This window comes from Cannabis sativa, chromosome 9 (assembly GCF_029168945.1).
Source record: "Cannabis sativa cultivar Pink pepper isolate KNU-18-1 chromosome 9, ASM2916894v1, whole genome shotgun sequence".
Taxonomy (NCBI): domain Eukaryota; kingdom Viridiplantae; phylum Streptophyta; class Magnoliopsida; order Rosales; family Cannabaceae; genus Cannabis; species Cannabis sativa.
In genome coordinates, this window is record NC_083609.1 from 7,519,235 (window position 1) to 7,659,847 (window position 140,613).

Genomic DNA, 140,613 nt, shown 5'->3' on the forward strand with positions numbered 1-140,613 from the left:
CTTGAGTATTGGAGTGCAAATGAGTTGAAACACAACATCGATGTTATGCATGTTGAGAAGAATGTTTGTGATAGTATCCTTGGCACTCTCTTGGATAATGACAAGTCTAAAGACACCACTAATGCAAGACAAGATTTGAAAAATATGAGAATTCGTCAATCCTTATGGATTTTCGAAGATGCTCGTAAAAGATTGCTAAAACCACATGCCCCTTATGTGTTAACTGCTAATGATAAGCAATTGTTTTGTAAATTTTTGAAGGACGTTAAATTGCCAGATGGATTTTGTTCGAACTTGAAGAAGAAAGTAACTAATGATAATATTGTTGGATTGAAATCTCATGATTGTCATGTCATAATGCAAAGGTTACTTCCAGTTTGTATTGGCAAGTTTTTGTCGAAGGAAGTATCAAGCACCATTATAGAATTGTGCAATTTTTTCAGAATTTTATGTTCAAGGACATTGAACGTAAAAGACATGGAGAAGGCCCAGGGAGACCTTATTCACATTTTGTGCAAAATGGAGAGAATTTATCCTCCAGCGTTTTTTGATATCATGATACATTTGGTGATCCATTTACCCGAGGAAGCCATATTGGGCGGGCCAGTTTTTATGAGGTGGATGTACCCTTTTGAGAGGTATATGAAAAAGTTGAAAAATTATGTTAGGAACAAAGCAAGGCCGGAAGGATCTATTGCTGAAGGATACGTTATAGATGAGGCTTTGACATTTTGTTCCATGTACTTCAAAGGTGTGCATACAAAATTCAACTGTCCTGAGCGCAATGAAGATGCTCCTAGTGTATCTCGCTATTTAAGAGTGTATAAATCTCAATGTCGTCCACTCGGTAAGCAAACAATAACAACTCTCGATGAGAAGACTCACAAAAGAGCTGAGTGGTACATATTGCAGAATTCTAGCGAGATCGACCCTTATATGACGTAAGTTAATCAAAATTATTACATAATGCTTAATGAATAATTTATATTATTCTATCTAGCTAAATTTGTAATAATTTTTTTTTTAATAGAGAGCACCTTGAAATAATCTCACAGAGGGACCCGAATGGCAACCATAATCTTTTACACAAAAAAGAATTTCCTTCGTGGTTTCATAAGAAGGTGTGCAAGTATTCCTTTTCGTACTATTTACTTAATCTAAATTATCAACTCTCTCAAATCTTGTTTGTTATGCGTGTTTTTTCAGATTTTTGATTTGTATAAGCTCGGGTCTTTAGAACACAGTGATGAATTGCTAGCTTTAGCAGCTGGCTCTGATCTCCTTGTGTATTCATATCCGGCATGTATAGTGAATGGAGTTCGATTTGTTGTACACAGTCGAGATAAAGACCGTAATACTCAAAATAGTGGGGTGTCCGTTGCAAGGACAGAAGGTTTTGACTATTTTGGGGAACTTCAAGAAATATTGCATTTGTCCTTTAGTGGTGCATATTCAGTTGTATTATTTCGGTGTAAGTGGTTCAACACAGATCCGAGAAAGAAAAAAATCATTATCGAAAATAATATCACTAGCATAAATGTTAGTGGTGTATGGTACAAAGATGATCCGTACATTCTTGCCAGTCAAGCTAAGCAAGTTTTCTTTGTGGATGATCTAGTTAGAGGTCGTAATTGGAGAGTTGTTCATAATGTCCATCACCGCCAAGTTTGGGAAAATATTTTGGATGCTTCAAATGAGACAGATGATGTTGATGTTGTACATGACACAAACTCATCAAATTTTACACTATCAGTGGATTTGGGGGAGTTGAATGTCCAACGGACTAATGATTCTCCAACAATTGTAGATGTCCCTCAAAGTTCTGAGATAGTTGCAAATGTTGATGATAATAGGGATGATGAAGATGAAGAAATTGCAGAAGACCTGGAGGATGATTTGCTTATTGATCATCTTGAAGATGAAATTGAAGAAGCCCCCGCAGCAAATTTGCATTTCATTAGTGATGATGATTGTGAATAATGGATTTTAGTACTGTTTGTATTGATGAGTAGTTATATTTTTTTAATCCTTTTGTCTCAACAAATTATTGTAAAAGAACAAATTTAAGAGTTAATGAGTTGTTCGTATTCTCTTAAGTAAGGACTCATATGATTTTATTATTCTATTTTTAGCATAAAATGTCAGCAGATGTTGCTAACTATCATGGTGGAGATGGTGGCGGGGATGACCCATTAGATCCTACTAGGGTACCGACTGCGTGCGAGGCTTCAGGTATTTTTGTTATTTTTCTATCTAAGTGTTTAATTTTTTAATTCAACTATTCACACATATACATTTTTGATGGCAACATAGGTGGTGACGCGAGAAAAGGCCGTGGGAGGAATGTTTTAGTAAAGTTAGAAGAGAGAAGAAAAAACTGTACTGGCCCGTTGCCATTAGAAGTTGACAGTGTCTCGAACAAAATAGTAGGCTTGGAGAGTAAAGCTTTTCCTCGATTGGTAGGGCGAGAGGTTGCACTGCATGTGCCTGGACATCATCCAAGTTGGGCGAATGTCCCAGAGCAGTACGAACACCTCATCTTAACCAAGCTTTGGGTAAATAATTATTAATTTATCTACACTAATAAATGTGATTATTACCATGTTATTTTAATTTATTTTTGTCATATGCAGCATTATTACCAGTTGGACAGTCATCCAAAGTTAGTAGCTATTTCGATAGCTGAGATGGCCGAGAAGTACAAAACACGAAAGAATATTAGATTGCAACACTTCAGAGAATATTACAAAAACCCAGAAGACTTTGAAAATGCAGTGAAGAACCCTCCCAATGAACTTAATGAAGACCAATGGCGACTAATATGTGAATTGTTCACAACTCCTGATTTCATTCAACGGTCGAAGCAAAACTCTATCAATCGACAGAAGATGAAATTCTCTTCAACAACAGGGTCGGTAACTATGGCTGAGATTCTTCGTCAAAAAGTAAGTTAATATATTAAATTTCTATTTTACAAAGTTTACTTTATATATAATTTTCTAACAAGTTATATTTATCAGCAAGGAAAGGGTTACATTGAGACTTGGAAAGAATGTCATACTAAGAAAGACACCAACACCTTCATCAATGAGGCTGCCAAAAATAAATATGTAAGATATGTAAAATAATAACTTTTAAATATTTTCAAATAATTGTAACTTTGCTTGATTTCTAACTTATTTTGTATTATAGGAAGAGATGTTGACAACTCGAAATAGTGCTCCTGAATCTTCACAAGTTTCAGAACTTGAGATTCTTCGGAAAACACTTGGAGAGAGGCGTGGCCATCAACGAGGAGTGGGTCGCAAGTTGAAAGGCCAATCATCAGGACGACGCTCACAACCTGCAACTGCTGATCAACCGGACTTACGGGAAACAGTTGTTGAGTTACAGAAACAAATACAGACGTTGACTCAACAAATGTCACGTGAACGTCGGGAACCAATGGATGTTGAGATGAATGATGCAGCTCCAACCCAACCCATACGTCCTCAACCGTCTCGCTCTCAAATGGGTTTTAACCCAATGGGTTTTCAGCAGCCGCATCAGACTCCTACTTCGTTTCAGCAACTGCTACAACAGCCTCTGCTACAACAGCCTCTTGTTCCTTCGCCTGGAATGTTAAGTCCTGAGCAATTTCACAGTCAAATGTACCAGTCATACTTGCAGTTTGTGTTTCAGTCGCCAAACAATTCGCAAGTATTGTTGAATATGATGACGCAGTCGCCTCAGACGTCTCATGTGTCAGAGCCTCGGATGCCACAAATGTCACAGATGCCGCAAAATGTTCAGATGTCGACACAAGGGCAGCAATATCAGAACACATCGCAGACGATGCCGACACAACCATGGGAGCAGACATCTCAAATGATGCCGACACATCTAGGACAACAGACTTCTCAGATGATGCCGACACAACAAGGGCAGCAGACATCTCAAATGATGCCGACACTACATGGGCAGCAGACATCTCACATGATGACCAGCTCGCAAATGCCGCCATACTACCCACAGATGCCGGATGTTCCTGGGTCGGATGTTCCTCGAGATGCTAGTGATGAGGACGATGCTACTACAAACTTCTTTTAGAATATCTATTTTAATTTTACGAACTATCGGTCTAATATGTTTGTTAATATTTTATGAACACTAATTTATATTTAGGTAGGCAGTACTGTAATGTTTATGACTTACTCTTATTGTAATATTAGTGACTTTAAATATTTTTTTTTAGTTAAATGATTTTATATCTCAATTAATTCAATAATTTTATATATTAATTAATTAAATAATTAAAAAAAATTAAAATTAAAATTAATAATTTTAATATAATAATATATATAAATAATTTAATATAATTTTTTATTTTTTTTTCGTAGAAGATCTTCAATAACGACATTGTCGTCATTGATAATATTATCAATAACGACAATGTCGTTGTTGATGCACGCAGATTTAAAAAAAATAAATATTATTCCCAACGACATTGTCGTTGTTGATAATTTTTATTCCCAACGACTTAAAAAGTCGTTGTTGATAATCGTTTTTCCCAACGAAGTATTCCCAACGACTTTTTACCAACGAAATGTCCTCATTGATGCGCAGACGAAAACAGGGGTTTTTACCAACAAAATTTGTCCTCAGTAATGCTCATTTTTCTTGTAGTGTCCCTACAGAGTGATACGAATTGAAGTCAATTACTTTTAAAGATTCCTCGTATTAGTCATGTTATTATACATTGTTATTACTTGAAATGTTGGAAATTATTGAATCTGACATATATTAAAGATTAAATTTTGCATACATCTTGGAGACTATGCAAAAATTGCATTCATATATTCTTTGATATATCGTAAAAGAAATTGTTGAATAATTTCTTATATTTTTTATGGATGAACAAGTAATAAATTTTTAAGAAATTTATAATAATGTTCTACTTGTTCAACGTCATTCCCCGAAGTGAATGTAATGATTTTAAATAATCAATGACATTATTTACTAATCAAATATTTTCAGAAAAAGTGGAAACAACTAAAAGATGAGATACCACACATAATCAAAGTGCATGAAATTTATATATCATGTGTGGAATTGAATAATAGTGGTCGCGTACCTGTAGTACAGACATACTTATAATCAAGATAAAAGTATACTTGATTATTGAATAGAATGTGAATTGTACAAATTTATTGTACATTTAGAATATTTAAATATCATTCCCTAAAGAGAATGAATAGACATGAAATTCTATTTCAAAGAATATAGATTTCACATATATTGGCAATGCCAAAAGCAAATTAATATATACATATTTTATTATTTATTGAAATCAATAGTTTCAAACTATTGTTAGTACAGGATATGTATATATATAGTTACTATATAATTCAGTTTGCATATTCCCAGAAGTGAATATATAACTTACTAACATTTGTTAGTGATCCAATATAATGAAAGTGATAAAGAATCACAAAATGATTATTTGAAAAGCTTCCTGAAAAAGTCTTACATACAATGGTTACTTGGAGTAGTAAAATATATTTGTATGTACCTAGATGTATAACTTTTATCTAGTTATAAAAGTGATAAGAAATAACTTATTATATGTACTGGTTGTACATTTAAATATATAATATATCAAGTCATGATAATTAGACTGATGAATAGTCTATTAATAAATTAGACGACTTGTTAAAAAGATACCAGGAAAAATGAATGATATATTATGGTTATATCTATTTGACCAATACAATAACATGATGAAGTTGTCATGTATCTTTTAAATTATACACATCATTGAATTGATGATAGTGATTCCTGAAAAAATATAAAGTTTGATAAACATAATAGTGACTCCTAAAGAGTGTATATGTTTTGGAGAATAATATAATTATATTATTCGTGTATATAAAAATGAAACTTTTTATGATTACTTATATGTTGTAGTGATTTTACATTACCTTGTGAAAGTTTCATTGAAATACAAATTATAGTGAACCTGAAGTTCATGAATTGAATTATTTTGACATGATCAATCATATGCAATAAATTGTCAAAGAATTTGACTAAATTTTGTTGAAGAACAACTGTAAGATTCTTCTCATTGTTAATTTATAAGGCTCAAAAGAAGAATGTGCATATATTTGCACATAAAAAATATTTAAATTATATTTCCTTAACAATCTTGAGCTATTGTTAGATTTTTATTGCATAGTTTCTTATCGATGTGATAAGATTATATAATCATGCATTTACAAAATGTGTAAATTTATGTATTTCTAATTATACACGTATGACTCATTCTTAGAAATGAATTAAGTTCATAAGGATTGAACTTGAAACTGAAGTTTATTGAACCTGAAGTTCAATGTCATATAGTATATATGAGTTTAAATAAATATTGATTCATTGTGATATATTGAAATCCCTACAGGTATATTAATATTATTAGATATCACAATTTTTAAAAATTCTCTCGATCAGGGGGAGAGAAGCAGTCGGGATCGATGATAATTTTTGAAAAATGATCCTTGCACAAAGTATATAAGAACAATATAGTTCAAAATGATATATACCAACTGCAAATCAATATTATTCAAAGTTGAGTTAGAATGAGTTGAAAACGCCTGAAGCGTAAATGAACAATATAGAAATTATTAGTAAATGTTCATTTGATTTGCCCTGAAATTGTTAAATCTAGAGGTACTCATGGAGATACCTTAATGTTATAAAGTATTAAAATGATAACCGTGATGAAAACGGTACTTGAAGAGACTCCCAAAAGAAGTTAGACATAACACTTCTAATCATAATTGAATCCCTGAAGTGATTCTATATAGGTACCTATAAATGATAAACATATTTGAAAAATATGTAATTTAAAGAGATCTCTAAAAGTTATGTCAATATGGGAGGAAATTATCATTTATTGAAATTTTTGTCGACAATAAATATTGAATGTGTGCATATGCAATAAACTAACATGAGATAGCAAGGATCATTGTATTAGATTTGTCGAGAATCATCCACATACATTTTGTTTTTGGCCAAAATATTATGACGCAGTCCAGGCAAATTTACTCACATAAAGTGAAGTAAGACCTGTAGGGTGTGCAAATAAATATTTCTAATGAGAACTTTGCATATATGTATTTGTACATAATGAATTGTTGTACAAAATTTGCATAGACATGAGATTGATTGAAGTAAGGCTTAAATATTGAGAAAATATAATCATGATTTGATTATAGCCTGGAATATATTTTATGAGGATTTATAAGCGTCACATAAATGTTGCAACAAAAGATTATTTATTTGGAGCTCCTAATATAGTGAGAATTTGAAATAAGCCTTATTTAAAAATTCTAGAAGAATTTAATACATGTCTTAAGTGATATAAATTCTAAGTCGCGCGCACTATATGACAAAGATCTTTGTATGAAATAAAGACATGTAAGTAAATTATTGTTTGAAAAATACGTATGGTTGTCTATGCAGTATAAATACGTAAATTATACGTTGTGATAGACTCTTGAAGAGTTTTTGATTAATTGAAGAACAAACTTTTATTTCTTTTGTATATCGAGAAATATTAAATGTATAAAGTTTGTTCATTAGTATTGAAGTCCTGAAGTACTTCATATGTATCAAGAATTATAGATATATGATCATTTATTAAGATCATACAACAAGATGGAACAAATATATGGTATTGGAGTACCATCATTGTCACAAATGAAATTTATATTATCATTAATGTGTTATGTTCATATCTACTTGAAATGTTAAATTTTAGTATGAACAAAGTTGTGTACACACATGAATGATACAATTAGTTGGATAAAGATTAATGTTCCACGAACCCCTCATCTATAAGAAGTCCATACATACTCTGGAAGAGTTATAGAAAATATATGATCAAAGATTATATATGGTGATATTTTAAAAGTGATAACAATAATCTTATGAGATATATTATCCCCAAAAGAATTATGGATCATATGTGCATGAGGGGGAGACATATTCATGTTGCACTCTTTTTCCCTTAGCTCAGGTTTTGTCCCACTGGGTTTTCCTGGCAAGGTTTTTAACGAGGCAACTTGCAAATAGTTATGAATATGAAATATATATTGTACTCTTTTTCCCTAGCTCAGATTTTGTCCCACTGGGTTTTTCTGGCAAGGTTTTTAACGAGGCAACTATAAATCATGTTAACATACTTGCATTTTATGAAGCAAGTAGAGAATGTGTGTGAGTGAGATCATTGACATAGCATATTCGGGAAACATATAGATTGCACTCAATAAAGAAGTAAAGCAATTATCTATGGATCATACTGCTTGCATCGTTCAACTAAAAGGAGGTACATTGAAGGAGATAGAGTTAGAACACATTCCACGAAATTCTTCTTTATACGCTTCAAGAAAATGCATATTGGTGTTCAACATATTCAATCAAGTGTCAATCTTACAAACTTATTCACAAAGTTATTACCAACATCAACATTTGAGAAGACGGCAGACAAGATCGAAATTCGTCGATTAGAAGATCTCCACAAATGCCTAAATGAGGGGGAGTTAGTTTACACTATACTCTTTTTCTTTGATCAAGTTTTCAGCAAGATTTTTAATAAGGCAGTTATTATGGACATCCAAGGGGGAGTGTTATAAATATTAATAATTATGTGGATGCCCAAATCTTTTATTTATTACCATTAATAGTAATCAATATTCCTCTTTTTCTTAGTTTCCCTTTTTCTTAGTTTCTTAATATTTCACTCTTGTATTTGTATAAATAGAGGTTCACCCCATTGGAATAAACAACTCAGAAATTCTCATTCACTTTCTCTTTCTCTCTTCATCTTCTTCTTCTTTCTTCTCATCTACTTTATATTATTTTATAACAAGAATCAGTATTTATAATATGTTGTTTACTAAATCTTTTTGGAAATAGAATAGTTATGATTTATCTTGTTTACTTTATTAGGAAACGTAATTAAATTGATTAAATTATCCTTTTGAGTTAAATTATATTAAATGATATTTATTTTGTAAAATATATTTTAAAGGATAAAATTGTTATTATATATTTAATATTAAAAAATAAAATAAAAATAATTAAAACTTATTACTTTTAATGGCATTCTTTATAAAATTAGTGGTAGAAATTTTTTTTTCTCTCATATTTAATCAAGTTCTTTCTTTTTTTTAATTTTAATAATACAAATAAATAAATGTAAGAGAATAATTACCACTAATTTTTATTACTTATAGTAAACATGTTAGTTTAAATGTTGTCTTGAGAAGTTCGTGTGTAACACGTCATTAGAGTTTTGTATATAATGAAAGGCAAGAAAATAGGTACATATATAATATGATCAGGTGGGTTTTTTTGTGTTGATGTTAATAATTAATCAAAATAATAATAATAATAATAATAATAATAATAATAATGAAAATTGAGACGATAAATTCAAAGGAATAAGACCCCACCTCACCCAATTTATTATTGTATTTATTTAAGTAATGAGACTCCATTTCTTGTGTATCTTCAATTCCAAGTTCCAACTCCACTCGCCGGTTGAGCCTCTGTTCTAAATTTTTATTCATTTATTTACTTTCATCAAACATTTAATAATTTTTCACTGTACCAAGTCCATTTCAAATTTTCTTTCATTTTTTTTTTTATTATGAATAATGATTAAGATACACTTAAATTACACACATTATTATATTTGATAATTAAGTGTGTGCAATTAGAGTGTTTGTTTGTCTAACACAGAAAATATGCATTGATTTCCAGGTAAATTGAACGCAACTTAATATAATATTAGTACATAATATTAGGGGGCGTTTGATTGGAGGTAATGAAATAGAATGGAATGAAAAGGAAACAATTTTCATTCCATTCCTTTGTTTAGTTGCATTTGAAAGTATTAGAATCGCATTACAATGGAATGCTCTTTCCACCATTTTGGTGGAATGACTATTCCATTTTAAAAAGAAAGGAATAACCATTCCAATGTAACAAGAAAAAAAAAATAATTATTTTTTTATTAATTTTTTTTATGCATTTTAAATTTTATTCCATTCCTATTCCTATTCTCATTCCCATTCCTATTCCTATATTTTCATTCCTCCCAACCAAACGTCTCCTTAGTGTTGGAGAAATTTGGTAACAATATGAAAAGTATTCAAAACTATAATTTTACCTCAACTTTAAAATTAAACTAGGTCCGTTGAACCGTTAAATAAAAAAAATATATATATAATAATAATAAGGGATAATTACAACAAAAGTCGGTTGATCCAAATTAGTCCCAAACTTTAAAAATTGGCGATAATAATTCTCAAAGTCACGTTTTCTGTAGGTCTGTTGGTCCCTTTTTCTAACAGATCCGTTAAAACTAAATAAAATGTCATGTGTCAATTTTTTATTGGTCCAAATAATAATATTAATTGAAAATTTTATTTCTTTTTTTTTTTAAAAAAAAAAAGAAAACAAATAAATTATTTTAAAATTAATTCATTAATTTATTTTTTTTCATTCTTAGCCGACCCTTGCTCTTCTCTCTCATTTTTGTCTTCTTCATTCTGTGCCAAAACCTCCATAGCCACCATGGTTTGAAGCTCCGACCAGTCTTCACGCTTTCCACTCGCCTCCTATCTCTCTTGAACCCTAATCTCACCAGCCCCACACCATCACATCACCCCGAAATCCACGTCTTCGTCCTAAGGTTCTCTCGGCCTTTCCCTTCAACCCAGTGTCGCCCCCTGTTTGTCCAATGCCCTATCGTCTCTATGCTTGATCTAGGGTTTACCCGACCTAGTGTGTCACACTGGGGAGTTCTAGTTTTATTCGTGAAAAAGAAAGATGGATTCCTTCGAATGTGTATTGACTACCGGGAGTTGAATAAGTTGATGATAAAGAACAAGTATCTATTGCCCAGAATTGATGACTTGTTTGATCAGCTTCAGGGTAAGACTGTCTTCTCTAAGATTAACTTATGTTCGGGTTATCATCAATTGAGAATGTGGAAGGAAGACATTTCGAAGACTGCATTTTGGACTAGATATGGCCATTATGAGTTCTTGGTAATGTCATTTGGTTTGACAAATGCTCTGGAGACCTTTATGGACCTTATGAATGGGGTGTTCAAGGATTTCCTCAATAACTATGTCATAGTATTTATCGATGATATCCTTGTATACTCTCAATCAAAAGCAGAGCACGAGCAACATCTCTAAATGGTTTTACAATGGCTCAGGTCCGTGAAGTCGATACACATCCTCCAAGTTCCATTAGGCTTTGGGAACAATACCGGATTGGTAAGCCAAACCAGATATAAGGCTTCCCGGAAGAACTCTATGGAAGTTAATTTTTTACTTCTGTCTTCATTACTTCTGCTCAAACAGGATCTAATGGTCTTCTCTTCTGACAAACTAGATCTGTTTTTTCATCGATGTACAAAGTGTGGCATATCACGTGAGGACTGATCCGGGTCATATCAAAATGGCTCCATGCTAGTACATCACAATTATTCTTTACTATGGACACAATTTTCTCTTTAATGGCTGGAGGTAGATTTCTTCCTACCTTGATGACCTTATTATGATCTTCTTCATTGATGCACACTTCTTCCACCTTCTCCATTGGTTTAATTACTCTTTCTACCCCCACCCGAGGGTCTAACTCATATTCTTCCTGAATTACCCCAGTGTTGGCTAGATGGGTGCTCTGGGATCTTCTTGGTTCTCTTCTCAGACCATGAAGACTGTCTTAGCAGAGATATTATAACATTTCCTCGCACTTTTTTGATCTCCCTTTATATTCTCATGCTTGAGAACTTCAACTAGGGCAGGTTGTCCAAGTATAACATTATAATCAGTGGGGCAATCCACTACCACAAATGTGTAGTATTTGAAGGCGAATGTCGTGTTGCTTCCGGATGCTCCTCCACTTGATGTGACTAGAAGCTATATCTTTCCCATTGGTAATTGAGATTCTCCATTAAAGCCTTGGAGTTGAATTGGACACGGCCTTAAATTAGTTTCCACTAACCCAATCACATGGAAAGCATTTTTAAAGAGAATGCTAACTGAACTTCCATTATCCACTAGAATTTGGGACACCCTTTTATTTTCAATTTGAGCTTCAATCACCAGTGGATCATTATGAAAAAAATACACATGCTTGACATCTTTTTCTGTGAAAGTAAATAGGAGATTCATCATTCGTGGACGATGAGCATGTATTTGTACGAGAGTGCATATTTCTTCTTAATCTAGCTCATTTAGATATCTTTTTTCTTTAACATTCCTAGTAATTTTGAAATTATGTGAGCCTCTGGATATGGTTGCCACAAGGCCATCTACAATGGGCAGAGCAATTTTGGGTGGATACAGATTTCTTGGTCTGAGAGCCATGATAGGTCTAGGCACCTGGGCATTAGGTACCCTTCTGAGGAGCATGTATGCTTGGAGCTTGGATGCATGGAGCTTGTGTTCCTAGAGCTTGAGGATAACCTACTCCCTGAGGAGGATTTATTGTTCTCTACTATCAAGGAATGAAAAGTTGTCCATGTGCTACTCCTAACCGAGATATATGACGGGTATTCGCACCCAATTGGCTAAATGCATATTTCTAACCAATCCTTAAATTTTATCTTTCAGGTAACTATACTCATTTGTTGTAACGTCCCCACCTTAAGTCTCCATTGGACCCTTACACCCACGGAATGATGGCTCTTATACACGAGTACGTCACTTTGGCTGCTTCATGGAATGACGACTAATCTTACAAACCAACACGAGTATTTTCAGTGTGCTTTGTCCTCACTCGTACACTTCTTGGAAAGACTTCCCAGGAGGTCACTCATCCTGAAATTACTCCAGGTCAAGCACGCTTAACCGTGGAGTTCTTTCATGATGGGCTACTAAAAAATAAGTTGCACCTTGTTGATATAGGTAGTACCAATCAATCCATTTAAGCCCTCTTCAACTGTGTAGTCCCATACCTATACAGTCTGAGAATCATCACACTTGACCTTCCCCAGGCGATGTGGGATTGCACAGCTTACCTGGTATTTTCTTTTAGGGATCACGGGACTACTGGTTGTCACAATCACCACCTTACGGGGTCCGACGTCCTCGTCGACCACACTTTCGGATGTGTCAAGGCTCTAATACCATTTAGTAACGTCCTTAATTTAAGCTTTCATTGGGCCCTTACATCCATAGAATGATGGCTCTTATACACGAGTGCGTCACTCTGACTGAAATTAGTATATAAACAATTACTAAAATAGTAAAATTAAATAAAATTAGACAAAAGTCTTTAAATCTAACAATCTCAATAATTCAAAAAGTATTTTTAACCACTTTAAAAATTCATGAGATATAATTTAGTACATTTCATAGTTATGTCAAAAATTCTTATTAGCCTAATAAAAAAGTAGAAAAGAGGAGAGCGAATTGTGAGTGTAGAGGAAAATGCAAGTTGCGAATATGAAAGAAATGAAATGAAATGAAGATGTGGTAGCATATTGTTATGTGTGGTGGGACCAATGCATGCCTGCCTCGGACAAACTTTCTCGTCTTCTTCCAATCCAATGTTGGTTCGAGACCATCGTCCTCTTTCTTCTCCCAACTCAACTTCTTGTCTTCTCTCTCTCTATTCTATGAAATAAATATTAATACTTTATTCTTAGTTTAATAAACAATTAAACATTACATAATCACCGAACATCAAACTTCAAGAACCTTAATATATTCCTTGGTTTGGTTGGTTGTTTGTCCTTACTACTTCTTCTCTCTCCGTCCTGGGTTGCCCTGCCCTGTCCTCCTTTCATAATCTTTGTTAGATTATATAATATATTATTATTATTATTATTATTTTTCCTTTTTGGGTATCTGGGTACTCCCTTCAAACTTGCCACTTTCCACAAAATCCTTCTTTTTCTTCTGAGTTTTTCTTTTTGGTGGTGGCCTTTGGTACAATAATGCAAGCTGCTCAGCCTGACATTAATGGAGTTGCAGAATCAACTTCTCAGGTTGGTTAACTCATGGTATTAATGTTCTCATATCTATTATTGATTTATTACTATATTTGTATCCACTTATTTTGTTTCTGGGTTATGCAGTTTACCTCTTATCTATGCTTAAATTAGGTGGCCCAACTTGCTTTTTTTTTTCATCTTATGGGTAGTTTTTATCTGGGTTTTATGTACGATTCTGATAATGGGTCATTTAGTTTTCTGGAGTGAAAATCTAATTACTTTATCATTTTCTTTTTTTGGGGCTAATTTTACTAGTTTAAGCTTAGTTGAACTGTTAACTCTCAATCAAATATGGTTGTTTTGCAGATCTAGATGAACTGTTTATGCCTTGTAATATTCTTTGTTATTTTATTTGTAATATGCTTTTGTTTCTGGAAGATCCTAGGTGGGTAATTTAGTGCAGATCTTTAGTATTCCTTTTTCAAGACTAATTCCATTTTTGAGTGAGTTTCAGCATAGCTGACATAATCTTAATTAGTGGGTTTAATTTAAACTATGCTGTTCTCTGCTTTACTATAAATAGACTTACTATTGATAGATAAACTAGCCAAGTGCTGACTAGATAACTTTCTAGGCGTATAAGTATATTTTTTTTGCTTATAATAATACATCCGGAATTGGGATTGAACAACTTCATATCTGAATTCCCATCTTTTGTTATGCCTAATGCTGATAGTAATTAACTTAAAGTTGACATTTTAAACCTATTCATTTCATACATGAGCAAGTTTCATGAGTTATTACAACTCTTTAGTGAAGAAGCAAGTACAATGTAATGTATATTGCATACCAAATTCCTAGTGTTCCTATTTGTTCACCTTGTAAAACAAGATTGCGGATATGAACATCTAAAGAAATGTCATTTGGCATTGTTGCATGGTTTTCTGTGGTTTATTATGTCTTAGATGCTTTTGTTTCCCAGGCCTAATAGATAACATATTACTTGAAAGATTATCTGATTCTATTGATGGTAAATAATTTTCTTGATGCAGGCCGATTCCCAGAATGTGAAACCAAACGAAGCACTAGAGCCTGGACCAAGTGGGAAGCGCCCAGATATTTCACTTCAAATACCCCCTAGACCTGTAGCTTTTGGCAGTAGTCGAAGCGGGAAGGGTTTGCTACAGTCTCAAGGTTCTGCTAAAGGTAGTTCTTCACCGGGAGGTTTCTTACGAGCTTTAAGTTTCAAGAAGAAAGGTGTTGTACCAGAGGGTGAGAGAAGTTCTCTTCTCAACTCAGACACAGACACCCAAAGAGCTCCTGAAAGTCCCATCATAGCCAACTTGAAGTCTGTATTTTCTTGGCAACGATGTACTTCACTTCCTGTTAGACAAGAATCAAAATTGTTTCCTTCTGCTGCCACACCTCTTTCAGCAAGAATGTCTAATGAACGGCCTAAATCACTTGTATGTTTCCATACACTAAAACTAGACTAACATGGTCATATGACTCTTGAACTTAGGAGAATGTTTACCTTTAATTTTCATGTCATTGTTTAAAAGGGTCGTCAGCTTATTTTGTGGCTCAGTAATCAGTAATTTGAATAAAGATGGTGATTATGTTATGTTCAATTTGTGCAGAAAGAAGAAGATAAGGCTACAGTTTCAAGGTCCCTCTCTATTCCTGGGAGAAACATGGTTATAGTAAGATCTGTATCGTTTGCTACTCGTAATGAGCAAAACATACCAGATCCTAATGACGGTATGTAACATCCCATTGTAATAAGAAAAAACTAAATCGTTTTAATTATTCATGGATGCATTTCTTGTCTTTTGAATTTTAGTTCAATGAACATATATTCATGTCCAAAACCCAGTTAAAGCCGACACATGAATTATGAAAGTCGCTTAAACTCAACAGTGGAACCATCACCCCCACTGACATTGTTTTTGAAAAAATCAGATCAAATTAGTCCAGCAACGATGGATGAAGAAGAGGAAGAGATTCCTGAAGAGGAAGCAGTGTGCAGGATTTGTCTCGATGAATGTGATGAAGGGAATACACTCAAAATGGAATGCAGTTGCAAGGGTGCCCTCAGGCTTGTACATGAAGAGTGTGCAGTGAAATGGTTTAGTTCAAGAGGAAGCAAGAAATGTGAGGTATGTCAGCATGAGGTTATGAACTTACCCGTGACATTGCTTCGCATGCCAAGCTCCGTTCAAAGGAGTAACAGGCGGGAGCGCACTCAACAGAATCCAGATTCAGAATCAATAAGGTGGGATCATTTATTCAATATGGTTTTCTTCAGTTGTGATTTCATTCAGCCAAATGTTTACAGGGTCTTTTATTTTTGGTTTTATCATATTTGGATTTTTGTGCGTTTTATTCATCCCCCTTTGGCAACAATCGTAAAGAATCTAATTTAGATGAACTTTGGTATGCAGTGCTTGGCAGGACTTGGTAATACTCATCTTAATTAGCACAATATGCTATTTCTTCTTCTTTGAGCAGCTACTGGTATAGCATTTTTCTCTGAAAGTCTTCAACTTTTATTTTTTCTTCTCCAAAAAAGTGTTTACTCAAAAGAAGGGATGAATTATGACTAGTCTGGTTTGGACATCTTTGCATTTTCTATGTTAGCAAGCAAAACATGAGTTGATTCTATGTCTCCACATTTTACAGATCCATGACATGAGAAGTCAAGCAATTATTGTTTCAGCTCCATTTGCTTTTACACTAGGCATTTTGGGATCCCTTTTTGCAATTATCCTAGGTAATCAAGCTTAATGAAATAATCTTTTAAGCCTCACTTATTTCTGGTATCTTCCTGCATTGTCTCATTATTTCACATGTTTGTTTAACAGCAATTAAGGAATATATATGGACATATGCAGCTCTTGAGTTTGCCCTTGTTGCCATCATAGTTCACTTATTTTACACTCTGGTTAGTACTATTTTTCGAGCAATAATTTATATGCAAACCACTTATGTAGTCTTGAATTTATTTTTTCTCTCCTACAAGTATTGATAACCACATTTTGTTTTTTGTATTTTTGACAGCTTCATCTCAACGCTATATATGCATTATTACTGGCTTCAATTATGGGTTTTGGGATAGCAATGGGGGTGAACTCATTGTATATTAAGTATTTTGCGTGGAGGGTTAGTTCTGGTGCAAACACTAATCCAGCTGCTGAAAACACTAATCCAGTTTAGGTGAAATTCAAGCACAATCCGAATTAGTGGTTATGTAGTTGAACCATTGATTATGAGAATTATTATACTTGTTAATCATGTAAGCTATGCCGTTTTACCAAGTAAAGCTGTGAGATTTTGTTTTACATATAAATCAGATTTAAGCTTGTACATGAGAAACGACAAATCATATAAAAGTGAATAATGTTAGAAAAAAGCCATTTTCAATCGAATATTACTATTTAATTTATATAACCAAGTTCGTCGTTAGAAATTTCTTACTAGCAATTATTCAAAAAGATGATTTACTTGAGCATTTTGGAAAGGGAAAAGAAAAAATATTATTTATGCAAAAACCTATTTTTACAACAAAGACGAAGGGGAAAACAATATGAGGCATTACACACACAAACATATACAATATATGCACAAAGGAAAAGAGGGCATTGATGCAAAGAAACAAAATTTAACTTGCTTTGGTTTTATTCACAGGAAGGAACTTGCTGCCCTCTTTCCTCAGCCATAATGTAGAACGAGTTTTCTTGACATGATTTGTGAATAGCTTGTACCTGTCATAATCAATGTGCAAATTGTTTAATAATATTGCAAAAAACAACTGCAGATAGTATAAAAGCCCTATTTTTTTCATCTAAAAAGTCAAATGTCTTTAATGTAATAACAAACCTTTCATACTCCAACTTCTGAGTAACAATTCCGTTCAGTAACAGCTCTGAACTGTAAATTGTTGCTCCTGTGAGTATATGACAACATTGTATTACTATGCTGGCTTTTTATTTTATTTTGGTTTTCAAATCGGTAAAAATGAAATATATGGATATTATTCCAAACCTTTTTCAAGGAAAGGCACACAAATTGCATAGTCTTCTTCACAAGATAGAACTAACAGATCATCTGGAAAGGCACCATCTTTCAGTGCAGACCTGCCTATCCTCTCAACTGCCTGTTAGGGGCATACAACCAAAGACTCTAAAATTATGTGATATTCGATCGAAAACGGGAGCAAAGTATAACCAATCTAACAAAGTTTTAATAAGGCTGCATGACTAGAGAAAACACAGACACACTACAAACCTGGCCCTGAACTGCCTTCACCAGATTTGAAATTATTTCTACTCCAGGCTTTGTGTTTGGGGTAACCAAGACTCTCAAGCCCTGCAGAAAACCTTTTCTGGTGAATAAAATAAATATTTGATAAAAAAGAAAAAAGAAATTAGAAAAAGAATAAACCTGTAATATTGGATGCTGAGATGCACATGCTAACGAAGCCGGCATGCTAAAGCCAATTTCCTTTTCTTTTTTCGAATCTCTAAGAATGTATTTTTTCTCATCTAAGAAACACTTGGCTTGACCGCAGTTGTCAATCCATAACGATGTCACCACTGGTTTACCAGAAGCAATAGCCTCTAACATATTCCTTGTGCGTGCAAACTGATCAGCAATGAAGTGTGTTGCATCTGTAATAGAGGATGCTACGGACACTCCAAGACGGGCTAATATCTGATAGACATGCAAAACAGATATTGGTCAAATTCATTTGCATATTGCTAACTTAAATTGATGAATGAGAAAACAATTACCTTCTTTTGATGTTTAATTATATCATCATCCAAGTGATGACTGTATAGGACTCGAATATCCGTTACTTCTCTCCTTTTTCGTAGCACTTTTGACACACTAGTAGCTTGAGGTCCGGCATCACTTAAACTGCGGATTTCTTTCAAAAAAAATGATGTTGAGAAGCTTCTCTTACTTGATTTGTCAACGTATTCATTACCTATACAGATGGGTGACACATCACTGATAGGTATCTTACAGTTAATTGGAGTAGTACATGATGAGTCAGATGGTTTAGATTTCTCCCCTGGTGTTTCAGCCAACCTGGCACCTCTTTCCCCACTTTCGGCTTTTCTGGAAAACATTCCATCTTTTATTTCCTCCGGATATTTTCCTTCCAAATGATGCTCTACAGAAGACGTAACTGGATGATCACATAACGATGATCGCGTTTGTCTGCATGACCTTGTATGCCCACTCCCAGTGACTTCTGGCTGAGCAGATGGCACAGGCGCATCAGCAACATTATCAGAGTTATTAACCTGACGGGAAGAGATTCGAACAGATCTTCTCGCTTTGGGAAAACTTAATGTACCAATCTTGTTGCTGCTATTATTAATAGCTGCTACATTTGCAAATTCATTAAGTGTTGTGTGCCCACTCCCATTGCTACTCTGTAAGACTTCTGGCTGTACAGATGGCACAGATAGATCATCAACATTATCAATGTTATTACTCTGGCGCGACAAAATTCTACTAGATCTTCTTGCTTTGGGAAAGCTTAATGCACCATTCATGTTGCCATTGGCAAAAGATGTCATATCTGCAAATTTTTCATGTAGGTTTCGCTTGCTACTTTCATTTTTACTGCACTGAGCATCTCTTGAACTCAACCCTTTAGAAGTCTGGAAGCCTCCCGCTTTATTACTTTTCTCATTGGCAGCAACAACCTTCATCTTCCCTCTTCTCTCAAAAGACTCTATCTCAGTGTTTTCATGATTACTTGCTCCCATTGATCGTCTAGTTCGACGTGCAATGGGAGTTATAACCTTTTCTTGAATATTTGAACATTCTTCCTTCCTTTTCCAAGTACTTTCGCAAGGTATATTCTTGAAGGTTCCGCTTTCGTTATTGTTAAGGTGTTCTTCATTTTCTTTGGCTCTCTCTGATTTTTTTATACCTGGGTCTGCCCTGCTCTGTTTTCTCACATTCTTAGACTGCTTGGCACGTGAAAGTAATGACACATCATTTATGTCAGCGCCAATACTCTTAGTTTTCTTCGACTGCTTTGTAGCAAACCCTGCATCAATGACACAAGATCTTTTTCTTGACGACCGTCTCTGAGCTTTGTGACTAATATCACTTTTGACACCTTGACAATCATCATTAATATCAAACTTTGCATTGTCCTCACCACAAAATAAGGCTTCCATGGCTTCGGCAGCCATTTGAGTATCAACACCCACATCAAACATATCTGGCACATATGTCTTAGTAGCATTATTTTCCACCTTTTCATCCTTAAAGCCAAGATCGGATTGTTCATCCAACTCATTGATGAGATTCCTTTTAAAGGTCCTTTCAGAATCAAACAACAACTTATCATTGGAATTAAGATTGTGTGATATTAATTTCGAATCAGAATTAAACCCATCCATCTTTTTATTATTGCCATTCAACAATTTTTTAGAATCCTTCTGCTCTTCTGATCTGATAACTCCAGATTTTGACGGCCTCCTTCCCAGCCTTCCACCACCAAAGAAATCTTCCTTTCTTCGGCGGAGAATGTCACCCCCTCCTTCATCTTCACGATTATCATCCCAATCATAAATGTTAAATTCACCAATCATGCTTTTAAAATTAACTTTCTTCGCCAACATTTGTGGACCTTTTACACTTGAAACAAGTTTTGATTTTCCCACAGTACTATTTCCATGGTAAACTTCTTTATCAAACTCTTCAGTATTCTCTTTAAGAAATCTATCCACAAAATTAAGAGCATTGGCTTGTGATAGTTCTCCAGGTTCCTGAGACTCAACATAGCTCAAACCTGCCTGATCACAAGCTGACATCTGTATCAAATTTTCTCCGTCTGCCCTACTCGTATCATAAGGAAGATTCTCATTTTCATAATCTACATTCTCCGTAAAAAGTTTTCTTGCTGTCAAATTACCAACTCTGGGCATGCTTGATCCATTTACCATTACACTGCTTTCAAGATCTTCCTCCTGACAACCATCCTTTCCAGATTCCATTGTTATAATTGCATTATCACGAACATCATTCTTCGAGGATGGATCAATATTTGAAATAGAAGGCAAGAAACTGTGGGGACCCTTTAAAGAATTGCGAGCAGCCATTCCAGAGGCCCGCAAAGATGCTGCACCAACTGAGGTAAATTGCATAGACTGAGACCCTGAGAATGAAAGGGACACCAGAAAACAAATTGAGATGAGATTAAAATAACTATTTAACAGAAATACCATTCCAGAAATGTAGTCATAAAAGGTAAATGAAGTTGATTTATAAAAAAACTTAGCACAGATCAAAATGTTAACTTAAAGAACCTACTAAAGACTAATGATTACTTCACTTTGCAAAAGTTTTAACTACATGTTCTTTGCTGTAATTCAAAAATGCTACTTAGTATATAACACAACCTAGCATAATTTTTTCCTGTTCTACTCAAATGCCAACGCCTGGTAGCATACAAGTAATGAGAAATAATAATATAAGTAATGTCACTTTGAAAAACAAGACTTCAGCTTCTTGGTATATGCTTAAATCATCATGAAAATGAAAAATCACTCCAAATTATAATATTGTCCAGTAGGTATAAAAAAAACTAACCTGAATTGTTATGTTCATTGCATGAAGCTTTGGGTTGCTCTATTGGTTCTTTCTCGCTGTAATTGCTTACAGAAGAACATTGACCCTTTCCCTTATCCACTGATCTAGCGCCATTTTCTCTTACAAATACATCATCGGATAAATCATCATCATCACCCAAAACTTCAGTACCGTCAGTTTCTTCACCATCGCTCTTTCTAACATCCGTATCATCAAACACATCTAATAATTGGGTATCCATACACTCCCCGTAATCGACATCATCCAAAGCTTGAGTTTCACCGCACACATTCACGTCTTGAGTTTCACCGCATAGATTCACGTCTTGAGTTTCACCGCATAGATTCACGTCTTGAGTCTCTCCGCCAAAATCCATGACTTGGGTTTCATCAGCAAGATCTACTACTTGGGTATCGAATGCATCTTCAAACGTCCAAAAATTATCAAGAAGCATAGTATCCTGTAATGGCTCATCAGCAACGCTATCACCAACTTTAACTTCTCCACCTATTTTGCAATTACAAGTAGAACCATATCAAACAAATTTGTCAAAAAAAAAAAAAAATCGTTGTGTTTGAAGGGAAAATAGAAAAAGCACTTCTCATATGTGATCTTATACTCACGATTAAATATCAGGAAAAAAAAATCCATCAGAATGCAAAAAGATCATACTAAAGCACTTGTAACTGTAATACAGTTCCAAATCGTTTTTTTTTAATCCATCAGAATGCCAAAAAAAAAAAAAGCATTCTTATTTGCTATAGAGCATAATCAGAATCTAATATATATTTATCCACTTAATTAAGTAAAAGTTACCGAAAAATGCTGGGTTCGTACTATGGCTATCAAAGCTCTGGGTTTCGCTATCGGAGTCGTCATCAACAAGTGAGTTCATTTTTGTAGGATTATTACCGCCATTGTCGCCCCCAAGAGAGCTCATTACCGCACACATCTTTGACGAGATGCGAAAACAAATAAATCAAAATCAAATAAGGAATTAAGAATCATAATACAATTACATTAGAAGATTGAAGAATTTCTTATTAGATTTAAACAAATACCTAAGAACACCAATGGAGGATTTCAAATGAGAGAGAAGAAATTGAGGGTTAGGGTTTTTGGGAAATGGAGGGAAATCAACTGACGTGTGTAGGTTTTTGGAGGGAAATATATTTATGTCGTTTTCAGTTTTGGCTGATGCGCTTTTTACTTGAAAATAAATGCTTCAAAAGAAAATAATAATATAAAATAAATAAATGATTTTTAAAAGAAAAGGGGGCATTCCGAGAATCGAACTCGGGACCTCTCGCACCCAAAGCGAGAATCATACCACTAGACCAAATGCCCTCTTGGTACTCAGTCTCAACAAGTTAAATTTATTCTAAACACTACGGTCGTGACTCGTGAGTTATATCCACAGTGTTCCAAGTTAACATGCATTGAATTTATGGCACGTTTACTATACAGTAATTAGAATCAGAATAAATTAATAGAGAAATGTAACGGAATAAATGAAAAATAATCGGAATCAATATTTGTAATATGTTGTGGGAAATTTGAAATTCTATGCTTAAAATGCCATTTTATTTTTTTCCTAAATGTATAGTTATTAAAATTGTTTCTATATGCCAACTTTTTTCATTTTCCTAAACTACCCCCCTCATTTGAATCAGCCTCTCTCTTCCTCTCTCTTCATCTCTCTCAGCCGAACCCCCTCCCCCACGATACCCATCTATCACAGCCAAAAATTGTTCAACCCATCCCTCTCACAACCACCCATCTCCGTCGACGCTCAACCCGACCTACCCACCGCCGTCGAAGCTCAACCCCGACCAACCACGGCGACCAATCTCAGGCGAACCCGAAGCAAAAATGTCGAAGGTGTGTTTGGTTTTCTTCTTTTGTTTTTTTTTTTTTAAGTGTTAAAAGATTGATTTAAATATGTGTTTTTTGTTCGTGAAACTTTGTTGCAAAAATGTCCGACCAATATCCGCCGTGGGTTTTTTTTTTTTTTTTTCTTCGCATTTCGCAGGAGGAAGAGAGAGGCTCGATGGCCTGACTCGGGTCCGACTCGTGGGGTTTTTTTTTTTTTTTTTTTTTTTCTTCGTATTTCGTAGTAGGTTCGATGGTCGGACCTTGAGGTCCGATGTGGTCCGACCATCGGACCCACCTCGGACCCCAAGGTCCGACCATGGGCCGTGGGGTTTTTTTTTTTTTTTTTTTTCTTCAGATTTCAGAGAGAGCTCGATGGTCTCGACTCGGGTTCGATGGGTCCGACCATCGGACCTATCCTGACCCCAAGGTCCGACCATGGGCCGTGGGGTTTTTTTTTTTTTTTTTTTTTTTTTTTTTCTTCGTATTTTCAGAGAGTTCGATGGCCTGGACTCGGGGTCCGATGGGTCCGATCGGGTCCTGACTTACCTGACCCAATGGTCCGACCATCCTGCTCGTGGGTTTTTTTTTTTTTTTTTTTTCTTTCGGTTAGAGAGATGAAGAGAGAAGGGGGCTGAGATGGGTTGCGAGTTCGTCGGAGTGGGTTGCGAGTTCGTCGGAGGGGAGTGGGTTGCGTGGGTTGTGTGCTAATCGTGGTGGCTGGGTTGTTTTGGGTGTTGGGATTGTTCGGCTGAGAGAGAGGAAGAGAGAGGAAGAGAGAGGGTTTCAAATGAGAGGGGTAGTTTAGGAAAATTGGTAAAGTGGTCATATATGACCAATTTTATTAACTTTACATTTAGGGGAAAAATTATTAGATAATTTAAGCATATTAATTCAAATTTCCCTATGTTGTTTACTAAAATTTTTTAGAAATGGAATAGTTGTGATTTATCTTGTTTACTTTATTAGGAAACGTAATCGGAATGCTTAAATTGACTAAATTGCCCTTTTGAGTTAAACTATATTATATGGTAGTTATTTTGCAAGACATATTTTAAAGGGCAAAATTGTCATTATATATTTAATATTAAAAATAAAATAAAAATAATAAAAATCCATTACCCTTAATGGCATTCCTTACAAAATTGGTGGGAGAAGTTCTCCCTTTCTTTTCTCCCTTATTTAATCAACTTCTCCCTTTCCTAATTTTTATAATGCAAGTAAACAAATGTAAGGGAATGATTACCTTACTATTGATTATTATTACTTATTAGTAAACATGTCATTAAACTTATAAAATTGGGGCCAACAACAACTAATACACTTCAATAATTTAGACATGTGTATTAAAAGGTTCTTGGACCTGATTACTACTCTTTTATCCAAGCTTAGTTGGTCCTTGTCCTCTACTATATACTCCTTGTGGTGTAAGGTTTTTCGTGCTAAATAGTGCAAGATTGATGAAATTTTTTAGAATCTTTCACTACCTTCCAATGCGCCTTTTGTGGTGCGAGAAATTATTAGCTTCAGAGAGTTAATTAGGATCCTAGTTGTTTCTTACTGGGGAATCAAAATTCGATTGACCTATGGCTTTCCTAGGAGCTTTACCAGGCTTCTTTCAATCCAAGGGTTCAAGAGAAGGGAAGAGTTATTTTGTCCTCCTCCCTATTGTTGAATGTCACATGGAGAAGTGATGAATGTCATAATTGGTCTGTGATGAGTTTTAGTGGCAACCATAACCTCAATAAACGACTTTCCGTAGAGAACAATCATTTTTTGATTTGGAAGGACATTGTCGATGACAACTTTTTTGTGAAACAAACCTATCGATCCTTGGTCTCTATTGGAGTTGGACTTTGTGATGGCTTTCAGAAGTTTCTTTGGAAAGCCCCATCCATGAAAGAATTAAGGTGGCGTTTGTTTGGGAGGAATGAAAATATAAGAATAGAAATGAAAATGGGAATAAAAATGGAATAAAATTTAAAATGCATAAAAAAAAATGATAAACAAATTATTAAATTTTTTCTCTTGTTACATTAGAATAGTTTTTTATTCCTTTTTAAAATAAAATAATTATTCCACAAAAATAGTGGATAGAGCATTCCATTGGAATGTCATTCTAATACTTTAAAATACAACCAAACAAAGGAATGTAATAAAAATTATTTTCTTTCCATTCTATTTCATTACGCCACCTAAGTTATTCTTGTAGAAAGTTGGGAGAAATATCTTGTCTATAGGTCAGCAGCTTCAAGCAATATTTGGCAATGGTTTAAATTGCATCATTTGCAGTGTCATGATGACTCCTTTCTTGTCCTGTTCTTTCATTGTTCATTGGCTCGACAAATTTGGTTATGTATTCATTGGAACATTCACAGTGATGCACTTCATTTTGCACTGGTGGATCCTTAAGTCTCTAGAGGGCTCTACACTCTAGCAGTGGATGGGAAACATAATTAACCCGGTTTGCTAGTGCAACTCTTCTTGCTCTTTGGTCTGTAAGAAATGAAGGTAAGTCTCCATTCTACTATACATATTTTTTTTAGCTCGATGAGTAGTACTTTTCCAAATAAAGAGAAGCATTATTCATTGGCTTATAATTATTATATATCATTATTTAAAAATTTTCCTTTATTTATTTGCTTTTAAGAAAGTAAAACATAATAAAAAGTATAATTTTAAAAGGGAAATTTGATTTTCTATACTTACATATACCTAATATTTTATTTCTAAACTAATACATATCATCATTGAAAATATATGACCACTTTATCTAAAACCCAAAAATATCCCTCTCAAATTTTCCATACTTTTTTCTAGTGCAAAAAAAAAATAAATAAATAAAAAATAAAAAATTGGTAGTCTGATGGGGTCCAATGGTAGTAGATGGTCACGATCTACTTTTGTATGTACAAAAACATAAAAAAAAAAAAAAAAAATTGGTAGCAGATTTGGTCCGATGGGTGGTCCAATGGGTCCAATGGGTGGTCCGATGGGGTGGCCCGATGGATGGTCCGATGGGTGGCCCAATGGGTGGTCCGATGGTGTAAATGGGGTGATGTAAATGGAGTATTTTAAAGATATCATAAAAATTGTCATATCTTACAAATATTAGTTATTATTTGTTTAGAAAATTTTTTTTAACAAATGTAAGCATAAAAAATCAAATTTCCCTTTTAAAAATAATATAAAGAAACTGATTTATGGTAATATAAATTGTGAGGTAAAATAAAAGAAAAAAAGTTAAATTTTGGTAAAGTATTTTAAATGATAGAATAAAGAAATGAGTGCTTCTGTGATACTTCTGACAAAACAAAGGGAAAGAAGTGGCAGTGATGTTACTTTCATTCCAAATATTAAATTCAGAATCATTTTTAAAAGAATTTAATAACAATGATTTCATATCTTAATTATCAAAGAACAGCATGTCACATAAGGATATTCTAATAATAATAACAGCAGGTAGCAACAACAATAAATATACATAAATACACATTCAACATAATGAGAGGAGAGATATAAAAGAGAAAGAGAAAAAGTATTGGTAGACTTAATAATAATAGTGTCAACTGTCTAATATATCTGTACTCAAAAAAAAGAAGTCTTAACAAATCACAACTTTTAAGTTTAGGGTCTTTACTTCATTTGACATTCAAGCAAACAGTGACCAAAATTTGACACTAAATCATGGTGCAAGTAAGAGATTTGTCCACATAATATAGTTATTCATACTAGTAAATTTTGCTTTATAAAAATTCACACACAGTTAGAAAGATGTAATCCCACACCTGATGAATAAAAAGGTGAGATCAAGTTATAAAATCTGAGAACAATCATGTCTGCAAACGAGCATAATAATAAGATAATAAACACACATAAAGCACAATATGAATTATACACAAAACTATAAATGTAACTTGTATCTGAATTAACTTGACAAAAGCACAAATAAAAAGCATGGTTAACAAGTTGTTTTACTAGAGTACATACATATATACTTAATAAGTGAATAAATAGCATGGTCAGTCAATTCAATTGATAAGAATTTCCTCATTTAGATGATAAAAGAAGTGAACAATAGAACAACTGCTGGGGTATTGAAGAGACCAGTACTCTCCCAAGAGCTACTGCTCAATACAAAATAATTCTCCACACCCACAAATGAACTCTCTCCCCTCTATTTATTCTATCATTGAGGTGTAGCATAAACCCCAGCCACACTCAAATGAATGAGTCAGTGTTAAAATAAACTTTCATAATTCTCAATAGGCCACAATCAGAAATTGTTGGGAGAATGTCTTTTGGATCACAAGACCATTCAGAAGGCCTAAGAACTCATGAAACCAGCAAAAGGGATCCAAGAGATTTAAAACATTTCCTAATCCACTAAGAACTGTTGGAGGCGAAATCAAAAGGAACGAGAGCATTCACAAAAGGGTATGTTAATAATACACTTCATACATTTCCATGCTGACAAACAATAAAGTACAAAATATCAAGGATCAGTACATGAACCTTTCACTGTAACAAAAGCAGGGCAAAGATCCAGCCTCACCTGATTCTGTAACACAGCTAAACCATGGATCAAAATGAGAAGTTGCATACTGCAAAGATTTCTTTATAAATTTTATAGGCAGGGTATGAAACTAGGTTCAACCAAAATAACCAGCTGGTAAGGCACCAGAATCAAGTTCAAAGAAGCCTCTAAGCTTGCCTCCTCTCTCTTCGGTAAGACGGAATGCAGGAATCTGGTGAGAAAACTTAAAAAAATCAACTTGGGGAATTCTCCATATTAAGGTTGATCCACCCTGCAGTCGAGCCTTATATACTGAGATAAAACCATTGACGCGTTCCAAAACTGAAACCTTTATTAGTAAAACAGTAGCTGAAAGAACTTCCACTATGTCATATTCACAGTTTTCCAAGTCACTACTGTTTCTGTTGGGCTTCCAGTTCCTGTACAATGCCCAAATTTCACCTTTCCTAGGAAAAATTCCATATTCATTTCTTCTACCAGTAAGCTCTGCGTTTACTTGATGAGAAAAATAGTTTAAACAATCATAGGCCGGACCCTCACCCTTTCTAATTGTAAATCTACCGCAAGAAAGAGGCACGTACTCATCAGAAACAAGCCATGAAATATGCAGTTTGAAAGATGGGAAAAGATCAATTTTCCTGATCTTAGCATAGTATTTTGGCATGCTATCCTCATCACTATACAATGCCCATATCTGACCAGGCCGAAACTTATTTTTGGATTTATCAGCATCAAAGTTGTAGAACTCAGAATCTGGAAGTTGCAAGTTTTCTGGCCTTGGAGCTAAAGGAATGGCAGAACTGTCCTGCTGAGTCTCTGAAGGACGACTCCTTTGCATGTCATTGACACCCCTTGCCGTGGTTTTAATTACAGGCAAAGCAGCCGGATCAAGTTCGAAAGATCCATCTGGTACCCCTCTTTCATTACTTTCCATTTTATAGGATGGAATCATATGGGAAAACCTCAATAACTCACCTGGTGGAACACGAAATGTTTTCTTCTTAACCCGACAGAAAACACTCACAAATTTATTAACTTTGTTCAATAAAGCAACATTTATTCCAACACCTTCAGCATAATCAGACAAAATTTCAACATATTCATATTCACTCTTACTATGAGCAGCTGGATCACCACTCCATTTAATATCCCAGTTTTTAAAGAGAGCCCAGATCTCCCCCTTTCTTGGATGTATCAAGAAGGTACCTCTACTACTACCTTTCTCCCAAGAAACTTGGTGAGAGAACATAAAACGATTTGTTGTTTTCTCAGAATCCCCATAACTGAACTCACCACAAGAAAATGGCAAGTCCGCCACATGCCATTTTAATTCATTCTCATCAGTTGGCACCGGCTCTAACCAAGTTATGTGCACATTGAACCCGGGAGAAGAAACACTTTTTATATGAGCATAGAATCTAGGCATGACATTATAAAAATCATAAGCAGCCCATACCTGCCCTGCTGCAAAAAGCTCAGCTTTCCTGTCCTTGTCAAAGTTGTTGAAATCTGGATCAGGGTATATCAAAAATTTCAAGTCTGATGTCTCATGCAAGCTCGAATCAATTTCAGAGCTTTTTATCAAGCCATCACTTTTAACAATCTCCTTAAGCACTTTCCTCTTCCTGGCCTTATCTGACTCTCCATCCTCACCTTCTTTACGTTTACGTTTGACCCCTTTCTTATCTTTTTTCATTGTCAAAGAAGCAACACCAGAGATCACAGTAGATGCCACTCCCTTTTCACTCTTTGAAGGACTCAGATTCACATAGCCACCACCACTTGAGTTTTCCTTGAAGGAGACCTGTTTTGGATTTTTCTCCTCAGAAAAAGCAGTGTTCATTTCAATATAAAGAACGCCATTCTCATCAATCAACATTCTACACGCATTACTTTCAGGGTCTGAGACATTCATCACTAACACTACAAAGCGCTTTCTCGCAACTTCGATAATGGAGATAATAATAATATTTACTAAAAAGTACCGAGATATCTTACTGTAGAACAGGGGAAAGGAAGACGGTCCAAAAAGTTGATGGGTAATTAATTAGCTGCTTGCCATGGCTACTGATCCTCAGAATTCAGACCTGAAACTGAAAGGTTGCTTCCATTGTTGTCTCCAGAAGAACTCATCACTGTAAACATCCACATCAAAACATGATCTTTCTTTTTTACAATTATGGTCATAATTACATCACGATTTATGAAATTTTTACTTATAAATACCTAAGATTATCATCAATGAAGGAAATCCAACGAGAGAAAAGGGATCAGATTAGGGTTTTCGATGATAATTGAGAGGAATAATAGTGTGTGTAGGGTTTTGGAGGGAAAATCGATACACCGTTTCTGGGAAAAAAAAGTGGTGATAATGTATTTGTAGAGTCTTGCGGAAAAATCGAATCTTCTATTTTTTTTTTTTTTAATTATTATTAAAGCGTTTATAAGGGCATTGGAGAAACTTAAATTTGGTTATTTAACACAAAAAAAAATTACTATTTCAATACTAAATTTTTTTTCAATTCTAACTACAATATCAAAAAATTACACCAAATATTATATTTTTCATTATTCTATTATTTTATTAATATAATAAGAATATTTAAATACTAAATATTTGTTAAATCTAATAAATTATAGTAGTAAATAATCCATTATTTGCGGTGCGGTTTTCGCAGTTTTTTAGTTTCGCAGTGCGGGTGTGGTTTGGAAAATTAAAAAAACCGCATGTGTGGATTGGTTTAAAAAAATGGTCAAAAACCGCAATACCCGTCCCGCGAACACCCCTAAATTATTTTTTTAGCACACTTAAAAATATAAAAATACAAACAAATACATTTATAAAAGTTTTGATTAATATTTATTTATAATTATTTAGTTTTTTTAAATATTATATAATTATTAAAAAATTAAAAAAAATAAATAATTTAGTGTTGTCTACAGTGCCCACCCAAATATAGTGGGACACTGTAGACAAACCCAAAAATGGTTATACAATTGCCGTTCGGTTGGAATTGGTTTTGGTGTAATATCACACCATAATTGATGTTTTGCAGGCCCATTGGAATTGGCCTAAATTACATTCATAATCCAGTTACCCAAGAATCACTTGAGCTAGTTCAAATGGTTTAGTGATAGTACATTCATTCCAAGTTATAATTTCTCTTTTGAATTCATTTGTACTTTTTTTTAAGATTAAAAGCACTAAAATAACTATATATTTAAAATTAGGTAAATAATATTTTAGATTATATATTTTATAAAAATTACAAATTAAATAATAAATAACAATTTATGTATTTTTTAAAATAATATAAAATAGATCTTAAAAGTGAATTTTTATCTATTCTTTTTAATTAATATAACAACATGAAACCAGTTTCTAGTACGAATAATTACAAATAGTATAATTATTCTCATCGTAATACCTTTAAGTCAAGTTATTATAAAGTTTTAATTTGACGAAAAATTAAGTTCATGATCTATTTTGTACTACTTTGAAAATTAAGGGTTTGAATTGTCAATCAACCAAACAAAAAAGTTCACTCTATTAACTTTTGTAAAATAGAGGATTCAAAAAAGAAATTTTATTTGCACCACAAAAACGTATAAGTGCATTCCATTTCTATAATATTTATTTTACATAATATATATTTAATTACATTAGTTATTTTTAATTTTTTTCTTTCAATTCATATTCTTAAAAATATACTTATTAAATAAAAATAAATTATATTTTAAATATCATAAAAAAACTTTAAAATAAAAATTTATATGAAATTTTATTAGAAAAGAAAAAGGTATACATGATTTAAAATAAATTATAAAAATAAAAATAAAAATAAAATAAGTATTGATAAAAAAAATAATATGAGAAAAAAATTAAAAAAAATATATATTAAGAGTAATTTTTAAAAATTATTTGAAGTAATTTTTTTAATATTAAACTTTATTTATTATGGGTACAAATAAAATTCCCAATAATAGTATTTATTTGCTAAACATATTTTACCTTAAAACTTACTAAATGTAGATAAAAAAATATTACTGTAGCTCTAACCTAAGTGGTATGACTGTTAGAGCACTGTTAGAGCCTCTTCTCTTTTATGACCTATAGTACATTTTTGACAGTACATTATATATTGCCAAAGATATACTATTTATTTTTTTTATTTAATTAAATTTAAGTCATCTTTTGGGGTTCATATGGTTTAATGTATTTATAACTAAGCACATATGTATCTTGAGAGAAAGAGCGTGTATATATTAACCTTATTTTTTTGTTACGAGAACGTGGTTTCTTTGTGTTGTACAATAAATTGGTGCTTTATTGTTTCGTGTTGTTGTTGCTTTTTTTTTTTTTTTTTTTGTTGCTTTTTTTTTTTTTTAAAAAAAAAAGAAAGGAATAAATTAGAAGTTATTTGGCTATATTTTTAGTTTTTAGAATAGTATTTTTAAAAGTGATAATAATAAATAGTTTTTTGTCATTTTAAAAATTTAATAGTATTTGAAAACTATTATATGTTTTTGAAAATTAAAATAGTGGGTGTCCACCTAAAAATTCTTGATTGGTTGAGTGTTTTCAAAAACAAAATTTGAATACTATTTTGAGTTTTAGGCTAAATAATGAAAACGCTATTTTTATGTTTTTTGTGTTTTCAAATTATTGAATCCAAAAACTCTCCAATTATTCTCTTACTTTTTTATTTTGAGATTCTCAACCAATCACATATTCACTTTTTTAAAACTCAAAAACATTAAATCACACTACAATCAATCACAAATTTAAAAACAAATTTTCACTTACAAAATTTAAATTTTTGTTTCCAAAACACATTTTTAAAAAACAAAATTTTTGAATCACAAACCAATCAAACCCAAGTTTTTTAAAACTATTCTTAGATTTTTTTTTTCATTAAAAATAATCAATATTCTACGGTCTACACCATATCACAACATGAGCTCATCCCACCTCCGATCAAATCCCGGACCCGAATCCAGACCCCGAACTCGGACCCGGAACCCGAACCAGGACCCAGACCCCAATCTCGGACTCGGACCCTAGACTTGAACCTTAAACCTGGACTCATATTCTAAAAGATCACTAGGTATGGGGTTTAGGGTCTAGGGTCCGAGGTTTGGAGTCCGAGGTATGCATTCGTGTTCGGTATCTAGGTCCAGGGTCCACCACGAGCCCGCGTTCGGGTTAGGGTCTGTGTTCAGGTTCGGAGTTTGGGGTACGCATCCACATCCGCGTCTGAGAGCGGGGGTCGGAGTTAGGGTTCAGGTCTGGTATCGAGTCCAAGGTCCAGGTCTAGTTCGAGTCTAGGTCCGGGATCTAGGTATGTGAGCAAAAATATAAAAAAGAATATGTTAGACAAAAAAATTGTTTTTGAAAATAGAAAACAACATTTTGATGTTTCTCTGTTTTCTTATTTTTTAAAACTCAATTTTCAAAAAACTGGTTTTAAAAAATTTGGCCAAACGCCTCCTATTAGTTTTTAAAAGCTATTTTATACTTTTAAAAATTGAAAACAATTTTTAAATTATAAAGACAAACAAGCCCTTAATGTTTGTTACTTTTTATTTTTTGGATGAATTAGTATACTTACTAATATAACTAAGAAATAAACTGCGCTTCGCGTGCGATTGTATTCTGTTTAGTGATAATTACATCAATTTTAAATATATATTTATAATTAAATACCGTTTTCAAGATTTCATCCACATAAAGTCATAAACTTAATTATGAATTTAGCATTGAGATGAGAAGGCATAGTGATTTGAAAGAAAAGTATGTAAGAGATGAATTATGATTTACAATCTTAAGGTTTAGGGTTGGGAAATTTCTATGGTATACTAACTTTTGTTATTTTTTTTACAAAAATACTGTTAGGCGGAATTTTTTACTTTTTTACTGTATTTTTTGATAAGTTTCATACTGCAGTATACTGTGTTAAGTTTCACTGGTGTTCTACTGGTATTTTTTAATTGTTCTACTGTTGTTTTGAGTTGTTTTGCTTCGTGTTTTACTGGTGTTTTACAAAAACACAGAATTTTTGAAAAGATTCTCGTGTGACAATATTTTTGTAAAAATTTACTCAAATTTCAATATTTTTGTAAGTTTCCCTTATGATATTAAAGTTAAGTTTAAATAAAAAATCATACTTCAATGATTGAACTAATCACACAAATGAATTCACCAACTGTTTGGGTGCAAAGGTTTGGAAAATCGATTGATATCTTTAGGTGACTATGTCTTTTAAGTCTGTAGCCATAATCAATAAATAATAATAATAATAATAATAATGTATTTTTTTTACATATTGAGAAATTATTTTTCCATAGCATTATTTGCATAATTATATATCATACACACATAAAGTGTTAATAACAAATAAATATGAGATCAAAAGGCAAAAAATGCCAACCCTTTTTAGGTACCTCCTATGAATTTTCAATTCCTCATGGATCTACTTAGACAAAATAAATAAATAAATAAAGTTAATAAATATTGTAGAAACTAGAAAGAGTAATGTGGTGATAAAGACTAATATTGTACATTATTATGAAGGGTAATATTTTTGTTGGAGCAGCTAAAGTATATTGTGGGATGAATGTGATTTATGTTTAAGTTGCTATTACAACAAAAATATAATCAATCAATAGTTATCCAAATAACCATTATATTTGAATTTATCTCATACATACATATATACATATAAATTTATATATATATATATATTTAAACTACTTTAATTATTTTTTATTCAATTATCAGTTTTTACAATAATAATAAAAAAAAAACAGTTAATAACTGATGGTTAAATAATATTTTGTATTCAAGCTGATCATAATATATCAACTCATAGTATTATAATCTTCAGTTCGATTAAAATTAAATTATCGTTTAGTAAAAAAAATATCAATTAGTAACTTATATTAAGAGTTAGTCTCACATTGCTAATATATAGAAATAAATTGTGATATATAAGATGAATGAGCTACTCCTCCCATTGCCAATTAGTTTTGAGATGGAACCTCATTCATCTTATCCCCAAATTCTAACATGGTATCAGAGCCACTTGTGATCTGTTGTGAACCCAAATTGCCACCGGTCCAAAAAGCCATTTGTGATCCGTTGTGAGCTAAAGTGCCGCTGGTCCAAACAGATACTTCCGTTGTCTCTCCTTTGACCTCCATTTGGGACCTTTCCCAATATATGGTATTGTGGGATTCTTTCAAATGTCACGTTCAACCCTGTAGTTTTTTTAAAGGTCGTTTGTTATACTCATACTTTCCAGGCCCAAACATGAGGAGGGTGTATTAGAGTTAGTCCCACATTGCTAATGTGTGGAAATAAATTGTGGTATATAAAATGAATGAGCTACTTCTCCCATTACCAATTGATTTTAAGATAGAACCTCATTCATCTTATCCCCAAATTCTAACAACTTGTGCTTGGATTAATTCAGGTGCTAAGATTAAAAAAAAGAGAAATTACTTTATATATTATTTTTTTAATATTTTTTTTCAAATTTACAATTTAAATTTTTAAAATGGTTTATCGGATAGTTTCTATGTGAGTTGCTATACAGATTTTGGTTGCAATTTAAGTTGTTTCGTTAGTTGAAATAGGGATTTCTACGTAGAATTTCGTAAAAATACAAAAAAAAAAAACTATTTTGAAGTGTAAAAATGAAAAAAACGATTTGATTTTCTATACTTAGAAAATCTTAAATTTTTTTTCCTAAACCAAAAATTTCAACCCTAAAAAAACTATACCTTTTTTTTCAAAACCCCAAAAATACCCCCCTCACAATATTCTCTCTCTCTGCATCATCTCTCTCTCTCTCTGCCTCATCTCTCTCTCTCTCTATCTCACCCCAACCGCCCACCCTCACCCACGAAAACCCTCACCCACGAAAACCCCAACCCGAATCACCCTCACTCACGAATCCCAACCCCAACCCGAACGACGGTCGAAGCCCAGTTCACTGCCGGTCCCACGAATCCCAGGCCCCCCATCACCGACGGTCGAAGCCCACGAATCCCAAGCCCCCTCTTCACCGCCGGTCCATCAAATCAAAAGCAAAAAAAAAAAAAAAAAGGAAAAAAAGCCCCAGGTCCGATGGTCGGACCATGGGGTCCGATGGGGTCCCCCCTCTCTCTAAGTCTCTCTCAAATCGAAAAAAAAAAAAAAAAAAAAAAAAAAAACCGGGTCGATGGTCGGACCATGAAGTCCGATTGGTCGGACCCCATGGTCCGACCATCGGACCTGGGGTGTGGGATGCCGAGATAGAGAGAGAAAGAGAGATGTTGTGAGAGTTTGAGGGTATTTTTGGGGTTTTGAAAAAAAAGGTATAGTTTTTTTAGGGTTTAAATTTTTGGTTTAGAGAAAAAATTTTAAGATTTTCTAAGTATAGAAAATCAAATTTCCCCTAAAAAATCACTTCGTATGATATAATGTTGGACAACACTTTCTCCTAATATATGTTCTCCAAACTGTATTTTTTCATTTTATAAGCCACAAGTGTCAGTGATATTTTATTCACTTATTTTTAAGTCTTCAAGCAATTGTTGAAATATCACAGTTTCTGACCTTTTAGAGTCTCTACTTCTTTTGACATTCAATCAAACATTATCCTAATTTTGATAATGAAGCATAGTGAAAAAGATCTGTCTACCATAATACAGTTAAAAAAAGATCATAGTAGTAAATTTTGCTTCATAAAGATTGGCATGGCCAATAGGAACATCTGAGAACAATCGTGTCTGCAAATTGTAGATAATAAAAACTTCTTTTTTACCAAAACATAAGACATATATACATGGATTATGGATATATGTGATTGTGTTTATATTAGTGAATAAATAGCATGGTTAATCAGCATGAATGATTTGGTCAGTACTTCTCAATAGGTCACAATCAGAGATTAAAATCACAACAACAACTATGTTAATATCAGCTACAACACATTAGTACCTAAAACCAGAGTTTTCAACTTTTTATAAACAAACCATTCACTGCAACAAAAAGCAGGGAAAAGATCCTACCTTGGATCAAAATGAGAAGTTTCACAATGCAGATAATCATTTCAAATTAGAGGATGCACCTTTTATAGGAAAGCCCTGGACCTAGTTTGAGCAAAAATAATGAGAAGGTAAGGCAGCAGGGTCAAGTTCAAAGAAGCCTCTAAGCTTGCCACCTCTTTCTCCAGTCAGGCGAAAAGCGGGAATCTGGTGTGAGAATTTGAAAAAATCAATCTGGGGAATACTCCATGTTAAGGTTGATCCTCCTCCCTGAACTCGAGCCTTAAATACCGAGTTAAAACCATCCACAGGTTCCAAAACCGAAACGTTTATTAGTAAAACATTAGCTGAAACAACTTCCACTATGTCGTATTCACAGTTTGCCAAATCAATACATTTGATGTAGGAATTCCAGTTCCTGTACAAGGCCCAAATTTCACCTTTCTTAGGGAGAATGTCATACTCATTTTTACTATCACGTGTTGTTGGCTCTGCTTTTACAAGATGGGAAAAATTAGTGACACTGTCGTAGGCCTTACCATCACCTTCTTCAACCTCAAATCTACCACAAGAAACAGGCATCTTCTTATCAGACCATCTAATAATGTAAGAAAAAAGGTACCCAGAAACAAGCCGTGAAATATGCAGTTTGAAAGATGGCCAAAATTCAATTTTCTTGATCATACCATAGTCTTTTGGCAAGCCATCCTCATCACAATAAAATGCCCAGATCTGACCAGGCTTAAACTTATCTTTGAATTTTTCAACATCAAAGTTGTAAAACTCAGGATCTGGAATTTCAATTCTTTCTAGGCTTCCTGCATTTGCTATATAGCACTTCCTGCAACTATGACATCGAACAAATCTATTCTCCACTTCTTTATAGTACTGGCACCATACTGCACAATAAGGGCAGACAGTGCGAAAAGTGGAAGGCTTTTCGCTCTTTGAATACTTGCGTCTCATGTTATGTAAGAGACGTTTATTTTTGTCCAAAAGTACTCTTCGAGCTTCTGTAATCAGTTGAAACGCAGCTTTAGCACCAGCAAACTTATTTTTATCATGATGAAGTTGGTGGACAAACTTCAAATATTGCTTCTTAATTGTAGCCTCATCTGCGTTCTCCCCGAGTTGAAGAATTCCATACCAGTCCATTTCATTCCCTGATAATTTCTGTGCAGCTGAGCAATGTACATCACAAACGATAAGCAACTGAGAAATATTCTCAACATCAGGATAAAGTTGTTGGGCATCCAAAGCAATCTTACGAGCCACCACAAACTCCTTACTTTGCATCTTCTTCTCAGCAATCTCCCTGGCCCTCAGGGCCTCCTCCAAGGGTGAATCAATACTGGCATCGTCTATTTTGACTGGCTCTTTAAGCTCTTTCCACTTACTGGCATTGTCTCCATTACCATTAGGTACACCATCTTCATTACATAAGATATCTTTGGATATCTTTTCCTTTTCACTCTTTAAAGGACTCACATTCACATAGTCACAATCACCAGTTAAGTTTTCCTTGCAAGAGACCTGTCGTTTAAGGCATGAAAATCTCCAGATATTTTGTTCTCCAGAAAATCCAATCTTTGGTTCATTCCCAAGATTGCCATTCTCATCAATCATCATTGCCATTGGCATGTCACTATCACCCTCCACCATGGAATTGATTAGAGGCAAAGCAGCAGGATCAAGTTCGAAAGACTCAACTGGAACTCCTCTTTCATTACCTTCAATTTTATAGGATGGAATCATATGGGAAAACCTCAATAGCTCACCTGGTGGAACAAGAAATGTCTTCTTACCCACCATTTCCATCCGACAGAAAATACTCACGAATCCATTTACTTGGCTCAATAGAGCAACATGTATTCCAACATCTGTAACATAGTCAGACAAAATTTCAACATATTCATATTCATTCTTCTGACCATGTGCAGCCGGATCACTACTCCAGCTAAAATCCCAGTTTCTAAAAAGAGCCCAGATCTCTCCCTTTCTTGGATGTATCAGAAAAGTACCTCCATCACCTTTCCCCCAAGAAACTTCATGAGAGAACATAAAACGATTTAGTGTTTGCTCAGAATCTCCATACTTGAACTCACCACAGGAAAATGGCAAGTCTGCCAAAAGCCATTTAAATTCATTCTCATCGTTTGGCTGAGGTTCTAACCAGGTTATGCAAACATTGAAACCAGGAGAAGAAACCCTATTGATCCATGCATAGAATCTAGGCATGACATTATGATAATCATAAGCAGCCCATACCTGCCCTGCTACAAAACGCTCTGCATTCCTGTCCTTATCGAAGTCATTGAAATCTGGATCGGGATATGTGAAGAATTCCAAGTCTGATGTCTTATTATTATCGAAGCTCGATTCAATATAGCGTTGCTTCATTCCATCACTTTTAACTGAATTCTCAACCTCTTTCCTCTTCCTGGCCTTGTCTAATTCTTCATCACCACCTTCTCTGGGTTTAATCCTGTCTTCTCCAACATAGCTAGCCATCATCATTCATCACCACCACCTGGGTTTACGGCATGCAAAATCTCCATGACTTCGCTCCCCAGAAGAACCAGTGTTCAGTTGAAGAACGCCATTCTCATCAATCATCGTCGTATCTTCTTCAGAATCAAAGCTAAATCCCTTCTCGAAACTTTGACAATGGAGATTATATATTAACAGCTACATTACTGTAAAATGGGGGAAAACAGTCCAAATCCAAAGAGTTGAATGGTGATTAGTTGAGTGCCATGGCTACTGATTCTGAGAAATCTCAGACCTAAAAGTGAAAAGTTACTTCTTCCATTGTCGTCATCAAGAGCAAGAGATCAAAGTAGCTCCTCTCACGTCTGCAAAAACAAGAATTTTCAATTATGATCAAGCAAAGATTAGATCAAAATTTATGAAATTAATTCAAAATAAAAATTTGATGTTGAAAATACCATTAAAGAATGGAAAAAAAAAAAATCATAGACAGAAGGAATCAGATTAGGATTTCGGGAAACGAATGGATGGGCAACAAAAATCCACTCTTTTCTGCTTTGGACCTTGATTTTAGAGAAGAAAGAGATGAGTGAAAATTGTAAGAACATATTTTTTAATAAATTAAGGTGTAACAATTTTATTTTTTAATTTTTTAATCACAAAATAAAAATGTGTTTTGTAATCATTTTGTTTTTTAATTTATAAAAAAAGTGTGTTCTGTAAAATTAATTTTTAATTTATTTTTTTATTTTATTTAAATCTGATCTAAATTCGAGGTCGGATTAAGATTTGGGTCAAAAGTCAAGTTTAGTACTATGGTATTGGGGAATTTGAGTTCGGATCTGGTCGGAGTTTAAAATATTAATTAAAAAAAATAATTTAAAAAAATATTAAAGTAATTTTTTTTATTTTTAAAATTTTAATTCTCAACTAAAAAATTAAAAAATAAAAACAGTTTTATAGAATATGTTATTGAAAAATATTTTTATTTTTTTAATTTTAAAAATAGAAAACTAATTAATAGGTGTTACTAAAAGCCACTTAGAATATGTTATTGAAAAATATTTTTATTTTTTTAATTTTAAAAATAAAAAACTAATTAATAAGTGTTACTAAATGCCACTTAAGTTTTCATTCTTTGGAAATTAAAAAAAAAAAATAAATTAATTTTTCTTGGAAAGTCATGGTAATTTGGAAGTAATTAAATATGATTATACAATTGGCACATTTGTAATTAGAGAATTAGAAAAAAAAATTGGTCGAAATTTTCTAAAAACAAATTGATAATTTTAATATAAATATAGGGTGTTTTTTTTAAAGGAAAAGAAAACAAAAACACACCAAATTACAAAATATGCTAGAAGGAATCTTTTTCAGCTGCGCATCCAAATTTATTGTAAATGATAATGCAACTTAGTTATTTAATTATAATGCAACTGCTTATTTATTAGTAATGTACCATTAACAAATTAATGAATATCCCTAAAAAGAAAGGCAAGTATAGATATGAAGCATATGACTTAATAAGTAAATGATGTAAAAAAAAAAGTATACACATACCAAACTATTTAAGCATATGTATGCATTTATGGCTCAATGGGTATTATAAATTTTGAGTTTTTTCATTTTTACACTTTAAAATATTTTGATTTTGCATTTTTATTAAACTCTCATAGCAACTAGCGACTTAAATCGCAACTAAAATCTATATAACAAACTACCAGAAACTCAAACCGTAAATTTAAAAAAATAAAAATAAATAATATATAAAATAATTTCCCTATAAAAAAAGATATCTACACTACTTTTTTAGATAACATAACTACACTCTTACTACAACTCTAATAAGTAATTGGAGTTAATGTCTTTAATTAAAGTCCATGTTATAAATGTGATCTTATTTTTTTTTTCAATTATTAGAGCCTAACTAACACTACATAATTCTTCTTCAGCATTGTTATTGAGCATTAATAGTAAATCAATACCTTCTATAAGTGGTGTCTCATATTCCTTAAAAATTATTTTCTTAAGTTATATGAGACTTAATACTTAATTAATTATACTAATAATATTATAACACCAAAATAAATGTTAAGTGATACTTTTTAGCAATTCTTTTTTTATTATTATTTTATTTTCAATTATTGAACATAAATAATTTTCAACTAAACTGTATTAATATTGATATGCTACCTGTCTTGTCTATTGACATGTTGGTAAAGTTCTCTAAAGTTTTTTAAGGTTGTCTTCAAGATCTTGTCTTTTGGTCATCATGGCATCGAGCAGTCACGTGGATTTCGATTTGAATGAGCAGTACGCTCAGATTAGTTTGGAGGATGAGGAAGCGGGTGTTCTGATTGGGGGAGATGATGAGGGTGATGAGACGACTTTTGATGATCGGTGGTGTTTGGTGGGGAAGTTTCTGACGGGTCGACCGGTGGACTTTGATGCAATGCGCCACTTAATGGCTTCACTTTGGCAGCCAGGTAAGGGTGTTTTTATCAAGGAGTTGGGTACGAATCGTTATCTTTTTCAGTTTTTCCATGAGTTGGATGTCCAAACCGTTATAGATGGTAGCCCTTGGACGTTCAATCGAAGCCCTCTTGTTTTTCATCGTCTGAATAAGGGAGAAGACCCTAAGGAAGTGGCGCTTCACAAGCTTGATTTCTGGGTTCAGATTCATGACTTGAAATCTGGATACATGTTGGAAAAGGTGGTTCGGAGTGCGGGAGCTTACATAGGTACGTATGTTAAATCGGATCCTAAGAATTTTAATAGTCTTTGGAGAGAATACTTGCGTGTTCGTACTACGGTGGATATCGAAAAGCCATTAAAGAGGAGGATGAAGCTTTGCAAGGAGAATGGGGATTGGATTTGGGCGAATTTCAAATATGAACATCTTCCTACCTTTTGCTTTGTTTGTGGAATCATTGGGCATGCGGATAGATTTTGTCCTAAACGCTTTGATCAACCTATGGATCAATTGGTCAAACCGTATGGTGCGGCGCTACGGGCGGATCTGAAGAAGAAAAACTACCTCGTTGGTGCTAAGTGGCTTCGGAGTGGGGCCGAGGAGGGTGGTGCGGCGGCTGGCCGTGGTGGTGGGGGGCGTGTGACTGAAGATCTTCATGGAGTTAAGGCTATCCCAAAGATCATGGATGTTGATTGTGTTGACCATATTGGTGATCATAATCCCATGACTTTAGGGAAGAGTAAAAAGAAAGAAATAATTAAGGAAAGTGGGAGGGAGATTATGCAATCGGCTATAGATGGAAACTCTGAATTTATGGAAAGTGATGATGATGCAAATATTGAGGAAGATTTGGCTGTGTTAATGGAAAGTAAGAGGAGGCGTACTGGGCGTGTGGGCCTTGAAGCTCACGTGGAGGGGGGGTCGACTAAAGCTATTGGTGGGGATGTTGGCGTTAATGGGTCAAAAAACGATTCACAGGTGGGCCATGGTGTACAGGCCCACCCATCATCATGAGTATTATTTCCTGGAATTGCCATGGGCTTGGGAACCCGTGGGCTCAACAATTCTTGAAGGATCTTGTGGTCCAAAAGAAGCCCAGTTACTTGTTTTTGTGTGAAACTCTTGCTAAAAAAGATATTGTTGAAAGAATTCGTGTGGCGATTGGTTTTGAAGGAGCCTTGGCGGTGGACTGTCAAGGGAGAAGTGTGGGTGTTGCGTTGTTGTGGAGAGAAGAGGAGGATGTTCAGGTGCTAGAGTATGGGTTGTCCTATATTGATGTAGTTGTTTGTGGTAGTGACCAAGGGCATTGGCGGTTGACGGGAATATATGGTGAGCCGAATAGATCATTACGAAAAAGAACATGGGACCTTATAAGGGAGCTAAAAAACAAGTCAAGTTTGCCTTGGTGTATCATAGGCGACCTTAATAATGTTACTTCTCACGAGGACAAAAAAGGTGGTCATCCTTATCCACGGTGGTTAGTTGATGGGTTCAATGATACATTGATGGATTGTGGTTTACATGATCTTGAGCTTTATGGTTATCCATACACTTGGGAGCGAAGTAGAGGTACTCCGGATTGGGTGGAGGTGCGCATTGATCGGGCGATGGTGACTCAATCATGGTTAGATTTTTTCCCTTTGGCTAAGCTCTTTAATTTAGAGGTGTCTACTTCGGATCACACTCCTTTACTCTTAGTTTTGATTAATGAAGTGGTGGTTGCTAAGAGACATGTTTTTCGATTTGAAAATTCATGGTTGAAAGAACCTTTGTTTTTTGAGATTGTTAAAAGTTGTTGGGATAATGGTGAGCCGAGGGGTGTTATGGAGAAGATCAAGTGTTGTGGTGATGTTTTATGACATTGGGGAAAAGATTATTCGGGGAATTTTCCTAAGAGAATAAAAGATTGTAAGCTTGAGATTCAAAAGTGGAAGCGGGGCCGTGATGGGGTGTCGGTTGAGAACTACAAGAATGCTTCAGCCAACTTGAATAGTGTGTTGTTGCAACGTGAGATTTTTTGGAAGCAGCGAAGCAAGCAACTTTGGTTGCGTGAAGGGGATAGTAACTCTAAGTATTTCCATGCCTCAGCTACTTCTAGAAGACGTCGAAACTCCATTCAAAAGCTTAAAGACTCAGATGGTGTTTGGGTGGATTGGAAAGGGCGTCTCCCTTCGGTCATGGTGGACTACTTCTCCACGTTGTTTACTGCCTCAGCTGTCTCGGGCCACGAGGTGCTTCAGTGTGTACCTTCGGCGGTTACTAATGACCATAACAATCGGTTGTTAGAACCGATTTCTGATGAGGAGATTCGTCGAGCTCTCTTTCAAATGCATCCAGATAAATCTCCGGGTCCTGATGACATGACGCCGGGTTTTTACCAAAAATGTTGGAGCACTGTAAGTAATGATATTATCACTCTTGTTAAGAATTTCTTTGTTGTTGGTTCTTTTCCAAGAGAGTTAAATCATACTAATATTGTGCTTATCCCTAAGAAAAAACATCTGGAGTCTATGACTGATTTGCGCCCTATATCTCTTTGTAATGTGCTTTATAAAATTATTTCGAAAGTGTTAGCCAACCGATTTAAGGAAATTTTGCCTGTGGTGATCTCAAGTCATCAAAGTGCTTTTCTTCCGGGTCGCTTGATTTCTGATAATATTATGGTTGCTTTTGAGATTATGCACTATTTGAAGAGAAAGAGAGTAGGGAAGGAGGGATTCATGGCTATTAAACTTGATATGAGTAAGGCATACGATCGAGTTGAGTGGAGTTTTATTGAGAACATGTTGCTTCGTATGGGTTTTGCTCAACATTGGGTTCAGTTGATCATGTTTTGTGTGACTACGATGTCGTATGATGTTACTCATGGAGGCCATTCTATGGGGCCGATTATTCCGTCAAGAGGGTTGCGTCAAGGTGATCCATTGTCTCCTTACTTGTTTTTGATATGTGCCGAGGGTCTTTCTTTGTTGTTGAAGCACTATGAGAGGCATCATTGGTTAACTGGTTGTCGTGTTGCTCGGGGTGCTCCTATGGTTTCTCACATGCTTTTTGCAGATGACAGCTATGTTTTTTGCAAGGCCAATGATAACGAAGCTCAAAGTGTGTTGCGGCTTTTACACAGCTATGAGCTTGCTTCAGGTCAACAGGTAAATTTTGCTAAATCCTCTGTTTTCTTTAGCAAGAATGTTACCTCGCCTGTGCGTGATCATTTGTGTGGTTTGATGCGTTTAAATGCCGCCTCTGATGATAGCTTCTATTTGGGTCTTCCTTGTATTATGGGGAGAAACAAAAATGCTATTCTTGGCTTCTTGAAGGAAAAAATGAAAAAGAAGATATTTGGTTGGGAGACTAAGTTCTTGTCTAAAGCTGGTAAAGAAGTGTTGATAAAGTCTGTGGCTCAAGCGCTTCCTAATTATGCAATGAGTGTTTTTCTCCTAACTCAAGAAATTTGCACAAGCCTTGAGGGGATGATGGCGAAGTTTTGGTGGAAATCCCAATCTAATTCAACTAGTAGAGGCGTGAGTTGGGCTAGTTGGAAGAAGCTTTCTCAACATAAACACTATGGTGGTCTTGGTTTTCGTGATCTTCGGGACTACAATCTCTCTTTTTTGGGAAAGCAAGGTTGGCGCCTGCTTACTATGGAGGACACTCTCGTGGCGAGAATCTATAAGGCTAGATATTACCCACAAGGATCGTTTCTTAATGCTGAATTGGGTTCTAATCCAAGCTTTATTTGGAGAAGTATTTGGGCCGCTCAAGAGCTTGTAAGGGCCGGTGCAAGAAGGGCTATTGCAAGTGGTTCTTCGGTTAGTATCTTACTTGATCCTTGGCTTCCAAATGATTCTAATCCATATGTCTTGACAAGTAATCCTGGTTTAGTTGATCAAAATGTTTCGAGTCTGATGGTTGTTGGGGAAAGAACTTGGGATATTGATCTTCTTAATGATATGTTTGAGGAGAGAGATATTCAGTTGATTCGAAGCATCCAATTATCTACTTCTCGGACTATAGATGGGTGGTTTTGGAGCATGGAGTCCTCGGGCTTCTATTCAGTTAAAAGTGCTTACAAGTTCCTTCAATCTTCAAGTGGGAATTGGTTATTTTTGCAAGATGAGAATTGTTGGAAGCATCTATGGCAGCTGCCCATTCCTCCCAAAGTTCATCACTTTCTTTGGCGTGCTTGCTCTGGTTGCCTCCCAACTAAGGTACAACTTCACTCTAAACATGTAAATGTAGATCTCTTGTGTCCTTTTTGCAATATACATATGGAGACTATTGTACATGTGTTGTTGGATTGCCCATTCTCTCAATCTTGTTGGGCTCTTTCGGCGGTGAACCAGTCGGCTCCGGGTTCTAGTGCCGAGTTTAGTAGCTGGTTTTTTGAGCTACTAGCTGATGGCCGTGAGGAGGTTAGTGTAGAGGCTGCAATGGTGTGTTGGAGTATTTGGCATGCTCGCAACGAAGTGCAATGGAACCATAAGTCTCGGTCTGCTTTGGAAGTAGTGAAGTCGGCAAAACATGTCCTTGGCCAATGGAAAATTACTAAATTTGAATCACCTAATGCTTTATTTGCTATGGGGGATATCTCAAAAAGTAATTGTTGGCGTAAACCTGATGAGTATACGGTCAAGGTGAATGTCGATGGTGCGACTTTTGAAGCTCACCAAAAGTTTGGTTTTGGTTGTGTTGCTCGTGATCACCATGGTAAGCTTATTGAAGCTATTTCTGAGAGTCGTTGGGGTTGTGTTTCTGCAGAAATAGCTGAGGTCATTGGCATTAAGGAGGCGCTTAGTTGGATAAAGCGCAAGGGCTGGGATAGGGTGGTTGTTGAGTCTGACGCTTTAGTTGTTGTTCAAGCAATTAATAGCTCAGTGCATATGCCATCCCAGTTTGGTTTGTTGGTTGAGAACTGTCGTACTATTGTTGCTAGTTTGAATAATGTCCTTATTTCTTATGTTAATCGATCTGCAAATAGGGCTGCCCATTGTGTTGCTAGGGGGTCTTATTTATTGTCAGGTTGTATTTTTAATGAGCTAAATGCTCCGCTTTCTTTGTGTGACATTGTTAAGGCTGATGCCTGTTAATTTTTAATGAAACTCCTTTATTCAAAAAAAAATATTGATATGCTACCTTATGATAGTGTTAGACACCATTGTAGCAATTCTTGTACATTTCATATGTTTGGATACCATATGAAACACAACAGAATATATCTATTACACATTTTCTGTATTCTTAATTCTTTTCAGTCTCATCCCATAATATGGTGCAACCACTTTTGTTTTGAACACGTTTAGGAAACTTTCATGAGCCACGATGAGACTGTCTGATCTTGCCTGGTTAGAAGTAATTGAGACAATAGAGAAGTTGTATTCGAAATCAAGACCTGCAAGAAGATATAAATTTTGAATGCAGAGAGCAAGACTATCTACATGTCTTGACTTAAATAACATCTTCTATCATGGATAAAGGATCTCTTTTTGACAGTTCGAAGTTGTCGCGAAAATTTGCATTATCCGAGGTTTGGATGCACCAGTATTTGCGAAGAAGGGCATTCGTCGGTCGTCGCTACTAATAAAGACCTTCAGTTCTCAAGATATCTCAAGAGCAGAGGAAAATGTCAGATTTATTCTGAGAGAAGAGACAATAATATTTATAATGCTACAATGACAGTGAAATCATACAAAAAGAAATCGAAAAAAAATTAACTATAGTGGAAACTGGAGAAGCAATTGCTGAACTCTATTATTTGTGACATGATTTGAAGGATGAGGATAATCAAATTGAGGATGAACCTGTCCTTGTGACGAAAATCAAGGAGGGCATCAGTTCCTTCTTCGTGTTGAGGAAGGGCTGGATTATTGCCATCTAGAAAGTCTTCTATGCAACTGGCAAGAATGACATTCTCAATTGGTGCTTTAAAAAGCACATAATGATTAATTGAGAGCTTGAGCAAGGATAGCTACCTGCGTTTTTTTATTGTTTGAGCACTTTGCGCAGAAACATAGATTGGCTTGTGTCAATATGGTAGCCATGTGAGCAGTGAAGAGAGAAGCAAGAACGGAAAGCATAAAAAAAAAAAAGAGGATTCAAGATCTTGTGGGCTCTTGATACCACGTAAGAGTTTGAAAGTGAGAGAATAACTTAGAACTATGCCTCAATTCTCTTGAATGAAAAGTGAGAACATAAGCTTTAGTTATAGAGATGGGAAAACAAAAAGTTATGCAAGAAAGATTACACCAAACCTAAATAACCAACACCAATACATGGATAACTGAATTAACTAACATGTCTTCCCTATTCAGCAAGAAAAAGAATATACATATATATAACATGTCTTTGTATTATTATTTATTAAAACACCTGATAAATTGAATTATATTCTTGTTGGAAATATTTTTCACAAGTGAAAATTAGCTGAGGGTTAAAAAGAAAAGGATGCATGCAAATACTTTCACTTATTTATCTTAAGCATTTATTTTTTGAAAGGGAAAGGATTCCATTAAAGAAGGCAACAACCATAAACAACCATACCAGGGCCACTGAGGCCAAACGCATGGGGCAGCTCCAGCCACCACACCTTAGCTTGTTCCACTGATAAAGCAAGTTTAGTTGAGTGAGATACGGAGTTGACCAGCCCAGGATAATGCCTGCTAAAATAAATAACAGAGATATCCAAGCAAGCTTTCTCGACATCACTCAAAACTAATACAAAATTAGTAGCTACAAACACAAGAAGCAATAGAATAGTACACATTAGAATAAAGACACAGAACAGAACAGTGAGAAGTCTAGGCCATTTTATCCCTGGGTTTTCATTGTATTTCTCAAAGGGGAAAGTAATAGCAGAAAAGGATAGTGGTCTTTTCGGACCTTGATACAGTGAGAAATCTCAATACATGCACGACTCACACTCTATCACTACCAACCATTATAAACCTTTCCCTACTACTCATAATTACAAAAAAGCCCCTCACTCAATACAAGTCACAACAATCCATACAAAGTAATTCCCCCCTAAGTACCCTTGGCCCTTCTAGAGTATGTGAAATGGATAGGAGGCCTAACAATGTATATCCTAGAAAACATCCTGCAAGTTAGTATTTTATAGTTACTTCACAACAGAATATTAGTTGAAAACAAAATCCATACGCACTACTAAAAAAATTATATGAAGCTGAGGATGGGAATGGTTGAATATTTTAGTCGGTATCATGTCAACTTTCATGCAGCTTAATCAGAAACTGTACTAGAGGAAGAAAGACTTCAAAATTCACAACAGAGGAAGTTCAAAGGACTTGGAAAAGGAATCCAAGAGATTGAAAACATACCATACCTAATCCACCAAGTATTGCTTGAAGTGAAAATACAAGAATAGAGTGCAATCACAAAAGGCTATATTAATATATTTATTTCATATTAATCTGAATTAATTATACAAAAAAAGGGAGTTTAGTTTAAGGAAAATATATAAAACAAGAGTTACACATTTAAATAAATGACACGTGTGACCTTCAGATGGAAATACTAAGGATCAGTACATAAACCTTTCATTGCAACAAAGAGAACCAACGATCCTACTTTCTCAAGAATGCAACTCAAACATGGATCAAAATAATAAGTTGCATACTGCAGAAAGCTTTTCCATCATAAAAAGCACCCATTATAGGAATTCTCTTGATCCAGGTTTAGCGAAAATAATGAATTGGTAAGGCAGCGGTGTCAAGTTCAAAGAAGCCTCTAAGCTTACCACCTCTCTCTTCGGTCAGACGGAATGCAGGAACTTGGTGAGAGAACTTGAAAAAATCAGCCTTGGGAATACTCCACAACGTTGATCCTCCCACCACTCGAGCCTTAAATACTGAGGTAAAACCATCAACACGTTCCAAAGACAAAGCGTTTATTAGTAAAACAGTAGCTGACAGAACTTCCACTACCTCATATTCACAGTTTTTCAAGTCACTGCAGTGGAGGTTGGGATTCCAGTTCCTGTACAATGCCCAAATTTCACCCTTCCTAGGAAGGATGTCATACTCATTTCTTCTACCTGTAAGCTCTGCTTTCACTGGATGTGAAAAAGAAGTTACACTATCATAAACCTCAGCCTCAACATCGACAACCTTAAATCTACCGCACGAAAGAGGCATGTCCTTATCAGACCATCTAATGATGTTCGATGATGAGACAGATGCAAGCCATTTAATATGCAGTTTGAAAGATGGGCGAAAATCAATTTTCTTGATTTGACCATAATATTTTGGCAAGGAATCCTCAACACAGTACAATGCCCATATCTGACCAACCTGAAACTTGTGTTTGGCTTTATCAAAATCGAAATTGTAGAACTCAGTATCTGGAATTTCCACTTGTTCTAGGCTTGGAGCAGAAGGAATGGTAGAACTGTCATGCTGAAGCACCGAATGCCTCGTTCGCAAGTCACTGCCATCCACTGTCATGGGTTTAATTGGAGGCAAAGCAGCAGGATCAAGTTCGAACGATCCTATTGGAACTCCTCTTTCATTACCTTTCATTTTATAGGACGGAATCATGTGGGAAAACCTCAATAGCTCACCTGGGGGAACAAGAAATGTCTTCTTTCCCACCATTTCCATCCGACAGAAAATACTCACAAACCCATTTACTTTGCTCAATACATCAACATGTATTCCAACATCTGCAGCATAATCAGACAATACTTCAACATATTCATATTCACACTGACGATGAGCAGCTGGATCACAACTCCAACTAAAGTCCCAGTTTTTAAAAAGAGCCCAAGTCTCCCCCTTTCTTGGATATATCACGAAAGTATTCATACGACTACCTTTTTCACAAGAAACTATATGACAGAACATACGACAATCATCTGTTGTCAATGACTCCCCGTACTTGAACTTACCACAAGAAAATGGCATCCCCGAAGAGTGCCATTTTGATTCATTCTCATCAGCTGGTTCTGGCTCTAACCAAGTTAGGTGGACACTGAACTTGGGAGAAGATACCCTTCTGATCTGAGCATAGAATCGTGGCATAGCATTAAAAATATCATAAGCAGCCCATACCTGCCCTACGGCAAAACACTCTGCTTTCCTCTCCATTTCAAAGTCATTAAAATCTGGATCACAATATTTATAGAATTCCTCGTATGACATCTCCTCAAGGCTTGAATCAGTATTAGCACTACTTTCAGAACTTTTCTTCAATCCATCTACATTAACTGGCTCTTTAGGTTCTTCACTCTTCCTGGCTCTGTGTACTAATTCTGCATTCAAATTTCCGGTGCCAAAGTTAGGACAGACTTGTGCTTTCCCTTTGTGCGTACTGCCTTTTTGTGTAGGGAATACAGATTTACTATTTGGTGCATTTAGGTCACATGCCAAAAATGACTTCTGGCAACTATGACATCGAAAAGATTTATTAATAACATCTTTACAGAACTGGTACCTTACTGCACAATAGGGGCAGACAGTCCAAAAAGTTTCTCGTGGCTGCTGCTTCTGAGCATTCAGACCAAAAAGGTTGCTTCTACTATTGTTTGGAACCACATTTGAGGTCCAATTGGCCTTATGATTGGGGACAAAGGTTGCAGGCTTTCTGCTCTTTAAATACTTGCGCCTGACATTATGCAAGAGACGTTGATCTTTGTCCAAAAGTATTGAACGAGCTTCTGCAATCAGTTTAAAAGCGATTTCAGCACCAGCCAACTTGTTTCTATCAGGATGAAGTTGGAGGACAAACTTCCGATATTGCTTCTTAATTGTTGCCTCATCTGCTGTCTCCTCGAGTTGAAGAATTCCATACCAGTCCATCTCATCCCCTGATAATTTCTGTGCAGCAGAGCAATGCACATGACACACCATAAGCAACTGAGAAATATTCTCAACATTAGGATAAAGTCGTTGGGCCTTCAAAGCAATCTTTTGAGCCACCACAAACTCCTTACTTTGCATCTTCTTCTCAGCAACCCTCATGGCCCTCAGGGCCTCCTCCAAGCGTGAATCAATACTAGCATTACCTTCAAAGCCTTTCTTCAATCCATCCATTTTAACTGGCTCTTTAAGCTCTTTGCTCTTCTTGGCATTGTCTCGATTAGGTACACCTTCTTTCTGTTTAACCCCTTTCTCATCATCTTTCATACTAGAAGCTACATCAGACATCACATTAGATGTCTTTGCCTTTTCAATCTTTAAAGGACTCACATTCACATAGCCATCATCATCACGACTTAAGCTTTTCTTGTAAGAGACCTGTTGTTTATGGCATGAAAATCTCCGTATATTTTTCTCTCTAGAAAAGTCAGTGCCTAGTTCACTCTGAAGATCATCACTCTCGTCAATCATCATTTGCATGTCACTGTCCCCCTCCACCATGGAATCAATTAGAGGCAAAGCAGCAGGATCAAGTTCGAAAGATCCATTTGGAAATCCTCTTCCATTACCTTCCATTTTATACGATGGAATCATATGGGAAAACCTCAATAGCTCACCTGGTGGAATGTGAAATGTCTTCCTCCCTACCTTGTCCATCTGAAAGAAAACACTCACAAATCCATTTACTTTGCTCAATAGAGCAACATCTACTCCAACATCTGCATCATAATCGTACAAAATTTCAACATAATCATATTCACTCTGACGATGTACAGCTGGATTACTACTCCATTTAATATTCCAGTTTTTAAAAAGAGCCCAGGTCTCCCCCATTCTCGGATATATCAGGAAAGTACCTCCACTACCTTTCCCCCAAGAAACTTCATGAGAGAACATGAAACGATTTACTGTTCTCTCAGAATATCCATATTTGAACTCGCCACAAGAAAATGGCAAGTCTGCCGAAAGCCATTTTAATTCATTCATATTTGATGGCTTCGGCTCTAGCCAGGTTATGTGCACATTGAACCCGGGAGAAGAAACCCTTTTTATCAAAGCATAGAATCTAGGCATGACATTATGATAATCATAAGCAGCCCATATCTGCCCTGCATTAAATCGCTCTGCATTCCTGTCCTTGTCAAAGTCATTGAATTCAGGATCTGGATATAGTAAGAATTCCAAGTCTGGTGTCTCCTCCAAGGTCAAGTCAATATTAGCATAACCTTCAGAACACTTCTTCAATCCGTCACTTTTGAGTGCCCCTTTAAGGCCTTTGCTCTTCCTGGTTTTGTCTGACTCTTCCTCACCTTCTTTTGCTTTAACCCCTTTCTCATCTTCATCTTCTTTCATTTTAGTAGCAACATCAGAGATCACACTAGGTGCTTTTTCTCTTTTCCTTTTTGAACAATTCACATTCACATAGTCATTATTATCACCACCACTTAAGTTTTCTTTGTAAGCAGTTTTGAGTTCAGTATGAAGAACACCATTCTCATCAATCATCATCATATCTTATTCAGAATCAATATTACTTCCAGAGACTGAAACATTTATGACCAACGCCACAAAGCACTTCGTGCAACTTATTTATTGTACTAAAATTAAGCTTATTTATGGTACTGAAGATACCTTACTGTACAAAAGAACTTAATCAGTGATTAGCTTGTTTCCATGGCTACTGCTTTAAAGACCTAAAAAGTGGCTTCCATTGTAGTCCCCAAGAGAGCCCAGTACCTCAGACATCTACAGAACCGAATAATTCAACTTTAAAACAAGATTTTTCAATAATGATCAAAATTACACCAAAATTTTTAAAATTATAATAAACGTAATGTTAAAAAAGCCTTATCTACATCAATGGAGGAGAGAAGGGACCAGGTTAGGGTTTTGTTAAATTGAAGATTAGTCCTACTGCTAGGCCAAATGCCCGATTGAAGAGTCAGGATTTGGAGGGAGAATCTATAATGTTTAAGAATTTGTTTAACAAAATTACCAGATATTATCACAAAAGAGAATAATCAAATTCCAATTCAATTAACTTAAACAAACCAGCAGTGTCCATATGAATGTATAAATAAAGCAATTAAAAAAGCCAGTACGAGAGAGGTAGTGACAAAAACAATAATCAATACAATACAAAATTGGCAGATAAAACAAAGCTAAGAATAATTGAAGCAGTTCATGAGAAAATTTCAGCAAAGGAATAATTATTTGTAAAACCCATTGAAATGGTAAAACTAAATCTCTCTAGTAGCATTACCATGTCGCAGTGAACGGTGTGGGGGTAAAAAGGTCAATATCCATAGATTTTACAGGTCGAAAGAGCTCGGAATGGGGCATTGACTTGGCCCTGCTTTGGGCTAGACCAGCAATGCTCATGTTTGTCCAACCTCTCTTGTTCTTATTTTCTTCTTCAGTTTTCTCAGCCGATGGTGTGCAGACCTCGATAGCATTAAGGGCTCTAACAGTCTCACAGTCACAAGAGTGGAGATAAAACTTTTCTATTGGGAAATTTTATTTACACAAAAAAAAATTTGTAAAGAAATCTCATTTTAATAATTTTTATTTTATATAAAATTTATATCTTTAATTATACTAGATTTTTTGAACTTTTTTTTTTAATTTATATTTTTAAAAAATATACCTATCAAATAAAATTAAATTATATTTTAAATATTATGATAAAAAAATTAAAATAAAAAATTATATGAAATTTTCTTAAAAAAAAAATAAAAAATATATATACATAAGTTAGAAAAAATTATGAAAATAAAATTAAAATAAGTATTCAAATTAACATAAAATAATGTGAGAAAAAAATTTTAAAAAAATATTAAGAGTAATTTTTTAAAAAAATTTAAGTTTATATTTTTTTAATAATTGAGTATATTTATAATTTTATGGATTGCAAATAAAACTCCCCCTTTCTATTTATCAAATCCAGTTTTACATACATCATATACATCTATATAATTAAAAAATATATATATTAGGAAATTAATATTTATGTAAATTATTTTAATTTTATAAATAATTTCTAAAATTATTTTAAGAGAAGCTACATATCAATTCTATTTGGTTTAGCTTCTATAACTTTTTTTTTTTAGTTTTTAGAATTAAAACAATCATTTTAGGTTTATTTAGATAAAAAATGAAAAATTCTTTTTTTTTTTTAATTTAAAAGTCCTTTTGAAAGAAGCGTTATTTTTAAAATTAAAATAATTTATAATACATAAATTAATTAAATATTATTATATTATATTGAGGGGGTGACTACTCAATGGTTAGCCATTATCATTACATTTTTTTTTACCTGTAATAGTATGTTACTTTTTGGTAAAAATTCATTTTTCAAAATTAATTAATTATAATTTACTATTTTTTTTAAAATAGTTAATTGAATATTTAACAAGACCTCTTTCAGCAATTAATATTTTTAAATAATTTATTTTTATATAAATTCCTACTATAATTATTTTAATAATTAAGCCATTTAATTATAATATTTAACAATGAAATTTTAATTTTTTTTATAAAAATTAGACTTCTTTTTAAATAGATTAAAATTCTCTTCTTATATAATAAATTTTTAAATAATTAATTATTTTTAAATGATATTTAATTATTTTTTTACAACTAGAAGAACTAAGTATGAAGCCTCAAGCTGAAGCCTAAGTGGTATATGTTTAAATACCATTGGACTGGAATAATAATTTTGCCTACAATACTTTACCGTTTTGTTCTTCATTCTTAAAACACTTTTAAATCTCTGCACAAAATTCTACATCTAATCCAATTAATATAACTTTTTCTTATTCAATTTTAATCAAATATGTAACTAAATATTAATTGCTAAAAGATGTCTTGTTAAATATTCAATTAATTATTTTAAGAAAATAGTAAATTATAATTAATTAATTTTAAAAATAAATTTTTACATGAAGGTAACATGCTATTACAGGTAAAAAAAAATGTAACCATAATAGTTACAATAAACATATAACTATTGAGTAGTCACTTATTATATTATATATTTATAAACATATTTTAAAGTTAACGAAAGACATTAAATAATTATTAAAAAAAAATTAGCTACTACCATATTCAATTAACTAAATGTAAAGATAAAATAGTAAATATTTAACTCAAAGTTATTTTACATTTAACTCATTTTAATGTATGCATATTTTTGTGAAAATTGCGGTAAATTTTTTTAAAACATTTACTTTTATGCAGATAAGTTTCTAACCTCAAAAAATAATTGCAACAATTCCCAAACTCGAGATTTTTGCAAGTTTGTTGATCATCTTTTAAATAGATCCATTAATTTCTCCCTAAAATATCATGTGTTGATATTAAATTGCGGAATAAATCCTTAAAAAGTTCATTTTGATGCAGATACATCCTCAATATTAGAAGAATAGTGACAACAGCCCCATGCTCAAGATTCTCATTAGTCCACAGGTAACTAATTTACACTATAAAGAAAAACTTATTTTTAGTCATAACAAAACTTGTGACTAAAAGTAAAAAAGTTGAGATTAGTTATAAATCATCATTCCTATGTTGTAACTAAGAGATTCGTGGCTGAAAGTATTATTCACAAAAATTATAATTTATTGTGACTACATGTATTTTTAATCACAATACGTGTTGTGACTAATACTAAATTATTGACAACTTATATTTAAATATTATATTTTAGTCAAAAATAACTTTTTGTTGTGACTAAAAGTAATATTTAGTCACAAATAATTTATATTATTGCTAAAAGGTTGTGACTAAAAATAACTTTTTTGTAGGGTTAACTACTCCATTTGTTGTTCTAAAAAATACCACGTGATGATTTTTTATTGGTCCAAATTAAAATTAATTTAAAATAAACGAATAAATAAATAAATTATTTTAAAAACTAATCAATCAACCTCTTTTTTTATTTTTTTTCTTTCTTCTTCTTCTAGTTCACTCCCTGCCCAACATCCCCAATTTTGATCTGCTCTACTAAAACTTTCCAATTTGTATTAGTAAGATGAGTCGCTAAAAATATTTAAGTAAAGTTTGAACCAAAGAAGCTAAAATAAAATAAAAAAAAAAAAAAAAAGGGTCACCAAAACCCACCATCCACTAGCATGAATCTTAGTAATAAAATCTGAACTGCTTTTAAAGAGAAAGAAGACTGTAGAGAAGGAAAGACTATAGATAGGTCTCCCCTTACTCTATTTCCTGCCGGAAATAGCAGGGAGTTCTCTTCATCGTTACGAAAGGTAATGAAAGGAGACCTCGCGATTTTCATGTCAATTTGCATTGCATTCAAGGGGGTCTCTCAACACCTTAACAACCCTTAGCTACAGTTAACAACAACCTTAGTTTACTTGCAGTACGAGTAAGGTAAGTATTAGTCCTCTAAAAGAAGCAATTAAGGGGGTAATAAAGGTATCAAGTATTTCAGTGCAGTTCTTAACAAGGTCCCTCGGGACTCATACCCATGAGTCCCTCGGTCTGCTTTACACTGGGTCATTCACTCACTCCCTCTCTGGGTCTCTCCCTCCGCTTTTAAGGAGCCCGAACCATTCTTAAGACCACCAAGCCCTCTCGAATGAGTTCTACTATAGAAGCTTTCAACGTACACCCAAGGACAAATCTTTCACTCACTGAGAAGTGAAACCCTGTGACTAGATCGTCCTGAAGACGGATGCGACGAGAAGAAGTGGCATTTGGAAGTGTTGAGATTGGGACTGACAGAATAGTTTAGGGAGCGGGTCAGAGCAAGGTGCAACTATTTAAGGGTTTTTGGGTTTTTTTTTATCTATTTTTTTTCTTAATTGCTTTTCTAGGTTTTCTACATGGTATCGTGGGATGAGACGAGGAAGAAAGTAGAAATGAATGGATGACACTGGTCGGTGGTAAACCTCCACCACTGAGAAAGGTGAGTGGCAAATCATGTTTTTTTCATATATAATGTTTTTTAATCTTTATTAAAAGAAAATGAAAAAAAAAAGAAATATTAAAATTTAATAATTTTTTTATTATTTAAATTATTTCTTAAATAATAAAAAAATTATTTAAATTATTTTTTAAATAATTTTGATGTTGTGAACCAATAAACTTTTGACACATGAAAATTTTAAGAACTATAAATAAAGTTGTTAAATTAGGTACCTACAAACTAACGAGAATGTCGAGCTTAGGGATTATAACCATAATTTTTCGAGATTAGGACTAATCTACATCAAAGTAAATTTTTTGGAGACTTATCTGCATTAAAGTAAATTTTTTGAAGACTTATGCCGCAATTTAATATTAACACATGACATTTAATATTAACACTCCATTCCACACTTGCAATGTCTTTGTTTCTTATTTTTCCTACATCACATGGAGACACACTACCTTTTCCGGATGTCAAGTGAGGATATTCTAACTCATTGAAAACATTTCTAACAATCACAACCTTTAGTCTACCCTTCTTGAAAATGCAAATTCTATACCCATTGGTTCCTAAAAGGAAAGTTCCCTTGATGGATCTAGGTTTCAGCTTATCAATAGATTGGTGTACATATGTTGTACACCTAAATGTGTTAGGTGTACCATTTCATAAGGGGTTTTCAAGCCTATAACTCGGTTTAAGCTTATATTTATAAGGTAGGTTGTAGTTGCTAGAGCTTCTCCCCAAAATAATTTTTCTAATCCAGAACTGAACAATAAACATCTAACTTTGTTCAACAGGGTTTGGTTCATCCTTTCAACAATACCATTTTGCTTTGGGGTCTTCACTAGTGATTCCAAATTCTTAACACATCTTGTCAAATTTGGAATTAATAAACTCCAACCCATTATCCATCCTAAGATTCTTAATTTTAAAATTCGTTTGGTTTTCCACCTAAGTTTTCCAATTTCTAAACTCTTCTAGACACTCATCCTTAGTTGCTAGCAAGTAGGTCCAAACACACCTACTATAATTATCAACTATTGAAATAAAATATTGCTTACTGGAGTGAGTAGGAACTTTGTATGGCCCCCAAAGATCAGCATGCACATATTCGAGTATCTTTTTAGTGGTATGCCTTGCCGAAGTGAATTTCAGCTTATGTTGTTCCCCTAGAACACAAGCTTCACAAAATGGTAAGGCACAAGAATTTAAATTTTCAACTATATACCTTGTTTGTGCAACTCTTTGAGGTCCTGTTCACTGATATGTCCAAGTCTGTGATGCCACAACTTCATATCTGATTCTAGTCCTTTCACCATACTTGCCTCTCCGGCTGGAACATTTTCTCATTGGAGAACATATAAACCGTTGATTTTTTTTCCTTTCATCACTACCAAAGAACCTTTGCTGATCCTTAAGCTTTCGTGAATGGATTTGTATCTGTATCCTTCATCTTCAAGCGCACCTAGGGATATGAGGTTTCGTCTAAGTTTCAAGATGTGCCTTACATTTGTCAACACCTTGATTTCGCCATCATACTATTTGATGGCAACCTTCCCGATTCTAATGACCCTACAAGAATGATCATTTCCCATTAGAACTTTCCTCCATCAATTGATCTATAATCGAAAAATGATTCTCGACTTGGACACATGTGATAAGTGCATCTAGAATTAAGGATCCACTCTCTATTCATTGAAGATTTTGAGATGGAGGACAATTCTCCATCTGTGGAGCAGTCGTCACCATCTTTTGCGGCTGCAACTGAATCCGTCCTGTGGTGATGTTGCTTATCCTTCCTATCTCCATTATGAGATTTGTTGAAGCCTTGTTGTTCCCTGTACTCCTTGCAAAATCTTTGCAAGTGTCCAGACCTTCCATAGAAGTAACACTTTTGAGTTTCCTTATTTCTGGAGTTTGATTTTGATTGTGAGTGATGGTGTTTACCCTTCGAACTTCCTTTCTTGGGAGATCTTCCTCTTGCCAAGTACACTTCTTCTTTCTTGGATTTTTTTTTCCAATTGCAATTCGAAATCTTTCAACTTAAGTACGGCAAGAACCTCTTCCAATGCAATCACATCTCTGATATACTTGATGGCTGCCTTAACTTCTTGATATGCGATTGGGAGTGGTCTCAATAAAATGATGGCCTGACTTTCTTCATCAATCTTGTGATTTATGTTAGCCAAACCTACAACAATCTCATTAAATCTATCTATATTATCATCTAAAGAAAGTGAAGAAATCATTATAAAATCGTATAACCTTTTAGCAAATTGATCTTGCTAGCTATTGATGGTTTTAATTATAGTTCTTCCAATCTGTTCCAAACTCCTTTCGCTGTCTTCTTTGGGATGAGTTTTCTTTTAACAGTGTTTGATAGATACATGATGATCGTGTAGTACGCCATCTCCTCCATTTATGCTTTTTCTTCTGGTTTCTTTTTTGCTAATAACTTCTCATTTCCAAGAACCTTGGATACCTTTTGGTGCACTAGTATTCCTTTCAAACTTTCTCTCTATAGCGCAAAGTCTCATGTTCCATCAAATTTTTTCAATTCGAATCTCATCATTGATGACAGTTAAAGTTTCTTCAAGAATTGTAGTAGAAATAATCTTGATTCTGTGTTCTTGATCGATTACCAAGCTCTAATTTGTACGAAAATTACAACTAAAGATGTAGAATTAAATCAACTAACTTTTAAACAATCACAATTAGTAATGACAAGGTTAACAATTCACGACTAACAAAATAAGAAAAAAAATAGGGATGAATAAAATATCAAAATTAGAAATAAAAATTAAAGCAAGAAATATAAATCGACACAGAGATATATATTATTCATGATCAATAGATCAATGTTATCTATGGCTCTAATCCAGTTTTGGAACACTACCTAAATCTTCTTTATTAATTGAGCAAGAACAGGCACATTACAGTCGAGATCGATTCTTTGATGAGTTCTCTCAAAGTGTTTCAACTCTCACACTCTTACCCAAGAATCTTCTTCATATACGGAAGATTTTCATACAAAACCCAAACTTAATCTCTCTCTTTCCTTAGTACCTTTCTCTCTCTACCTCTCAATCTTTTCTCTCTTTCTCTCTCAAATCAATCTGGTTGATCTAAAGTTCGTCGTGTCCTTTAATGCTTAAGTGATGGTTGTATTTATAGGCTTAGGATCAAGATCCTAAAGTCGGTGGTTGCAAGAAGTGAGATTGTTAAGTTAGTCTTAACTAACTTAACCAACTTTCCTTTGAGCGAGATCTCCATGTCAGCATAAGTATGAGTGTATCCAGAAACATATATAAGTTTTCGGGATCACGGACCAAAGGCACTCACTGAAGGAGCTTCCGAATAGGATAAAGCCAGCTGTAGTCGACTATCCAAAACTACCTTCCAAGAGAAAAAGCTAGCCATCTGAAACTCCCCTTCCAAAGAAGGACTAGCTTCTTGAAGACCCTTCCCGAAAGGACAAGAAAGCCTTCCAAGACCTGTTTCTGTGTGTGAACAACTTTCCTGAAAAGTCTTTTGAAAACCTTTTCATTTAGAGGAACTATACTACAAATATATTTTTTTTACTTTCAAATTATGTAAAATAATAAAAGTAAAACCATGTTGTTAATAAATATATATATTTTTAATTACATTCGAAAACAAATACAAGTTAAAAATAAAGTATAAGCAGAACAAATTAGGAATAAGATTATGCCTTTTGCCCCGGCCTGGCCGCTCATACCTACAAGCACTCTTAAAAGCTTCTTTAAAATTTTCAGTTTGTATCTTTATTTTTTTTCAAATGTTTCTCTACATCTTATAGAAAAAAATTTGATGTATAGTGTAATATATAAAATTAAAGTAACATTAAGAATATGAGATTTCAGTGTGTATTTTAAATGATAGAGTAGAGAAGTTGATGGGAGTACTCTAAGAGCAAGTACCACAAATTTAAAGGGCGAGACATCTTAAATTGACATCCCTAACGGCAATTTGGGCTGCACTAGTGCTGGCACACCATAGGTGGTGTGTGTGGTATTGAGAAATGTAGATTAAAGAGCAATTGTTTGAACCATGCAAGTTCAGCATTAACTTTAATTCAGTATTACTACACGAGACAACTCATTGCTTGGCAGAGGACTAGGATATGAGGTATTCACCAAGAAAAACACAAAAACTACATGAAAGCTGTAAGGTGTTAGAAATTAGAAGAATTAGGAGCAGTGAAAGTTATACCAATTATCCCTTATCTTTGGCATTCTTTGTTCACAGCAAAGAAAACCAACAAGGCATTGTATATATGTACGAATCATGTAATGATGTTCCATTATGTTGAAACAAAGCTTTGGTTACAAAAACAGGTGTAGGTGTGGACTTTGACTCAAGCATGTGAGTGAGATTGTGCCAAAAAAACTAACGTACTTGTGTTGACATAGATGAAGTTATCCATAGTAGAGTAAGTAATAACCGAAATGCCGGCCACGAAATGAAGAGAGCCAAGGTCTCTAAACACAGATTTATGGTTCAGAGTTTATATGAAAAAGCATGTAGATGACATAATTTGAATTTTGCAGCACCAATAAGGAAGTTATCAGAGTATACAAAACCACAGCTTGCAAATAAATGTGAGTAGGATACTCACTGTGGTTGGGAGTGAAGAAGCTGTTAGTAGCAATAACTTGTGGCGGAGCAGCGGTAGTTGGAACTGGTGTCTATGGCAGTAGATGCGAGCCATGAATGGAAATGAATGAGTGCATAAAAGAGAAGACAATAAAGAAGAAAAGAAAAAATCAAGAGGTCTTTTAGGAACGTAATGGCACTGTTCTTGAATTGAGATTGTATGCAGCTTATACCAATTATTATTAATAATTATTAGCTAGAAAGTTTATCAGTTGATAACAAAACAAAACAAAAAAGGCTTGTCTAAAAGTCTGAATGTTTTATTAGAATTATATGAACTTTCATGCAGATTCAATCGAAGAGAAGTAAAAGATCTCCTAATTAGTAAGAAATTGGTGGAAAAAGAAAAGCATTCACAAATGGGTGTGTTAAAATCTACTTCATACATTTATGAGTTAACCAAGAAAAGAAAGTTCTTGAACGCAAAAATATAAAAACCAGAGTTTTAACTTTTAAATAAATGGAACTTGGGGCTTTCACAAAGAAATATCAAGGATCAATACATAAACCATTAGTTGCAACAAAAAAAAGTGCAAAGATCCTACTTTCTCTGGAATGCAACTAGCTAAACCATGGATCCAAATAAGAAATTGCATAGTGCAGAAATCTTTTGTATCAAGTAGTGCACCTTTTTATAAGAAGCTTCTGGATCTAGGTTTAACAAAAAAAGTGGACTGGCAAGGCGGCGGTATCAAGTTCAAGGAAGCCTCTATACTTGCCACCTCTCTCCTCGGTGAGACGGAAGGCAGGAACTTGGTGAGAGAACTTGAAAAAATCAACCTGGGGAACACTCCATGTAATAGCTGATCCTCCCTCCTTGTGAGTCTTAAATACTGAGCTAAAACCATCCACACGTTCCAGAACTAAAACATTTATTAGTAAAACAGTAGCTGAAAGAACTTCCACTATGTCATATTCACAGTTTTCCAAATCACTAGAGTTGAGGTTGGGATTCCAGTTCCTGTACAATGCCCAAATTTCACCTTTCCCAGGGAGAATGTCATACTCATTTCGTCTACCTGTAGGCTCTGCTTTTACTAGATGCGAAAAAGAAGTTACATCGTCGTAAGCCTGACCCTCCTTTGAAACCTTAAATCTACCGCAAGAAACAGGCATGTCCTCATCAGACCATCTAGTAATGCTTGAGAAGGCGATAGATGAAAGCCATGAAATATGCAGTTTGAGAGATGGGTGAAAATCAATTTTCTTAATCTGACCATAGTATTTTGGCAAACCATCCTCATCACTATACAATGCCCAGATCTGACCCAGCTGAAACTTATCTTTGGATTTATCAACATCAAAGTTGTAGAACTCAGGATCTGGGATTTCCACTTTTTGTGGGCTTGGAGCTGGCATGTCATGCTGAGGCACCGAATGGTTCATTTGTGTGTCACTGTCTTTAATTGGAGGCAAAGCAGCAGGATCAAGTTCGAACGATCCTATTGGAACTCCTCTTTCAGTACCTTTCATTTTATAGGACGGAATCATGTGGGAAAACCTCAATAGCTCAGCTGGGGGAACAAGAAATGTCTTCTTTCCCATCATTTCCACCCGACTGAAAATACTCACAAACCCATTTACTTTGCTCAATAGAGCAACATGTATTCCAACATCAGCATCATAATCAAACAAAATTTCAACATATTCATATTCACACTGACGATGTGCATCTCGATCACTACTCCAGTTAAAATCCCAGTCCTTAAAAAGAGCCCAGATCTCCCCCTTTCTTGGATATATCAAAAAACTATTTTTACGACTACCTTTTTCCCAAGAAACTAGATGAGAGAACATAAGACGATTGTCTGTTTTCTCAGTTGCCCCAGACTTGAACTTACCACAAGAAAATGGCATGTCTGCAGATTGCCATTTTAATTCGGACTCATTAGCTGGCTCTGGCTCTAACCAGTTTAGGAGCACATTGAACCCGGGAGAGTAAATCCTTTTGATCTGAGCATAGAACCTTGGCATGGCATTGAAAACATCATAAGCAGCCCATATCTGCCCGACTGCAAAACACCCTGCTTTCCTGTCCTTTTCAAAGTCATTAAAATCTGGATCTAGATATTTATGGAATTCCTGGTCTGATGTCTCCTCCAAGCTTGAATCAATATCAACACAATTTTCAGAACTTTCTATAGGCTCTTCACTCTTACCGGCCTTGTTTCCGTTAGGTACACCTTCTTCTTGTTTAACCCCTTTCTCATCTACTTTCCCATTAGAAGTAGTATCATCAGACAAACTTGTAACCTTCGCTGACTTCTCTTTAGATTGATCAACATCCTCCCCCTCAAATTTCTTCCCTTTTGCCCTCTTTGGACTCACATAGCCACCTTCATCATCACTTAAATTTTCCTTGTAAGAGACATGTTGTTTATGGCGTGAAGATCTTCGTCGATTTTGCTCTCCAGAAAATTCAGACATGTTCTCATCAATTGACATATCTTCTTCAGAGTCGCTGCTACTTTCAGAGACTGATACATCAGATTCAGAGAGCTCGCTCTTATCTCGAGCACGTTTCCTTTCTCTTTTGTCATTCATCTTTCTTCTGTCAACGCGTGAAGTAGATGATGCCTTCTTACCTGCTTTTTGAACAGATTCTGGATTCAAACTCCCAGTGCCAAAGTTTCGACGGACATGTGATTCCACTTTCTGAGTACTGTCTTTTCGTTGAGGGAATACTGGTTTACTAAAATTAGCTGCTGCTGGTGTATTTAGGTCACATGCCACAAAAGACCTCTGGCAATTATTACATCGAAGAGATTTATTAAGAACGTCTTTATAGTACTGGTACCTTACAAAACAAAAGGTGCATTCAGTCCAAAAAGTTGTTCTGGGATCTAGGTTCCCTAGATTAACAGGTTGTTGCTGCTGCTGATTATGAGCATTCACACCAGAGAAGTTGCCTCTACTACTGTGTGGAACCACAACCACATTTGAGGTCCGATTGACCTGACGAGCAGGAAAATAAGTTGCAGCCCTTCTGCTCATTGAACACTTGCGTCTCATATTATGCATGAGGCGCTTATCTTTGTCCAATAGTATTCTCTGAGCTTCCCCAATCAGCTTAAAAGCAGCTTCAGCACCAGCAAACTTATTTTTATCAGGATGAAGTTGGAGAGCAAACTTCCTATATTGCTTCTTAATTGTAGACTCATCTGCATTCTCCTCGACTTGAAGGATTCCATACCAGTCCATCTCATCCCCTGTTATTTTATGTTCGGCAGAGCAATGTACATCACAGACCATAAGCAACTGAGAAATATTCTCAACATCAGGATAAAGTTGTTGGGCCTTCAAAGCAATCTTGCGAGCTACCGCAAACTCCTTACTTTCCATCTTCTTTTCAGCAATCTCCCTGGCCCTCAGGGCCTCTTCCTTATTACACTCCATAAATAATAAGGAAAAGCTGAACCCAATCTAAGGAATTAAATTGCTTGGATGTCGTGAAAACAAAATTATTACATCAGAACACCAAATTGCTTCTTCAACAACATGCCCAAGTTCATATGCTTGAAGCCTTTATGTGCATACTAAAGACTCTCCACCAAGACCCTTTACAACACAACCCTGCAAATAACATTTCCCCTTTACACCAATTAGATAAATAAACATATAAATATATAAATACGTGACTCTCCAAAGCCAAACATTTCAAACTCTGACAGTAGAAAAATCCCAACACAATTCAAAATAAATAAATATAATATATATATATAAAAAAAAAAACATGGCTAACAATTTTGACTAATCAAAACCACTCCACATAGATAAAACAATTTCCATTAAGTTACTTAAAATAAAACGCTTTTCCTTCATATTCGCCTTACATGTACTAAACCCTAGGAAAGGAAACTGAATACTGTAACATCACAGATCCCACCATTCCAAAACTGACCTCACATAAAAAAGAAAAAAATAGTGTGAGAATTTTAATTCATTAAGAAAATAGAGAGAATATGTTTGAGTTGCATGAGTAATTTTCAACAAAGATCTTTTTTCGGTCTCACAACTAGTAATACAAATCTGTGTATATATATTGTAAAATACTTACGTGTAGCTTCTATGGAGAAACGAGAGGCCTTTTAGCGTCTGGGGCCTGCGGCGGAGGACGACGACGGGAGCGGAGAGGGTGAGAGCAGAGAGTTCCCCCCGTTAGGTCTTAGGTCGCCGGAGAAGTGAGATCAGAAAGACGAAAAAGAGGGATAGGGTTTTCTACTCCTATACTAATACTACATCGTTTGTGGGTGTTTACTTGTTTTACATTATTAAATAAAAAAAATTATTTGTAAAATGACCATTTTACCCCTCAAAATTTCTTTGTAAATGACCATTTTACCCCTCAAAATTTCTATGTAAATGACCATTTTGCCCCTCGAAATTTCTGTTTAAATGACCATTTTACCCCTCGAATTTTCTATGTAAATGACTGTTTTATCCCTCAAGAGTGAGGATGCTTTGAACAAATTGTGGGCTTATGTGGTACATCGGGTTGGATTGGATCGAATTGTTAACTGGATTAAGTAAAATTCTCTAGCCCGAGAATGAGTCTAGAGAATTTATTTCTTTTTCATAGGGTTTTGTAACAAAAGATGACTACACATATAATCTATTTTTTCTTTTACCAACTTTGAGCTCGCTCTCGAGTGAAATAACACTACTTGTTAAAAATATATTAGGGTTTTTTGTTTGTCTATTTCTATTAAAAAAAAAAAGTTTTTGGCAGTTAAACCCTCCTAACTCTCGTTTTACTTGCACTTAATCCCCCAAGCTCAAATTTTAGCATCGAAACGTCCAAACTACTGAACTGTTAGCAAATTTAAGGTGTCATCTGGTTAACTGCCTCCATGGACGGTTAATGTGTACACTCTTATACATGTGACACGTTTATATTGATACACCTATTATTATTATTTTAAAATTAAATAAAATTATAAAAATAAAAAATAAAAAAAAATATTATAAAGTTAAAATAATTTTTTATAATTTTTAAATAATAATATTAAGTATACTAATATAAATAGGTCACGTGTACAAGAGTGTACACATAAGCAGTCCATGTTGGTACTTAATTGTGAAAAATAGATGGGAGTGGCACCTTAAATTTTCTAACAATTTAATAATTTAGAAAGTTTTACCACCAAAATTTGAGCTTGAAAGATTAAATTCAAATGGAATAATAGTTAACAGAATTTAGTTGTAAAAAACTCTTAAAAAATTAATATAATCACGCAAATTTTATATTCTTATGATCATCAATCTCTTATATTTTACATTTTATATGTTAAAATTGTTATACCAAAATCATATGTATTTATTATTCGTGCTATGATATGATTTGTTGGAAGCTAAAATTCACAATCAATCGATATTATTCGTACTATTTTCTTTATGATTGTGAATATCGATTCGTTGCACCAACAATTTGTAGAATAAAGAAAATAGTACTTGAAAAGCTTTGGAACACTAGGGTGGTGCCACTCAAAGTCGAAGACACTCCAATAGTCCAATCAGCTTGACTGTAATGAAATATAGAGAAAAGAGAAATACTATTAGCAAACTACTACATATTGTGATTGAGCGTCAAATTACAAGATAAAAGTCACCGGTGTTTAAAGATTCTGGCTAAACATTTAATAATAAGAACAAAAATAATATAAATATGATATCATAATATAAGATAATTTACGGTCAAACTCTCTAAATTTTGAAGTTTGGCACGATCAACCTCCTAGACAGAAATAGTTAGGACTGAACCTCCCAATTTACAAAATCGTTTTGCTCTATGCTCCTTCTGTCCACGTTGGTATGTTAGTGCCAAAGTAGACTATCACAATGTACACAAGTATACACGTGGCAAAGTTGAACAAATTGAAATTGAAGAGCTCGAAAGCTATGAAGAAGCAATTTCAGGTGGAAACAAGTCTAAATAACTTTAGACCATGGATGAGGAGATGGATTCACTCTAGAAGAACAAGACTTGAGTAGTCATGCTGAAGCCGGAGAACGAGAAGATTATCGAGTACAAATGGATTCTTAAGGTGAAAGAGGGAATCAATGAGAATGAACCAGTGAGGTTCAACCTAATTAAAATTGATTAGAAACATAATTAATTCTTTTTTTGTGACAGTCAGTAGTCCCATGATCCGTAAGGGAAAATACCGGGTAAGCTGTGCAATCCCACATCGCCTAAGGAAGGTCAAGTGTGATGATTCTGAGACTGTGTAGTTTTGGGACAACACAGTTGAAGAGGGCTTAAATGGATTGATTGGTACTACATATATCAACAGGATACATCTTGTTTTTCCGTAGCCCATCTCGAAAGAACTCCACAGTTAAGCGTGCTTGGCCTGGAGCAATTTCAAGATGGGTGACCTCCTGAGAAGTTTTCCCAGGAAGCGTGCGAATGAGAGCAAAGCACGCTAGAAACACTCGTGTTGGTATGTAAGGTCAGTCATCAGTCCATGAAGCAGCCAGAGTGACGTACTCATGTATAAGAGCCATTCATTCCGTGGGTGTAAGGGCCCAATGGAGGCTTGAAGCGGGGACGTTACAAAAAATATTTGAAATTATATTTTTAATGAATTATTTTTGAATTAATTTAGAAAATCTACATTTAGTTTAAGAAATAATTCTAGATAATTGATTTCTAAGTAAAGTAGTTTGTATTTTTTCTAAGTATTTCATTAAAATAAAATTAATATTTAAATTAATTTTTTTATTAAAATCAAGATATTTTATTATTGGATCATTTATAATATCTAATTGAATGAGAAAATCAATTTAAGTTGTAAATTAATTTAATTAATTTTAGATCAATATAAATTAGAGTAATTTTCAAAATTATTTTACTTTATTTTAATTTAAAATTTTGATCTACGTATTTAATTTTAAATATATTAAAATTTCAAAATTGATTAATATATATTTTGAAGGAAAAAAATTGACTTGAAAATTAATTTTTTTTATTAATTTTGCACCAACTTAAATTAAATAATTTTCATAATAATTATTTAAAATTTAAACTAATGATGGAAAATAACTTTTATTTTTTCAAAAACAATCTAAGTTATAATTTTATATGTATTAAATTAAAATTTATATTTGGTTTATCTAAATTATTAATTTTAATTAAATAAATATATAAATTAAAATAAATAAATAAGAAAAATAATACTTAAGTCGTCAATTAATTGAATTAATTTAAGATCCACTTAAGTTAGTAGTTAAAATTAATATTTAAGTATTAAACATTAATTTTTGATAATTAATTTTATGAAATACTAAAGTGATATGAAAATTTTATATTTAGGTAGAAAATTAATTTTTAGACCTACGTAAATTAAGTAATTTTGATAAAAATTTATACTAAGGTTGGAAAATGAATTTATTTATTCTTAGAAATTCCAAAGATAGTAATTTTTATTAATATAGATTAAAATTTATGCTTGGGATATAAATTTAATTTTTTATAATTATTTTATTCCTAAGTTAGTAATTTTATAAATAAATATATTATAATAAATGACAACATAAATAGTTGAATAAAAATACTATTTTCTTCAGATAATGAGTTTTAATTTAAAGACATTCGATCTCTATTGTTTGTCTTACATGATTATTATTTGTACTGGGATATATCCCCAATAAATAGTCATCCATTAGATAATAACCATGTAACACTATAAGATCTCGAAAGACAAATATTTTGTATATTCATATTTTATAGTAAGCTCACCCTAATAGTGACTACTTAGAATTGGGTTAACAAGTATGAAACATTGGTAGTAGCTCATAAAATGAGATAACCTTGCATTCTGCCCAATACGGGACAACGTTTGATTTTTATTTTGATCGAATAAAAAGTTGCTAAAATAGTGTCTATTTTAGATGAGCTAACTACTCTATTTAACTGATGATATCTTTGCACCGTGCCCAATACAAGACACTACACTATATATCATTTATTTAAAAATCTTAAAAAATTTGAGATATGTTTGGTTTTAGTATTTTTTTGTATCTTTCATATTTAATTATGTGTTCAAAATTTTTTGAATATGTGATTTGAATTTATATTGAACCAACATTGATTTTTGTTATTAATCATGTAAAATTATGTTCGAACACCATTGTTGGTCTAACTTAGTTGATTATTTTTAATGGGATTCATCCTCAATAGATGGCCATCCATTAAACAGTCTAAAGGTGTTAGATCTCGACCAATAGATGTTTGTAAATACAAAATCTAGTTGAGTCATCACAAATAGATGACAACCTAGACTAGTATTTACAATACTGAAATAATGGAGAACTAATAAAATAAGAGTAACTTTGACTCTTGCCTAAACGAGACATTATTGGATTTTTATTTTAATTGAAATTTCTCTTTAGTTTTCTTCTTATCCTTTTCATTAAGAAATTTTTAGAAAAAGTACATCATTAGAGAATAAGGTTTATAAATGTATGCTTACGATATTGCTATATTTTCTTCCAAGAAAATGAGTGACACGGATGAACATATTCTAAATATTCTATCGAGAAATGATAACCACCCTCAAATCTTAGAAAAAATCTACTGCTTAAAAATGTTTACATACAAGGCAACTTAGACTTTGAGTTGAATTAGTATTTTAGATTCTAAATAAAATTTTAATTTTAGTTTCCAAAATACATTAAACACTATGATACAGCTTTCACAAGTTTTTAATATCCATTTCTTTCATTGGATCCAAATAGTATTAAATGTATGGAATATAAGTTTTGAATTTGTGACTAAAATCCATTTGAACTATTCTAAAAACATTTGTGTAACTAGACCTAGGAATCACAAAACATCAAAAGACTAAAATGTCAATAATATATCTATGGTATTTACATCTTGTTCATAGTAGTTTTGACAAGATTCTCTGCAAAGAGAAAATGTGCCAATATCCACTTGGAAGTATGTCCATCTGCATTTGAACATATAAATGTACATTCAAAGGTGGATATGAGTCATCGTTAAATTTTTAGATGATTATTCTAGATATTTAAGTTATGCATAGAAATTTTAAATGTTTGTGAAATTTCAAAAGTTTCTAGCAATGGTGAAAACTAGTAAGGTAAGTCGTTAAAAATCTTGCGAACAAATAGGGGTGAAGAAATATTTAGTTATGCAGTTCAAAGATCATTAAGTTAAAGTTTGAATTATATCCAAACTTACCTCCCCAGAACTTTGGTATCGCATTTTGATGAAAATGGTAAGGTCTATTACTAGTTACTAGCAGTTGCCTGAGTCCTTCTAGGGATATGCCTTGGAGACAGCAAACGACACTCTATGTCGTCCCACCTAAGTCTGATCCCAAGACAACCTCAGAATGATAGAATGGTCATATACTTAGTGTACACTATTACTAGATTCAGGGATGCCCTGATCATGAACTTAAGGAAGGCTAGATTTGCCAGCTGAGGTTTGAATGTTTGATAGCTATTATAAAGTGATTAGAGGTGGACCATACTATGCTCATTAAGAAGAGAAAGTGTTTGTTTCAACAAATACTACTCATATAAGAACATGACTATATCCGAATACAAAGTAGCAAAGTAGAGGATATACTAGTTGATTCAATCCCAAAGTGTTCCATCATCTTATACCATATAAGATAGTCTCACTGTCTCTGTTGTATTGACACAACCGAAGAGTATACCTAGTTGTTTACTTACTCTGGTGCAAGCAACTTACTTTAGTAAGATGCTAGAGTATTTTTTCAATGGGTAACCCTAAAGGAAGTTATTTGACTCCCATACATAGAGTATATTTATCTAAGGAACAGTTTTAACTATTCCAGAAAAGATAAGAGACAAGAAAATAATTAAGCATCAACAGTGAGAGGCCTCATGTATGCTCTAACATGCATTAGACTTGACACCCGTTGTTTAGTAAGAGTTATAAGTAGGTATCAATATAATCTAGGATAGGAACAGTGGAAGGCAATCAAATAAATTTTAAGATTAAGGAGGATCTATATGTTAGTCTATAATCCAGGTAGCTAAGTGTTTTAAGGATAAAATACATTGAAGGGTAAAACGGTAAATTTGTCCCTTCTCAATGTAAACCGTCTATAAAGGATCATTGATTGTTTAGATTAAAATAATAGATAATTCATATCATATCTATATTTGATATATTGAGCATTCTATGTAATCAAGATTGCAATTCTGAATCTATAGTGGAGTCAGGAAGAATTAATAAGCTAAGAAATTTACTTAGTAAATTTTGAATTTACTTATTAGGAGCTTGGTTACGTAGGCTCATGGTTTACATATTGTTTGGGACAATATCATATTTAGACTCAATTAATTGATTTAATAATTCAATTAGAATTCGAAGATAGATTGTGTCTTATTTGAGAATTTTCACAAAGTTTGGGCAATTTTTGAGAAGAAAAGAAAAATAGAGATTTATTTATTAATTAAGATACTTTGTGGGTCTAATTAATAAATATATATAACTTGTATTTTTTATTTGATAATTATTTATAATTATTAAAATAAAATTTGGCATTTAAATAATTAAAAGAGAAATGTGGTAAAATAGAAAAAGGCACATTGTTTCATTAAATTGAAATAAAGTGGCAAAAATTTAACTTTATGGCCCATAAGAGAATTCAGCCTAGAGTAGATTTAAAACCCAAGTTTTCTATTTAAGCCTGTCTCATTTAAGTCTAACCCTATGTTAATGACTATATAAAAAAAAATAAAAAAAAAGAGAGAGAGAAGAAGCTAGAAAACCTAAATGTCTCATCTTCTCTCTTCTTTTCACTTTGAATTTTCGAAAAATCCTATGCCATAGAATTTCAAAAATTTCATTTCTCTCTCTCAAAGTATGTTCCAAAGGTGAGTTAAGTATCACCCCCCACACTATTCAAGGTGATACTCAGACCTTTTGTAGAAGATTATGAAGGAAATTCAAGTTCAGTACTTGTTACTACTCTGCAATAGAAATGAATAAGGATTAGAGTACTAAACGAAATGAGACATTATATTTCGCTGCAACTAATGTAAGAATATCTAATCTCTTATGTATTTATTTATCGTTTTAGCTTTATTCATATTTAGGATGTTTGATTAATAGAATATAATTAAATATACATGTTAGTAAATTAAGATTTTGATAAAATAAGTTTCAACAATAATAGAAGAACTAGGTGTTGATTAAGGTTCTTAATATCCAAAGCAATATAAAAATATGTCTTAATAACATACATAAAAGCGCTATAAAATGCATTAATATGAAAGTCTAAAGAAATACTTACATTGGTTGTTGGTGCTATAACTGGCAATGGTGGACTCTGATCTTCAGGGAAAGAGTGAATTAAGGGGATTGTTATTTCTCCTCCCTCATCCAAATAGCTAAAATTTTCCTCAACAATATCCATGATGTCCTCCTAGTGAGAAACATGTTCCCGATCATCCATATTATCATCGTGATCATCATCATGTAATTCATCATCTTGTTTATCATCATCCTCAAAATCTAATGATATCTCTACTGTCTCAGATACACTATTACCAGATTGCAGACTGCACTCACAAGTTCAACTTCATCATTCTGTGCTAGATCACCCCACTTCACAAACTTGTTGAAAAAATAATCATTTCATAATGCCCTTGTGGACAACTACATATGCAGTTAAATCACAATCTGATGCCAGGTCCTCCAATGTACATTTCTCCAACTTTTCAACTGTTGTTTCAGGATTATGCCTAACAACTCCATCAACTGTCCACTTCACTGCAAATCTTGGATCTGGCTAGACCATATATATGTTTGTCTTCCTGTAACTTCGAGACCTTAGATCATCCAAAATTAAATTAATTTTAGGCTCTTCAACCACCATGGAACCCATATTTAACTGTTTCCCTTTTGGCTTAAAAAGAAAACAAAAAGGAATCTGTATCCCAACTCTCTAACTATTTCTTCCAGCACCAATCTAGTGAAACTTACTGTAGTTGTGGGAGCATCTACTTCGAGTCTGCAACAATATGGCCTTTTGAAGCCTGAGAATAGAGGTTTGCCTAAGAATGGTGTGGGATTGTTCAACTGGGAATGGTGGTTCGACTCTTTGATTTCGTTGACAATGGAGGTTCGAATTATTCGTAGTTCAAACAGTTTCTAAAACTTTTTTTAGAGAGATTTTCTAATATAAATTTCCTTTTCAATATTTTATATTGTTTTTAATTTAATTTTGTTTAATTATTTTTCATTCAAATTAAGTAGCATTTGGTTGGAGGTAATACAATGGACTGGAATAGAAAAAAAACAATTTACATTCCATTCCTTTAATTGTATTTTAAAATATTAAAATATCATTCTAATGGAATGACCTTTCTACTATTTTTAGTAGAATAACCATTCCATTTTAAAATAGAAGGAAAGATCATTCTAATGCAAAATTTTAAAAAATTTAATAATTTTTTATACATTTTAAATTCTATTTCATTTTATTCTTTCTTATTCCAACTCATATATTTATATCTCTACCATAATTTTTTTTTTCTTGACATGGCCTTTAGGATAGTGGCCTGACAGCTAAAATATAAATCCACGTAGGCATTAACAAGGTCAAATAGACAGGAAAGTGATTTTGTTAACAGTTGTTCAGTAAATTTGACCATAAAAAAATTAATTGTAGAGAAAAAGCATTAAGGGGAAATGTAGTAATATCCATTAGGCTTTTCTCTCTCTGGAGTCTTCTAGGAGGTATGCGAAACTGTTTCATGGTTGTTGGTCTGGTCCCAATTATGGTGTTTCTCGTCCACCCTACTCAGTTAAGTGGTGGTTTTCCTTCAACTCTCCTTTCTTTTTGTCGTTTTAGTTCCTATTCTTTCATGATTAAGAGCATTAATTGCTCTGTGTGTTATCTCCTGTTCACACAATCCCATCGTATTAATTGCAAGCCACCCCTTTCTCTCTATTCTCTTTCTATTTCTTTGTTTTACTTAACTTCTGGGGGTTTATGTTGGGATCTTTGGCATTTATTATCACCTGAGCATATCTCTAGCAATCTTTTCTCTCTTGAAGATTGGAAAATGGGGGCGAAGGTCTGGGTTTATGAAGATTTTACTAGCCTCATCATCATTACACCTCTTCAGGTGGAGGCTAGGGATGTGACTAGGGGCGATTCGAGAAGGCACTTACGGGGCTTCTGGTTTTATCTATATATAGTAAGACTAAGGTATGGATCATGGCACTTCCCTTTCATCTTCTTAATTCCTTGGTTTGCTTGTTTGTGTTCTGTGCGTTTCTGTTTTGGTTTCTTTTTATTCATGGATGATTTTCTTAATACCGTTTCCAATACTTTAGTCTTTCCATCTGATGAAAACACTATTTTTACGTATGATGCTAGCTCTTCCTCTTCCACTCCTGCTACCATTAGCCTTCTTCTGAAACTCCATACCATTAGACCATATAATAGGCCCTCTTTGATGAAAACCCTCTCTGGTATTTGGTCATCACAGTGTAGGTTCCCTGTCTCTGTCACTGAGCATGCCGATGGTCTGTTCCTTGTGACTTTTGGTTGTGAGGGGGATAAGGGTCGAATTTTAGAAGGATAGCCGTGGCATTTTGCTCAAAGTATCACCATCTTTGCTGCTCCTGAAAGTTCTTTCCCTATTACCCCTGATACTCTTCATTATGTTCCTTTCTGGATTCAAGTTTATGGTATACCTTTTATGTGTAAGTCCTTTGATTTAGCCCGTTTTATTGCTGCTGAGGTTGGGGATCTTATAGAAGTGGATAAGGACACTGTCAAGGAGGGTACTGGGCCTTATTTAAGGCTTAGAATTCTTCTTGATGTCAATCTTCCTATTAGGAGGGGTATGAACATTAGATTCATACGCATGGGTAGAGAGTTTGTCAAATGGATTGACTTTAAATATGAGAGGCTCCCTGACTTTTGTTTCTTCTGTGGTAAACTTGATCATACCAAGAGGTATTGTCATTTTTACCTTCAAAAGTGTGATGAAAGTCAAGGCGAGCCACTTCTGCCCTTACTGTTATCCTCTGCGTGGTAAGGAAAAAATTGTGGACAAAGGCTATGCCTTTCACTGATACCCTCACCCTCACTGCTATTCTTGTTGTTGATCATGCTCACATTAACCTTAATCTTCCTACTCGGAATTTTTTGGATAATAGTATCTCTTTCCATCATTTACGGTACATTCTTGGTAATTAAGATGCAGTTTTCTCGGTCCTCATACTTCTTCTCTTGTCATGATGCCTACTCCTCTTAATCCTAATAGTGGTCATGCTTTTCATGCGGTCTTAATCCTTTGTTGCCACCCTTTGAGGCCTTCGGCATTCACCTCTTATTCCGCGACTCTTTGGTGGTTGCTACCCTTGTTGGCACTAACATTATGCATTACGTGATATGAGTATCTCGACTACTCCTGTTGCTGAGGTTGTCTCGGCTAGTCCAGTTGAGACTGTTGGGACTCATGCTGAAGTTGGCCAACCTGACTCGTTGGTTCGTGGAAAAGGGCTGGCTTCTGCTTCGGGAGTTAAACGCCCATCTTTCCATCCTCAGCAGGTGGTTGTTGGTGGCTCTGTCAGGTCTCAATTGAAAAGAGCTCGAGCTGGGGATAGAGAGGAGGAATCTTCATCTGCTTCAACGGACATGGAACAGGCGGGTGGTGCGTTGCACACCCGCCCAGAAAAATGACTCTTATGTGTTGGAATGCACGTGGGTTGGGGAGTACACGTGCATTCAGAAGGCTCTCCCTGCTTGTCAAAACTCACTGTCCTGATGTTCTTTTTTTGATTGAACCCGTTTGGTTGTTGGCTCTGTTGATAGGTTTAAGATTGGTCTTGGTTTTGACCATGGTTTTTTTGTGAAGGTTATTAACTTTTCTTGTAATCATATAGACTGTAATATAAATATTAATGATAATGAACTGTTTCATTTTACTTGCTTCTATGGCTCTCCTATCTCTTCTCAAAGACCCTTTACTTGGGCTCTCCTTGATAAACTTTTTTTCAATGCCCCTAATCTTCCTTGGTTAATTATTGGGTGATTTTAATAGTTTTCTTTCTTATGATGATAAGCTAGGTAGCACTTATTATGATAGTAAGGATATGGATAACTTTTCTAATTTTGTTCATAAGTTTAATCTTTCTCCTTTGACGTTTGAGGGTAGTAAATTTACTTGGCATAATCATTTGGTTAAAGAGCATCTTGACTGAGCTATTAGTTCGGCTACTTGGAATGATCTCTTTCCTAATGCATCCTTGAAACATCTTTCTTTCTTTGGGTCGGATCATCGTGCTTTAAAGTTGATTCTTAATGATAGTGGCCCTAATTCTCATCCTAATTATAGAAAGAGATTTCATTTTGAAAATATTTGGCTTGAGAACCCTGATTTTTTCTCTGTTGTTAAGACTGCTTGGGATAGTCGTCCTTTCAATAACAATGCTTTGTCCTCTTTTCATTCGTTTTTGTCTGCTCAGGACTTGTGCATTTCGGCACTTAAGTCTTCGAATAAAGAGACCAATTTCTCCATTAAGTCTTGCATCTCTGATCTTCAAAAGGAAATCGCCTGCATTCAGGATACTCCTTTTGCTGATCCTGAGTGTCGTTTTCGACTTAAATGCCTTCAATCTGAGCTTGATAGTCTTCTCTATAAAGAAGAAGTCTATTGGAAACAAAGGGCTCGAACCCAGTGGCTTAAGGCTGGTGATAGAAATACTAAGTTCTTTCATCGTTTTGCTTCTAAACGTAAGAGGAATAATACTATCAAATTTCTCAAAGATGATCATGAAAATATTTTCTCTGATCATATGGATATGGGAAATTTAGTAGTTTCTTATTTCTCTGATCTGTTTAGTTCTGATGGTAGTGATGTTGATGCCATTAGCCTTATTCTTGGTTGCCTGGGTCCTCCTTTGGATGACTTGGATTTTGCTTTCTTGGATAAACCTTTCACCTTTAAGGAAGTTAGGAAAGCCCTATTTCATCTCTCTGGGGACAAGGCCCCTGGTCTTGATGGCCTTAATGCCTACTTTTACCAAAAGAATTGGTCAACTTTAAGGGCTGATTTTGCCAAGGCTGTTCTGTCTTGCCTTAATGAGGGGGTTGATTTCTCGGCAGTTAATACTACCCTTATCTCTCTTATCCCTAAGAAACAGAATGCTCATACTCTTAAGGATTTTAGGCCCATCAGTCTTTGTTCTACTCTTTATAAAGTTATATCTAAGGTTTTAGCTAATCGATTAAAGGTTGTTTTAGATAAGATTATATCTCCATTTCAAAGTGCTTTTGTCTCTGGTTGAGTCATATTTGATAATATTCTTATTGCCCAAGATATAGTTCATGCCATTAGTTCAAGAAAAAAGGGGAAACTAGGTTGGGCTGCTCTAAAGTTAGATATGGCAAAGGCTTTTGATAGAGTTGACTGGCATTATTTAGAGAGTCTCATGTTTCACTTTAACTTTCCTTCTAGATTTGTTTCTCTTATTATGAAATGCATCTCAACTACCTCTCTTTCTTTTCAGATTAATGGTTCTGTTCATGGCTTGATTCATCCTTCTAGGGGTCTTAGACAGGGTGATCCTCTTTCTCCCTATCTGTTTATTCTCTGTGCTGAGGGCTTTTCTGCTCTCCTTAGGGCAAAGCAGGATGCTGGTTTACTTACTAGCATTGCTATTTCTAGGAATGCTCCTTCTTTATCTCACTTGTTTTTTGCTGACGATAGTCTTCTCTTCTATACAGCTAGTAGTACTTCTTGTGCTGCTCTTCAAAATGTTTTTGATATCTATTCTAGGGCGTCGTGTCAGGTCATTAATTTTTCTAAGTCATCTATTCTCTATTCCCCTAATACCCAGCCTGATATTCGTGCTGTGTTCTTCTCCTCTTTTAATCTTGAAGATAGACCATTTATATGTAAATATTTGGGCCTTCCTTAATGCTTAACTCGTTCTAAGTATCACTCGTTTGCCTTTTTAAAAGATCGGGTTAATTCTGTTCTTAGGAGTTGGTCTTCTAAGTGTTTTTCTCGGGCAGGTAAGGAGGTTTTGTTAAAGGCGGTTATTCAGGCTATTCCGGCTTATGCTATGTCTTGTTTTCGCTTGCCTGTCAAACTTTGTAAAGGTATTGAAGCTGTGATGGCCAGATTCTGGTGGGGATCATCAGGGACTTCTCACAAAATACATTGGAAGTCTTGGAAGTCTTTATGCAAATCTAAATTTTTAGGAGGCTTGGGTTTTCGATCTCTTATCCATTTTAACCAAGCTATGCTGGCTAAGCAAGCCTGGCGAATTTTTAAGAACCCTTCTTCTCTCCTTGCTTCTGTCCTTAAGGCTAGATATTTCCCTCGTAACGCGTTTCTTGAGGCTAAACCTGGTCACAGCCCTTCTTTCACTTGGAGAAGTATTCTCTGGGGTAGGGACTTGCTGCAGTCGGGTCTTTTATGGAAGGTGGGAGATGGTAGTCATATTAGGACGATTGAAGACCATTGGATCCCTAATAACAGAGTTAAGTTTTTCTCTTCCAATCACAGGCATCCTTCCCCTTTTTTGTCCTATTTTGTTTCAGAGAATGGGGATTGGGATGTTTCTAAACTTACAAGCTGTTTTTCTAATCCTCTGGTTGATGATATCCTTAGTGTCCCTCTTCTGGGTGAGTTTGGAGAGGATGAGCTTGTTTGGGGGCAGGATAGTTCTGGGGAGTATACTGTCAAGTCAGCTTATCATCTTGCTTTCTCTTCTCATGATCTTCCTTCTTCTTCTTCTTTTGCTGACTTTAAGAAATTCTGGTCAAAACTCTGGACTTTGAAAATCCCTCCAAAAGTTAAGGTGTTTATTTGGAGAATGCTTTCTAATGCTATTCCTGTTTCTTTTTCCCTTCACAAAAGATGTGTTATTGATTCTCCCCTATGTCCCCTATGTAAATTACATCCTGAAACGGTTAAGCATGCATTCTTTAGATTGTTCCGAAGCGAGGAAAGCATGGAAATCTTAAAGGTTTGTTAATCTGTACAATAAATATAAGTATTTAAATATTTTTGATTTCTTTTGTAATATTTCTAAAGAGCTGGACAAGGATTATTATTGCATTTTTTGTTGTTTTCTGTGGGCTTTGTGGAACCAAAGGAATAATATTTTTCATCATAGACAAGTGGGTCAACCTTTTGATGTTTATGAATGGGCTGTTACTTTTTTCTTCAAATTTTTGGATGCTCAGCAGGTCTCTGTTTTACCCTCTGCTTCTAACCAGGATCAAGCAGATTTGCAAATTACCCCTTCTCAGGGAGCTTTTCAGATATTTACAGATGCAACCATTGATGTTCAGAGGAAAAAGTACAGTATTGGGGCTGTGGTTTTGAACCATTCTAACCGAGTTGTGGCTGGTTTGGCCATTCCTTTTTCAAGTTGTGTTGATCCGATGGTTGCTGAGGCTAAAGCAATTATCCATGCTCTTCAGTGGGCCTCCTCTATTTTCTTGCCGGTGGACATTCTAAAAACAGATTGCAAGTCTATAGTGGATAAATTGTACTCTTGTAACCGGGGTTGTAGCATTGTTGATGACTTAGTTGTTTGTATTAAGAACTTGTTATCTCCCTGCCCAAACCTCAAAGTGGTCCATGTTCATAGGAGCTTTAATGTCAAGGCACATAATACAGCTAAATGGGGTCTTGGGCTTGATAGTGAGTTCGTTTGGAATGGCTCTTTGCCTTCCTTGTAGTCTTGTGGTGTTGGTTTGTTCTCCACAGGACTTTCTTTCAAAAAAAAAAAAAAGCATTAAGGGTCAACAGATGTTGAAACTAAGGTCAATACATGATGTTTGAAGTTATAAATGATCTCTTTCTTATAAAATGCAAAAGATGTTGAAACTAAGGTCAATACATGATGATGTTTGAAGTTATAAATGATCTTTTAATTTTTCTTATAAACTGCAAAAGATGATATTAATATATAACTTCTATCTATACAGACCGCCAAAGCATTTCTTAAATAGAATTAAGAAAAAATATATTCATAGGGTATGTAGCTAGGTAGCTGTACATCAATACTACACCTTTAACTAATCTTTTTTGGACTCTTGGTCTCTTCAGGTTCCACATTCTGCACCTCTCACAAACTGGAGATGCCGCTCCAGCTTTAGCTTCGGGCTCTGATTTCTCAGCTGCTGCTATCATTGTCGCCCAATGGTGATTGTCGAAGCTGATCAATGTTTTCACATTCTGGCACTGTGTCACAAACCGGAGAATCAGTTTTATCTTTAACATCAGAATCATAGTTCTCAGGTGCTACAATACTGTCATTATTCGCTTCGGGTTCTGAGGACTGTTGAGGCTGATGATCTATATTTTCAGAAACAGTATCTGATACCACCCCGCAACTCTGAGACTCCTCCTTTCCTGCAACCTTCTTGTCCTCCATGTCTATGGAAGACACAGGAAGGTCAATACTAGTCTGGTTATCATTTTCCTGTAACATAACGGTAGCCTGTTTCAGTGGAACACTTAAGACATGGTGCCACAAAATTAATGAAACATAAAAAGCTTCCTCAAGGCATATAGTTCTGTATGCAGCATGCATTTTAAGAATGGTTAGTGAAGAGGAACCTTTATCTTGTGATATATTACCTTTACTAGTATTACTGTTATTATTATTGTTATCATAATTATTATTTGTTTACCGTCTAAGAAAAAGCAGATAAATATTACTAGGATTTCCAACTTTTTAAATTTTTTGAATATATTTACTTCAGTAGAATGAAAGCCTTAAAGAACTTAGAAAACATTTGATTTTATATCTGGCATAATCCCACCAACCTTGGATGAATTAACTTGGTCATTGATACCAGCATCAGAACCCTCCAATTCCGCCACTGCTCCACTGCTGCTTGCTAGATTCTTCTCAGATGAGCGCTCAATCTCTTTTGACAAAGATCCACCAAGCTCAGGCTTATCATCACCCGTTTCAGCATCATTACTGTTTAATTTATCCTCCGGTACTGGGCTGCTGTCTGGACCCCATTCTGATGAGTCTTTAACATCTGCTTCAACTTCATGCGAGGTAGATGTAGATACCACAGATTCTGACATAGTTTCTGTTTCTAAACTAGCTGCAGTAGCATCCATTTGATCCACAGTTTCCAAGGAAGATCCAGATCTATTTATAATTCCACCAGTGAGGGGTGCATCCACATCATCAACATTGTCAACTTCACCATCTTTTGACTTGTTTAGCGTTCCTGAATTGTTAGCTAGACATTTAACATTGGAACCGTTAATTTGTTCTTCCTCTGACACCAAAGACGATGAAGGTAGATTCAGAGTATCTGAACCCATATTGTCCGATACGTCCCCGACCACCTGACATGCTTCAGCTGCGCTTTCCATATTAGACTCAAGATCTTTAGACCCCTCAAGTTGTACAGAGAGGCTTGCTGGACCCATCTCAGAAGAGTCATCAATTGTTTCTGGGCTCCTAGCAGATGAGGCCTCAATCTTTTCTTCCTCAGGCACTGAAGAAGACTGTGGTGCATTTGTGTTGTCTACAACATTTTCTACCAGTATCATGCTAACATGGGATGGATCAGTTTGAACATTACTTTCATCAGCATCTTTCAGAGGTTGAACATCCTTTCCAGCATTTAAGTCTTCTGTTTCTTCTACAGATGAATCCTCGATCTTTCCTTCATTGATTACTACGCAAGACAAAGGACTTGAAACGATCTTTTCAGGCAAACACCCAACACCCTTGCATGAATCTAACTGATCAACCATTTCAACCTCTGAGTCTTTTGGTTCGTTTAAAGGAACTGAGCTGCGAGCCATAGATAGGGAGCCAATTTTCTCTGTTGTCTCTGAAGAAGATGAAGGCTCTGGAATATTATCCAACAAATCCCCAGTAGTGTTATTTGAGTTCAATTGGACAGCTATTTCAACCCCTGAATCTTTTGGTTCTTCTGGAACAGGTGTGCTGCTAACTATAGCCTTCACAGATGAACATTCATTTTCTTCGATTCCTGACTCCAAAGTGGACAGGTGCTCCACAAATTTTTCTGGCGAATTCTCTCCAGCTGTGGACGGCCCAGACTTAATATCCATCTCAGCTTGAGAATCTTTTAGTTCCTCTGCAGGCTCCAAACCATCAGCCTTTTGTTCCCCATCTCTTGAGGTTGCAGGAAACACTTCTGATGTACTAGCTGATACAAAATCGCCACCAGTAGAAACGCCCAATTGTTCACTCGATTCAAGTTCAACATGATATTTTTTTGCTTCCTCATGTTCTACAGGGCTGCTAACTGGACTTTTATCAGAGCGATCATCAACCTTTTCTTCAGTAATCAATGAAGGCGAAGGCAAAGTTATCTTCCCAGATACTTCTCCAGAACCTGTATCACAAACATCAGAAACATCTTCTGCAATTTTTTCAGATACTGTAGGGCAAATATTTTATTCTAAATAAATTAAATTTATTATTTTATTTAACCAATATTTGTTAAAAATAGGAATGCAACATATCGACACCCAAAATTGAAATCATTTATGAAAGAGGTTGATATTTGATGTATTCAATTCAATTGAAGAACAAAAGTAAGAAAAAAAATCTGGAACTGCCATGAGCCGTGATGAGTGTGAAAAAGGGATGAAGATAATGATTCAAAGACAACAAGGGTATTTGTTGGTATTTTCATAAATATTTAAGGTTACATTTGACATATAAATTATTCATTAAACCAAGGAACTTAATCCCGCATAGCCAAAAACTAAAATCTGGTATTTCCTAGCTTCTGCTTTTGGCTGCCGTTGTCTCACAAAATATTAAAAAAGCTGCTTTTTCTTTTTACCAAAAACATAATTATCTTCAAATTATGGAATAAGCTATTTTAGCTATCCAAGAAACTGTCCCAAATGGGCTAAAGCAGAATTGTAAAGTCACCCTCCCTCCCCAGACTTACCAGAACTAGAATGATCAGGTGCAATGATACTTGTGGAGTTCTCGAGCTTTTTATTGTCAGTACAAGCTTCAGGAGATTCTTCTGATGCAGGCTTTACTGTAGAGTGAATATCAGTAGGACAATGAGGCTTTATCACACTAGATTCATCTGGACCTCGAGAAATAGAAGCAGTGACAATAGTATAATCACCAGCATTTTCAGGCTTTTCTAGAATTGGCGGACTTCCATGGCTGCTCAAATCATGCCGGGAAACTACTTGAAGCTCATTATCAGAAGGCTTCTTTGTGTCCCCTAAGCCATCATCAGTTATAGAAGATGGGACAGGAGCACCCGATAGTTCAGGGCTCATGGATATAGAAGTTGTTTCAGAATTATCACCAATCTTGACATTTTTTTTTAAACAGGGTCCAGTGGCATCACTGCAAGAAGCTTTTGGAGACTTCTTTGATAAAGATTCAGTTTTGTTTCCAGGTCCATCTGGAACTACCACATGCTCCTCAGCAGTCACAGATCCCAAAGATGAATTTAAATCGCTGCCAGTTGTGGCCAATAGATCAGAAGCAGGAGGTTGCATCTGACAACTGTTTTCGTCGGCACCAATAGGAGAAATGACTTCCTTACTATCAGCCATAATAGCATCTTCTTGGGAATGTTGACCTGGATCTGTTGTTTTCTCAAAATGGCCTGCAGCAGTCTTGACTTGCGATTTTTCCACAACAGTTGTGCAAACAGCGGTCTCATTTGGGCCAGAAGCCTTTTCCACCTCTTCTTTTGTATCATCTGCAGTCCCAGTTTGTTTATCAGACTTCACTGGAAGGTCAGGCAATGCAGCTACTCTTTCTGACATTGTCGCACTAAACTGCACTTTATCGACCAAAGTTTGACTTTTGCTCACTTCAGAAACAGTCTTACCTGTTAATGGTACATTAGGAGCAGCCTTGCCCTCTTTCCCATGAGACTCCGAAGCTTTAGTTTTTAACAGGCAAGTTCCAGAAAATACTTCCTTCATCACACGAGCAACATCATTTACATCTGCAGTTTGAATCCGCCCCAAAACTTTTTTATCATTAAATCCAGCAGCAGTGTCAATTGCTGCTTGAGGGTTTGTTGGCTGTTTCACTTGTGGGGCATAGTTTGATTGATCTTTTCTTTTTGCATCATGACCAGGTACACCAGCAGTCATATGAACTTCACCTGTTTGAGACTGAGCAACTTCCTGTGTATCACTTCCTTGCTTACCTCTCAAGGCAGCAGATTTATTGCCCATTGTATCAGCAGATTTATTCTGCAACTGAGAGCTTAATTTTGGATCCTGACCAGCCAGAGCATCAGGTGGAGGAGGTACTATTGCAGCTTGTTTCCTTCCTCTGCGACGTGGTGCTTCAGTTCGGTTTGGAGTTTTTCGACCTGACCTTTTTGCTGGCATGTGTTCAACAGGACAAGGAGGTGTAGATTGAATGCCTGTAGAAACAGAAAGGTGAGGGAACATAGAGTAAGAACTGACAGAAAAAATTGCATAAAAATGGTGCTTAGCGATACCTTCTGTGGCAGTAGAACCAGAGAAAGAAGCAGATGAAGGAACACCACCAGAAGCCGCAGCAGTCAAAGTAGAAATAACTGGAAGAGTTTTATCCTCCAAAGTTTGGTTCTTAGTCACTTCAGGAAGGGCTTTATCAGATACAGCTGCAGTTGGGACAAGCACACCTTCCTGTCTTGAAGGCTCATTAGTTTCAGTTTTAGATGAGCAAATTTTAGGCAAAGTTTCCTTCACCACAGAAGCAGCATTGCACACACCAGCACTTTGGTTATCTGCCAAGACAGTGCCTGCACAAGATTGAAACCCTTAGATTCATTCTTGCTTTACGGTAGTCGTTTTGACCTAAAAAAAAAAGCATAGAAATAGCTATTCGACAATTTGAACTAAAACCACATTTCTAAAGAGGACCAGTGGAATACTTATTCCATCCAATGTTTAATCAATGAAATGATTATTTACTTACATTATACCAAAAATAGGTAATGTATTTAACCAAATTTTTGTCAGCATTGTACGACTTTTCTGGTTACTTTCTCATATAAACACACATACAAACACTATATACATTAATACACACACATATATCTTTGTTGCAGTCAACACTCAATCACCTAAAAGTAAATAGATCAAAATTTTATAAATAAGTTGAGTGTTCTTTGAACATATTTATATAAATTTATTTATAATAATAAAATATATTTAAAATTAATCAAAAAGTTTGAAATTTTTCATATATAATTTGAAAATAGACATTATTCAATAATATAAAACATAAATAAGAAATGATTTGGGTATTTTTGTTAAAATAGATATTATTCCATTCAAACAACTAACCGAACATAGCAATTATGGTCAAACATTAATTCCAATTTCCAACTAAAGAAAGGATTAGCATTCAACCGGTATTCTGTATATTCCCATTCATATTCCAGCTCCATGGTGCTCTTAGTTTGGTCCATCAAACCAAATACCACCTAAGTGCAAAAAATTATAAGCCTTAGGCATGGATAGCACTCACCATGGGACCCATCAGCACTGCCATGCAAGGTTGAAGAGCTATCTGTCTGTTTTCCTTGAGCAAGATCAACTGTATTTTCAGTTGGTTTTATGGCTTGAGCTGCTACACCTTCAGGTGAAAGGAATACTTGCTCCTTGGTAACATTTGTCACTTCTGAAATATTCTCTTGTTTAGTTCTCACGGTGTCACCCTTTGACATATCGTCAGAGTTAACATGTGAATTCAGAGTTGGTTTTAATTCCTCACCAGCTGAAGCACCAGATACTGGGGGAGCCATTGGTACTTGTTTCTTACCCCTCCTTCGAGTTCCAGAGCCTCCACTTTGATTCCTCCGACCTTGTCCTTTTGTTTGCACAGGCACAGACGGGATAGGAGAGAGAGATACAGGCACAGCAAGCTGGAGATTGGCCTGGGGAGAATTTAAGGTAGCATCTAAATTGGCATGATGGTCAGTTCCACCAGTACTTTGTACAGCAGTAGAACCAGATATAATATCAGGACATTGGGTTGCAGGAATGGTAGAGGTGGTTTCACTGGTGACAGTCGCTTGATTTCCTAACAGTTCCACGGGTTTATTCTGTGTAAGATCATTTAGTTTTGGATCTGGACCAATTAAACTACCAGCAACAGCAGGTGGCACAACCGCCGGTGGCACAACCGCTGGTGGCACAACTGCCGGTGGCACAACCGCCGGTGGCACAACCGCTGGTGGCACAACCGCCGGTGGCACAACCGCTGGTGGCACAACCGCCTGTTTTTTACCCCTACGACGAGGTGTTTCCGTTCCGCTTTGAGATCTGCGACCTTGCCCCCTTACTTGACCAGGGGTGGAAGAAACAACAGGGCTAGATTGAGGACCTGGAGTAATAGAGGAGGCAATGACTGGCTGAGAGCTTGCAACCCCAACATTGGCATATTGCACTTGTCCAGGAATACCTGCCTGTAAGGTATTTGAACTTGAGATTGTTTCAGAGCTGACAGTTGTTCCTCTTGGTAACCCTGTATCTACCTTTGCAGTTACAGAAAGTTTTTGAGCCGCTGCACCAGGGGATTGATCTGTTGTGACCCTTTTTGGCCTGCCACGACCTCGCTTGGCTGGTGGAGTTACCTCTTTGACTGGCTGCAAGTGTGGCGGATGCAACATGGCTTGCGCTCCTGACTGCACAATGACCGGCTGTGGCTGCACAGTGGCTGGCGGTGGTTGCACAGTAGCCGGTGGTGGTTGCACAGTAGCCGGTGGTGGTTGCACAGTGGCTGGAAGTGGTTTCACAGTAGCTTGTGGTGGCTGCTCAGTGGCCAGCGATGGCTGCACAGCGGCTAGCTGTGGCTGCACAGTGGCCAGTGGTGGCTGCACACTGGCTGGCAGTGGCTGCGCACTAGCTGGTGATGGCTGCACACTGGCTGGCGGGGGGTCAACTACAGGTGGAACTGAAACTTCTGTCTTGACAGCCACAACAGCTTGACTTGCATCTGTTGGTGAGTTTGTTTCTGTAACTTCCTCCTTTGCTTTGGAAGGAGATCCAAGAGCCTCATCAACTTGACACATCTTCTCAAACTCTTCTTCTGTCCACTGCTCTTCATAGGAACGAACCTATTGAAGTATATTAAAAGTAATATTAATAAAAAAATCAAAAACTACAAGGCAAGCACGTGTTAAGGCCACAAAGTACACCTCTCTTGTCCTCTTGCCCCTTCCATAATGTTGAGTATCAAGATGATATTCACTCTTCCGCTTAACTCCACCAACATTTGACCCTCCATCAGCTTTTGGCACTTCATATATCTTCATGGCTTCATAGAATTCCTGCAGGTCATCCTCTGTAACAAGACGAGAAGGAAGGGGAGGTAAAGTTTCAGAATTGTCTGTCAACTGTTGATTGATCAACTTTCTCCATGTTGCCTGCATGACAGTGTTTAATATCCCATTAGCAAAGCAGAAACCCAAAACATATTCACATGGCCCAAGATCGAATTCACAGCCTAAGTTGCACAAGCTTAAATGCATACCGCTTCTGCATCCCGCCTTTGCTTGTCAACGGATTCAAACACATCAATCTCCGATTCACTGCAGATTAAAAAATTAGTTGGAAATTTCAACTGTGAAAATTTCACATTTGTTTCTGGTCCTATATGGAAGGACCTAGAGGACAAGTCAAGCAAACCAATGCAATATTGCTTCGAGGCTATACACAGAAAGGACAAAGGTCAATAAAACCAACAGCCAACAAAACCATCTGGTTATAAAATTTTCAACCCATTGGGAACATTTTCAAGGATACTTTAAGACTTGATCAAACCAGACAATCACAGTGAACAGATTTCACATAAAGGCTAAAAAGTAGTAATGACAACTTTTGTAAGCCCAATCAGATTTAAGTTCCACATAATACTTACCTGCGAGCTAAAATATCATTTAATGCATCATCATCTAACACAGGTGCAGCTTCCTCTTTCTTACACTCTCGTAAAAGGGACTCTAGATATTCCCTTCGATCCTCAGCGCTGTAATTAATCAATGTAAAAATTCTTAGACCCTAGTTTAAACATGAAAATATAGTAGTCTAGTTTACTTGACATTACAAAATTCTACCTTGTATTATTATCAAAGAAACCAGCAGTGATACTCTGATTAGCAACACCAAGTTTATGCTCAGCCGAAGCTCTCACTTGTTCTTCAACAGTTTGGACCTTATTATGACAAAAAAAAAAAGTGAGCAATAATCCAGTAGCAACAGATTTGGTCAGATAGTAAAATTAATTATGGAAAAAAATATAATAAATGAGAATTTGAAGAGGCAAATAATTCTATTGTCTTGTTATTGCTGATAATGTAAGTTGTTCTGTTATAAACTGATTAAATTAGCTTCAAATATAATGCAATAGCATTACTTGGAAAGCTCTCCGAATTTTTTATGTACCGTGTGAACAACACACTTCAATCATTTTTGACGACCCCTCCAAACAAGCACAACTCATGAGTAACTTTTGAGAGCGTTTGAATAAATTTTTAAAAATGCTTACTATTATATTTGGAAGGTTCTCCCAAGAAAGAAGGCATCCACCTACATCTCTAGAATGTCTTTTAGGGGCTGTTTGGAATAGGTTAATCCTAGTAAGGGAATGGTAATGTGAAACATTACCTTGTTTGTTTGGAGGGTTTAGCCTTGGAATGTTATTCCCCTAGTAATATAACTACCCTTGAGGAGGGTAATGTTCATACCTTAAAAAAGAGTAGGATTGAATTATTACCTTCCATCATATTAATTTGAATAATATTTTTGAATTAATAAATAAATTTAAATACCAATAATATTATCATTTATTATAAATAAAATGGTACGATATATATATTTAGTCTGTGAGATCAGTTTTTTTTAACTGAGTTATTTTATATTATTAGAAATAACATATATATATTTATTATACAAAAAATTTATGCGGGTGATGTATATAAATAACATATCGAACAAAAATAAATAACATAGTGATAAAATATATAAACATGTTCATTTTAATTAATAAAAAATACAATAAAATTTAATGTTTACTAATTAATAAATATATTTCTTTAATAAATAATTATTTTATTTTTATATGTAATTAACATTAAATAGATATAATAAAAAAATATTTTTATTTTAATTTTTTAAAATAATATATATAAGATTCTTGTACTCAACCAAACAGTGTAATTTAATTAACAGTAATATGATTACATATTACCCTACACAACCAAACACAGTTTACACATTTCTCTATAATCATATTCTCCTTCATAGTATTCCCTATAATCAAATTATTTTGAACACCTCATACCAAACGCCCCCTTAAAGGAAAGCTGTTATGAGTTTTAATGAAACTGATTTTTCCATTTTATCTAATTACTAATAATAATTTCCTGTCTTATCCTTGACCAAATAAATTACAAAAAATAATAATCAATAGCTTGTTTTTTTTGATTTGGAAATATTTATTTTTCAATGTTGAAATTTTATTATAAAATGTATACATAGATTCACTTTTAAAAATTACTCACTTACGAAATGAGATTTTTACTATAAAAAAGAATAATCTAACAAATATGACAGATTCTCAAAATGAGAACTTTCAAATTGAATGCATTCAAACATTTTGCAATTTGAAAATTCTTTTGACATAGACTTTTTGATTCTCTTCTATGTCAAAGGAGCCAAACATCTACCAACTTTCTAATAAGAATACATACGAAAACAATAAATAAATGTTTGAAAAAAAAGTTGTTGCCACAACAATAATACTATAGTAAGATAATGGTATCGAGGATAGTAATGTACAAAGGTTAGGAAAGGTAAGCAAAAAATGTCAATTAAACAAATTCAGAGCAATTGGAGTTATAGCTTACTGTTTCAAAACGAAGAACAAGGACATCTCTCTTCTGGCCAATTCTATGAGCCCTTGCCTGCGCCTGCAAATCTACCTGGAAAATGAATATGCATCAATACAAAAAATGAACCACGTGGCAAAAAAATGCATCACACACAATTTCAACTTCACAAAATAAACAGACGCTGAATGTATATACTACCTGTGGATTCCAATCAGTGTCAAATATGATCACTGTATCAGCAGCTTGAAGATTTACCCCAACACCACCAGCTCGAATACTATAGCAACAAAAAACATGTCATCCATAGTCGATAGAAGTTTTGCACATAAACTAACAACATCAGAAGAAAGCATTGCTCCTCGGCAGTTCAATACAAATAAGCCAGGCAGTAGCATTGGTGCTTCTAGGAACTTGATTAGTAATTCAATATGTAATTTTGACTAAAACCCTACTAAAGTCCATTCACCAAAACTACTCTGCATGCTCAACAGCCATGTATAAAAATGTCCACCTGGCCCTTTTTCATATTTCTCAAGAAAAATATAGCAACTCATTAAACATTACAATCACCTTAGAAGAAATATGAAAAATGGTGAATTCGGTTTGTTAAACTTGTCAATAAGAGCACCACGGTCACTACCAGATGTATGCCCATCCAACCGAAGGTACAGATACTGTTTCCAGTGAAGATATTCCTCCATAACATCAAGTAGCCGGGTCATGGTGGAAAAGAAAAGAACCTACAAGAGATAATATCCCACTAATTTTAAAAATTGACATCAATGATGATACTTAATTAAAAAATATATATTTTTATTATAAACATACTCTATGATCTGTTGCTTTGAGCTTAGGTAAAAGTCGATCTAACATCTCAAGCTTCCCACAAAGCCTAATGACAGGTGGCAGATAATGCTTTGGTATATAATTATCAACCTGGAAAATAATTCAGTATGCAAGAATATTTAGTAGCAAATCAACATCAGGGTTGGGACTCAAAAATAAAACTAAATGTCAGGAAAATGAAAAAAAGAACACTAAAAAATCAGTAAAAACTTTGGAGAGCTTCATTATCCAATCCATTAATAAATAATTTCTCCTACTTATAATCATTTAGTTTATAAACCATGTTGTTAATAAACATACCTCCTCCGCATGAAGCTGGCTAAGATAAGGATGATTGCATATATTACGAAGTTCCATTACAGAGTTGTGCACTGAGCGAGCCTGAGAAACAAGTTTTTGGGGTCACATAAAAGAATAGTGATAATCCCATAATAGCTTAACTAGGAATTATTCTGCTTTTAGGAAAACAAACATAAGTTTGAGTAACAAACACCTTTGTACTTCCAATAGATCCCAGATTTTCTTCCACCCTCTTCATCAAAAGTTTCTGATAAGCAGAAGCCTCACATCTTATAAGTCTCTCAATCTTCTCAGGCAACTCATTTTCCACCTGCCAAAAAAAATATGAATTTTCAAGGTCTATAATGACAACTGATTTCCAAACTTGCAATGGAAAACAATAGTATAATCATAATGGCTATTTAAAACATATTACAGAAATACCAAAATGCAATCCTACGTAATAAGTCAAACCTAATAGCTAGGTGAACACACCACCAAAAATACCAAAAACTCCTTTCCTAAAAGAACCATGCTTCAAATCCATTGATAAATAAGACCATTTCATTGATAACCGTTAATTAGGTAATGTCTTAATTATTGTAGTTTTTTTTTAAGGAAAAAAAAAAAAGAAAAAAGAGAAAGGAATGTGTAGACTATGAAGTTGGAAATTGCACTGTTACACAAAATATAACTTTAAGCACCTTGTGTTTCAGCCTTCGAAGTACAAACGGTCGGAGTACTTGGTGAAGACGGTTTATGATCAAAAGATTCTCTTCTTCGGAGAGCAAGGCCTTTTTTATAATGATCAAGCAATAAATTAGAAAGGCAATCAGAGAAAGATAAGAAGTGTGAATCTAAAAACAATGTCTTGAAGCACCACTTACTTCATCTGCTGAATTATCACCATTGCTTTGAAATGGTTTATTGAACCACTGAGAAAAATCCTCCGATGAATTAAAGATGTTAGGCAACAAGAAGTTTAACAGTGCCCATAACTCATCAAGATTGTTCTGCATAAAATAGGAAACACAGACTTTTTCAGCATCACTTGACTCCCATAAAACGAATAATAATAATAATTTCATTTATTTTTTTAATCAGAACATAGCGCTTGTATTATTAGTATGAAAATAATACAAGAGGTATGGATTGTTTTTAAAAAAAAAATAAAAGAGGTATGGAAGTACAAGAACCTTACTACCCATATATAATCAATCAAACAGGAAAGAAAATATAAAGTTGCTACAACACAGATCTAAAAGCGTAAGTATAAGAATATTTACACAAAGCATTGCCAAACCCTACATAAATCAGAGAAAGGCACATTTCTTATACAGTAATAATAAAACCTGCGTCATCATTATCCTCATCATAATAATTAATGAATAACAGTAATAAAGATGGTCAACATTGTTATAAACTTATCATCACCGAAATAATAATAACTAGCAGGGTAGTCATTTTCAATTTATCAAAAATAATATTAACAACAATGACAACATCAATAAAAGCCACTAACATAATACAAACAATAATAGCAACAATAAAATTTAAACTTGTTATAGTTGCAGGTATAAAAAAGGAAATAAGAGGAAGAAAAAAAAGTGTCTTGCCTGTAGTGGAGTTCCAGTCAACAACAATCTATGAAAGCTCTGATAATGCTTTAAGTCAGAATTCAATTTGCAAGAAGCATTCTTGATACGATGGCCCTCATCAATTATTATGTAATGCCAGTGAATCTTACTTAATTTTGGTCTATCATGCTTGTTCATTAAATACTCATATGTTGTCAGAAGGACATTGAATTTCTGCTGCACAATTCTTTCCCTGCAATATAGAGGAAAAATAAAGTTTATACATGCCACGACTCACAACGCAGAAAAGTAAATGCAAGTGTTGGGTTTCTGTATTTACTTAAATAATTTACGCCTTTCCTCTGGAGGCCCAGAGTAGACAATCCTATTAATACTAGGTGCCCAGAAGTTTATTTCTGTCTCCCATCCAGGTAAAACTGAAGAAGGCACGACCACTAGAAAAGGTCCTCTATCATTCTTGGTTTCCATCAGGTAACAAATCAAAGAAATAACCTGCATTACATATCATCAGATTCCAAACATATGAACTAGAAACATAATGCAGCCATCATCGGACAGTTCTATAATCAACCCGTACCTGAACAGTTTTACCGAGACCCATCTCATCAGCTAGAATACCATTTAAATGATTATTATATAGTGAAACAAGCCACCTTAGGCCATTCATTTGATACCTGATGAGCAGAAGCAAAATTATAAACAAACAATAATGGCATCAGTAAGCTTTCCCGTCAAACCATCAGCAAAACAATAAGAAAACATGACAACAATGACTATGAAGTAACAATATCACAGATGATAAATTAAATAAATAAAGCTCATCAATACAGGTTAAGATTATATATATATATATACACTCACAGAAATTCAAATCTACTCACTCTCTTAATTTTCCACCATGAAGCATAGATGGTTGCTCTGCAATGCTCTCTTTTATACTGCGCAAAATCACATCAATACTAAGTTATTTGAACCAAGCACGCACTTCACTATTTATAGCAGGAAAAAACAACAAAAATCTTATTATCAGCCACAGAAAACCCTTCCAAGAAAGAAGATGGGGGGAAGGAAGAGAGCATGTTTCCCATGGAAAACATCAAATTTATTCTGTTTCAAATAAACTAGTAAACAAACAGGAGAAGGCCAGGAAATCCAAAACAACCAACAGATATTCATTTTACTAACAAGAGGCAACCAAAACTTACAAGAGACGAAAAATTCCAAATCCAATGTCAATAAGAGAACGAAAAAAGGAAAGAATATGAAATAAAAAGACTGACTTAGCAACTACAATACAAAAAACACACTATGCTAAGATGGAGATATAAATTAGGAGATAGTGTCAACAATGAAGATATTGAAGCTTCCATACCTGTGAGCCATCATGTAGTACTTTTCATTGCTTTCCAAATAATGCTGCAAAAACATAATACAGAAAAATTAGTGATAATAATCAGTAGTGGATAATTTTATTTAAACTTGGGAGGGGGAACTTACTTTTGCTTGATCACTTTCATCTTCATTGTCAATGGCACTTTCACCTTTATCAATAATGCCTGGAGCTCCTGGGTCATCCATCTCTTGTTCAAACCGTGTTGTCATAGACTTTGCTTCCTGCAGCTTGGATCCTAGCTTCTGGAGATATTTCTCTGTCTCTTTGAGAAGTTGCTTAACACGATCAGATTTGGCATCCTATTATTTAACAGAAGTGTCAGGACACGAAAACAAGAATAAATTGTGATCTTTTGCAAATTAAGGAACTGTAAGACAGACCTGCACCATTCGTAAATACCCCTCCACATCATTGATCTTCAATAAATTAATCTTCTCGCGCTGGATACGATCAATCTTCTCGCGATGAATACGTTCCTTCCTTTTGTGAAACTCCTTTGCATATTTATTGAAAACTTTCCACCGTTCTCTCTTGAACTTAAATACGTCATCCAGTCTTTCCCTATATTTTCAGGTAATGAGTGAGTAAAACTTAATCTCAAAAGAACAAATACTTCAGAGAAATAAATGAGAAAAGCAATGGCACTGAAAAAATAAAATGACATACTTGTGAACTTCTATCTCACCAAAGAACTCCTTCTGCCTCTCTCGTATTCTCTTTTGTCGCTCTTCCTTCATTTTCTGCTCAAACTTTTCTAGTTGTTTTACTCTCCGACCATGTTTGTGCTTCTTCAGTGATTTCAAGCGATCAATCTCGGGATTGATTGGCTTAAAAAAATCTTTCAGAAAATCACTGTCCAAGTAAAATAGAACCACTGTTAAAAATAAGCCCGCACTTTACACAGTATACCTTTAGATTTAAAAATAACAATACTTTTTTTTGCTGAAAGATTCAATTTCATTAAGCCAAACAGAGAAATTTGGTGAGTATAACAATACTTGAATGCAAGTGTAACAATACTTGCTTAAGTATGAATGCAAGTGTCATGGCAATTGAAAGTTGTTGTGTGGATTAAAAGTGTTATTAATAAGGAACTGGACATCGTTGATAAAAGTTAGATTTCCCTGGGTGGATACTTACACAGGGCATGGCTCTTCTAAACTTTCTCGTTGTGAATATGCTTAGCTTAACATGTACTAGCCTTAGGTAGCATATTAGCACCTTATCCAATTTTTTAATTTCAAATATTTTGATATGTAATTTTCCAGTGCAGAGAAGAAAGCTAGCTAATATATTAACTTCAAAATATAATATCACAAACTAAAACTAGGACATGAATAAAGCACAATTAGACTAAAACCTGAATTGAAATATATAATTGTTCAAACTTCAAATACCCCTCCTCCCCAATAAAACCAGCTCTCACTCATCATATTAGCAACAGTAAAGTCCAAATGTTTTTATCCACTATCAAAAAAATCAAGTGACACTGTAAAATCTTTTACTAGAACATTAATTATTAAACATTACATCATGAGTTAAAGTAATTCCTTAAAAAAATATACAATTCAATTCAGCAGTTCAAGGATATAGAAGTACATGATACATAATGCATTAAGGGAAAACTACTAACCTCCGAAGACGACGTTGAAGCTCCAAGAGTTGCAGCTTTTTGAGTTCTATTACACTTTTTGTTTTTGCAGATATATCTTCAGAGGAACTCACGTTTTCCTACATAAAGTACCAAAAGTTAAGACATGGGCTGCACTGCAAAAATGACACCCCATTATAATTTAATTTTATGCAGGCATCTTTACATACATAAAAGTAGTAGACAATCATATTAAATTTATCGTTACTATAAGAGAGAGAGAGAGAGAGAGAGAGAGAGAGAGAGAGAGAGAGAGAGAATCTTTAAGTAGAGAAGCACAATGTATTTGTACATTCTAGATATACACAATGAGCATCTAACCCAGATGGTACATTTTAATCATGCATCTTTAGTTATTCTCAATTTTTTAAGGGTATTTATTCACCAGTTTAAAATGCACAAAAATGAAACTAGTGCCTGAATCAGGTAATGCGAGACTACAGAAAAAAATTGCAATTGAGTCAATTGTATAAGAAGTTCAACACTGTCTCAAGCCCAAACCTTTAACTTGTAAAAACATGTGGCAATCCTTTGCTTCGTTTGTTGTTGTTTTAGAATCCATTTCTGCTCATCCAGGAATTTCTTTTTCTGACGATCCATTATCCATTTTTCTGACATTGTGTACTTTGGAGAAGGTGGTACATCAGGCACCAAGCTATCTTCCTGTACTTGTTCTGCAGTAATACAAGTCCAGTAAGATACACTGTTATCACCCATATCATGACTGTAGCTGAAAACAAAAGCAGAATTAGTGATATATAAATACTCTTAGAGGTATGGCTTTCACCTTGTGATAATTGTTTTGGCGTCATATTAGCAAGATGTACTGTGTGATGATTATTGTCAGTTCCGGAAACTGGTTTCCAGTGATCTCTTGAGGAGAAAGAAGATAAATTATTATCAGAGTGATGATTCCCTGAACCACTAATATTGCTAAGATTATGACCCTGACTTTGTACATTATCTCTTCTTTCAGGCACCAACTCATGCTGAACAGCAGATGATGGAAGAACTCCCCTTGAAACGTCATCATGATTACCAGCGGTGGTCCAGTTAACAATCTCCGGGTTAATATGCTTATTCGCAGCCATTAAGGAGACAGCTTGGTTAGCCCTTCCAGCTAGCTGATGGCCATTTTCCACTTTGTCCCCAGGAACACTAAAAGCTAAACCACTCCTTGTACCAGAAGAATCATGTTGTGATGCCATTGTCATAGAAGCCTGTGAAGCTGTAATTTCAGAAGTCTGTGTTTCAACATCTGGTTTTCTTGAAGTTTGAAGATATTTTCTTTCTTCTGGCAAAAACTGGTCAAAAGCCGGGCCACTTTTATCCTCAGCTTTCATGTTTCCCGCTTCTTTAGACGAGGAATCAATGTCTTGGAATCTTCCAGTAGACAAAGTGCCTGGAGGGATTTTATCAGTTTCCTTTGCATTATTCATTCTTCCAAATGGCATCATATCAGGCGCATTATTTGGCTCACTAGATGTCACTTTTCCTCTATGATCCATTAACTCCTTACGAGGTCCATCAGCACTACCACCTGAATTTTGAAGGCATAATTAAAATTTAAAATTTTCAATAACAAAAGCAAAAACAACAAATTCATGCAAACATTTTTTACTTACCTTCTTTCGGAAAAATATTTCCTAGTGCAATATCAAGATGCAGCTTCTTGGGCATTAAACCATTTCTGCACATTAACAAAATAGTTACTGAAAGAACTCCATAAAAAGAGAGTTTTTCCATTTAAAGGGTTCTCCAATGAAACATGAGATGCTAAACCGTGTTATAACTACCTGAAAGCTAAAAAGACAAGGCATTGGGCTCTCAGCTGTTTCAACTGTTGTTCCATAAAAGGCATCCCAGAATTGACAGGGGACGGAAGAACAGGAGACTTTCCTGCATCTCTAGGTCCTGCGTTTCGAAGCATACTCATTTCTGATACACTGTTCTGTCTACCAGCCTACAAAAAAGCATCACATAGCACAAGCAGAATTATACAAAGCAGAAAATAAAACAATGATACCACAAGAAAAATAAATATAGATAAAAATTAGTCAAGTGAAAAGAGAATTAAGAGGAACGGTTGTGATAAAACACAATGTTATAGCTATTGTTTGTTTATTTTTTTAACTAGCATCCCTGCCTAACCCTACAATATTTGGGACTAGAAAACTATGGCACTTGCTACGTAGGTACCAGGAGTGACTCGAACCTCAGACCATTGCATGACAAAACTATATTTACAATTTTGGATTTCTATTGCAGAGAAACAAATTGTAAATGTAGTTTTGTCATGCAATGAAACATCATGCTAAGACATGCATTTTGCATGATTTTTAGTAACTTAGACAACTAGGTAATTAGTAGGAGAATTTAATCAAACCTTCAAAAATAGCTGCACAAAGAAAAAGAAATGAAATCTAAAAGAACCTCTATCCTGCCAACTCTCTTGTAACTAGAGAGATCCAACACAAACACAAATGGGCAATTAAGCATCATATCCTTGTTAGACTACAGTGAAAATGACAGGAAAATGAAATACCTGAGCAAGTTTCCCTGAATCGGCTAACTTATTTGAACTTCCTCCATCATGCTCCAAAACCTTTCCAGTGGCAAGAACTGAACCACCAAATTGCAGTGGTGGTGTGAACCCAGGTTCTGTGGTTGGAAATGAACCAGATGCCATAGTAGGCCCTCCATGAACCTTTCCGAAAGAACCTGAATTTCCACCAAAGCCATTTTCAGGATCCACAAAATAAACTTTGTGTTTTAAATTTTTTTCAACTATATACTATTAATGGAAACTACATCAAAATAAATTTAACACTCAAAAAATGAATATTTTTGAAACATCCATTATTCAATCAAGATATCTCCAGTGAAAAATAACAATAACAATTGTCGTAGTACACTAGTCCAAACATTAATGCCTTATGCACCACATCTTCATCCTCGTTTATATCTACCATCTCCAAAGTTTCCTTCGAACAAAACAAGTACTTAAAGTAACAACATAAAAATTAATAGCTCCAACAACAACTTTCTAAGCACTTACCCATCCCAGCAGATGAGGCAGCTGACTGCAATGGAATTTCTGCATTGCCAGGAACATTAGATGGAAATCGAGGAATCTGAGATTTGTCCAGCTGCAACCCAGTTTTGTTTTGATTCCATGCACCCATAATATCATGTGCAGCAGAAGGTACTTGCTGTTGTGACAAGGGATTATGAGAAGAGGAGACTTCTGTTTCATCAGGGTATTTCAAATTGGGAGCACGAGACATTGAATTGTTTGTGTTTGCTGAATCCAACTGTTTTTCCATTAAATGTTGACTCTCTTGCTTGGACCTTATCACTGGTCTCATGCTACCAGATAATGTAGAAAATTGTTCCATTTGACTGCTACTTTGGAGAATATTAAAATTAGCATGTTCACTAGCTTTGATTGCAAAACCAGGAGAAGAATCCATCTTGCTCATTTTCCCCTTCCTTGTGTTAACTACAGTATTACGAGAGTCAAGTTGCTGAGGATTGTCATTATGGGGTTCTGTAGATACCGATGTATCACCCCTCTTTCTTTTAGTATTGGTCTTCTTGCCATCCTTTTGATTCGCCTGCTTGTCCCAATTTGATGAATCACGCCTTTCTTGTGACTGAGAATTGGCAGACCTGGAGTCCATACTAGATGGACTTTCATGATCTAAAGATTGACTATTTCGATGACTTCCAGGTCCTTGAAAATATTCATGTCCTGCACTACTCGGACCAACAGGTGGTCTACTTGAAGCAAAGGTATCTACTTTCGACACTTCATTTTCAGGCAAGCCCATTTTAGAATCTTTTGCAATTCCAACAGTTTGGGAAGACCCTACATATAAATGTTCCAGCAATTAAGTATGAGATCTAAAAGGAACAAACTGCGATTATACGATAATCATATTCAGCAGAAACCTAGGAGTACCAACAGATGTTATGTTAAGGGTATTTTACCTCCAAACTGAGTGATTGCAGCATCAGATGGCTGAGATCCACCAGCTGAAGACATGCGTGATGACATCAGAGCTTCAATGTCTAGACCATGCTGATTTATGACAGTCTCCATGGCCCTTAAAGCAAGATAATTTGAAACAATCAGACACACGTGATGTGGTTGGAAGATTCCAAATGACAACTTGACCAAGTAATATTTAAGCAAGAAAGCTCATAAACAGGTACGGAGCCACACACAGAAGGAGATGGCTCAAGCCCCCCTCGATTTTTTTATTTATTTGTAAAAAAAAATCACAAAAGCACAATTACAAAAAAGAAAAATCACTACAGAATTTATGGAGAAAAACTAAGAACTAATTCAGATCAGCACAGCGTACATGTGTGTCGAACCACAGTCAAATCTTAAGAAGAACATTTTTCCAATACCTTGATATTACTTGGTATGGCATGGAATGTTCCTTGCCACTTGACTTCATGTGTTGCAATATCTGATATATTTATAAATATATATATATATACACACATAAGTTACCAAAATAAGAAGTGGCCAAAAACAAATGCAGGAAGAGAATTAAATTGATGATATACTACAACACTAACCACATAAAGCTTTGTAGCCAATTTAGCAGGCTCATCTTTAGAATCTTGGATTAGTTTGTGCAGAAACTTTGCTGCCTCCATTTCTACATTTTGGGGAGACGCCATCTCGTTTCAACTACAATTCAATCAAAACACGGAGGAAAAAAAACAAGCTGTATTAACTCAAGCTCTGACCTTCTTAGTAGAAGAACACAAAATTTAAGCACCTTTAAGACACCGTATCATGCAAAAAATACTAGCAGACGCAAAATTTAACAAAGTGATCGAATTATGTTCCAATTGATCAACTGAGCTAGGAAATAGCTCGATTTCAGTTCATTGTAACCAAAACACCCAAAACCCAGATAACAAACCTACCTTAGTTCGTGCTATCCATCACTTTCCGTCAAAATCTTACTAGGGTTTGTTTGGTTGCCCAGAATATAAATTACAGCCAAAAAAAAAAGGAAAACGAAAAGCTCACCTTTTTCTGATACAAATTACGCGAAAGGAGGTTGAAGAGAATGCAGATAGCTGAGGGGTATCATATCTTCTAGGATCCCTAATGAAGTCGGAATGATCTGGTGATCGACCCAACTGGGGAAGACGATGGTGTTTGATCGGGGTTCTCTGAGAGAGTTTCAGTAGTTTTAGGGCTTTCTCTTTTCTAGTTTATTTGTCATGAGCTTAGGTGGGAAAGATAGATAGATGACAGAGGCCCCAACATCGAAAGGCTCTTAAACGACGCCGCTCAGTGAAAGCAAAACCAAATTGTACGTTTTATTTTTTTAACTTTTTTTTCAAATTTATTTTATTTATTTTTTTGAAGTGTGTATATACATAACACTCCCTATACACACTTATACACACGGGTAGCTATTTGAATTAGTCTCGAGTGGTTAAAAAAATTAACATTTTATAAATAAATTGAATTAAACCCTCTTCAGTTATTACATAAAATGTTTTTCAACTACACTATGACAACAAAATTATAATGTCTAGTCTTTCAAAAAAAAAATTATAACATTTAGAAATTTTAGTAAAATTATAACTCGGGAAAACATTTAACAATCTAATGCAATCACTAATATAATTATCAATGTCTCATCTAGAAAAATGTCCCATGAGAGTATTGAATTACAATCTTTGAGTCGCATTCCACAAACATAAAATTATAGCCCTTAGCAACTACAATCTCCAAAGGAAGAAGCCAAGTCGATGCTTCACCAATAAGAGAGCGCAAAAAATAGTCTTTTTGTTGTCTCCCACAGGATTGTTCCTTGATGGTCACGAGCCAAAGTCATAGCACACATCACTTCCCCCCAACCTTTACATCACAATTAATCTTTACCTAGTCTAAGGAAGGAGGACTTAGAATCCACAACAATAATAACAGGATTAAAGAGAGGGATTATAATTTACGTAACAATAAGTGATAGAATCAATATAGTGTTTGATGTTACGTATTATTATTATGTACCTTATCATTAGGAGCTATCCAAACAGTATCAACAACAACCGACACATAAAGAAAGATCTCATTGACATTGGCTCCTTTCTTGTCAAGGCCTCACAAGAACTTCACCAAGTCCCATGTACTGAGACTTGTATAATTAATTGGTATAAGATCCTAGGGTGAAGAAAACCAAAAATGGTAAGCAAGGTTACAGTGCAAAAAAAAAGGTGTTCCGTGAATTCTTAAAAACCACCAGATATGGGAAAGCAGGGGTGGGCATCATCCAATCCAATCTAATTGAACCGAACCGATTCAATTAATCTAATTGCAAAAAGTTAGATATCCAATTATAATTGGATTGAATTGGATGTTAAAAGTTAGATTATAGCTGGAGTGGATCGGTTATCGAATGTCAATCTCAAAATCTAATTAAAAACCAATCCAATTTAATTATATTTATATATGTTAAAAAATTATTTATATAATAAAAAATATTTTAAAATATAATATATATTAATTAGATTTTTATTAGATTTTTTTGTATGTTGAATTTGTAATACTTAGTTGTTTTGTGTATTTTATTTTTATGATGTTTTGTTATATTTTATTGCTTAGAAATGTTGTTTTAATTATTTAAAACTTTTGGCTACATTACATTTGTAACGATGGTATGTTTATGAAGTATTAAACTTAAATAAAATGTGATACTTAGTTTTTACATTTTTTTTCTTCATATTTTTAAGTTAATATTATAATTTAGGTTTGTAATTGGATATCCAATTAAAAAATCAATCCAATCCAATTAGTAATTAGATTTGATTAGATTGGATTTTGAGGTATAATTAGATTGGATCGGATGATAATTTTTCAAATCCAGTTATTAATTAGATTGGATCTGATGAGAAAAAAAAATATTAAATTAGATCGAATGTCCACTCCTACAAGAAAGAAGTATATTCAATATCAATCTAATGCCCCAATAACTCACAAATAGGTAGCACATTTGAGAGAATACTCCACCACATCACTTTATGGCACTCAAGAATTTTATTATTCCACAGTTTAGTTTAGTATTTTTTTTTTATTATTTTTTATTTAAGTGACAGAACAATGACAAAAAATTTAAGTGATATTTATAAAAGAAAGTAAAAAACTAAACTACACCTAAAAAAATTGTTTAATTAAGTAACTCATTTTTGTTTTAATTTTTTTTATAGGATCATACTAATTATAGTTTTCATCAAATTATCAACTCTATGATGGAGTTAAGGTTTTAAATCTACTAAGGACATAATAAAAACATACGAACATGAATGAGAATAAAAATAAGAATAGAATGGAATTAAATTTAAAATGTATAAAAATTATTAAATTTTTTCTCATATTACATTAAAATGATCTTTCATTTTTTCATAAAATATAATAGTTATTCCACTAAAATGATGAAGAAGTCATTCCGCTAGAGTGACATTATAATACTTTAATGACATGTGTTGGAAATTATTTGTTCTAACCAACACACTTTAAGAAGCAAAATTAATGTTATATGCAAATTGGTATTTTTCTAATTTTACTTTTATATTATGTGTCCACAAAATAAAATTGGTAATTTTATATCTAACACATTTTGCAAACTTTGTTTCAGCCCAAAGATAACAGCCCAACAAGAAATCAATATCAAGCTTTTATGTACAATATCAAAAGAACCAATCAATGGTTCGGTTCTCACTGATCAATCCAAAGAGAAACAAAGTTTCTCTCTCCAATCAACACCCTTTCTTTGATATATATTCAGTCAAAGCAATAAAGAAGGAGTCAAATGAGACTCACTTTTCCACAATAATGGTTCGGCCCAAATAGAAACCCAGCCCAATAGAAGACAATACAAACCCTAATATATATATATATATATGATATCTTCTCTAACCCTAAACTAAAGCTTCGGCAGCCATCACTTTATTTCAAAAATCAAACTCTTTCAAATATCTTTTCTCTCTTTCTCTCTACGGCAGCAGCAAGGAAAAAAACCTAGGGTTAGGGTTTGTATAATTTTTCCTTCTCTTCTTCTTCTCTTCAACACAAATGGAAGCTAGGGTTATAGGGTTCTAATGTGTTCTCTTATCTTCTCCTTCTTTTCAACCGAACCTAGGGTTTCTTCAAGCTTCTCCTTTTCTCTTCAAATGGCAGAAATAAAATGGTAAGGTTTTCTATCCTTTCTTCTTCTTCTTACAGCAAGGGTTGTTCTATGGTTTCTAGGGTTTTGATTTCTTAAAGCTTCTTCTTTTCTATTTTAATGGCAGCAAGAGTTTTATGGGTTATTCTAATATTTTCTTTCCTTTCTTTGCAGCTACAAACCGAGACAACAACAACCCAAAAAACTCACTCACTCAATGTTTTACTCACTCAAAACCGAACCCCCAAAAATCCCCTTTAACTTTCGGCCAAAACATATCAAACCCGAAAACTCAAGAACATGAACACATACACAAATACAAATACCAGAAAAGTAATAAGAGTGAGATGAGAGAATGCAAACAGTGATTAAGAAGATGACACCAAAACTTTGATCTCGGAGTTCGCCCAAACAACCGGCTACTTCTCCGTCAAGCCCTCAAAGCTTGAATCCATTCATCTCAAAATAGGTTACAATCTTTGATTTACAACTTTATATTTCTCTCTGTTTTTCTCACTTTTGATACTAACAAAACTCTCTTTTCTTTTACATGAACACTCTAGGAGGAGCTCACATGGAGATGACAACTCACAGCCAAAAGGCTCTCATTTTCTCTGTTGTTGAATCTCTTGTTCTCTCTGGCTGTGACTATTTACTTTTTGTTGTATCTCTTATTTTGCTCTGTATATTATTGCTTGTTGTATCTGAGAAAAGCACCTCCTTTTATATACTGTTCTGTGATCTGATCTAGGGCAGAGCCCTAGTGATATTTGTAACTGTTTTTAGTTGTAACTGTCTTTGTAACTGTCTTGATATTTGTTGTATCTGATGTAAGGGTATATTTGTCAAACCCTATGAGTGGTGTTATTCAACTTAAGGGTAAATAAGTGAATCTGTAACAACAACATGTATACTAATAAGTAATTAGAATCAATGGTAAGGTATGTTGGAATTATTTATCACTCATAAAATATGCAATAACAAGATTTGATTCTATAAATAAACATATGTAGTTATTATAAGTGTATAAATATAAATCTAAATAATACATGTATTGATTCAAAAAGAATAAGAACATGAATAACAAAAGCGTACTTTAATCCATTGATAGAGATGACTTTCGTGGTGATTTCGAGTAATGATCTTCCAATAATACAAAACTTAATGTTCTTTAGTTTCCTCTCTTGATGGGAGAAGATGAGAATAGAATGACTTTTGTTTCTTGGGGGTCACTACTAATATATACCTCATAGCTATGTTATAATTTTAAGTAGGAATATTAGTGGCAAAACCACCTGAATTTTATGTTTTTTAATACTTAACCACAAAAATTAATTTTTTGGAGGCAAAATTATCTAAACCTCACTTTTGTTGTGTTATTTACCTCCCCGTCCTAAAATCTCAATTAAGTGTCATGATGGACAGCTGAAGTGTATACTAATGTACACATCACGTGTTTTTAGTGGTCCACGTAATTTTAATTAAAATATAATAAAAACATAATTTTTCCTTAAATAAAATTGTATCCCAACTTTTCCACAAACTTATACATCCATCTACAAAGAACTAAATCTACTATGTTTGAAATTATATCGTAATTATGTGAGTGTGAGAGGATAATTTTGGTACAATACTCATAAAAATAAGTATATTTAAATTAAATTTTATTTAGATGTAAATTTGATTAAAGTATAAGAAAAGGAATATTTTTTAATTTCTCCATTTTTTTTTGTTTTGAAAAGTAACATGTCAAAAGTTTACTTTAGCTTGAGAATAATAATGACATGTTTGGTTTGTTGTAACGAGAATGTAATAGAATCAAATTATTTGCTTTGCTTTTAAAAATGATGTAATGAGATTACATTGTAATCATAATTACATTATATAAGAGAATTTCCGTTACATTAGAAAAGCTATGTAATGAGGATTACATTATAAAAGACTAAATAAGATAAAATTAAAATGACTTTAATATCCTTTTTTATATAAATATAAAAATTAAAGTAGGGGATAATTTTGTCAATTTATCATTTATTCCAATAACAAACCAAACAAGTTAATAAATTCCCATTACTATTTTTATTCTATTACATTACTATTAACATTACCAAACTAAACATCACCTAAGAATTTTTTTTTTGAACAAGAGTAAGAAATTTCAAATTTAGTTAGATATTATAAATTGACTAATTAGGAATTTTCCTCCCAAACTTTGACATGTACCAAATCATGCCCCATTGCTCCCGAACTTTTTTGGTTGTTAAAAATTTTCCCTTAACTATTGAGATTGTTAGATTAAGGACTTTTGTCTAATTTCATTCAATTTTACTGTTTCAGTGATTGTTTATGTACTAAACCATGCTCGTCAGACTTTAATATCTACCAAATCATGCCCCTCAAACTTTTAGACGTACTAAATCATGTCCCTGAACTTTCATCCATGTTAGAATTTTTTTACTAAAATTAGACAAAAGCCTTTAAATCTAACAATCTGCACAATTTAGTACATGTTAAAATTTAAGGAAAAAATGCTAAACATAAACTCGGAAAAGCATAATCCAATTCCCCGTTTGATTTCAATTCTCCGTTTGGATACAGTGCCAAACATAAACTCGGAAAAGCATATTCCAATTCCCCGTTTGATTTCAATTCATCTTCCCGTTCCCGCTCACACACTCACACAGTTCACTTCCTCTCTTTTCTTTTTTCTTTGACTTCAAAAAAAAAAAAAAAAAAATCCATTTTCAAATCTCTTCATTTTCTCTCACTAGATTCTCTCTCTAAATTTCTCTCTCACTAGATTCTCTCGTCCTTGTGTCTCGGTTGAGTCTTTCAATGAATCACTACCACGTTTACGAAGCCATCGGACATGGAAAATGCTCGGTAACAATGCCCTTTCCCTTTTCTCTCTCAGATTTTTTGAAATTTCGATAATCAATTTGGTTGAATGATGGTTCAGTTGAATGTGTCTTTGATTGTATTTGAATTGTTTGTTGGTAGACTGTGTATAAAGGGAGGAAGAAGAAGACCATTGAGTATTACGCCATTAAAAGTGTCGATAAATCGCAGAAGAACAAGGTTCTTCAAGAAGTAAGCTGCTACTGGTCATTTCGTACAGATTTATTTTCTTGGTTTTTGATTGTTTTAATGATAATCATTCTGGGTTTTGTTTACTACTTTCAGGTCAGAATTCTTCATTCCCTAGACCACCAAAATGTTCTGAAGTTTTATTCTTGGTGAGTTCTTGTTTTACGTTGCCTTGCTATGGGAATTGTCAATTTTGTGTCTATATATATATATATATTAATACATATTCTTCTGTATGGGACGTATTATCGGGATTAACCACTGGATTATGTCAATTGGAACTTGTTTGTGCCCTCTTCTTCAATTTTCTTTATCCAGGTATGAAACTTCTGCTCACTTGTGGCTGGTTTTGGAGTACTGTGTTGGAGGAGATCTTAGAGCCTTATTACAGCAGGTAGTTAAGCTTAATGTACTTTTGGGTGCGTTAGGATTGTATTATTCTTCCTCGTTTTTTGTTTATTTACTTCAAATCAGATAAAAAAGTGTGTTGTGTATGTATATGTAGAAGGAAGAGCTCAATAGCAACCTGTTGCTGATTGAGTTTTTTTGTAGAAAGAAGAAGATAGAAAAAAGTATGGGCTTTCTTGTTTGTGAAATCCTAAAAAAGAAAGTTGTAGAAGTATATTGAAGTGGAGTGGTGTCTTACCCCCTTAAGCCTTATGGATTTTAATATGTTTGTTATGACCAGCTTGTTCTTGGAATAATGATTCGTAAAAATTATGTGACAATGTATATTGTGTATCTTTGTTAGATTGGCATTGTCTAGTCTTAGTTTATGGACCTTGCTCAGTTAAATTTGAGGTCATTAATGAATATTGGGGGTGCAAAATTTTAGATAGGTGTGTGTTAGTGAAGTCATGACTTTTATAGCAATGGACGAAGCCACATTTCAGAATTATATGATTAAAACTTTTGTGGATGGATTGCAGGATGGTCAGCTACCTGAGAACTCAATTCATGATTTTGCTCATGACCTTGTGAAAGCCTTGCAGTAAGATATTTTAGACACGAAACATCTCTTACTGGAATTGTGCATATATTTAACTCTTTTTGATCTCTCAATATGTTAAGGTATTTGCATTCCAAGGGAACTATTTATTGTGATTTGAAACCTTCAAACATCCTAATGGACGAGAATGGGAGGACAAAGGTACTAACACAGTATCTTTTGTCATGTGGTGGTTATTGTTGTGTGGTTTTTTTTTTGGAATGTTTTTGCTTAGGCTATTAACCAGCAGCTTTTATTTTTGTTCAATGCAGCTATGTGATTTTGGCTTGGCTAGAAGACTGAATGAAATATCAAAAGTTCCTTCTTCTTCGGTAGGTCATTAAAGACATTATATTTCAATCATTGAATCTAAATCCTTTATTTCCATAATGCATAAATATTATTGACTGGAGCTTTCATCATAATGCTTATATTCAGTTGCCACAAGCAAAACGTGGAACACCTTCTTATATGGCCCCTGAGTTATTTGAAGATGGAGGAGTTCATTCATATGCTTCTGATTTTTGGGCTCTTGGCTGTGTATTGTATGAGTGCTATACTGGTAGACCTCCTTTTGTTGGAAGAGAATTTACTCAACTAGTAAAATCTATCCTCTCAGACCCAACTCCACCTTTACCAGGTTCTCCTAGTCGTCCTTTTGTCAATCTAATCAATTCTTTACTGGTTAAAGATCCAGCTGAAAGAATACAGTGGCCAGAGCTTTGTGGACATGCATTCTGGAGAAGCAAGTTAACTCCAGTGCCACTGCCATCTCAGCCTGCTTTTGATAACATGATAGAACTATCTGAGAAGCCATCTCTCACAGAGCGTAATGGTGATAATAAACCTCACCAAAATAGAACTCCTCCTAAATCTCGCGAAAGAAATGTTAAAGGTGCTGTCAAGCAAGATGAGAATTCTATTTTGGCATCAAAAGGTTCTGAGACACCTGTTAAGAATACACCAGGTAGTCGTAGAATTCAACCAAAGGGTGCTGGTAGAGTTCTTGAAGAGAAACCAAAAATTAATTCTGGTGCTGCTAGGGGTGTGAACCTTTTAAGACTCTCAAGAATAGCAAAATCAAATTTACAGAGGGAGAATGAGAAGGAAAATTACCGCAGACCCATGTGTACTACTACTGAAAATGATTCTGAAGTCAAAATCGAGAACACTGATATGGAACTTGATTTTAATGAGAACACTGAAGATGATGGACAGGATGAAGTTGATGGAACTGACAACCAAGCTTGTACACCTGAAGATAAGTTGACTAATGAGAATCAGTATCAAGGAAAAGTTGAAGAGATTGAAAACACGCAACAATCAGATACCAGACATGTGGGTGATGTGTCTACCACAGAGGAACCAAGAACATTGGAACATGAATCCTCTCAAGATCACATTGAAGTGGCAGCAACCCCCCTGCCCAGTTATAGTCCTCAACTTAAAAACCAGAGGATTAGAGAAGCAGCAGGATCAGTTCTCGAGTCTGATTCAACAAAGTCATCTGATAAGCTTTCACAGGCTCTTTGGCATCCATCAGATCTTTCAGTGAGACCTGTAATGCCCAGTAGGAAGTCTGACAAAGTGCTCGAGGTGCTTCCCTCACTTCCCTTTGAGGCTTTGCAAACATCTGAGTTTGTAAAGATATCTAAGGAGTCTCTTGATGCATTCAATAGTAAGATCGTAGCCATTCTGCATGGAAATAATAGCATTATGGAGAAACAGAATGTGATCAGATACCTTGAGATGTTGAGCTCTAATGCTGATGCAGCCAATCTCTTGACCAATGGCCCAATAATGCTCATGCTTGTTAAAATGCTCCGGCTGTCCAAAGTATCGGCCTTGCGTATCCAACTTGCTTCATTGATTGGTTTACTGATTCGACATTCCACTTTTATTGAAGACAGTTTAGCAAATTCTGGAATTTTAGGTTCACTAACAGATGGACTAAGAGATAAACATGAAAAAGTTAGGAGATTTTCTATGGCTGCATTAGGGGAGCTGCTATTCTATATATCCACCCAAAATGAGCACACGAAAGAAAAATGTCCCTTAGAATCTCCATCGAAAGACAATAGGCCCTCATCTGGCTGGCAGGTAAGCGTCCAAATTTTTTGCAATCATATATCACATAGTTAGCACACCTGATCATGATAACTTGATTGGTATTCTGTGTACAAGTTATATTTTCATTCTCACTGTTCAAAACCCAGTTCGCATTTTATGTAGCTCGACCTTTTATTACATTTTTATTCATAATTTGAAGTCTTAAATTAATTATGTTGTTTTGGGGATGATTCTGGCTGTTGGATGGTTTATTTCCTATCTTTTATGTTTTTTTCTTAGCCTTACTTTTTTTTGTGCAGGTCCCAAATTCACTAATTTCATTGGTTTCATCAATTCTGCGGAAAGGAGAGGATGATATGACTCAACTCTATGCATTGAGGACAATAGAAAACGTTTTTAGTCAAGGAGCATACTGGGTGTCTCGTTTCAACAGCCAAGATGTGATAAATAACTTGTGCTATATATACAGGGCTGTTGGAAAACAGGAGAGTGTGAGGCTTACTGCAGGGTCATGTCTGGTCCGCCTTGTTTGTTTCAGCCCTCAAAGCATTCAATCAGTTGTAGAAAAGCTTTCTTTTAAGGACATGGCAACGGCCCTTATCAAGGGTAGTCTACGGGAGCAGCAAATTGGTTTGAACCTCTTAAATACAGCCATGAATGGAAGTCAAATGTTTACAAATGGCAGATATCTTTTACCATTGGCTGAGGATAAGAATCTTGTGCCAGGTCTTCTGTCTCTTATTGAACAAGGGAGTGAAGTTTTGAAGGGAAAAGCACTTGTTTTTGTAGCTCTCCTTTGTAAGAATGGCAGGAGGTGGCTGCCACAATTCTTTTGCAATGCAAGACTACTTTCTGTGGTGGATAGATTGGCAAAAGAAAAGGATAGATACGTGCAGCAGTGCTTGGAAGCTTTCATAAATGTCGTTGCTTCTACTATTTCTGGGTTATTGGATATCATAACTGGAGAAATTCAACAAATTATGGGGGGGAGACGCCATGGTCACACAGGTAACCTTTCCAGTCGAGCTACTTCAAAGAATAATATACAGTTACTTCCTGTGGTTCTTCATTTACTGGGAAGCTCATCTTTCAAGCGCAAGGTAGTTAATCCTCAGGTGCTGCAGCAGCTGGCAAATCTAATTAAACTTGCTGAGTCTCCATTTCAGGTAGGTTGCTGAAGTAACAGAGCAATTAACGCAGTTTCATTAGTTTTAAGTACTTGTGCATTTTCAGTAGTAGACCATGTTATACTTATTCATGTATTCTGGACATGCCTCGTTTTCAAGTATATGCAATTAACTAAAAAAACATAACAAACCCTCTCAAGTTTTTCACACTATTTAACTCCGAAGAAACTAGCCACGTGGATATAAATTAACAAGTTATTACTAGAATATTCAACAGTAGCTTTGAAGTTGAAACTCATTCATATTTCAAAATGAGAGCATTCATTCTGGATTTTAAACTTTACGCATGATTTGTATGCTCGACTTCTTACCACGACCCAAATAGTAATCTGATTTCTTATTTATTTATTTTTGAAACAGCACATCTTTGCTAGCACAATTATATCTTCAAACAATATAAAGATTTTGGATGTGATTGATATTAGTACACTGACTTTGCATATCTTTCCATTTGAGTTGCAGGGTCGGGATGACTTCCAAATATCCCTCCTCAGGATACTTGAATCTGTCTCAGAGGAGTCACCTGTAATTGTTGAAAGCCCTGACATTTTTATTCGTGAAATCCTTCCTAGTTTGGCTGTTCTATATAAAGGCAACAAGGATGGTGATGCCAGATTTTTGTGTCTGAAAATTTTGTTTGATGTTATGATTAATCTATTAAATGAAAATTTTGTGGAGCATAGGTCAAAGGATTTGGAGCTCATTTCCAGCAAGCATTTCCTTCCCCTCTATCCCTCTCTTATTGAGGATGAAGATCCCATCCCCATGTATGCACAAAAGCTTCTTGTGATGCTCATAGAGTTCAATATCATAAAAATTCCGGACATTCTACATCTTAAGACGGTTTCACAATGCTTTGAGTTTTTGCTTGGCGATCTCTCAAGCGCAAATGATAGTAATGTCAAGCTTTGTCTGGCTCTAGCTTCTGCTCCCGAAATGGAATCCAAGTTACTTTCTGACTTAAAGGTAGCAAGGAGGATTGGTAATCTTCTGGAGTTTGTCTACGCTAAGGACATGGAAGATTTCCTAGAACCAACACTTGGCCTCTGCAAGGCTTTTCTTCTTCGGGCAGTCACGAGTAGGAAAGACTTCAACTACACTGAAGAGGCTGCTCTCTTAGGTGACAGTACTGCTCAGGCAATCAGTGCAGTTGATGATCAGTATGGTATTAGAGATATTGCAGATTTTGGAAGCAATGTTTCGGTCTTGCTGGAGTTGTGTGGACATCATGGATCAAATTTGGCAGATATAGCTTCTGAATGTTTGATCTTGCTGCTCAAGTCAGCTCCAAGAGAAGCCACTGCTGGTTTATTAACTAATCTACAAAAGGTCCTTGTGATCCTTGAGTCATGGAGTAGTAGTAGGGGCAGTTCTCAATTACTGGTGCAGAGAATGCTACATTCTCTTGGTTATGCTTGTAAGCAGTATATCTCACAAGCAATGATACTGTCTATATCCATACCAGAGATTTCAAAGATAGAAACTATTCTTTCTGAGCTCAAGAGTTCAGGAATTCCTGCTTTAATTACTGCAGCTTCAGATGTTGCCATGGAGTTGCAGCGCCTGCCTCGTTGCATTTGAAATCCTGGAGGTTTGTACTATCTTATTTCCTTCCATCATTTCTCGACCGAAATTAAAAAATGTTTTTTAATAGCTCTTTTCATTGATTTGCAGCACTGAGCATGAAAGAAAGTCATGCTATCTGAGTCCCCCACATTAGAGAGATCAATGACTTTACACATTTGGGTGAGTCAAATTCTTTCTGCGTTGTATTGCAAGATCACCAACCTCATCTTGAGGGCTCTCTTTTTCTTCTTTGTATACCTTTGTATAACCATTTTAATGCAAGTGAACTTCTAAGAATTTTGATAAATAGAACCCTTCTCCGCTATGTACCTATCTCAATTATTTCCATATTAATAGGGCAGATACTATATAATTCAGAAGAAATTGTGAGTGATGTGTTTACTCAGTTGCAATAATTGGATGTTTTTCTTTCTAGCTTGGTGGAGTGTTTCATTAGCCCCAATATCAATTTTTTATTTTTAGAATACTACTATCTAATTTCTAATCATGTAAGCTGGTTTCACTTAGCAAATACCTATCAATTTGATTAAACTTTATTATGGTTAAGAGACTTAAGTGTCCAAAGTCCTATAATGATAATAATGATTGTTGATAATGACAACAATATGCATTTCAAGGCACTTTATTTCGTATTGTACAAGGTCTATTTTTTAATATTGAATTTTGTAGAATCACGGCTCTAAATAATTCAGCACTTTTATTGTTAGGCTTGTGAAGTGTGAACCTATCTTCTCATAATTAAACTCCCAAACTTTTCAATGATTTCCCTTTTTCTCCATCATTATTAATAATTTTAAATTTAATTCAATAGGACCTCCTTTGATTCCGGATTATCAGAAGACGCCAAAATCAACGGGCCAAAAAAGAAAATTAATCCCCCCACTAAACAAATCATTTTAAAAAATATTTTCTACCATCTCTCTCTTGTTAACATGCTTTGCCAACCTGTGTTTTCTCATCATCTTCCAATCTCCTATTGCCACGTGGTACTTGACCCCACGTAGAGTATGTAGTCATTCCCTTTTTAAAAGCCTCAAATCATAGCTTCAACCAAAAAGCTCCACACACTACTACACTCAAATCCCTCTCACATAAATATTCATATTCTATAGGCAACACTCACTCACTCACTCATTCATTCTCCACTAAAGCCCTGATAATTGATGATCTTGATCATCATCATCATTAGAATGGCCTCATCTTTTTGGTTCCATTTAGTACTAATCATTCTCATGTCCATATTCTCAATCTCTTATTCTTCTCAGCTCAATACTCAACCCTCAACACTTGTTCCTTCTCCTTCTTCATTCTCCTCAAATCAACCTCCTTCATTCCAACAACTATCCCCAGATATCACCCCACTTCTGCCTTCCCCTGGTGGAGTTTTGCCTACTCCAACAGTCTCATCTGTTCCAACCATTCCCTCCAATCCAAGCCCTCCAAATCCCGATGAATTAGCCGCCACCGCAGCCGGCCCTGCCTTTTCGCCATTTGGACCAATGCCGGTTTCTAAAGCAACAGCAGCTACTACCTTAGCTTGGCCTCCAAACTTGGTTGCTTTTGCAGGCTTTGCAGCATATGTGTATGGCTTTATGCAACTCCTTTGGATGTGAATTTTTTCTATTTCATCTTCAATGTTTTTCATTCTTTTCATTAGTCTAAAATAATAAATAATATTATGTATATGTAATTAATTTAGTGCCTCTCCTTTGTAATGAAAAGAGCATATATTATGTGATTTAGTATTAATTTTCTTTCTACTTCAAAAACATACATCTTTTATTGGGAATAGCATTTAAAGAAATGTCTTTTTAGCGGTAATGGGCGTTCTTCTTGTGACTATTTAATCTTCTATTGCCTTAATTTTGAATGTCACATGAGTTGGAACAAGGGTCTTTAATTAGGCATATTATATGAAAAACTCAAAATATAGTACCATGTGACACACACCAAAATGACCATTAATTAGGTTAAAATAGTCCACCCACATGAAGAGCAATCAATAATTTTTCTTTTCTTTTCTTTTTTTGACATTAATCAAATGATCTTTTAGGTGACCTGTTTTTGTCTTGTTTTCACTGTCAAGCATCTTTGCCACCAACCCTAACACTTTCACAATCTTTTTCCCACTATACTAAAAACTTATTCTTATTATAACTATTGCCTTCATCCCTTGGATTCTTTTTTGTAATTATTTGTTTATTAAGAATAGTGCAAAAATGGGTTAGTTTAGTTAGTTCAAATAGCTCTGAAAATTTAGTCACATTTTCACATCATATTAAAACTATTCTTCTTACTCAAACTTCTTACTCAAACTGTGTGACTCGTTATTCATTCATGTGTCTCAAATTGATCAACTAATAATTTGAATCTAAAACAAGTGTAACTTTGATAAGTGGATAAGAAATTATGACATCCCCCCCTCTTCCTATTATTTTTTTCAAAATCTCAAAATAAATATTGTTAGAAAGTTTCATATTGATTGTGTGTGAGAATTTAATACTATTTATAAGAGTATGAACTACTCTACTAATTATCAATTAATTTGTGATAAAATTATATTAAATCACACTTACACATTCTATAATGTTTATGATTTAGTTTTTTTTTTCCTTAAGAAAATTATTAGACTTTTAAGTGTGGTTTGTTGAGTGCAGTGTGTAGACAGTGGTAAGTACTAAGCACTAAACAAACTACTACTCTTGACAAAACCGAATATGTCCCTTAGCAGTTAGCACTATAGATTATGGAGTTTTATTATTATTATTATTATTTTGAAATTATGGGTTAATGGTAGTGTGAATAATATTTTTGAATTAATAAATAAATTTAAATATAATTAATATTATGATTTATTATAAACAAATATTATGAAATATATTTAATTTGTGAGATCGATTTTTTTTAATTAAGTTATTTTTATGTTATTGTTAATGGTAGTGTGAATAATATTTTTGAATTAATAAATAAATTTAAATATAATTAATATTATGATTTATTATAAACAAAATATATTTAGTTTGTGAGATCGATTTTTTTAACTAAGTTATTTTTATGTTATTCGCAATAACATATATATATATATGCATTATTCATAAATTTTATGTAGATGGTGTACATAAATGACATATCAAATAAAATAAATAACATAGTGATAAAATATATAGAAATGTTCATTTTAATTAATAAAAAATACAATAAAATTTAATATTTACTAATTGATAAATATATTTCTTTAATGAATAATTATTTCATTTTTATGTATAATTAACATTAAATAGATATAATTAAAATATTTTTATTTTTATTTTTCATAATAATATATGAGATTCTTGTACACGACCAAACAGTATAATTCAATTAAAGGGAATATGACATATTACCCTAACAGCTAGACATAATTTACACATTTTGTTACAATCATATTCTCTTCATAATATTCTTTATAATTTGTTAAAATTTGGGATAAGGTAAATGAGGTTCCATCTCAAAACCAATTGGCAATGGGAGAAGTAGCTCATTCCTCTTACATATTCTATAATTTTTCCACACATTAGCGATGTGGGACTATCGAACATCCCCCCTCAAGATCGTAGCTATTTTTATTTGCTCACCATATTGGACAACTCGATCATAAGCGGTTTTTTTTTTTGCTCACTATCCCTAATCAAAAGTGGCTCTTTTTGCTCTATTTACTGGATCAGTATTTTTTTTGGCTCACTATTCCCGAATCACAAGTGACTTTTTTGACTTTGGCTCTTGGATCAATTTTTTTTTTTTTAATTTTTGGTGGCTCTACTTCGATCGATTTTTTTCGGGTCGGATAGCCGTGAGATTTTTTATTTTTGTTTTGCTCTGATACCATGTTAGAATTTGAGATAAGGTGAATGAGGTTCTATCTCAAAACCAATTGGAAATGGGAGGAGTAGCCCATTCCTTTTATATATTCTATAATCTTTCTACACATTAGAGATGCGTGACTATCTAATATAATTAAATTATTTTAAACATCTCGTACCAAACGACCCTAAAAGTAATATTAAATATTTTATTATTTTTCGTAATAAGAGTATACTATATAGTACTGAAAAATCAGAGTTGGTTACTTACTGTCACCTTGAAATATTTTATATTATTTTTACAAAAGAAAAAAAATTATATATTATCAAATATAATATCAATTAGTGACTGAGAGTGGGAGATACTGAGGTTTTTCTTCTAAAAAAAAGTCATGTGAAAGGGTAATTTAAAAGGTAAATGTTTGATTTTTTGTCTAAATTCGCAAACTCATGTACATAATGTTAGGGTTTATATCTAACAAGTTTGTAACAAAATTATTAACTATAAATATTAGTTGAAAATTTTAATATATGTTTGAATGTTAAATTATTAATATTTCATATTGAATAATTTATATATAAATATCAAAAAATTCTTTATTCATATATAAAGTTGTGGTATCTATAGTGAGCATGAAGCTCGAGGTTCTTTAACTTTTTATTATAATGGATGAATGTTTAATTAGTTGAATAAAACTTTCTATCAAAAAAATTATTACACATTATTTATTATTTATTATATTAAACATAATTTAAAATTTTATAAAAATGACACTAATATAGTACAAATATAAACTATAAACTACTATTAAAAGATTAAATAAAATATTAAACGAGTCCTCATTAAGATGGGGAGTGTCATTTTCGTCTCCTACTCATTTAACATTCGGAAACATAAAATAATCCTTGTCTCCGCCTCGTTTTCTATTTAGTTAGAGATTCCTCACATCATTAGTCATTATAATAAAAATATACATCCTAAGTTAGAGAGATTTCTAATTAATAAAAAAAAGAAAAAAAAATCCACTGGAATTTTCTTTGTTAAAGACTCCAATTTCCAATTTCCAACACATTTATAGGAATTTTTACAATAGACACATTTTTTTAATCTTAATTACAAAACTAACTTATTTTTTTTTTTTTTGAAAGAAAACTTAGAAGCGGTTGTTGTCTCCGGTGGGGCTTTTGATTTCGGATTGTGTTGCTCTTATGCAATCCTCTTTTTTGTTTCCTATTTCAATTAATTTTGTTAAACGGTCCGAGAACCAGGCAGCTAACTTTTTAGCTCGTTCTTATGGTTCTATTCCTGACTGTGTTTTCCGTGGGGGTTTTGTCCCTGCTGGTTTGGAAGCTATCTTGGTAGTTGATTTGATTTAATAAAATTAATTTTTTGGCTAAAAAAAAATAACGTTTAATAAAACGTTAATAACATGTCCTATCCGCTATCCCATTTTTCTTTTTCTCTTTTGCTTTATATTTTTTTTTTCTCTTCCGTCTTTCTTTATTTTTTCTCAAATTTTAAAAATAATTTCTGGTCATATCGTTATTCAGGGAGCTTAAAAAAAATTCATTATAATTTACCTTTCAATATCAATATTTGAGAAATATATATTTTTTTGCTATTTTTTTTTAAAAAAATAATAATAACATTTGGTTACTCATATATTATATATTGATTAGTTATTATTTTATAATTTTTTTTAATATTAGTTAACATTCATTTTAAAATTTAGTTAATAAAATTATATTATACTATATAATAACTAATTAATTTCTACAATAAATTAAGATTATTAAAAATATATCTTAAGTGATATTTAAATACTACAATATAATTTTAAACTAAATAATTGGTAACTGATTTAGATATTTAAATTATTAAATGATTTATTAAAAGTGTATATAAATATCTTTATATATTAAAAGTGCCTATCTAACGACATTTCTTGGTTTAACAGAATATACCTTAAAAATAAAAGAATATTCTGTAAATTTAACGATGTTAATAGGTTTGATCTCCCGTTAACAAATAAACCCAATAATTAAACCTAAAAAATTAAACAATCTTTTTTTAAATAAAAAAAAAATCAAAAAATTAAACAATCTTTTTTTAAATTAAAAAAAAAATCATCTTAGCCACATATCTCTCTAACAAACCATATAAAATAATACATTTTTTTTTTTCTAGAAACATAAAGTTACAAACTAATTTCATTAATAATCATCAATATAAAACTTAAACTCTATATTAAAAAATATCTTTTTTTTTTTCTAAATCCATAAAGCTACAGACTAATTTCATTAATATAAATATTCAAGTATGAATACATCAGAACAATTCAAAATCAAAACCAATAAATATTCAAGTATTTCAATAAATTCATAAACAAATAAATCAGAACAATTCAAAATCTCAAATCAAGAAAATTAAAAGTTTAGATTTATAATCTTTACAAATATGAAAAACTTAAATAGATCTATCTACCATTATTGTTGCCGTTGCTCAGTTACTGGATTCTTAAACAAAAACCACTAAAACTTATATAAAACTAATATTTACGTGGCTCGCCACGTAACTCTCATCTAGTATATATATATATATTATGATAGTGACTTAGTATTTTAAACTAAGTAATTTAATCTAAAAATAAACATACATTTTTACTAATTTAAAAAGGGTAAATACCATTTTGGACCCTGTGTTTTGTAAAAGTTACAGATTGGACCCTGTGTTTTGTTAAATGACAAAATGGACCCTGTATTTTTTAAAATAGTAAAAATAGGACCCTGAGCTTAATTTTTAACAACTTTTTTTTTAATACAACCAACTTGAAGACAGTGCTTAATACGAACAGATACAAAAAAATGTAAACAGTTTTGTCATAACACTTTTAGATTTGATTATAATTAAACTTTATTTTGACAAAAAATCAATTCAGGGTCCTATTTGTACTATTTTAGAAAATACAGGGTCTATTTTGTAATTTAACAAAACAAAGGGTCCAATTGGTAACTTTTGTAAAACAGAAGGTCCAAAATGGTATTTACCCATTTAAAAATAAACATATATTTTAGTAATTTTTATAAAGTGATTGGTATATTAATTTTTTTTTTGTTTTTTTAAAGTTGTTTAGTTACACTTTAGTTGATAAAAGGTGGCCCTATCCAAATTATTACAAGGTAAATCATTTTAGTATAATAAGTATTATGTTGTTTTGATGATTATGATTGAATAATACATGTAATTCCCAAATATATATAGTAAATATCAATTAAAATTATTCTTTTAGTTTTAAGATCATGCTTGCAATTTTACTTATTACAAATGAACTTACAAAAGGATGTAATAATAGCAAGGGTAGCATGATAGAGCTATAATACTGAATGTTAATTATAATAGTTGATGGCATGTTCTCTCTATAAGACAATAAGAAGTGTTTCCTTAGATTATTAGTTACATTTCAATTTTCCACTAACTAATCTATTTATTTCTTTAGAAGCTCTAAAACTTTATTAGGAATTTTAAAATAGTTTTGTGAAATTTAAATAGTTCAATTAAATAATTTTATTTAGATAAAATTTAAAAAATTTTAAGTTATGATATTTTCAAAATAGATATATGATCCGCTTTTAGCGTGATGTGTTATTAAATTTATACTTTTTGTACCAGTAAAATATTATCAATAAAAAATTAAGTAAAGAGTCAAACCAAAGGGATTTCCCTTTGGGAGTTGACTCTATTACAACTATATTATAATATTTTTTGAGTTTAAAAATTAAAAGTAGTTATTACTTTTAAACTATTTTGTTTGCAGGTTCTTTTTCAATTTTGCTTGAACTCAAGTTGTGGGATTCTTTGCTCTCAGTTTTGGAGGATTAGACAGTGTATTTGAATAAATTGGAAGTACATCTTTTCTGATAAAAAAGTTTTATTGTTTAATTTTCCTGAAACATCTCTCTCATGTCAGCCGCAACTTTAATGTTGAAGTTCATAAATTGGCTAAACATGCCCTTAAGATAAACAATCAACTTTCTTGAATAGAAAAAACTCCCCCACTTACTGTGTAATTTTTATTTCGTTGGTTATTTTACAAAAAAAATATATATAATACGTTAACCAAAAAAATAACTAATAAATAAAATCAGGATTAATTGAAATTCAGGTAATGAAACTGTAACTTAAATATAAAATAGATATCTTATTGTAAATTTTCCAAAATTATAATTCAAGGTGACAAGGACGACAACATGACTAACATATAACCAGAACCAGTACTTTAGTGCACAAACACAATTGTGTCAATTCTAGATTATTCACTTACCACTAAATAAATATGCAAATACAAGAAAAGTTTTTGTAACATAAAATAAAAAGACACTAATAAGAGTTCATGAAGTTATTCAAGACTACCACTACCAGACTAGTAGAGCTCCATTTAGAAGCTTAACTTGCCAAAAAGAAAAAAGAAAAAACACAAGGAAAATGGTAACAAAGAAAAATGGAACGGCTTTCTTCCAAATGACATCTTAAGCAGCTTTGTTCTCAACAAGCTTCTCAATCAGATCAGCTGCATCTTGAACAGTGGCAATACTCTGTGCACTTTCTTCTTCAACTGTGATACCAAAAACCTCCTCAAGTCCCATCACAATCTCAACCTGTTTACATATGAAGTATATAAACAAACATTACTACTTAAGAAAAGCATATCAAATTTTTAAAGTTTACTTGAGATTAGAAGAAAGATAAAAATTTGCCAAGTGGGTTTTGAAGATGTGAGGCATGAGGACAGTTTATGTGGTTTTGAGGTCAATCAACCAATTCACTAATGAAAAAAATGATTCTTTGCACTTTCAATGCAAGCAAAACTCAAAAAATGTATATAACTAACTGATATTCAGGTTCAGAATGATTCTTGGTTAAGTATGAGTTTTTTAGTACCGTGTCAAGGGAATCAGCTCCAAGGGCAGCAAACTTTGATTCACCAGTGAGAGTAGAATCATCAGAAAGAGCTAGCTGCTTCTTTACTACTTCACACACCTTTTCCACAGTTTCTGGTTTGGCCTGGTCATAATTATATAATTCAACTATTGTTAAATGTATTACAAATAACACACATGTAGTTCAACATTGTTTAAAACTACTAATCATCCATTATCTTGTATTTGATCAGATAAACTTACTGCACAGGAAACTTGAAAGCGCCTAGGCTGCATCTTTAGAGACTGGAATCCCAATCTGTTGATTGAAAACGAAACCGAATTCAATTTAGAGACCCTGCTGGAAATTGCCTGCTTAGACATTGAACAGCAACAACAAACGATTAGGCCACATTAAAACATTAGAGGATATAACATAGTTAAACAATATATAGAAATGCTTGAAATGGTATCATAGTGAACCTTGAATGTTATGTATAATCATACACATATATAAAGTGCTTGTTTGGAATAGTTTTAAGACAAAAGTGATTCTAAACAAACAAGCACCAAGTATGAAAACTATCAGATAAGTTCAAATGATTCCTATTTCCTATAATACAACTTGAACTTCTACCCCAACAAAAGGGCTAGATATGAATTGTAAAGAGAGTAAATGAAATTGATAATAAACAATTCAAACCCAACAAGGAAGACAATTCATCATGCAAAAGCTTAGAATTAAAAGGGAGCTTACCATAGAAACACAACATGCAACAAAAACCATTAATGGGTATTCTTAAGAAATGTTATTTTATTTATTTTTTAAGACATCACTTTTGATTATATTTATATTAAGAAAAGAAACATATAAGTATAAACCAATGATTGGAAATATTATATAAAACCCATGAATCTAAATGTAATAATAAAAAAATAAAGAATAAACTTGCTAAAAACCACACGCTCATATAAAAAACATAATCTTCAGACAAAATTGAGAGATAAAAACAGAGTGTTCAACACCAAAAATCTTGAGAATTACAAGCGTAGGAAGCACGACAGACCATAATATCAAAAACAAAAGAAACCCCAGAAATCAAAAACATGTTTTTAAGGCAGAAATGATACAATTGGTAAAGAGAGTAAAGAGAAAGTAGTAGTAGTAGTACAAGGCTAGGCTTGAAGGAGGTGGAAAGAGAGGTCATGGAAAGCGATGCTCCTGTAATAGATGCCATGGTGTTGGAAGAATCAAGAGTGAGAGAGATCTGGGAATGAAGGGTCTGATTTGAAAAAGAAAAGAAATGAAGGAAGATGGAGAGAGAGAGAGAGACGGAGAGCACGAAGAGTGTGAGTGTGTGTTTTCGGGGAGATGAAGAAGAGAGTTTATATTATTTGCTATGAAAATATTAAATGCATTTTTGGTTGTTTGTTGAGATTTGTTGGGATGTTGGCTTTTAAGCCTTTGTTTGTATCGAAATTGGGAGTGTTTGTTTGGATCTCTACTTACTCTTATCCCTCCCTCTTCCCATTTCCTTGTTTGGTTCTAAGAACACTAGTCTATTTACATACATAATTACATAACATAGAGTAGGATAGCATAGTATAGGATAGGAAGATTTACATTAGAGTAAATTAGTAATGAGATGATATGGTGAGTTTTATTTCCATCTAAAAACTTATAAATGTACTAATGGAACTTTCATGAATATTTTAACAAAATATAGAAGTATCTTATGGGATATGAGTTCTTGTTTTAAAGGGTATATAAGGTGCAATTTTAGCACTTAGGTTAGGGCCACCAATCGCACGCCGGCCGTTCGAGCTAGGCTGGTTGGTTGGTATTGTTTTTACAAAAAATAATTATTTTTATTTTTTAATTTAATTGAGAAATGTATTTAATTAAAACTGATTACTTAGTTGTATCAATTAATGAGATACCTTCAACCAACTACTCCCCACGATTCAAAAAACGTTCTTCTTTTCGTTATATTATTTCAATCCATTCATCTATATAATGTGATTGAACTGATGGAAATAATACATCTTTATTATAATGAAAAATAAATACAATTTTCACTACAAAAATCCATCTGCGATCATAAATTTTAGGGGTGTATTCGAAGGTTCTCTACAGGGTAGAGGGGATCCAATACAATACGACTGAGCTATTTTATCCTGAGGACGATCAACAAATTCTGACTGCTTACAAATTCCTGGACAGTGACGCGAACGTCTTAAAGAGAGCGATCTAGTCTGCGACTCAACCCGAAATTTTCATTCGGTAATATCGTTCCTCTTTTATTTTTGCTAGCAATTTACTCAATAATTTTAAGACATTCGTTCTGCTATGACTACTACCGGTGACTTTTCTAGTTCTACTACTCACATTAACAAACCTTTTCATTTTGATGGTTTGTACTTTAAATGTTGGAGACAGAAGATATTTTTTTTTACCATGAAAAAAGTTGCATTTTCACTTTAAACCAATTTTGTGTGAATGGGTGAGGACTCACTCACTTGACCCACCACACACACGCGCGCCGTCTGCCCGAGCTGGATTGATTGGTTGGTATCGTTTTTACAGAAAAATAATTATTTTTATTTTTTAATTTAATTGAGAAACATATTTAATTGAAACTGATTACTTAGTTGTATCAGTTAATGGGACACGTTCAACTAACTACTCTTCACGATTCAAAAAACGTTCGTCTTCCCGTTATATTATTTCAATCCATTAATCTATATAATGCGATTGAATTGATATAAAGAATACACTTTTTTTATATCGAAAAACAAACACAATTTACACTACAAAAATCCACCTGCGATATCATAAATTTTAGAGTGTATTTGATGGTTCTCTACAGTGCAGTGGGGATTTGATACAGTATGACTGGGCTGTTTTATCCTAGGGACGACCAAAAATTTTCGACTGGTTGCACATTCCTAGGCAGTACCGCGAACGTCTTAAAGAGAGCGACCTAGTTTGCGACTCAACCCAGAATTTTCATTCGGTAATATCGTTCATCTTTTATTTTGGCTAGCAATTTACTCAACAATTTTAAGACATTCATTCTTCTATGACTACTACCGATGACTTTTCTGGTTCTACTACTTACATTAACAAGCCTTTTCATTTTGAGGGTTTGGATTTTAGACGTTAGAGACAGAAGATGTTATTTTTTGACCATGAAAAAAGTTGAATTTGTGCTGACTGTTTTGAAATCAATTGTGTCTTAGACTCCACCTCCTGCCGAGAAGAAGGATGAAGTCGAGAAGTACGAACCACAGGTTAAGGAAAGAGACTCCTGGGTTGAGAATGATTTTTGTGTAAGAATTTTATTTTGAATGGTATGTCTGATGATTTGTATGATTATTATAATTTTGACAAATTTGCCAAGAAGATATGGGAAGCATTATAGAAAAAATATAATGCTAAGGAGGTAGGAACAAAGAAATACGCTATGAGCCGCTACTTGAAGTTTCAAATGATCGATGATAAATCAGTCAAAGCTTAGTTTCACGAGCTTCAGAAAATAGCTTACAAAATTCTGTCTAAAGGTATGACTATTGATGAACAATTTCAAGTTGCTGTTATGATTGATAATTTGCCCCTTTCGTGGAGAGATTTTAAAAATACTCTCAGGCACAAAATAAAAGAGTTTTCATTGGAAAGTCTGATCACTCGTCTTTGAATTGGGGAGGAAATTCGAAAACAAGACCAAAAGGAAGAGGTGCTTGTTGTTGGCAACAACAACAACACTAAATTCACTATTGTTCTAAAACCCAATGGGAAAAACTTTAAGAATTAGAATCGCAAAGCGGAGCTGAACCACAACAGTCAACCTCAGAATAATAATAACAATCAGAATTGGAACCATCAAAGGAACCAAAATAATAGGCAACAAGTACCCCTAATAAAAATAATTCTGGTTTGTTCACGTGTTACAACTGTAACAAGCTAGGTCATATGGCACGAAAGTGTAAGAACATGCCTAGTTCTGCACTGCAGGCTAACCTGACAGAAGAGCTACCATTTACAACTATGATTTCAAAGATCAATCTCATTTGTGGATCTGAAGGGTGGTGGGTAGATACTGGCGCTTCTCGCCATGTCTGCTATGATAGAACTATATTTAAAACATATGTTGCTGCTGTTGAGGATCAAAAAATGTTGTTGGGTGACTCCCACACCACTATAGTTGCTGGTACTGGAAATGTGAAATTAAACCTCACCTATGGAAGAACTATGATTCTAAAAGATGAGATGCACACTCCAGAGATGAGGAAGAATTTGGTCTCAGCTACCTTCTCAACAAGGCGGGATCTACACAGACTATAGGAGCTGAGTTGTTTACTTTAACCAAAAATGAAATATTTATAGGGAATGGATATTTATGCCCTAAATAAAACTTAAATTTAATTTAATATTATTTTTAATCAATAATATTCAAAAATTATATTTTGACTTTATCAATCGTGTACTTTAAATATTTATTTACGTAATTATATATTTAATATATAAATACTATTTAAATTAAGAATATGTAATTATTCATAATTATAGTGACATCATTACAGTAGAAAATAATTATGATTATATGCTTAGAATATTTTATAGTCTCATAGTTTATTAATGCGCTGGATTTACACTGACATGAAGTCAACAATAAGGTTTATTTACACTTTTGGTAAGTGTTATGTCTTTTTCAAAGTATTAAGCAAAATAAATTTATCATTGGATGTATAAGGTTTACATCGGGATGGGGCCGATATTAAAAAGTAGAACATTTATCATAATCTTATCATTATAACTATTATAAGATAATATCACTTAGTTTATCATATTGAGTTCTTTGATTTGTTCGCTGCAAGCTATTCCCTACGGACTAGCTAACACTAGCATTTTGAGAACTCGGTAGTATAATTGAGTTAGAGTGTTAATCTTAACATGGATAAATATAACTTCTATTTGTTAAAAGTGAAATGATAATTTCCTTTGAACTTAGTTAAAGGCGTTAAATGAAGAGATCTCATTTTAGTAATTATATTAGTTTATTGAACACCATTTACAAGGAACTAAGTGTTCAAGGATAAAATACATTGAGATGCAGTAGTTTTAGTCCTTACTTATTGTAAACCATCTATAGAGGATCATTTATTATTTTTATATAAATAATGTATAACTAATATCGTATCTATATTATGTATATAGAGCATTCCGTGAAATCAGAAGTGCAATTCTGAGTATAGTGAAGTCATGATGAATTAATAAGTTAAGAAATTTATTTGTTAATTTATAGATCTATCTTATTGAGAGCCTATATTTCTTGGGTCCATGATCCTCGTAGTATTTAGGATAAATACCAAATAGTAAGTCCCAATAATTGATTATTTTTAGTAAATTAAGATTCACATTATTGATTCTATCAGTTATGAGAATTTTTATGCTAAGTGAAAATAGAGAAGACTAAAAGAGAAATAAATAAACTGGTATTAATCTTGATATTTTTTTTGTCAAAGTTAATAAAAATATTTAAATTATATTTTATTTAATAATTATTAGTGATTATTAAATTAAACTAGTATTTAAATATAAAAATAAGTAATTGTGGTATAAAAAGGAAATACATTTTAGGTTCAATGGACTTTAGCTAAATTAAGAGCAAAGTCCATAGTCAAAGCCCATTGTCCAAGAGTTGAAACGACGATTAGGGTGGGATAGCTATGGCATTCCTTAGTGATCAAAGAATCACCTCTTTTATTTCTTATTTATTTGAAAGGGTAAATTGCGGCATAAATACCTAATGTTTCAGATTTTTTACACTTAAATACCTAATGCTTATTTTTGGAGGCAAAAATACCTAATGTTACAATTCTCTTACACTGTTACTACCACTTCCGTTAACTCGTAAATATGAACACGTGGAGGGTTCAGATACATTACATTTATTTTTTTATTTTATTTTAAAACTTAATATTTTTAATATTAGAATGTTCTCATAATAATTTTCACATGATATTGACACTTCAATTCGATAATCATGTTCCATATACTACACTGGTTTACTCAGCTATGATAATTTAGTATTGCATTTCTCTTATTTTTTTTTACAAAAAAACAAGTAGTACTTAGTTTTTGATATTAAGAATATTAAATTTTAAAATAAAATAAATAAATGTAATGCATTTTGGTCCTCCACGTATCCATATTTATGAGTTAATAACGGAAGTGGTAGTAACGGTGTAAGAGAATTATAACATTAGGTATTTTTACCTCCAAAAATAAACATTAGGTATTTAAGTGTATAAAATCTGAAACATTAGGTATTTATGTCGCAATTTACCCTATCTTAAATAATTAATTAGTTGGAAAATAACCTAATTTTCTCTTTCTTGTATAACCCTTTGACTATAAATACAAGGTATTAGAGAGCTATTCTTTACGTTTGATTTTACAATAAAAAAGCTCTCTAAAAATATTATATAAGCCACCTATACACTTTTCTCCTTTTTTCTTAGAATTAGAAAATAACATATTTATTTGGTACCTAGAGCACTGCGTAAGATCATAAAGATAGTTCTTAAATCGTGTTCAATTGAAGTTTTGGGTTCAGTAATTGACAATACTCTATGAAGAAAAGAAAAAATATTAGATCATTGAACAGAAAGAGTCATATTCTGCTATGAAACACACTGTAAGTATTCTAAAAGTCATACATATAGTTCTATGGTTTTTGTTATCTGTGAATCCGGATGGGGACACGTGGAATTCCACCATCGGATACAATGTAAATACTCTAGGCCCAACATTGGGCCAAAATAAAATATTGGGTCAGGCCCAGAAGCAAAGTCAGTTCTTTCGAATGATGAGTAGAAGACTCGTCTAGGCGAGATACCCATCCAGTATGGCATACATCTAGAAGATATTAGACAGTGCATCTAGAAGAAGAAGTTAGTGAGCATTATGATGTCAAGTACCGTTCCCTATTTATTAATTACCAAATCCCACAATATCAGGAATTAACTCTCGAGGATCTCGTCCAAAGATCATATCTTCCAAAATATGGAAAGGGAGTAATTAGATTTCAAGCATTTAATGTGTCTTTATTCTCCACGAAGATAGACCACAATTTTCAGCAACTGTCAATGTGATGAGGCATCCACATCGACATACATCATGTGCCCCATGGGCTAGGCTTCACTAGATAAGCCCAAGTTAATATGTTACTTGTAATAACCCATCTGTGGGTAAAGGCTAATAAGCAAGAACCCTAAACACTATAAATATAAAAAGAACCCTTCATGCAAAGGGGTTAGAAATCATTCCTCAATTTCTCAAGCAAGGTTTAGAGTTCACACATTTTTTTTAAATCTTAAGACTTTTCTAGTTTAAAGTAGTAATATTGACTCGGGGACTAAGGCTCGTTAACGTCCCAACCACTTAAAAATCCTCATTGTTATTTTATTTATCTTTAAATTATTTCTTTAGCTTTCACATGTAATAAATTGGTAAATATTTTGGGACTTTCATTGAGAGCTGAAGAAAGCAGCAATACCATCAAAGGTTGTATACTATAGCTATGGTACTCACCTAAAATATAACTGGTGGCCGTGATGGAGATACTGCTATGGATGACATAGATCTTGTAGCCCAAGCAAAGACAAGAGTCGATGGAGATTCAACAGAGGCAACCAGCCGACTTGCTAAAAAGATTCAACGTACTAAGCGACACGTTGATAAAAAATCCCATCAATTAGGATTTAGAGAAAGATCCTAAAGATGGAGATCCTGAAGATGATGGGAAAGAAAAAGATGAAAATATGATTATTATTACGAGCCAGATCCTATAGTTGTTGAAATGGCCACAGAACTCGCTGAGACTAAGCTAAAATTGGCAACACAAGAAGATTTCTCCCGCTAAATGCAAGCAACCTTTAACCTACTGGAGGCTAGACTTGAACTAGAAAATGTTGCTCACGATGAAAAAATTCCTGACGATCCTATTCCTCTGGATAATAATACTACAAAAGAATGGACCCTAAAGTGTTGAAAATCACGGGGTTCCAACTCAAAACCAATTGGCCATGAGTAGAGTAGCCCATGTTCTTATATATGTGTGACAGTCAGTAGTCCCGTGATCTGTAAGGGGAAATACCGGGTAAGCTGTACAATCTCACACTGCCTGGGGAAGGTCAAGTGGGATGATTCTAAGACTGTGTAGGTATGGGACTACACAGTTGAATAGAGCTTAAATGGATTGATTGGTACTGCCTATATCAACAAGGTGCATCTTGTTTTTCGGTAGCCCATCTCGAAAGAACTCCACAATTAAGCGTGCTTGGCTTGGAGCAATTTCAAGGATGGGTGACCTCCTGGGAAGTTTTCCCAGGATGCGTGTGAGTGAGGACAAAGCACGCTGGAAACACTAGTGTTGGTCTGTAGGGTCAGTCATCAGTCCATGAAGCAACCAGAGTGACGTACTCGTGTATAAGAGCCATTATTCCGTGGGTGTAAGGACCCAATGAAGGCTTGAAGCGGGGACGTTACAAATGGTATCAGAGCCTTGACCCAGCCGGAAGTGTGGTCGACAAGGACGTCAGACCCCGTAAGGGGGGGGTGATTGTGACAGTCAGTAGTCCCGTGATCCGTAAGGGGAAATACCGGGTAAGCTGTACAATCTCACATTGCCTGGGGAAGGTCAAGTGGGATGATTCTAAGACTGTGTAGGTATGGGACTACACAGTTGAATAGAGCTTAAATGGATTGATTGGTACTGCCTATATCAACAAGGTGCATCTTGTTTTTCGGTAGCCCATCTCGAAAGAACTCCACAGTTAAGCGTGCTTGGCTTGGAGCAATTTCAAGGATGGGTGACCTCCTGGGAAGTTTTCCCAAGATGCGTGTGAGTGAGGACAAAGCACGCTGGAAACACTAGTGTTGGTCTGTAGGGTCAGTCATCAGTCCATGAAGCAACCAGAGTGACGTACTCGTGTATAAGAGCCATTATTCCGTGGGTGTAAGGACCCAATGGAGGCTTGAAGCGGGGACGTTACAATATGGCTCAATACTTTTACATTTAATCCATGTGGGACAATGTTCTCCAATATCCCCCCTCAAGATGGTGGCTACCAATCTTGAATCACCTTATCACAGGCCATGCCATTTGCTCGCTTATTTTTGTTCGGATCTCAGGCGTCATTGCACCATCTGGATCTCGTGCGGCTGGCTAACCATCTGGATAGGTGTGGATCGAAAGGCCGCTAGGGATATGGCTTTGATACCATGTTGAGAATCACGGGGTTCCATCTCAAAACCAATTGGCAATGAGTGGAGTAGCCCATGTTCTTATATATGGCTCAATACTTTTATATTTAATCCATGTGGGACAATGTTCTCCAATATAAAGACACTGGAACTTCTGATCCCAACATGGACAAAGGAAAAGGTGTCATGGGAGACCCTAAAAACTAATATATTATAGGATAATGCTTTAACAGAAGTATTAAAAATAACTTTATGTAGAGTCATTTTTTTAATAGGTGTCATTGTTTCATTTTATCTCCATATTTAATTTTATTTCCTTATTTATTCTTTTTATAATTATTTGTCAAAAATACTTATATCCACCAAAAAAATTATTTTTTTTGTGGATATATGAGTTGAGAGGAGAGATATGTACTTTTTTTTTTGCATTGTTATTTGACTTTGCCATTAGAGAATTTCCAAGTCTTGACCTCTATTTGTCTTTGAAAAGAAAAAATATCAAAGCTCTTAGTTTTGGTTATAATTTAGATTTTTTGATAAGTAACTTTTAAAAACTTTTAGAGAAAAAGAGCAAGGAGAAGAAGAGAGAAGTAAATGATAATATTTTTTTTAAAAAGGAATGAGGGTGTTTTTAACAAATAATTATACATGTAAAAAAATACAAGTGATGTTTAAAATATACTATGGTTTCTTTACAAGTTACTTTAGAAACTTATCAAAATTATTCTTTAAAATAAGATTATTTAGAATACTATTATGTTATTTTTAAAGATAAAATAACAAAAAAATTAAGAATTATTACATAAAAAATATAAATTGAAACTTTATTTACAAAAATACCTCCATAAGGTATGGACAACATTTATACCTTTTATGTGATTTTAATTACCAAAATACCTCTTACACTATCACTTACACAATCAGACGATAGTTGCAGGGTGGTTGCTGCGTGGTTGCGCGGTGGTTGTATCAGACGAATGTTTCAATCAAACGATGTTTGCAGGGTGGTTGGCCGAAAGTTGCATCAGATGAAGGTTTCAATCAGACGAAAGTTTCTGAGTGGTTGCTAGATGGTTGGCCGAAGGTTGCATCAGACGAATGTTTCAATCAGACGAAATAATTGTTAGCAAAATATTTATGCAACTGTAAATGCAACTATAATGCAACTGTTATGAACATTACAAAATCAAAACAGTGTTTCCACGTACGTAACTCTATCTATATGTCTCTTTATTATGATTTAATATGAATAAATTCACCAGTAAAATTTAGAAAACAACGAAAATACACCAAGATAAATATTTTACTATAGTATTGATGTAATTTTTTTGGATTATACTTGAGTTGGATTGTTTAGGAACTCCAATTCAACTTTTTGAGATCTACCTTTCGTGGATCTGAAAATTAAAGTCAGGACGTTAGTTTTATGCAAATTAAATTGGATTTCCAGTTGAATTTTAGTTTCGTAGTAGTTTTACATTTTTTTTTTCATGAGTTCGAAACAATTCATGTTTTGATTGATTCTGGTCGTCTTCTCAGGTGAAGTCGCCGGAATTAATGGTGGTTCTTTTTCTAGTTGAATTTTCGTTTTGGTTGCGTTGGGTTGTTGCGTGGTTATTGCTCAGGAATAAGCATGGATCCTAGGTTAAATGTATGTGTAAGTGGTATTTGTGTAATTTTTTTTTTTTTTATTTAGGTTGTATATTTGTTTATTTGGAAAGCTAGAAGTATTTTTGTAATATTATTATTATTTTTTTTATTAAAATAAAACTGAAAAAAACTTAAAAAATTATTAATAACTTATGATTTTTTTTAAAGAATAACTTATGATTTTAATTGCTATTGTTATAAATATTAATAATTATGTGGATGTCCAAATCTTTTATTTATTACCATTAATTGTAATCAACATTCCTCTTTTTCTTAGTTTCCCTTTTTCTTAGTTTCTTAATATTTCACTCTTGTATTTGTATAAATAGGGGTTCACCCCATTGGAATAAACAACTCAGAAATTCTCATTCACTTTCTCTTTCTCTTTCTCTCTTCATCTTCTTCTTCTTTCTTTTCATTTACTTTATATTATTTTATAACACGTTATCAGCACGAGTCTCTGCCCAAGCTTCAAGCATGAGTCTCTGCCTAAAACCCAATGTAAGTATTTTGTTAAAGTTCTTGAATTGTGTCAAAGTCACGATACACTAAATATATATTTATATATATACTGATCTGACTCAAATAATTTCAAGAATTCTTTTTTTTTTTTTTTTTTTTTTTATCTATATATCTATATATTATATATGTATGTATATGTTTTATATATTTATTATTGATTTCGTATATATATAAATATATATATATATATATTATGTTCTTATCATTCATAATATTTACAATATATGTGTGCCTATGATATGATAGAGAAAATCTATATAAATTATACATATATCCAGAAGATTATGTATCATCGATAAAATATTGCATACATCCTAAAGATTATGCATCATCGATTAAATATTGCATATATCCTGAAGATTATGCATCATCGATAAAATATTGCATATATCCTGAAGATTATGCATCCTCGATAAAATATTGTATATATCCTGATGATTATGCGTCCTCAATAAAATCTTGCATATATCCTGAAGATTATGTAAACGTAATATTCATTATATAGTTGATGGATATATAATGAAAGAGATACATATTTATATATATGTTCTTGTATTCTTTGAGGACAATGAAAAGTAATCTAATATCGATATAGATTTTGACAAACATTTCCTGAAGTAAATGTTTTATATTTGTCAAAAAAAAAATGATTGTATTTATGTGAATACAACTAAAGAATCATTAAAAATGATTATTATTGATGCAATTTTATAGTGGGTTTTGAATATCTAAAAAGAATATTAAGAAAATTGCATTGAAACATCAAAGTATAAGAATAACAGTGAGCATGACTAATGTTATTTAAATACATGAGACATGTATTTATTGTTCATCATTCCCTGCAGAGAATGATACAAATTGAATTCAGCTACTTTTAAAGATTGTTTGTATTAGTCATGTTACTATACATTGTTATTACTTGCAATGTTGGAAATTATTGCATGTGACATATATTAAAGATCAAATTTTGCATACATCTTGGAGATTATGTAAAAATTGTATTCATATATTCTTTGAAATATTGTTAAAGAAATTGTTGAGTAATTTCTTTTTATATATGAACAAGTAATAAATTTTTAAGAAATTTATAATAATGTTCTACTTGTTCAACGTCATTCCCCGAAGTGAATGTAATGATTTTAAATAATCAATGACATTGTTTTCTACTCAAATATTTCTAGAAGAAATTGGAAACAACCAAAAGATGAAATACCACACACAATCAAAGTGCATGAAATCTATATATCATGTGTGGGATTGAATAATAGTAGTCGCGTACCTGTAGTACGGACACTTTTATAATCAAGATAAAAGTATTTTTGATTATTGAATAAGTGTGAATTGTACAAATTGATTGTACATTTAGAATATTTAAATATCATTCCCTGAAGAGAATGAATAGACATGAAATTCTATTTCAAAGAATATAAATTTCACATATATTGGTAATGCCAGAAGCAAATTAATATATGCATATTTTATTATTTCTTGAAATCAATAGTTTCAAACTATTGTTAGTACAGGATATGTATATATATAGTTACTATATAATTCAGTTTGCATATTCCCAAAAGTGGATATATAATTTACTAATATTTGTTAGTGATCCAATATAATCAAAGTGATAAAGAATCACAAAATGATTATTTGAAAAGCTTCCTGAAGAAGTCTTACATACAATTGCTACTTGGAGTAGTAAAATATATTTGTATGTACCTAGATGTATAACTTTTATCTAGTTATGAAAGTAATAAGAAATAGCTTATTGTATGTACTGGTTGTACATTTAAATATATAATATATCAAATCATGATAATTAGACTAATGAATAGTCTATTAATAAATTAGACGACTTGTTAAAAGATACCAGGAAAAATGAATGATATATTATGGTTATATCTATTTGACCATTACAATAACATGATGAAGTTGTCATGTATCTTTAAATTATACACATCATTAAATTGACAATAGTGATTCCTGAAGAAATATAAAGTTTGATAAACATAATAGTAACTCCTGAAGAGTGTATATGTTTTGGAGAATAATTGAATTATATTATTCGTGTATATAAAAATGAAACTTTTTATGATTACTTATATGTTGTAGTAATTTTACATTACCTTGTGAAAGTTTCATTGAAATACAAATTATAGTGAACCTGAAGTTCATGAATTGAGTTATTTTGACATGATCAATCATATGCAATAAATTGTCAAAGGATTTGACTAAATTTTGTTGAAGAACCAGAAGATTCTTCTCATTATTAATTTATAAGGCTCAAAAGAAGAATATGCATATATTTGCACATAAAAAATATTTAAATTATATTTCTTTAATAATCTTGAGCCATTGTTAGATTTTTATTGCATAGTTTCTTATCGATGTGATAAGATTTTATGATCATGCATTTACAAAATGTGTAAATTTATGTATTTCTTATTATACACGTGTGGCTCATTCTTAGAAATGAATTAAGTTCATAAGTATTGAACTTGAATCTGAAGTTTATTGAACCTGAAGTTCAATGTCATATAGTATATATGGGTTTAAATAAATATTGATTCATTGTGATATATTGAAATCCCTACAGGTGTATTAATATTATTAGATATCACAATTTTTAAAAATTCTCTCGATCAGGGGGAGAGAAGCAGTTGGGATCGATAATTTTGAAAAATGATCCTTGCACACAGTGTATAAGAACGATATAGTTCAAAATGATATATACCAACTGCAAATCAATATTATTCAAAGTTGAGTTAGAATGAGTTGAAAACGCCTGAAGCGTAAATGAACAATATAGAAATTGTTAGTAAATGTTCATTTGATTTGCCCTGAAGTTGTTAAATCTAGAGGTACTCATGGAGATACCTTAATGTTATAAAGTATTAAAATGATAACCGTGATGAAAACGGTACTTGAAGAGACTCCCAAGAGAAGTTAGACATAACACATTTGATCATAATTGAATCCCTGAAGTGATTCTATATAGGTACCTATAAATTAAAGAGATCTTTATAAGTTATGTCAATTGGGAGGAAATTATCATATAATTTTTGTCGACAATAAATATTGAATGTGTGCATATGCAATAAACTAACATGAGATAGCAAGGATCATGGTATTAGATTTGTCGAGAATCATCAACATATATTTTGTTTTTGGCCAAAATATTATGACGCAGTCCAGGAAAGTTTACTCACATAAAGTGAAGTAAGACCTGTAGGGTGTGCAAATAAATATTTCTAATGAGAAATTTTGCATATATGTATTTGTACATAATAAATTGTTGTACAAAGTTCGCATAGACATGAGATTGATTGAAGTAAGACTTAAATATTGAGAAAATATAATCATGATTTGGTTATAGCCTGGAATATATTTTATGAGGATTTATAAGCGTCACATAAATGTTGCAACAAAAGATTATTTATTTGGAGCTCCTAATATAGTGAGAATTTGAAATAAGCCTTATCTAAAAATTCTAGAAGAATTTAATACATGTCTTGAGTGATATAAATTCTAAGTCGCGCGCACTATATGACGAAGATCTTTGTATGAAATAAAGACATGTAAGTAAATTATTATTTAAAAAATACGTATGGTTGTCTATGCAGTATAAATACGTAAATTATACGTTGTGATAGACTCTTGAAGAGTTTTTGATTAATTGCAAAACAAACTTTTATTTCTTTTGTATATTGAGAAATATTAAATGTATAAAGTTTGTTCATTAGTATTGAAGTCCTGAAGTACTTCATATGTATTAAGAATTATAGATATATGATCATTTGATATGGAAATTAAGATCATACAACAAGATGGAACAAATATATGGTCTTGGTGTACCATCATTGTCACAAACGAAAATTTATATTATCATTAATGTGTTATGTTCATATCTACTTGAAATGTTAAATTTTAGTATGAACAAGATTGTATATACACATGAATGATACAATTAGTTGGATAAAAATCAATGTTCCACGAACCCCTCATCTATAATTTAGAAGTCCATACATACTCTGGAAGAGTTATAGAAAATATATTATCAAAGATTATATATGGTGATATTTTAAAAGTGATAACAATAATCTTATGAGATCTATTATCACCAAAAGAATTATGGATCATATGTGCATGAGGGGGAGACATATTCATGTTGCACTCTTTTTCCCTTAGCTCAGGTTTTGTCCCACTGGGTTTTCCTGGCAAGATTTTTAACGAGACAACTTGCGATTAGTTATGAATATGAAATATATATTGTACTCTTTTTTCCTTAGCTCAGATTTTGTCCCACTGAGTTTTCTGACAAGGTTTTTAAAGAGGCAACTTTAAATCATGTTAACATACTTGCATTTTATGAAGCAAGTAGAGAATGTGTGTGAGTGAGATCATTGACATAGCATATTCGGGAAACATATGGATTGCACTCAATAAAGAAGTATCAACCCAAGCAATTCTCTATGGATAATACTGCTTGCATCGCTCAACTAAAAGGATGGTACATTGAAGGAGATAGAGTTAGAACACATTTCACGAAATTCTTCTTTATACGCTTCAAGAAAATACATATTGGTGTTCAACATATTTAATCAAGTGTCAATCTTGTAAACTTATTCACAAAGTTATTACCAACATCAACATTTAAGAAGACAGCAGATAAGATCGAAATTCGTCGATTAGAAGATCTCCACAAATGTTTAAATGAGGGGGAGTTAGTTTACACTATATTCATTCTCCTTCGATCAAGTTTTCAGGATTTTTAATAAGGCAGTTATTATGGACATCCAAGGGGGAGTGTTATAAATATTAATAATTATGTGGATGTCCAAATCTTTTATTTATTACCATTAATTGTAATCAACATTCTTTTTTTTCTTAGTTTCCCTTTTTCTTAGTTTCTTAATATTTCACTCTTGTATTTGTATAAATAGGGGTTCACCCCCATTGGAATAAACAACTCAGAAATTCTCATTCACTTTCTCTTTCTCTTTCTCTCTTTATCTTCTTCTTCTTTCTTTTCATTTACTTTATATTATTTTATAATAGATATATATATATATATTAAATTTTGTTTATGTATAAAGTTTGATTAATTACGATTAATTAAATAGAAAAGAAACTAAAACATTAATTTTAATTTCAGCCATCTTCATTGGCATCAACGAATAAATATATAATAAGTATATGCTTTCCAAATATAGCATAATTATTTTTCGGTCTACGTACCTACTTGCATGTAAGTATGTAACCCCAAAAACTTAAACTTCTCACTACTTTTGTATCCAATATTTTTGTAATTTTTTCCCTAAATGTAATTATCACTTTAAAAGACGTATTAATAGTTCAGTGTAAAGTTTATGCATTAAGATGTATTTAGAAAACTTTAATCAAATAAAAATCATTTCATCACAAAATTCGAACGATGATAGATCTAAACGAGGTCAAATATAGGACTTTTTTTGACCCACTTTCGCTCATAATATATAATAGAATTTATGTTATGAAGTATATTTTTTGTATAAATATATAAAAACTAATTATGTCACGCCCATTATTTGGTAAAGGAATGATTTTTTTTATTTTATTTAAACATTGACAATTCTACAATAAATAAATAATATTGATGGAATTTGTATAGTAGTGACAGATATATATTTATACATATGGTCAATATATTGAGGGTTATTGTGAACATATTAATGCATGGTGCTTGTTGTCTAGTACGTACACTAAATAATAATCACATTATTTAGCCAAAAAATAAAAAATAATAAACACATTAATAAATGGACAGAGTTTGGTAAACCATAATGAAAGTAGGCATTGGCTTGGTTTGCTCTAATTTTATTAACAATTCTAACTAGTTATGCCACCAAATTCCTACCAACCTTTTTTTTTTGGTAAACCAATCAAAATCACATGTATAATTATTTTTTTTGCCTTATATTATTATATTCATTTTCTTGATGAGTATCATATAAATATATTTATTTTTTATATTAAAATATGATTATAAGACCGTTTTTGGTTTTAACATATATTTTTTAAAATTATTATTAATATGCAACCCAATGTAAAAGAAATACACAATTAAGATCTAAAATATTATTTACATAATATTAAAGATATAATATATATTTTCTTT

General features: G+C 33.7%; 12 protein-coding genes, 1 long non-coding RNA gene and 1 other non-coding gene across 27 annotated transcripts; 5 read left to right on the forward strand and 9 right to left on the reverse strand.

Annotated features, from left to right (window-relative positions):
• Window positions 1-2,600: 2,600 nt before the first annotated feature.
• On the forward strand, window positions 2,601-4,165 carry LOC133030830 (uncharacterized). Its single transcript, XM_061103743.1, has 3 exons — window positions 2,601-2,945; window positions 3,021-3,110; window positions 3,193-4,165. Exons 1-3 carry the CDS (start codon window positions 2,628-2,630, stop codon window positions 4,087-4,089), a joined length of 1,305 nt encoding a protein of 434 aa, XP_060959726.1. The 5' UTR covers window positions 2,601-2,627; the 3' UTR covers window positions 4,090-4,165.
• A 9,369-nt stretch (window positions 4,166-13,534) lies between these two features.
• Window positions 13,535-17,421, forward strand: LOC115721949 (uncharacterized). 2 transcript variants are annotated; one of them, XM_030651059.2, is made up of 8 exons: window positions 13,535-14,065; window positions 15,049-15,462; window positions 15,637-15,757; window positions 15,959-16,271; window positions 16,441-16,513; window positions 16,679-16,769; window positions 16,861-16,940; window positions 17,057-17,421. In XM_030651059.2, the coding sequence occupies exons 1-8, from the start codon at window positions 14,063-14,065 to the stop codon at window positions 17,210-17,212; spliced, it is 1,251 nt and encodes a 416-aa protein (XP_030506919.2). In that variant the 5' UTR covers window positions 13,535-14,062; the 3' UTR covers window positions 17,213-17,421. The 2 variants fall into 2 exon arrangements, with proteins under 2 accessions (XP_030506919.2, XP_030506918.2); XM_030651058.2 differs by having other exon boundaries at window positions 13,536-14,050.
• LOC115721948 (uncharacterized) lies at window positions 17,413-22,950 on the reverse strand. 3 transcript variants are annotated; one of them, XM_030651057.2, is made up of 9 exons: window positions 22,678-22,948; window positions 22,454-22,568; window positions 21,617-22,123; window positions 18,790-21,182; window positions 18,440-18,709; window positions 18,284-18,364; window positions 18,041-18,152; window positions 17,876-17,942; window positions 17,413-17,760 (listed from the first exon to the last, which is right to left on the reverse strand). In XM_030651057.2, exons 2-9 carry the CDS (start codon window positions 22,566-22,568, stop codon window positions 17,658-17,660), a joined length of 3,648 nt encoding a protein of 1,215 aa, XP_030506917.2. In that variant the 5' UTR covers window positions 22,678-22,948; the 3' UTR covers window positions 17,413-17,657. The 3 variants fall into 3 exon arrangements, with proteins under 3 accessions (XP_030506917.2, XP_030506916.2, XP_060960545.1); XM_030651056.2 differs by having other exon boundaries at window positions 22,433-22,568; XM_061104562.1 differs by lacking the exon at window positions 17,876-17,942 and having other exon boundaries at window positions 22,433-22,568; window positions 22,678-22,950.
• On the reverse strand, window positions 22,892-22,963 carry TRNAP-UGG (transfer RNA proline (anticodon UGG)). The gene has a single exon. It is a non-coding gene; the product is annotated as a tRNA-Pro (tRNA).
• A 2,716-nt stretch (window positions 22,964-25,679) lies between these two features.
• Window positions 25,680-30,438, reverse strand: LOC115721952 (uncharacterized). 3 transcript variants are annotated; one of them, XM_061104553.1, is made up of 3 exons: window positions 30,252-30,437; window positions 30,024-30,160; window positions 27,508-29,829 (listed from the first exon to the last, which is right to left on the reverse strand). In XM_061104553.1, exon 3 carries the CDS (start codon window positions 29,719-29,721, stop codon window positions 28,141-28,143), a length of 1,581 nt encoding a protein of 526 aa, XP_060960536.1. In that variant the 5' UTR covers window positions 29,722-29,829; window positions 30,024-30,160; window positions 30,252-30,437; the 3' UTR covers window positions 27,508-28,140. The 3 variants fall into 3 exon arrangements, 2 of the variants coding, with proteins under 2 accessions (XP_060960536.1, XP_030506922.2); XR_009684637.1 differs by adding an exon at window positions 25,680-25,984 and having other exon boundaries at window positions 28,044-30,438; XM_030651062.2 differs by having other exon boundaries at window positions 27,508-30,160; window positions 30,252-30,438.
• Window positions 30,439-34,839: 4,401 nt separating this feature from the next.
• On the reverse strand, window positions 34,840-40,164 carry LOC115721951 (uncharacterized). 2 transcript variants are annotated; one of them, XM_061104552.1, is made up of 3 exons: window positions 40,007-40,164; window positions 37,142-39,913; window positions 34,840-35,285 (listed from the first exon to the last, which is right to left on the reverse strand). In XM_061104552.1, the coding sequence occupies exon 2, from the start codon at window positions 39,573-39,575 to the stop codon at window positions 37,164-37,166; it is 2,412 nt and encodes an 803-aa protein (XP_060960535.1). In that variant the 5' UTR covers window positions 39,576-39,913; window positions 40,007-40,164; the 3' UTR covers window positions 34,840-35,285; window positions 37,142-37,163. The 2 variants fall into 2 exon arrangements, with proteins under 2 accessions (XP_060960535.1, XP_030506921.2); XM_030651061.2 differs by lacking the exon at window positions 34,840-35,285 and having other exon boundaries at window positions 36,913-39,913.
• Window positions 40,165-49,417: 9,253 nt separating this feature from the next.
• Window positions 49,418-54,415, reverse strand: LOC115721950 (uncharacterized). Of its 2 annotated transcripts, XM_061104554.1 has the most exons (3): window positions 54,157-54,415; window positions 53,526-53,639; window positions 49,418-53,437 (listed from the first exon to the last, which is right to left on the reverse strand). In XM_061104554.1, the coding sequence occupies exon 3, from the start codon at window positions 53,403-53,405 to the stop codon at window positions 49,713-49,715; it is 3,693 nt and encodes a 1,230-aa protein (XP_060960537.1). In that variant the 5' UTR covers window positions 53,406-53,437; window positions 53,526-53,639; window positions 54,157-54,415; the 3' UTR covers window positions 49,418-49,712. The 2 variants fall into 2 exon arrangements, with proteins under 2 accessions (XP_060960537.1, XP_030506920.2); XM_030651060.2 differs by having other exon boundaries at window positions 49,418-53,639.
• Window positions 54,416-59,419: 5,004 nt separating this feature from the next.
• On the reverse strand, window positions 59,420-60,362 carry LOC133031209 (uncharacterized). Its single transcript, XM_061104651.1, has 3 exons — window positions 60,308-60,362; window positions 59,773-60,052; window positions 59,420-59,681 (listed from the first exon to the last, which is right to left on the reverse strand). Exons 1-3 carry the CDS (start codon window positions 60,360-60,362, stop codon window positions 59,420-59,422), a joined length of 597 nt encoding a protein of 198 aa, XP_060960634.1.
• Window positions 60,363-62,868: 2,506 nt separating this feature from the next.
• On the reverse strand, window positions 62,869-66,755 carry LOC115723254 (uncharacterized). 2 transcript variants are annotated; one of them, XM_030652697.2, is made up of 3 exons: window positions 66,560-66,755; window positions 66,336-66,398; window positions 62,869-66,075 (listed from the first exon to the last, which is right to left on the reverse strand). In XM_030652697.2, exon 3 carries the CDS (start codon window positions 65,896-65,898, stop codon window positions 63,160-63,162), a length of 2,739 nt encoding a protein of 912 aa, XP_030508557.2. In that variant the 5' UTR covers window positions 65,899-66,075; window positions 66,336-66,398; window positions 66,560-66,755; the 3' UTR covers window positions 62,869-63,159. The 2 variants fall into 2 exon arrangements, with proteins under 2 accessions (XP_030508557.2, XP_030508556.2); XM_030652696.2 differs by lacking the exon at window positions 66,336-66,398.
• A 14,567-nt stretch (window positions 66,756-81,322) lies between these two features.
• LOC115723374 (chromatin structure-remodeling complex protein SYD) lies at window positions 81,323-102,414 on the reverse strand. Of its 5 annotated transcripts, XM_030652840.2 has the most exons (37): window positions 102,197-102,414; window positions 101,734-101,848; window positions 101,560-101,621; window positions 101,134-101,249; window positions 100,199-101,011; window positions 99,686-99,861; window positions 98,937-99,103; window positions 98,766-98,830; window positions 97,928-98,680; window positions 97,642-97,814; window positions 97,123-97,220; window positions 96,156-96,341; window positions 95,870-96,050; window positions 95,594-95,788; window positions 95,469-95,512; window positions 94,978-95,034; window positions 94,674-94,770; window positions 94,416-94,588; window positions 94,115-94,328; window positions 93,386-93,511; window positions 93,203-93,292; window positions 92,713-92,829; window positions 92,520-92,600; window positions 92,202-92,309; window positions 91,944-92,113; window positions 91,572-91,650; window positions 91,389-91,463; window positions 89,598-89,695; window positions 89,402-89,509; window positions 89,015-89,072; window positions 88,680-88,907; window positions 87,254-88,598; window positions 87,008-87,160; window positions 85,992-86,276; window positions 84,453-85,913; window positions 82,318-83,912; window positions 81,323-81,988 (listed from the first exon to the last, which is right to left on the reverse strand). In XM_030652840.2, exons 2-37 carry the CDS (start codon window positions 101,836-101,838, stop codon window positions 81,662-81,664), a joined length of 10,179 nt encoding a protein of 3,392 aa, XP_030508700.2. In that variant the 5' UTR covers window positions 101,839-101,848; window positions 102,197-102,414; the 3' UTR covers window positions 81,323-81,661. The 5 variants fall into 5 exon arrangements, with proteins under 5 accessions (XP_030508700.2, XP_030508699.2, XP_030508698.2 ...); XM_030652839.2 differs by having other exon boundaries at window positions 82,318-83,885; window positions 87,008-88,598; XM_030652838.2 differs by having other exon boundaries at window positions 81,323-81,970; window positions 87,008-88,598.
• A 2,251-nt stretch (window positions 102,415-104,665) lies between these two features.
• LOC133030860 (uncharacterized) lies at window positions 104,666-106,191 on the forward strand. The gene is made up of 3 exons (XR_009684398.1): window positions 104,666-105,365; window positions 105,516-105,810; window positions 105,905-106,191. It is a non-coding gene; the product is annotated as an uncharacterized LOC133030860 (long non-coding RNA).
• Window positions 106,192-107,914: 1,723 nt separating this feature from the next.
• Window positions 107,915-114,652, forward strand: LOC115722822 (serine/threonine-protein kinase RUNKEL). Its single transcript, XM_030652156.2, has 11 exons — window positions 107,915-108,224; window positions 108,342-108,431; window positions 108,525-108,577; window positions 108,747-108,822; window positions 109,358-109,419; window positions 109,500-109,578; window positions 109,689-109,748; window positions 109,855-111,516; window positions 111,786-112,652; window positions 113,136-114,264; window positions 114,348-114,652. Exons 1-10 carry the CDS (start codon window positions 108,177-108,179, stop codon window positions 114,252-114,254), a joined length of 4,116 nt encoding a protein of 1,371 aa, XP_030508016.2. The 5' UTR covers window positions 107,915-108,176; the 3' UTR covers window positions 114,255-114,264; window positions 114,348-114,652.
• A 126-nt stretch (window positions 114,653-114,778) lies between these two features.
• On the forward strand, window positions 114,779-116,031 carry LOC115723054 (classical arabinogalactan protein 25). Its single transcript, XM_030652457.2, has one exon. It carries the CDS (start codon window positions 115,424-115,426, stop codon window positions 115,871-115,873), a length of 450 nt encoding a protein of 149 aa, XP_030508317.2. The 5' UTR covers window positions 114,779-115,423; the 3' UTR covers window positions 115,874-116,031.
• A 6,247-nt stretch (window positions 116,032-122,278) lies between these two features.
• On the reverse strand, window positions 122,279-124,484 carry LOC115722165 (acyl carrier protein 1, chloroplastic). 2 transcript variants are annotated; one of them, XM_030651298.2, is made up of 4 exons: window positions 124,189-124,484; window positions 123,281-123,388; window positions 123,039-123,161; window positions 122,279-122,755 (listed from the first exon to the last, which is right to left on the reverse strand). In XM_030651298.2, exons 1-4 carry the CDS (start codon window positions 124,252-124,254, stop codon window positions 122,627-122,629), a joined length of 426 nt encoding a protein of 141 aa, XP_030507158.2. In that variant the 5' UTR covers window positions 124,255-124,484; the 3' UTR covers window positions 122,279-122,626. The 2 variants fall into 2 exon arrangements, with proteins under 2 accessions (XP_030507158.2, XP_030507157.2); XM_030651297.2 differs by having other exon boundaries at window positions 123,281-123,391; window positions 124,189-124,442.
• Between the last annotated feature and the right edge of the window lie 16,129 nt (window positions 124,485-140,613).

What these genes read in the sequence shown, in the direction of transcription:
- LOC115723374 (XM_030652836.2), bottom strand. Translation starts at nt 101,838, where the DNA reads ATGGCGTCTCCCCAAAATGTAGAAATGGAGGCAGCAAAGTTTCTGCAC. An exon ending in GGTGAGATAGAAGTTCACAA is followed by an intron (nt 96,051 to 96,155) that starts GTATGTCATTTT and finishes CTGAAAATATAG; the next exon opens with GGAAAGACTGGATGACGTAT. An exon ending in GGTATTTACGAATGGTGCAG is followed by an intron (nt 95,789 to 95,869) that starts GTCTGTCTTACA and finishes GTTAAATAATAG; the next exon opens with GATGCCAAATCTGATCGTGT.
- LOC115721948 (XM_030651056.2), bottom strand. Translation starts at nt 22,568, where the DNA reads ATGTGTGCGGTAATGAGCTCTCTTGGGGGCGACAATGGCGGTAATAAT. An exon ending in CTCAGCATCCAATATTACAG is followed by an intron (nt 18,365 to 18,439) that starts GTTTATTCTTTT and finishes GGTTTTCTGCAG; the next exon opens with GGCTTGAGAGTCTTGGTTAC. An exon ending in TGAAGGCAGTTCAGGGCCAG is followed by an intron (nt 18,153 to 18,283) that starts GTTTGTAGTGTG and finishes TGCCCCTAACAG; the next exon opens with GCAGTTGAGAGGATAGGCAG.
- LOC115723254 (XM_030652696.2), bottom strand. Translation starts at nt 65,898, where the DNA reads ATGGAGTGTAATAAGGAAGAGGCCCTGAGGGCCAGGGAGATTGCTGAA.
- LOC133031209 (XM_061104651.1), bottom strand. Translation starts at nt 60,362, where the DNA reads ATGAGACTTTGCGCTATAGAGAGAAAGTTTGAAAGGAATACTAGTGCA. An exon ending in GAATACTAGTGCACCAAAAG is followed by an intron (nt 60,053 to 60,307) that starts GTATCCAAGGTT and finishes CACTTTCTTTAG; the next exon opens with ATGATAATATAGATAGATTT. An exon ending in CAAGAAAGGAAGTTCGAAGG is followed by an intron (nt 59,682 to 59,772) that starts GTAAACACCATC and finishes ACACTTGCAAAG; the next exon opens with ATTTTGCAAGGAGTACAGGG.
- LOC115721952 (XM_030651062.2), bottom strand. Translation starts at nt 29,940, where the DNA reads ATGAATGTCTCAGACCCTGAAAGTAATGCGTGTAGAATGTTGATTGAT.
- LOC133030830 (XM_061103743.1), top strand. Translation starts at nt 2,628, where the DNA reads ATGCAGCATTATTACCAGTTGGACAGTCATCCAAAGTTAGTAGCTATT. An exon ending in CTGAGATTCTTCGTCAAAAA is followed by an intron (nt 2,946 to 3,020) that starts GTAAGTTAATAT and finishes TATATTTATCAG; the next exon opens with CAAGGAAAGGGTTACATTGA. An exon ending in AGGCTGCCAAAAATAAATAT is followed by an intron (nt 3,111 to 3,192) that starts GTAAGATATGTA and finishes TTTGTATTATAG; the next exon opens with GAAGAGATGTTGACAACTCG.
- LOC115721951 (XM_061104552.1), bottom strand. Translation starts at nt 39,575, where the DNA reads ATGATGATGGCTAGCTATGTTGGAGAAGACAGGATTAAACCCAGAGAA.
- LOC115721949 (XM_030651058.2), top strand. Translation starts at nt 14,000, where the DNA reads ATGCAAGCTGCTCAGCCTGACATTAATGGAGTTGCAGAATCAACTTCT. An exon ending in TTGCAGAATCAACTTCTCAG is followed by an intron (nt 14,051 to 15,048) that starts GTTGGTTAACTC and finishes TTCTTGATGCAG; the next exon opens with GCCGATTCCCAGAATGTGAA. An exon ending in CCAGATTCAGAATCAATAAG is followed by an intron (nt 16,272 to 16,440) that starts GTGGGATCATTT and finishes TTTGGTATGCAG; the next exon opens with TGCTTGGCAGGACTTGGTAA.
- LOC115723054 (XM_030652457.2), top strand. Translation starts at nt 115,424, where the DNA reads ATGATCTTGATCATCATCATCATTAGAATGGCCTCATCTTTTTGGTTC.
- LOC115722822 (XM_030652156.2), top strand. Translation starts at nt 108,177, where the DNA reads ATGAATCACTACCACGTTTACGAAGCCATCGGACATGGAAAATGCTCG. An exon ending in ACGAGAATGGGAGGACAAAG is followed by an intron (nt 109,579 to 109,688) that starts GTACTAACACAG and finishes TGTTCAATGCAG; the next exon opens with CTATGTGATTTTGGCTTGGC. An exon ending in TTGCTGAGTCTCCATTTCAG is followed by an intron (nt 112,653 to 113,135) that starts GTAGGTTGCTGA and finishes TTTGAGTTGCAG; the next exon opens with GGTCGGGATGACTTCCAAAT.
- LOC115721950 (XM_061104554.1), bottom strand. Translation starts at nt 53,405, where the DNA reads ATGATGATGATTGATGAGAATGGTGTTCTTCATACTGAACTCAAAACT.
- LOC115722165 (XM_030651297.2), bottom strand. Translation starts at nt 124,254, where the DNA reads ATGGCATCTATTACAGGAGCATCGCTTTCCATGACCTCTCTTTCCACC. An exon ending in CCTCCTTCAAGCCTAGCCTT is followed by an intron (nt 123,392 to 124,188) that starts GTACTACTACTA and finishes TCAATGTCTAAG; the next exon opens with CAGGCAATTTCCAGCAGGGT. An exon ending in GCTTTCAAGTTTCCTGTGCA is followed by an intron (nt 123,162 to 123,280) that starts GTAAGTTTATCT and finishes AATTATGACCAG; the next exon opens with GCCAAACCAGAAACTGTGGA.